The 144,179-nt window shown below is 43.0% G+C and overlaps 4 protein-coding genes and 1 pseudogene across 4 annotated transcripts; 2 read left to right on the top strand and 3 right to left on the bottom strand.

Moving 5' to 3' along the window:
• Window positions 1-8,815: 8,815 nt before the first annotated feature.
• Window positions 8,816-22,387, bottom strand: LOC139419215 (protein POF1B-like). The gene is made up of 12 exons (XM_071169195.1): window positions 22,079-22,387; window positions 20,882-21,093; window positions 16,539-16,572; window positions 16,321-16,401; window positions 13,018-13,110; window positions 12,794-12,907; window positions 12,449-12,601; window positions 12,134-12,253; window positions 11,849-11,977; window positions 11,238-11,311; window positions 10,936-11,053; window positions 8,816-9,785 (listed from the first exon to the last, which is right to left on the bottom strand). The coding sequence occupies exons 1-12, from the start codon at window positions 22,385-22,387 to the stop codon at window positions 9,765-9,767; spliced, it is 1,458 nt and encodes a 485-aa protein (XP_071025296.1). The 3' UTR covers window positions 8,816-9,764.
• Window positions 22,388-59,061: 36,674 nt separating this feature from the next.
• Window positions 59,062-70,789, bottom strand: LOC139418315 (brain mitochondrial carrier protein 1-like). Its single transcript, XM_071167679.1, has 9 exons — window positions 70,649-70,789; window positions 69,971-70,069; window positions 69,315-69,453; window positions 67,905-67,999; window positions 64,839-64,924; window positions 64,649-64,744; window positions 64,321-64,445; window positions 63,941-64,154; window positions 59,062-63,366 (listed from the first exon to the last, which is right to left on the bottom strand). Exons 2-9 carry the CDS (start codon window positions 70,032-70,034, stop codon window positions 63,325-63,327), a joined length of 861 nt encoding a protein of 286 aa, XP_071023780.1. The 5' UTR covers window positions 70,035-70,069; window positions 70,649-70,789; the 3' UTR covers window positions 59,062-63,324.
• A 15,332-nt stretch (window positions 70,790-86,121) lies between these two features.
• LOC139419214 (glucose-dependent insulinotropic receptor-like) lies at window positions 86,122-87,587 on the top strand. Its single transcript, XM_071169194.1, has 2 exons — window positions 86,122-86,692; window positions 86,947-87,587. Exons 1-2 carry the CDS (start codon window positions 86,122-86,124, stop codon window positions 87,585-87,587), a joined length of 1,212 nt encoding a protein of 403 aa, XP_071025295.1.
• A 1,045-nt stretch (window positions 87,588-88,632) lies between these two features.
• Window positions 88,633-92,401, top strand: LOC139418311 (RNA-binding motif protein, X-linked 2-like; annotated as a pseudogene).
• Window positions 92,402-92,592: 191 nt separating this feature from the next.
• On the bottom strand, window positions 92,593-139,207 carry LOC139418314 (E3 ubiquitin-protein ligase Siah2-like). The gene is made up of 2 exons (XM_071167678.1): window positions 138,651-139,207; window positions 92,593-97,037 (listed from the first exon to the last, which is right to left on the bottom strand). The coding sequence occupies exons 1-2, from the start codon at window positions 139,047-139,049 to the stop codon at window positions 96,486-96,488; spliced, it is 951 nt and encodes a 316-aa protein (XP_071023779.1). The 5' UTR covers window positions 139,050-139,207; the 3' UTR covers window positions 92,593-96,485.
• Between the last annotated feature and the right edge of the window lie 4,972 nt (window positions 139,208-144,179).

The following is a 144,179-nucleotide window of genomic DNA, read 5'->3' as shown; positions in this document are numbered from 1 at the left end:
TTACTACTTTGCTTCGGCTGTTGGAAGTCCTGACGAACCATGTCCAGATAAAGCGTCCGGAGTGAAAAAGTTGAATGAAAAACAAGTTGAGGGAGTGGTGACAGTGTTTCCTAGCCTCAGTGCAGTGGGCAGCTGGGAGGAGGTGCTCTTATTCTCCATGGACTTTACAGTGTCCCAGAACTTTTTGGAGTTTGTGCTACAGGATGCAAATTTCTGTTTGAAAAATCTAGACTTAGCTTTCCTAACTGCCTGTGTATATTGGTTCCTAACTTCCCTGAAAAGTTGCATATCGTGGGGACTATTCGATGCTAATGCAGTACGCCACAGGATGTTTTTGTGCTGGTCAAGGGCAGTCAGATCTGGAGAGAACCAAGGGCTATATCTGTTCCCATTTTTGAATGGGGCATGCTTACTTAAGATGGTGAGGAAAGCACTTTTAAAGAATAACTAGGCATCCTCTACTGACGGAATGAGGTCAATATCCTTCCAGGATACCCCAGCCAGGTTGATTAGAAATGCCTGCTCGCTGAAGTGTTTTAGGGAGCGTTTGACAGTGATGAGGGGTGGTCGTTTGACCGCAGACCCATTACGGACGCAGGCAATGAGGTAGTGATCACTGAGATCCTGGTTGAAGACTGCAGAGGTGTATTTGGAGGGCAGGTTGGTTAGGATGATATCTATGAGGGTGCCCATGTTTACGGATTTGGGGTTGTACCTGGTAGGTTCATTTATCATTTGTGTGAGATTGAGGGCAGCAACAAGCTTAGATTGTAGAATGGCCGGGGTGTTAAGCATTTCCCAGTGTAGGTCACCTAACAGCACGAGCTCTGAAGATAGATGGGGGGCAATCAATTCACATATGGTGTCCAGGGCACAGCTGGGGGCAAAAGGTGGTCTATAGCAAGCGGCAACAGTGAGAGACTTGTTTTTGGAAAGGGGAATTTTTAAAAGTAGAAGCTTAAATTGTTTGGGCATAGACCTGGATAGTAAGACAGAATACTGCAGGCTATCTGTGCAGTAGATTGCAACTCCGCCCCCTGTGGCAGTTCTATCTTGACGGAAAATGTTATAGTTAGGGATGGAAATGTCAGGGTTTTTGGTGGTCTTCCTAAGTCAGGATTCAGACACGGCTAGGACATCCGGGTATGCAGAGTGTGCTAAAGCAGTGAATAAAACAAACTTAGGGAGGCGGCTTCTAATGTTAACATGCTTGAAACCAAGGCTTTTATGGTTACAGAAGTCAAATGTGGAATGGGAGTGGGAGTGGAGCTAAGTGGGAGTGGAGCTAAGCACGGCAGGGCCTGGATTAACCTCTACATCACCAGAGGAACAGAGGAGAAGTAGGATAAGGGTACGGCTAAAGGCTATAAGAACTGGTCATCTAGTACGTTCGGAACAGAGAGTAAAAGGAGCAGGTTTCTGGGCATGGTAGAATAGATTCAGGGCATAATGTACAGACAAAGATATGGTAGGATGTGAGTACAGTGGAGGTAAACCTATGCATTGAGTGATGATGAGAGAGATTTTGTCTCTAGAAACAACATTTAAACCAGGTGAGGTCACCGCATGTGTGGGAGGTGGAACTAAAGGGTTAGCTAAGGCGTATTGAGCGGGGCTAGAGGCTCTATAGTGAAATAAGGCAATAATCACTAACCAAAACAGCAATGGACAAGGTGTATTGACATTAGGGAGAGGCATGCGTAGCCGATTGATCATGGGGGTCCAGTGATAGGTATAATAAAAAATTGGTATAGTGGCCAAAGAATTTGTCCGATGGGCCTCTTCAGCTAACAGTCCGATATGCTCTAGACAGCTAGCGGGCCCCGGCTAGCAGGCTAGCAGATGGGCATTCAGGGGACGTCGCGAGATGTTCCTCCAACTTGGAGTCCACATGTGGGAAATTCAATTAACTGGACATTACTTGGAAAGGCACACAACTGTCTATAAAAGGTCCCACAGTTGACAGTGCATGTCACTGAAACAAGCCATGAGGTCGAAGGAATTGTCCGTAGAGCTTCGAGACGGGATTGTGTTGAGGCACAGTTCTGGGGAAGGGTACCAAAAGAGTTTGGAACCACCAAGACTCTTCCTAGAGCTGTCCACTCGGCCGAAATGAGCAGTCAGGGAAGAAGGGCCTTGATCAGGGAGGTGACCAATAACCCGATGGTCACTTGTACAGAGCTCTAGAGTTCCTCTGTGGAAATGGGAGAACGTTCCAGAAGGACAACCATCTCTGCAGCACTCCACCAATCAGTCCTCTATGGTAGAGTGGCCACTCCTAAGTAAAAGGCACATGACAGCCCGCTTGGAGTTTCCAAAAGGCACCTAAAGACTCTCAGACCATGAGAAACAAGATTCTCTGGTCTGATGAAACCAAGATTGAACTCTTTGGCCTGAATGCCAAGCGTCACATCTGGAGCAAACCTGGCACTATCCCTACAGTGAAGCATGGTGGTGGCAGCAGCATGCTGTGGATATGGTTTTCAGCAGCAGGGACTGGGAGACTAGTCAGTGTATTGGCGTGGCTCTGAGTGATGGTTTTCTTTGCTGTTGTGCTAGACAAGAGTGCAAAGATGAACGGGAGCAAAGTACAGAGAGCTTCTTAATGAAAACCAGCTCCAGAGCAGGTTTTAGCTGTGCAGCAACGCTCCCCATCCAACCTGACAGAGCTTGAGGGGATCTACAGAGAAGAATGGGAGAAACTCCCCAAATACTGGTGTGCCAAGCTTATAGCATCATACCAGAGAAGACTCAAGGCTGTAATCGCTGCTAATGGTGCTTCAACAAAGTACCGAGTAAAGGGTCTGAATGCTTATGTAAATGGAGTCCAGGTGAGTGATGAAGCGCACATGGCCGTAACGATGGTGACAGGTGTGTGCCATCACGAGCAGCCTGGTGACCTAGAGGCCGGAGAGGGAGCACACGTGACATACTGTAGGTGACCCCTTCACCTTGACAGGCCTGCTCAATTTCATTGTGATACACAATGAGGTGTGCAGCGTTGCAGAATCCAATTAAAGGCCTACGTCCTACCACACAATCTTCATTTTGATTGTGCATCAAATAGTTACCGTAATACAGTATATAGTGCTGTACCTGAACATACTCGGCCAGCAGTTGTTTCACCAAGCCGTTGTGTCTCTCAAAAGGCACCAGTTAAAAGTGTTTCATACAGTAGATACCTGGTGCCTCTTCAAAAGGTGGGCGATTGTTGGTAGGCTGACACTGGCAAAGGTGTCATTGTTCTCCTCAATAGCCTGCTTCATTTCAGACAGCCGTATGTCATCCCTGGCCCTCACCATTTCCACAACCGCTGGTTGGTCAGCACATGGCCACCACCATTGGGTCTTCTGCCAATTCTGAAGGTAGAACAGAGTATGCTGTCAATAGATCAAGAATACTGCAACATGTTTTGTGAATGTACATGCATTACAATATGTCATTTCATGTAAATGTAATGGTAAAGCATAGTCCATATCCTGCAGACTTACTGGTTTTCTTGGGGAAATGTTCTCATGGAAAAAATAAAAATAATCGAATTGACTGATCTTCTCAGATTAGGGTTGAACTAATCTGCCTGCCTCTGCCATGGTAAAGCCAGGACATCTGCCTCCCTCTAGCTCTCTGATGCCCACCTCTTTAATGGGGCCTGTCATGCCAAATAGTGTCCACCTCTACATTACAATGGGGTTCGATAAACTATTAGCGTCCGTTGCCATATCAACAGTGGGATGACCTAATGATTAGAATTTTGGAGATTACAGCCTAAATTACGTTATTTTCATCATCGTTCTTGCAAAGATGGCTGATTTCCGCAAAAATTTCGCTGTTTTGTTTAAGTAATAAAATGAAAACATTACTTCAAACTACTTTTGGGTACCTTGTTAACATTACAAATCAAATCAAATTGTATTTGTCAAATACACATGGTTAGCAGATGTTAATGAGAGTGTAGCGAAATGCTTGTGCTTCTAGTTCCGACAATGCAGTAATAACCAACGAGTAATCTAACCTAACAATTCCAAAACTACTACCTTATACAGACAAGTGTAAAGGGATAAAGAATATGTACATAAAGATATGAATGAGTGATGGTACAGAACGGCATAGGCAAGATGCAGTAGATGGTATCGAGTACAGTATATACATATGAGATGAGTAATGTAGGGTATGTAAACAAAGTGGCATAGTTTAAAGTGGCTAGTGATACATATATTACATAAAGATGCAGTTGATGGTATCGAGTACAGTATATACATATGAGATGAGTAATGTAGGGTATGTAAACATTATATTAAGTAGCATTGTTTAAAGTGGCTAGTGATATATTTTTACATCAATTTCCATTATTAAAGTGGCTGGATTTGAGTCAGTGTGTTGGCAGCAGCCACTCAATGTTAGTGGTGGCTGTTTAACAGTCTGATGGCCTTGAGATTGAAAAACAGTTTCTATCTCTCGGTCCCTGCTTTAATGCACCTGTACTGACCTCGCCTTCTGGATGATAGCGGGGTAAACAGGCAGTGGCTCGGGTGGTTGTTGTCCTTGATGATCTTTATGGCCTTCCTGTGACATCGGGTGGTGTAGGTGTCATGGAGGGCAGGTAGTTTGCCCCCGGTGATACGTTGTGCAGACCTCACTACCCTCTGGAGAGTCTTACGGTTGTGGGCGGAGCAGGTTCTGTACCAGGCGGTGATACAGCCCAACAGGATGCTCTCTGTAGAAGTTTGTGAGTGCTTTTGGTGACAAGCCAAATTTCTTCAGCCTCCTGAGGTTGAAGAGGCGCTGCTGCGCCTTCTTCACGACGCTGTCTGTGTGGGTGGACCAATTCAGTTTGTCCAAGATGTGTACGCAGAGGAACTTAAAACTTACTACCCTCTCCACTACTGTCCCGTCGATGTGGATAGGGAGGTGCTCCCTCTGCTGTTTCCTGAAGTCCACAATCATCTCCTTTGTTTTGTTGATGTTGAGTGTGAGGTTATTTTCCTGACACCACACTCCAAGGGCCCTCACCTCCTCCCTGTAGGCCGTCTCGTCGTTGTTGGTAATCAAGCCTACCACCTACCACATAGGTATTCCTCTTGTCCAGATGGGTTAGGGCAGTGTGCAGTGTGGTTGGGATTGCGTCGTCTGTGGACCTATTTGGGTGGTAAGCATTTTGGCAGACATGTGACTAACAGAAATTGAATAATGTGTCCCTGAACAAAGGGGGGTCAAAATGAACAGTCAGTATCTGGTGTGGCCGCCAGTTGCATTAAGTACTGCAGTGCATCTCCTCCTCATGGACTGCACCAGATTTGCCCGTCCCTGCTAGAGCTGCCTTGGTCAACTGTAAGTGCTGTTAGTGCTATTATTGTGAAGTGGAAATGTCTAGGAGCAACAACGGCTCAGCTGCGAAGAGGTAGGCCACTTAAGCTCACAGAATGGGAACACCGAGTGCTGAAGTGCAAAACGCTTTCGTCAGGAGCTGCATGAAATGGGTTTCCATGGCCGAGCAGCCGCACACAAGCCTAAAATCACCATGCACAATGTCAAGCGTCAGCTGGAGTGGTGTGAAGCTTGCTGCTATTGGTCTCTTGAGCAGTGGAAACGTCTTCTCTGGAGTGATTAATCACGCTTCCCCCTCTAGCAGTCCAACAGACTAATCTGGGTTTGACGGATGCCTGGAGAACACTACTTGCCCGAATGCATAGTGCCAACCGTAAAGTTTGGTGGAGGAGGAATAATGGTCTGGGGCTGTTTTTCATGGTTCAGACTAGGCCCCTTAGTTCCAATGAAGGAAAATCTTCATGCTACAGCATAGAGTGACATTCTAGACAATTCTGTGCTTCCAACTTTGTGGCAACAGTTTGAGGAAGGCCCTTTCCTGTTTCAGCATGACAATGCCCCCCCCCCGTGCACAAAGCGAGGTCCATACAGAAATGGTTTGTCAAGACCAGTGTGGAAGAACTTAACTGGCCTGCACAGAGCCCTGACCTCAACCCCATCGAACACCTTTGGGATGAATTGGAACGCCGACTGCGAGTCAGGCCTAATCGCCCAACATCATTGCCCTCCTCACTAATGCTTTTGTGGCTGAATGGAAGCGAGTTACTGCAGCAATGTTCCAACATTTAGTGGAAAGCCTTCCCAGAAGAGTGGAGGTTGTTATAGCAGCAAATGGGGGGCCAACTCCATATTAATGCCAAAAATGTTGAAATGAGATGTTCGACGAAGGCTCTTTCCTATCGCTCACTCCCTGTCACTCTGAGGCACAACTGTAGGCTGCTGGCCCTCTCTGCTGGCGAGAGAAGGCAACTGCTCCCTGCAGATGGTGCCCTACTGGAGTAGGATATAGTTGCCCCTAGGCCTTATTATTGTGGTTTCACATGTCGGAAGAAAATACAAACAAAAACTAAAGACAAGTGTACCAGTGTTACATTCCAAAAAGCAGAGGGTTAATGCCTAAATGGAAAAGACCAGGAGAATTTTACATGGGCGAGCACAGCCAAGAGATAACTTCAGGCAAGAGATAACTTCAGGGTCATTCTTGAATTATGGTGGCATTTGGGCAAGGCATTTAGGGAAAAAAAATCTTTATTTTTCTAAAAATAATTCTATTGAAATGTGTTTTGGTACATCTTCCCATTCTAAATCAACAAATATGGTAGCTCAATGACTTTAAATATTTGTTTACGATTACGATAGCACTGTGCCACCAGTAGGAGTAGTAACACCAATGATGGTAACACCAATGAGACATTCTAGGTTAATTAGGATTTTCTGAAATGGAGGCCACAAATGCTCATATCTAAGGTCATCAATCCTTTATATATAATTTACTAAAGTGATAAGATGAATAATTTTGCTCACAATGTTACATCCCTTCATTTAAATCGACTAACACCAAGTGATACTGGATTTAGACACACCAAATAAGCAATGGAATCCTCAAATTTATGACATACTAAAAGGGTGTGATTAGCCAATAATTGTATTTAATATAAACCCCTCCCCTGATAACAGTTTGCCACCGGAGAGAATGCTCAAGGTTCTTGTATATCAGTGATTTTCAAGGCGGTAACACCAATGACATAAAACTGAGGGACACACATTATAATACTAAAAAAAGAAATTATTTTAATAGCCTTCTTTGTTTTTATTGATCTATACAATAAATTAAATACTTTTGTTCACTGTCTAGAATTCAAAATACTAGATCGATCTCTAAATCCCCAAAACATGTCACTACACCTCTACACATAACCCTGGGAACAAGCTAGTTGTCTAGCCCCCAGTAGTTTGTACAATGCACACTAATAGATTTGTTGCAGTATAAAGGACTTACATAAACTCAGCAAGAAAAGAAACGTCCTCTCACTGTCAAATGCGTTTATTTTCAGCAAACTTAACGTGTAAATATTTGTATGAACATAACAAGATTCAACAACTGAGACATAAACTGAACAAGTTCCACAGACATGTGACAAACGGAAATGGAATTATGTGTCCCTGAACAAGGGGGGTCAAAATCAAAAGTAACAGTCAGTATCTGGTGTGGCCACCAGCTGCATTAAGTACTGCAGTGCATCTCCTCATCGTGGACTGCACCAGATTTGCCCATTCTAGCTGTGAGATGTTACCCCACTCTTCCACCAAGGCACCTGCAAGTTCATAGACATTTCTGGGGGGAATGGCCCTAGCCCGCACCCTCCGATCCAACAGGTCCCAGATGCGCTCAATGGGATTGAGATCCGGGCTCTTCGCTGGCCATGGCAGAACACTGACATTCCTGTCTTGCAGGAAATCACGCACAGAACGAGCAGTATGGCTGGTGGCATTGTCATGCTGGAGGGTCATGTCCGGATGAGCCTGCAGGAAGGGTACCACATGAGGAAGGAGGATGTCTTCTCTGTAACGCACAGCGTTGAGATTTTGCCTGCAATGACAACAAGCTCAATCCAATGATGCTGTGACACATTGCCCCAGACCATGATGGACCCTCCACCTCCAAATCGATCCCGTTCCAGAGTGCAGGCCTCCGTGTAACGCTCATTCCTCCGTTGATAAACACGAATCCGACCATCACCCCTGGTGAGACAAAACCGTGACTCGTCATGGAAGAGCACTTTTTGCCAGTCCTGTCTGGTCCAGTGACGGTGGGTTTGTGCCCATAGGCAGGTGTGATGTTCAGATGTACCGATCATGTGCAGGTGTTGTTACACGTGGTCTGCCACTGTGAAGGCAATCAGCTGTCCATCCTGTCTCCCTGTAGCGCTGTCTTAGGCGTCTCACAGTACGGACATTGCAAATTTTGGCCCTAGCCACATCTGCAGTCCTTATGCCTCCTTGTGCATGCCTAAGGCACGTTCACACAGATGAGCAGGGACCCCGGGTATCTTTCTTTTGGTGTTTTTCATACTCAGTAGAAAGGCCTCTTTAGTCTCCTAAATTTTCATAACTGTGACCTTAGTTGCCTATCGTCTGTAAGCTGTTAGTGTCTTAACAACCGTTCCACAGGTGCATATTCATTAATTGTTTATGGTTCATTGAACAAGCATTGGAAAGAGTGTTTAAACCCTTTACAATGAAGATCTGTGAAGTTATTTCGATTTTTACGAATTATCTTTGAAAGACAGGGTCCTGAAAAATGGACGTTTCTTTTTTTTGCTGAGTTTATGTTTTCTTATTAAATAATAGTTACATAAAATGGAAAACGTTTTTGTCATTTGAAAGTGTTTTTATATGGTTTCAAAGTCAAGGGACAGCATTTACCACCGCAATTAAATAATGACCCTTCAGCAGATAACAATCCAAAGGAAAAACATGCTACTTCAGACATTGTTAATTTTACTTTTAAAATGTTCAGTTCATCCACCATTTTATATCATCCATAGAACCATGCCCCCAGGCCATGTCCAACCCAGTCACTTATATTCTAATACACCCCACTCCAACCCCCCTCCCCAACCCCAAGCGCAGCGTTCCATTCAATAACAACAACAAAACATACCCATGCACCTCTTAAGGTATAAACATGAAACAAAATGCAGCTGAAACATAACACAACTATGTACCTTGCCACAAAAGAAAAGCAAAAGACCAGAACAGAGGCAGAACAAAGCACAATTTTACCATACAGTCTCTATAATTAGCGCATAATTAAAGCATATTTAGCTTCCTTATTTATATGCATAGTAACCATACTATCACCATAGCACATTTAGAGGAGATGTCCTAAAGACTAGCAGGGTAGTGGTGGCTCCATGGAGGACAGACACACTAGTGAGCTGCATACTAATAAGCCCCAGCCCCCTCTTCCTGTCCACTCTCAGCCCTCCTGGCTGTAGCATAAGCATTTGACATTTTAGTCATTTAGCAGACGCTCTTATCCAGAGTGACTTACTGGAGAAATTAGAGTTAAGTGTCTTACTCAAGGGCACAGACAGAGTTTTCACCTAGTTGGCTCAGGGATTTCGAACCAGAAACCTTTTCGGTTACCGGCCTAACACTCTTAACCGCTAAGCTTCTACTATAACATATTTGGTTGTTGAGTATTTGATGCCCCCCATCCCAGCCAAAGTGAAGCCTCCTGTCCAAGCAAACCCCATTTGGTCAAAACCACCCTTCCCATATATAGGGGTGCTGAACCCCTGCCACCACCACCCTGGGAGCCCCGAGGACGAGGGACGGGGAGAGGGAAGGTCTTCTTGTTGTTCATTCCTGTGCAGAGCAGAGAGAAGCAGTGTCTTTAAGGGGTTGTAATTTGTCCGAGAGAAGCAGTGTCTTTAAGGGGTTGTAATGATTTCCTGTTTTGAGATGAACAGAACATGGATACGGTCGTTAGGGCGCGAAGGGTTAATCCATCAGCTGTAATTACAAAAGATTTGTTTCTTGCTGTTTACCTCTCACTGTCATCTGCCATACTACTCTTTCATTCAGCATTGGAAAGACAACAAGCTTGATCTCCTCTAGTCCTATGATTGACTTGATGTCATAAGAGTGCTGAGACTGACAGTGGATCAACTAGGGCTGCACGATATGGGCAAAAAATACAAATCTAAAAAGCATCGTTCTTGTTTGGAACACTATTTTGACTGCATCTGACGTAAAGGAACAGCATACAAATGTATAGGGAATCTAACAGTGAGGAGGAAATGCTCTGCTGAGTGACAGGCGCATGGTGTGTGTGGGAAGGCCACAAAAGGAGAGAGACAAAGTAAACTATTAAAACAGGCGTTACACCCAGTTAAGAAGTGTTTCAAAATATTGCATGCCATATGGATCTCTTGCGATATGGATATTGCACATGTCAATATTGTGATCTCTGTGAATTTGCTTAATTGTGCAGCCCTACTCAAATCCCTGGAAACGTCTGTGCTGTCACCCTAAATCTATTCCAAACTTTCTCACAACCCCATGCATGACTCTCACAAACAACAAGGGTGCCTGTCCAATTAAGCATCCACAACCCCAATATGGAATTTAGTAGAGTCGGGAGAAAATGAATTAATTTTATTACTAACAGAAAAAGGCAGAATTTAACATGCTCTCTCCATGCCATCAGGTCCTGGTCCTGAGCCAACTTCCATCCATCATCCTCTCATCACAGGCTCTCCTCACACGACGGACCCTTGCCCAGCTTCTGACAGGGCCAAATAGTAACAGCCCAGTGAGGGTCTCAAGCTCTCCCTCCTGGGGCCCCATGGCAGTACACACATGGTTAATGCTATTTGGCCATGCCAGAATAGACAGATGAATAGCCCTTCCTAATCACTAATCATAATTTCCTTTTTAACCACTAACCCTAACCTTAATCGTTACCCTAATGTTACCCCTCACTTCAAACTCTAAACTGAGAACAATAGCTGATGTACTTACTCATCAGTATAGCTATACAGTAGTTTGTCCTTTCTAGCATGGCCATAAAGTTTCTACTTCCTCCCTGCTCTACTCTACCTGTTTGATCATCTCCCCCGTCCGGCTCTCGATTACGATGGTCTTGGTATCCTTGACGGGCGATGTGGAATTGTAGTCATCAGTTAGCAGGCCCAGGAGGGGGTACTGGTTCCTGTACCTACACATCAGATATACACAGTAAGGACCGCATACTGGTTGGTTAAGTACCTACTGTTCACCAGTACAAAATCCTGTTTTGGGAAATACCACACTAGGCATCCCAAATTACATTAACCCATTTTAGAGGAGCTACTGCCCCAAATATTCCCCATAAAATAGGCTCATGGTATTGTTGGGCTGACCTTTTGGTGATAGTGGTCGTGGTGACGTTCTTGGAGCTGTCTCTCTTCTTCTCCTGCTGCAACCGCCAGATGTCCTGGAGGTTAAAGATCAGAGATGGGAGGTCAAAGGTGAATAGGGAGGGAGGAGGAGGAATGAGGTCTGTGTCGTAATATAGGTGTTAATGATGGAGCTAAAGGTGCACAACGTGTCAGGTAAATACATTCCTGAGGTGACATTAAAGGATCCTTTGGAGCCAAATTAACACAACAACTGTGAGATAATATAGTCAGACTGGCCTAAACAAAACCAATCACTTAATTATGGAAACAAGTTAGGCAACAAACCCAATAAGCGGGGTAAGAACAAACCCTAGAAGCAGGGTAAGAACAAATCTAGAAACAGGGTGAGGACAGACCCTAGAAGCAGGGTGAGAAAATACCCTAGAAGCAGGGTGAGAAAAGACCCTAGAAGCAGGGTGAGGACAGACCCTAGAAGCAGGCTGTTTTTCTGATCCAAAACTGTTAGCTTAGTTTGGTTCTAGATTTGTCCAATTACAGGAGTAGACATTTCCTAGATCTGTATGTATCTAAGGGGCCGGGCTGACCAGTGACCAGTAGCTATGACCCCTGACCTCTTCCTGATGTTTGATGACGACCTCTCGCTGCTCCAGTGTTGTCAGCAGCTGTGTGATGCGGAGATGCAGGCTCTTGTCACCTGACCTCTCCGTTGTGTACTCTGTGGTGATCCGCGTCAGCTGGGACTGGACATACCGACAGATAGTCAGAGACACTCACAGTCAGTATAACCACTAGCTACCCATATTTCTTCTCGCAAGCACAGTCAGTACTGCTACAGTACTTCCAACAGAGCAGGAAGGCCCCATCCCTGTATCCATGCATCCCTGTAGGCTTCTTACCCTGAGGCTCTGCAGTTCCTTGTCCTTCTCCTGGCGCAGGGCAGCTAGCTGCTCTGAGTACTGACGTGACAGCTCCTCTGTATTCATCTGAATGGTGCTACTGCTGCACTGACCAGCCAACTGGATGAAGATGGATACAGAGGGAGACACAAGTTAGTTAACAAGTTTGATCTATGAGAATAATTCTATAGTCGGATACTATAGTCATCATGAGTAAAAGGAATTTCTAACATGAGTAAAAGGAATTGCTAAGAGCTTATTCTCTGAAGTGAGATGGGTTAGAGCCAGAGATGGAGGAGGGTAGCGTTAGAGTACCTTCTGTTTGAGCATCTCATTTTCCTTCTCCAGGGCTCGGTAGCTGCCCTCCAGTTCTTTGATGCGGAAGTCCCTGTTTGAGTCTGTAGTGCGGCTGCTCAGGAGCTGAGTCTCCAGGGTCCGCTGGCTGGAGCTGGTCTCCTTCAGAGATATCTAGATGGATGGATGGATAGAGTTACCCACACACAGTCATACACCCATTGCACTAACATACAGGGCAGAGATACTCTCTTTCAAAAACACCTACAGAAGAGGTGTACACACAGGCAAACACACACAAGCAACACACAGTGGAAGAAACACACATACACACACTCTCACAAATTCTCACACACACACACCTACCTGTAGCTGTCTGTTGTTCTCTCGTATGGCCTCTAGGAGGCGGTCATACTGCTCAGCCTGGTCAGCCTTGAAGCTCAGGTCTCTCTCCAGGGACTCCTTCTCGCTCTCCAGACGCTGGGAGAACAGAGACAGAGGCAGTAAGACTGTAAGACGGCCTGCCTGCATGTACATCTCAATGAGACAGTTAAGAGCATAAGCGGGTCCTACAGTGACCCAGATCTTACCCTCAGATCCTCTGACATGTGGATCAGCTCCTCCCTCAGGCTGCTGAAGGTGGTCAGAAGGAGACGCATTGTCTTGTCTGCTGTCATACGGGTCTAAGAGGGTGGGAGCGAGGGAGTGAGGGAGAGAGAGCGAGAGACATGAAAAATAAAGGAGAGATATTGATGAAAGAGAGGTTAGGTGAGATTTAATGAGCCAGTTTCAGGCATAGTGGAGCAACCAAAGGAATATATTTTCCATAGGCGGATTGTCCGTCAAAATGAACAAAAAATTATATAAATATTATATATTTTTTAATATAATGGACACGACTTTTAGCCCAGCTTTTAGCCCAGCTTGGTAGGGGGACACGACTATTTTTCATAGCAATCTATAGTATTTGGCTGACCAGTGTGCAACGGCCGGCCCCCCTACCAAGCTGGGCTGGCCCGGTGGCGCAAATTCACAAGTCAAACGCACATCATCAGAGAGTGAGACCCACCCTGAATCTGTCAGTCACTCAGTCAAAACAGAAAAACGGAAAGGTGGTGCCAAAAAAGGGCTCGAGGCCGACGCATTTTCTAAAAGTTGTGGTTCTGTTGGTCCGAGTGTTGTGTCTGTGAGAAATTACAGATCAGCTGCAGTGGTGCAGGCAAGGAAGGAACCAAACAGAGAAATACACACTCCTGCACACCGACACAGATCATGATGCCTACTGCTGCCAGTTAGACTTAATATTTTGGCTGTATATTGTACTATGAAATATATTTAATATCGACTAAAGTAGGCTTATTAGGGAAGGGAGATTTTTGGCAGCATTTAGACACTTGTCTATTTGCAATACACCTGAACAAGTTGTTAGATTGGCTTTTATAACACATGGCGAAGGCAATAGGTATCTACTAGACATGTACTCTGCATATACCTCTTTTAACTAAACACAAGCCAAATGAAGGTACATTTGGGGACTGTGTATTTTAATTGCTTTATCAAAGATTATTCACTTCTGAATCTCAGTCTCTTCAGCCCAGCGAGTGAGTTATTGAGCTGTAGTAACAAGTGACTAACAAGTGTCAGATAACATTAAATAGCCACCGCACTTAAGGCTGGAAAGTCCCGCCAATCTCTAGCATATTTAATTTGTTGAAAGGCCAGTCACTTCTTGGCAGAAAAATACGCATATGCACGCAGCACTGTCAAATGAAGCACAATGCTGGAAATCAATCTGCATCCATATACACTATTCCCAGCATCATTCTTGACAAACATAGAATGTCATATATTGAATTCAATAGAAGAAAACAGAGAGGGAGAGAGAGAGACTGCCAGTTCCTTAATATAGTCATTGGCTGTATTATACAGACAAAACATTAAGGAAGTGGCAGTCTTTATCTCTACTTCTCTCTCTCTGTTGTCTTCTATTGAATTATATGTAGCCTAATATCTAAAGGGGGGGGGGGGGGGCACTTGACATGCACTCATTTGAAATATGTATACTGACCAAAAATATTTACGCAACATTCAACAAACAGATTTTACTGAGTAACAGTTCATATAAGGACATCAGTCAATTGAAAAACATTAATTAGGCCCTACTCTATGGATTTCCCATGACATGACAGGGGTGCAGCCTGGGTGGGCCTGAGATGGCATAGACCCACCCACTTGGCTGCCAGGCTGACCCAGTGGGGAGCCAGGCCCAGCCAATCAGAATGAGTTTTTTCCCCACAAAAGGTCTTTATTACAAACAGAAATACTCCTTAGCATACTCCTTGTTCAGTATAGTTATGCTTTTATAATGTATAATATAATCCAATGGTCATCTATAAGGCATTTATTCAGTGATTTTCTTCTTTCTATAGTATATGTGTTTATTCATTCACAACTAGAATGGGTAACACTTTATTTGAAGGGTCAGTAATAAGTCATTTATAAGGCATTTATAAATTCTGTGTTCACCATTTTTTTTTATCATCACTCCCACATTAATAATCTATTTACTAATCATGATGAAGTATTTTTGCAGATCCTAATCTAAAGTGAGGGCTATTTATAAATATTATGAGTGACCAGTGTAATACGAGGTGTTGTAGTAGCTGACAGGCCCACCGGTTTGTGTCAAGTACTGTTGGGTTTTTCACACTCAACAGGTTTCCGTGTGTATCAAGAATGGTCCACCACCCAAAGGACATTCAGCCAACTTGACACAACTGTGGGAAGCATTGGAGTCAACATGGGCCAGCATCCCTGTGAAATGCTTTCAACACCTTGTAGAGTCCATGCCCTGATGAATTGAGGCTCTTGTGAGGGCAAAAGGGAATATTAGGAAGGTGTTTCCTAATGTTTCATATACTCAGTGTATATATATGTATATATATGTGTAAATAACTAGCGTACTAACATTTACAAATGTGGGCGTAATGATCAATAAATGGTGCGCAAAAGGTTTGGAAATACCTTATAATGCCTTATAAATGGTTTATTATGGACCCTTAAAATAATGTGTTACCCTGGGGTGTTGCTGGGCCCAGCACAGGCAGTGTGGTCCCCTGGTCTTTGGGTCCCAGTGATGCTAGTCTTATAAGCACAGACATCTCAGCTGCTGCTGCAGCAGTCAAGTGTAGTGGTTGTAGGGAGACAACAGTGGATGTAGGGAGAAAACAGTGGATGTAGGGAGAAAACAGTGGTTGTAGGGAGAAAACATTGGTTGTAGGGAGAAAACAGGGGATGTAGGGAGAGAACAGTGGATGTAGGGAGAAAACAGTGGATGTAGGGAGAAAACAGTGGATGTAGGGAGAAAACAGTGGATGTAGGGAGAAAACAGTGGATGTAGGGAGAAAACAGAAAGAGACACACAAACTGACACGTGTACTGCCAGTTTATTGATATTTTGCCTCTATATTATATATGTAAGAGTAATTAACCTTTAGGATTGGTGGGACATGTATTGCAATGTAAGTAGTTAGCCTTTCATAAGGTATTATGAGCCAATGGTCATCTATTAGGCATTTATTCAGTAATCTTTCTTCCTTCTGCAGAGAGACAGCACAACAGGCAACAGAGGCACATTTAAAGTGGTGAGTTGTATCTCCAGTGGTGATTTACATGTTATATTTGTCTTAAACATGAGCTGGTTAAAAAGGAGGAGGACCATGTTTCAATGGTCACTGATACAGTAAATGGTGAGAAACGCTGTACTATAGTTGCCTATGTTATGTGTCAGTAGCATTACTGCCTGTGTGTGTAAGTAGCAGGTGCGGTGATGTGGGCTGGTGTGGCTGAAATGCCAGGGCTGAATTTTTGTCCCAGTCCGACCTTGGTGTTACCTGCAGCAGGTAGCGGAGCTGCTGTTTGGTCAGCTCAGATGCTCCTTTGGGGATCAGGGCCTCAATGTCCTCTCTCTTTACCTGCATACACACAAATGATTACTTTCATGTCATACTTTCACTTCCAGCATATATAAATAGCTACTGTACAGCAATTTAAACAATACAAGGCTAATATGATGTTATGTAAAACCATCGGTCGCTCCTCCCTGCTGTACCTTGTAGTCATTACTGGGATCTAAGAGGTGTTTCCTGGGAAAGAGATGGAAAGGTAAACACATTACAGGGCATGACAAACACACAATTAGACTAAATAAACCATCTTTGTCTCCAGTCTACACATGTTATGATGGAGTTAGCAGCAGAAGGACACAGAGGGATGTGTTTGCTCAGTGAATCACAGGTAGTATGAGTAAACAGAGAGTCTAGAGAAATGAGAGAAGTCAGGTCTGACTGACGGTTGTAATGTCTAGTGACTAATTACAGGATTTACGGTGATGGATGACACTCTGCAGGTGTATTTAGGACGTGTATTTAACCTGTGAGTTTATATTACTGAGTTTTACATGAAATTCCTGTGAATTTTACATTATTACATTGTGCACTTTATATATATATATATAAATACAGTGCCTTCAGAAAGTATTCATACCCCTTGACATATTCCACATTTTGTTGTGTTACACGCAAGACATTTCAGCTTTTCTTTTTTATTTCATTTGTAAAAAATTCTAAAAACATAATTGCACATTCACATTATGGGGTATTGTGTGACAAATCATCTCAATTTAATCCATTTTAAATTCATGCTGTAACACAACATGTGGAAAAAGTCAAGGGGTGTGAATACTTTCTGAAGGCACTGTATATATTATATTCAGCTATAGAGCCTCTCAGTTAGAATATTAGCCCACAGCCTGCCTCACACCTTGACGGTATTTTATGGCCCAACCTGGCAAGTTAAGAGTGGTAGAGGGACTGTGCCAAAGTGTGCCAGAATGGCACTTGATCCAGACAGAGACAGCCAGGTATGCATTAATGAATCAATTATACTATCATACAATCAATTTGACTGTGTTTTTACCAATCTAACTACATAACAACATAATAGTAAATCTCTATTGATAAACTGGGTAAATCAAGATGTAAGCTAGGCCTATTCCCAATACAGTTGAATGCATATTCAATAGGAGTGTGTGCATCTACAGTATTGAGTTATTGAGATGGTTTTGGCTGATTTCATTGGGCTACAGATGATTAACAATCTGTTTCCTTTCCATTTGGAACTTATTTTATTGTGCTGATCAACAACATTTGTATAGAAAAATCAATCGGTTATTTGATAAAAGTGTGCCCTGTCTCTAAGACCTAATGATGTCATTCACACACACAGTGAGAGAGAGGAGAGACGTGACTGAGGCGAAGCAGACTAAGTTAATTAATAAAGTTCTTGGCAATGACTGTATGATTTTTGGTGACAGCTTTGAAATCCTCATATTTTGTGTTATGGTTCTAGGGTAGTGAATTGATGTTAGTACTAGGGTAGTAAATTGATGTTAGCTTCAGCTGTAAACTAGTAAGGAAAGTTAGCTTACAAAACTGGAAGCTACCGGTATCTTCTTGTCTAGACATTGTTTTGCGAACAGCAATGAACAGTTGCAACATTTCTACATGCCGTGTTGCGTTATTCAAGCGTGTTAGCTTCTGTGCAGCGTGAGTGGGGAGCTAACATGATGCAGCCTAGCTACAGATTGTACCGGAAATAATGTGATATAACCTAAGATTTTTGGTGTCCATTACTGGGCGTTACAGGAAGGCCCCATACAAACTGCCGCCATAGATCATTCAACTAACCTGTTCTTGGCTATACTTCTTTGTTATCAATTCAGTGAAAAAAGTATTTCAGAAATGTCAGTTTCCAGTTGCAGGTGTTTTTTTTTGCCAATGGGCAGAGTGAAAAATGGGGAGTTTTATCTCTAATCTCATGCTATTTCACACATTTTGCCATGAGATGAGGTTGAAAGAAAATATTGATGTTTTAGAGGTCAGGGATTCTTGAAAGACCGGACAAAAAAAAAAATCCCAAAATATTTGTCCCAATATTAACAAAATTTGAAATATATATTTTGATAGACCAAAGTATCAGCTATCACACCATCTTAAGGAACAACCTCATTTTTTTCATAAATCATTTTTACAATTATTGTAATTATTATAATTATTGTCAATTATTGAAACAAGTGTTTGAAGTCCATGATTGACCTATTAAGGATCGGACCCTTTTTTCAATTTCTTCCCAAAATGACATACCCAAATCTAACTGCCTGTAGCTCAGGACCTGAATGCATATTCTTGATACCATTTGAAAGGAAAACTTAGTTAAATGTACACTGAACAAAAATGTAAACGCAACATGCAACAATTTCAAAGATTTTCCTGAGTTACAGTTCATATCAGAAAATCAGTCAATTGAAATAATTCAATAGGCCCTAATCTATGGATTTCACATGACTGGGAATACAGATATGCATCTGTTGATCACAGAAAACCAGTCAGTATCTGCTGTGACCATAATTTGCCATCGTCCAGCACGGCACATCTCCTTTGTATAGAGTTGATCAGGCTCTTGATTGTAGCCTGTGGAATGTTGTCCCACCCCTCTACAATGGCTGTGTGAAGTTGCTGGATATTGGTGGGAACTGGATCATGCTGTCGTACAGTACACATCGATCCATAGCATTCCCAAACATGCTCAATGGGTGACATGTCTGGTGAGTATGAGAATTGTGTACGGATCCTTGCGACATGGGGCCATGCAGTATCATGCTGAAACATGTGGTGATAAGTGTGGATGAATGGCATGACAATTGGCCTCAGGATCTCATCACGGTATCTCTGACCATTCAAATTGCCATTGATAAAATCCAATGGTGCTTGTTGTCTGTAGCTTATGCCTGCCCATACCATAACCCCACCGCCACCATAGGGCACAACGTTGACATCAGCCAACCGCTCGCCCACACGACACCATCTATCTGCCCGGTACAGTTGAAACCGGGGTTCATCAAAGAAGAGCACACATCTCCAAAATGCCATTGGCTGTGAACGGTGAGCATTTGCCCACTGAAGTCGCTTACAACACCGAACTGCAGTCAGGTCAAAACCCTGGTAAGGATAACGAGCACACAGATTAGCTTCCCTGGGATGGTTTCGGGCAGTTTGTGCAGAAATTCTTTGGTTGTGCAAACCCACAGTTTCATCAGCTGTCTGGGTGGCTGGTCTCAGACAATCGCAGGTGAAGAATCTGGATGGGGAGGTCGTGGGCTGGCGCGGTTACAGGTCTGCGGTTGTGAGACCAGTTGGACACACTGGCAAATTCTCTATAACGACATTGCTTATGGTAGAGAAATGAACATTAAATTCTCTGGCATCAGCTCTGGTGGATATTCTTGCAGTCAGCATGCCAATTGCACGCTCCCTAAAAACTTGAGACATCTGTGGCATTGTGTTGTGCACGCAGGTACATATTGTCCCCAGCACAAGGTGTACCTGTGTAGTGATCATGCTCTTTAATCAGCTTCTTGATATGCCAAACCTGTCAGGTGGACAGATTATTTTGGCAAAGGAGAAATGCTCACTAACAGGGATATAAACAAATTTGTGCACAAAATTAGAGAGAAATAAGCTTTTAGTGCGTGTGGAAAATTTCTGGCATCTTTTATTTCACCTCATGAAACTTAGGACCAACACTTTTCTTATGGTATAGCTCACCCTGCTCATTACAAGTCAATCTGAGTTGACCAAATCACTGGACACATCTTTTAGGAATCACAGTTTTGAGAGAAATATTCTTTCAATTCACAGAGGGGTATTGCAAGAAACTACATAAGATCATGTTTCAGTTAATATCCATTATTGCATTAAAAAAAAAAATGTAAATACTTTTTTAGAGTTTGAAATTTGTTCCGGACAAGGGCATTTCCAGGCATAGAGCCAAAATGGAAATGTATAATATTTAAAGTATTTAGAAAATTCTAAAAACAAATATTTTCCATATTCCCATAAATGTACATTTGAAACTAAAATAATGCAACAAAATTCAAAGTTCCCCTGCAGGACAAGGATTGTCCTGACTTTTAAGATTCCCTGAGCTAATTTCCTGCTATTCAAAAATTAATAATCCATGAGGCTGAGAGAAAATGTTGCAATTTTAAAGCACATTTCCTGTAATATATATATATATATATATATATATATATATATATATATATATATATATATTATTGCTTAGGACTTCTTCGTATACTATCTGGGGGGGCCAACCTCTGGGGGGCCCCCAAAGCTCGTGGGCCCTCGGGCCTTGCGAGGGCTGAGGGGGTGTGAGCCACGCCACTGTATTTCATACTGTAGCCTAGTCTGGACAGTTCAGTAGGATCTAGATTTGCCCTCTCCCTTGGGTTTCTGTCTTGTTTCTTTCTTATTGATTCTGTTACGTTTTGTGCTGGGGGGAAAAGCTATATATATATAAATATGGCTATATGATGAGAAAATCAAAACACACCTTCCACGTATCTTGGCCACGTGTTCTGAGATGCAGGTGTGGATGTCACAGTTCTTCCTGTAAACCTCCGCCAGCAGCTCTCCGAAGAAACGTGTGTCCATCTTCACCACGGGCACTACCTCCCTCACCTCACTCTTTATCCCCACCTGAGACACGCTCTCTATCACCCTCTTCACCACATTCTCCTTAATGATGTTCACCATCTCCTCCTCCTGGGGAAAAAGGGAGGGAACGAGTTGAATCTTAGACATCAATCTGTCACAAGCAAAAGACAGAGACATACCCACCATCATCATGGCATGAAAGAGCAATATGGCATCTATACTTATTGAATTAATCACCCTACAGTGGGTTTACTATAATACAAGACATGCAACTGTTCTAGGTCATGTCTATCATATATGGCTGTCAACAGTCATGGTTGCCAGGATGTAGGAATGGGTAAAATGACTGACAATGACTCTGGCTCTATATTGCTCTTGAACAATCAGACGGAGACCAATAAATCTTGTCAGATCCATGGCCTCCAGGACCAGGATTGATTATTTGTTACAATTTTAAGATGTTCTGTTGTTTTTCAGCAGTATTTCAAAATTGTGACAGGTTGGCAGTTCTCAGAATTGATACAGGTTCCAGATGTTTTGCTGGCGGAGGGGGAAAGAGAATCTGTTGGGAAGTTGTCTCAACTCAAATCAACTCAAATTGTATTTGTCACATGAATACAACAGTGAAATGCTTACTTACAAGTTCTTAACAGTGAAATGCTTACTTGCAAGCCCTTGACCAACAATGCAGTTTTAAGAAGAATAAAAAAAGAATAGAAATATAACAAATAATTAAGGAGCAACAATAAAATAACAGTAGCGAGGCTACATACGTACGGTACAGAGTCAATGTGCTGGTGCACTGGTAATTGAGATAATATGTACATGTAGGTATAGGTAAAGTGACTATGCATGGATAATAAACAGAGAGTAGCAGCAGCGTAAAAATGAGGGGGGGACAATGCAAATAGTCCAGGTAGCCATTTGATCAACTGTTCAAGAATCTTTTGGCTTGGGGTAGAAGCTGTTAAGAAGCCTTTTTGACCAAGACTTGGCACTTCGGTACCACTTGCCGTGCGGTAGCAGAGAGAACAGTCTATGACTAGGGTGGCTGGAGTCCTTGGCAATCTTTTGGGCCATCCTCTGACACCACCTGGTAGAGGTCCTGGATGTCAGGAAGCTTGGCCCCAGTGATGTACTGAGTCGTACGCACTACCCTGTGTAGTACCTTACAGTCGGAGGCAGAGCAGTTGCCAGGATGCTCTCGATGGTGCAGCTGTAGAACCTTTTGAGGATCTGAGGACCCATGCCAAATCTTTTCAGTCTCCTGAGGGGGAATTAGGCGTTGTCGTGCCCTCTTCACGACACCAAGGATCTTGATGCTCTCAATCTTCTGCACTACAGCCCCGTCGATGAGAAAGGGGGCGTGCTCAGTCCTCCTTTTTCTGTAGTCCACAATCATCTCCTTTGTCTTGATCACTTTGAGGGAGAGGTTGTTATCCAGGCACCACACACCACACTCACCAATAACTTATGTTTTTATTATCTAATTGCTAAAACTACACCTGTAGCTAGTTGGTTTGAATTGGTTCAAAGGGTATTTTGCCACTGAAGATTTCATCCATCCTGAATAGCTTTCACAAAGTCAACAGACCAACCATGTGGCCTTGACTTTCTGCACATGGCCATGTCGTGTCTACATTCCAAGTCATAAAGTTAACCAACCCTTGTGTAACCCTTATGCAATGTTAAGACAAGCAACTCTTGTGCGTGTTCTTCACATGGATTGTTCCTTGTCGCTCTAGAAACACCTAGAAACACCCCTCATATGCATTGCTTACCAAAGCATGGAGGGGGTTTGGGGGAGTTGTATTATCAAACCAATGCCAAGTCACACTGACTATAGTCTCTATGGTTTCCTAACAACAATAAAATATGTATGGCTCAAAACACTACAGCCTAAATATTAAGAGGTAGACAGAGAGAGAGTGATAGTGTCCCTGTCGGATCTATCAAAGTGGAGGAGCAACACAACAGCCAATCAGGCCAGAGTCCTGCAAATGCCCTCTGACACCATTAAATCATGGATGGAGCATCTTCCTCTTGACAACCATATCTCATGTCAGGGACATGACGCTGCATTTTTTGGGGATCAACGATCAATACCTTGAGTCTGCCCCCCGTCTCAACCCAAAAACTGAACACGTGTACTAAAGACATTTGTACAGATGTTGGTGTTTAACATGTTATTGCTTTTTTCTCTTATTCACAAGTTATGTTGCTGGGTATTTAGAATGTTATTTTATCATTCACATGTTGAGGTGGTGGATAATTTACTGCTTTGCCTTTGTCGAGTTTGTTGTATTGTATCTCTTATTTCCCCTTAGCACAACATTCCTAAAGCACCTTTTGTTTGGCACAATGGTCTTCTTATTTGCACCCTGTGTTTTACATTGCACAATTTTCCTCTGTTATATATTTTTCATTTAAATAAATACATTTCTAGCAAAAGGTCTGCAAATGTCGTTGTCTGGTTATTCATAATTGTGTCAGAAAATTTCTGTACTCTGAAACAGTCACTCAGTAAGCTTGTAGTGGTTTGTAAACTTAGCTAAAAAAGAAATGTCCTCTCACTGTCAACTGCGTTTATTTTCAGCAAACTTAACATGTGTAAATATTTGTATGAACATAACAAGATTCAACAACTGAGACACAAACTGAACAAGTTCCACAGACATGTGACAAACAGAAATGTAATAATGTGTCCCTGAACAAAGGGGGGGGGGGGGATTATGCACAGAACGAGCAGTTTGGCTGGTGGCATTGTCATGCTGGAGGGTCATGTCAGGATGATCCTGCAGGAAGGGTACCACATGAGGGGGGAGGATGTCGTCTCTGTAATGCACAGCATTGAGATTGCCTGCAATGACAACAAGCTCAGTCCAATGATGCTGTAACACACTGCCCCAGACCATGACGGACCCTCCACCTCCAAATCGATCCCGCTCCAGAGTGCAGGCCTCGGTGTAACGCTCATTCCTTCGACGATAAACGCAAATCCGACCGCAAATCCGACAAAACCGCGACTCGTCAGTGAAAAGCACTTTTTGCCAGTCCTGTCTGGTCCAGCGGCAGTGGGTTTGTGCCCATAGGCGACGTTGTTGCCGGTGATGTCTGGTGAGGACCTGCCTTACAACAGGCCTACAAGCCCTCAGTCCAGCCTCTCTAAGCCTATTGCGGACTGTCTGAGCACTGATGGAGGGATTGTGCGTTCCTGGTGTGACTCGTGCAGTTGTTGTTGCCATCCTGTACCTGTCCCACAGGTGTGATGTTCAGATGTACCAATCCTGTGCAGGTGTTGTTACACGTAGTCTGCCACTGCGAGGAAGATCAACTGTCCGTCCTGTCTCCCTGTAGCGCTGTCTTAGGCGTCTCACAGTACAGACATTGCAATTTATTGCCCTGGCCACATCTGCAGTCCTCATGCCTCCTTGCAGCATACCTAAGGCATGTTCACGCAGATGAGCAGGGACCCTGGGCATCTTTCTTTTGGTGTTTTTCAGAGTCAGTAGAAAGGTGACAATGCCACCAGCCAAACTGCTCGTTCATAACTGTGACCTTAATTGCCTACCATCTGGCAGCTGTTAATGTCTTAATGACTTTTCCACAGGTGCATGTTCATTAATTGTTTATGGATCATTGAACAAACATGGGAAACGGTGTTTAAACCCTTTACAATGAAGATCTGTGAAGTTATTTGGATTTTTACTAATTATCTTTGAAAGACAGGGTCCTGAAAAAGGGACGTTTCTTTTTTTGCTGAGTTTATGTAGATAGGGTATGTTCTTACTGTCTACAACTAGACAGCCATTCTCACCCATGTGTCATAGCAGGAAGGTCCTCATTGAAATGGTTTAAAGGCCACTTACACGTAACACAAGGTCGTACATGGCCATTTAGATGAGGGTAATGTCTTGGGGGGTCAAGCCTTAATGTTGGACAGTCATTCTGTTGTTACATGTTACAGAACCATGCTAAGCCCTGTAGTCTGTACTAGCCTTCACAAAATATATGACAAACAAAACCAACATGAGAATGAAGTGTCTGTCTTTATTGTGATTTAAATCAGTGTGAATAAGAAAAAAAGGCAAAACCCAAACAACAAAAATACCACGTATACAAAAACTGTGTAGCTCAAAACACAAGCTACTTTTGAAAGGGGATCCTACTATGACACAGTCATCACCCAGAGGAAGAAAACATACAGTGCATTCAGAAAGTATTCAGACCCGTTGACTTTTTCCACATTTTGTAACGTTGTAGGCTTGTTCTAAAACTGATTAAATAAACAACGTTCCTCACCAATCTACACACAATATCCAATAATGACCAAGCAAAAACTGGGTTTTTGGAAATTATTGCAGGAATACCTTATTTACATAAGTATTCAGACCCTTTGATATGAGACTCGAAATTGAGCTCAGGTGCATCCTGTTCCAATTGATCATCCTTGAGATGTTTTTCAACTTGATTGGAGTCCACCTGTGGTAAATCAAATGATTGGACATGATTTGGAAAGGTCCATACCTGTCTATATAAGCTCCCACAGTTGATAGTGCATGTCAGAGCAAAAACCAAGCCATGAGGTCGAAGGAATTGTCTGTAGAGCTCCAAGGCACAGATCTGGGGAAGGGTACCAAAAATGTATGCAGCTTTGAAGGTCCCCAGGAACACAGTAGCATCCATCATTCTTAAATGGAAGAAGTTTGGAACCACCGAGACTCTTCCTAGAGCCGGCCATCCGGCAAACCTGAGCAATTGGTGGAAAGGGGCCTTGGTTAGGGAGGTGACCAAGAACCCGATGGTCACTCTGACAGAGCTCCAGAGTTCCGATGTGGAGACGGGAGAACTTTCCAGAAGGAAAATCATCTCTGCAGCACTCCACCAATCAGGCCGTTATGGTAGAGTGGCCAGACGGAAGCCACTCCTCAGTAAAATGCACATGACAGCCCGCTTGGAGTTTGGCAAAAGGCACCTAAAGGACTTTCGGGCCATAAGAAACAAGATTCTCTGGTCCGGTGAATGCCAAGCGTCACGTCAGGAGGAAACCTGGCACCATCCCTACGGTGCAGCATGGTGGTGTCAGCATCATGCTAGGGGATGACTGGGGCGAAGGTTCACCTTCCAACAGGACAACGACCCTAAGCACACAGCCAAGACAGCACAGGAGTGGCTTGGGAATGTCCTTGAGTGGCTCAGCCAGAGCCCGGACTTGAACCCGATCTAACATCTCTGGAGAGACCTGGAAATAGCTGTGCAGTGACACTCCCCATCCAACCTGACAGAGCTTGAGAGGATCTGCAGAGAAGAATGGGAGAAACTCCCCGAATACAAGTGTGACGAGCTTATAGCATCATATCAAAGAAGACTCAAGGCTGTAATCACTGCCAAAGGTGCTTCAACAAGGTACTGACTAAAGGGTCTGAATACCTATGTAACGTGATATTTCTTGGTTTTTTTTGTTTATAGATTTGAAAAAAATTGTAAAAACCTGTTTTTGCTTTGTCATTATGGGATATTGTGTGTAGATTGATTAGGGGGGCAAAAATGCATGCAATTTTTGAATGAGGTAACAAAATGTCAAGGGTCTGAAAACTTTCAGAATGCACAGTACATGTGTGTGCACAGGTTTTCCAAATCACACTGCAACATTTACTGAAGGGTGCCACGCTTGATAGCAGCATCCTTGAGGTGCGTTGGTAAAATTACTGGGGAAACCAGGCCCCCGCCTTGAGACCATAATATATAGGCCGGATAGCAACCTCTGTCCAGTGAAGTCCTCAAAGCATATTGTATTGTAACATGACCTACAGCATGGTGAAGCAAGTCAACGTTTCCAGTATTTTTGGACCACTAAACAACTATTGATTTAGAACACTGGAGAGTTTCCGCAAGTCACAAAGAAAACAGGAGCTGCCTCCACTATTCCAGCACCATTTCAACTTCAACATTTCAACATCAAATCACCTCTGCTTAGTCTAATACAGTGACAACTAAAAGATACCTAAAACAATTTAGTCCAATCAATGTAAGCTAAATATGATATGGCTTGCCATGGTTCTGATTTATGTGTGTGTGTGTGCGTGCAAGTAGAAAAACTTGTTGACTCAACCTACTGTGACGACCCTCCCACTCTGTCTGCCGTATTCTCTCTTTGTTCTTGTTTCCTTATTAGGATGCCGGTGGACGGAGTTGGGAGGGTCGTCAGCTACATGGGAAACACCTGGCCCCGGTGTGTCCCAGGATAAATACACCACTTCCCCATTCATGGGAGACTCTCTCCATGCAGACACCTTTCTAGATTTTGTTGTGTTTCTTGGTGGTTTTTTGGTTGTTTGCTTTGGCATCTTTCAACACCCTGCATTATCACATTCATGCATGCAAAACACTCACTTACACTACTGATTACACACACCATTGTATATTGTACTTAGATTACTTTATTTAATAAATATATGTTTTGTTACTCCTTATCTCCACGTTGTCTCCCTTTTGTTATGGGCTTTGAGCCGATTCGTGACACTACTTGTAGAGAAACGCCAATTCAAGTTTCCTCTCTTGAATGTTGACAAAATGGTCTATCACTCTGTCATACAGTTTACGCATACATTTTTTCTTGTCCTTGGTTACCTGGCTAAAATGCTTGCTTGCTAGCTTTATTTCCAGCTAGTTAAATACTTAAAGTTGTCACACCCTGATCTGTTTCAACTGTCTCCACTCTGTCTCCACTCCCTCCAGGTGTCGCTTATTTTCCCTGGTGTATTTATCCCTGTGTTTCCTGTCTCTCTGTGCCAGTTCGTCTTGTATGTTCAAGTCAACCAGCGTGTTTTTCCCATGCTCCTACTTTTCTATTATCTTCTACTAGTCCTCCCGGTTTTGACCTTTGCCTGTTTTCTGGACTCCATTCCCACCTGCCTGCCATTCTGTACCTCTGGATCTCTGATCCCCCCCAAAAACGACTCCACCTACGAACATGCACATAGATCTACGCACGTAAACAGTGTTGTGGCTTTAATGTGTCTGTATCTATATAATTGTACACCGAGTGTACAGAACATTAGGAACACCCTCCTAATATTGAGTTGCACCCCCCCTCCCCCAGCCTCAATTCGTCGGGGCATGAACTCTACAAGGTGTCGAAAGCATTACACAACCACAGGGTTCAATTCTCGGGCCAACTTTTTTCTCTGTATATATCAATGATGTTGCTCTTGCTGCGGGCGATTCTCTGATCCACCTCTACGCAGACGACACCATTCTGTATCCTTGGACACTGTGCTATCTCACCTCCAAACGAACTTCAATGTCATACAACACTCCTTCCGTGGCCTCCAACTGCTCTTAAATGCTAGTAAAACCAAATGCATGCTTTTCAACCATTCGCTGCCTGCACCCGCACGCCCGACCAACATCACCACCCTGGATGGTTCCAACCTAGAATATGTGGACATCTATAAGTACCTAGGTGTCTGGTTAGACTGTAAACTCTCCTTCCAGACTCATATCAAACATCTCCAATCCAAAATCAAATCTAGAATCGGCTTTCTATTTTGCAACAAAGCCTCCTTCACTCACGCCGCCAAACTTACCCTAGTAAAACTGACTATCCTACCGATCCTCCACTTCGGCGATGTCATCTACAAAATAGCTTCCAATACTCTACTTAGCAAACTCAATGCAGTTTATCACAGTGCCATCCGTTTTGTTACTAAAGCACCACCCACCACTGCGACCTGTATGCTCTAGTCGTTTGGCCCTCGCTACATATTCGTCGCCAGACCCAATGGCTCCAGGTCATCTACAAGTCCATGCTAGGTAAAGCTCTGCCTTATCTCAGTTCACTGGTCACGATGGCAACACCCACCCGTAGCACGCGCTCCAGCAGGTGTATCTCACTGATCATCCCTAAAGCCAACACCTCATTTGGCCGCCTTTCCTTCCAGTTCTCTGCTGCCTGTGACTGTAACGAATTGCAAAAATCGTTGAAGTTGGAGACTTTTATCTCCCTCACCAACTTTAAACATCTGCTATCTGAGCAGCTAACCGATCGCTGCAGCTGTGCATAGTCCATCGGTAAATAGCCCACCCAATTTACCTACCTCATCCCCATACTGTTTTTATTTATTTAATTTTCTGCTCTTTTGCACACCAGTATCTCTACCTGCACATGACCATCTGATCATGTATCACTCCAGTGTTAATCTGCTAAATTGTAATTATTCGCCTACCTCCTCATGCCTTTTGCACACAATGTATATAGACTCTTTTTTTCTTTCTTTTCTTTCTGTGTTATTGACTTGTTTATTGTTTAAAAATCCTACAATGTGAATTTCTGGATTTTCTTTTCTGATTTTGTCTGTCATAGTTGAAGTGTACCTATGATGACAATTACAGGCCTCTCTCATCTTTTTAAGTGGGAGAACTTGCACAATTGGTGGCTGACTAAATACTTTTTTGCCCCACTGTATCTCTTAACAGCATCCATATTGGATTTCTATTTGCACGGCCGACAGACAAGTTCTTTACTTTTCCCCCTTCCACTTTTCTCTTCCGTTTTTGTGGTGATGCTGCAATTAGTTGGTTGTAATTTTGGGTAGAGCAGACATTTCCATATGTTTTTGTTAGATGCATGTGTGGCTTAACTCCACCAGTCTTATTTATGATATAATTTATGAAGAATATATATCTTTTTTTTTTAAATAAAAATATTTATGTTTTTTTTTATAAATTTGAATATTTGAGTTTAACCACAATATTTGTTGCATTATTTGTTCTGTCTTTTCTGGTGGATTAAATAAAAAATTGCACCCAACTTTCTATGGCTTGTTTTAAAAATAGCGATATTTGGGAGATGATTTCCTTTTCAAATAAGTGAAAGTGAGAGGTTGTAATCTGAATAAAAGGAAACAGGTCATTCTTGAACATGGGGTGAGACATTCTTACAAATTTGCTAGAGAACCAGTTTGGATTTAAGTTTAACTTTTGTATGACTGAAGCCTTTAATGAGAGGTCTAATGCTTTAATATTTAATCATTTCTGCCCTCAGAATTCATATTTATTAAATAAATAGGCCTGTTTAATTCTGTCTGGCTTGCCCTTAAAAATAAATATATTTTTTCTCAAATAATTTTAAAAAACTGTTCGCTAGGTGTAGGCAAGACCATAAGCAAATAGGTAAACTGGGATATGACTAAAGAGTTAATCAGGGTGATTTTTCTACAACTATACATGTCCATGTTAGCAGGATCTTGTCTATTTTGCTAACTTTCTATTAAAATGTATTGGAGTGAGATCATTTATTTATTTCGGGATATGTATACAGAGTATATCCACATCACCATTAGACCATTTTATTGGTACATGGTAATGTAAAAGTAAAAAAAAATTGTGATCCAATACGTAATATTGTACACTTGTCATAATTTGGTTGTAATCCAGAGAGGTTCGAAAATGTATCTAGATCCTTATCTAGCCTTGGATTACTAATCCCTTGATATTATTGTTGGAACTGATTTTATTAGCTAACATTTTGATGGCCATTATCAACATATATGCAGATAGAGGACAATCTTGTTTGACTCCTATTGAACTTTCTGAGAAGTCGCCATTATTTACTATTTTACACCTAGGGATACCATACACGATTTTAACGCATTTTATAAGAGATTCTCCAAAATTGAAATGTTCCAGGCATTTAGATATATGTTGTACATATCAAAAGCCTTTTCAAAGTCAGCTATGAAAAACACCACTGGTTTCCCAGATGTTTCATAGTGATTAGAATGAATAATGTCCGACAATACCCTTTTAATTCTATGCGTTATACATTTTGCTGGCCTTCTAGGCAGAGTTGCAAAGAAAAAGCCATATCTCAGACTGGCCAATAAAATATAAGATTAAGATGGGCAAAAGAACACAGACACTGGACAGAGGAACTCTATGTTAGGGGTAGGGTTAGGTTTAGGGTTTGGGAAAATAGTAAGGTCAAACATTTTTACTTCCCAAAAAGTCTTGAAATGTCATGAAAATGTGCATGTGTGTAGGTTTGGTCTAACCGGGGATGTCTTTTTAGCCACTGCCTAGAAGGCCAGCATCCCGGAGTCGCCTTTTCACTGTTGACGTTGAGACTGGTGTTTTGCGGGTACTATTTAATGAAGCTGCCAGTTGAGGACTTGTGTGAGGTGTCTGTTTCTCAAACTAGACACTCTAATGTACTTGTCCTCTTGCTCAGTTGTGCAGCGGGGCCTCCCACTCCTCTTTCTATTCTGGTTAGAGTCAGTTTGCGCTGTTCTGTGAAGGGAGTAGTACACCGCGTTGTACGAGATTTTCAGTCTCTTGGCAATTTCTTGCATCAGCCGTTTCCAGCTACAATAGTCATTTACAACATTAACAATGTCTACACTGTATTTCTGATCAATTTGATGTTATTTGTGCTTTTCTTTCAAAAACAAGACATTTCTAAGTGACCCCAACTTTTGAAGGGTATTGTATATGTTGTTGTTTTTACTGACAAATAAAATAAAATCAATCAATCCAAACTGTGCAGCAGGCATTTGATGAATGGAAAGAATCTGATATAAACACCAAGTTTGTGTAATGACATTCGGAGATTGTCAAGCCTTCTACAAGGTAGGGAGGGATGTATGTTCTGTTGGTGGAAAATGTATGGAAATAGCATGTACAGTTGAAGTCGGAAGTTTATATACACTTAGGTTTGAGTCATTTTTTTCAATCATTCCACAAATTTCTTGTTAACAAACTATAGTTTTGGCAAGTCAGTTAGAACATCAACTTTGTGCATGACACAGGTAATTTTTCCAACAATTGTTTACAGACAGATTATTTCACTTATAACTCACTGTATCACAATTCCTGTGGGTCATACACAGAGTTGACTGTGCCTTTAAACAGCTTGAAAAATTCCAGAAAATGATGTCATGGCTTCAGAAGCTTCTGATAGGCTAATTGAAATAATTTGAGTCAATTGGAGGTGTACCTGTGGATGTCTTTCAAGGCCTACCTTCAAACTCACTGCCTCTTTGCTTGACATCATGGGAAAATCAAAATAAATCAGTCAAGTCAAAATTGGGATCCTTGGGAGCAATTTCCAAATGCCTGAAGGTACCACGTTCATCTGTACAAACAATAGTGTGCAAGTATAAACACAATGAGACCACAAAGCCGTCATACCACTCAGGAAGAAGACTCGTTCTGTCTCCTAGAGATGAATGTATTTTGGTGCGAAAAGAGCAAATCAATCCCAGAACAACAGCAAAGGACCTTGTGAAGATGCTGGAGGAAACAGGTACAAAAGTATCTATATCCACAGTAAAACGAGTCCTCTATCGGCATAACCTGAAAGGCTGCTCAGCAAGAAAGAAGCAACTGCTCCAAAACCGCCATAAAATAGCCAGACTACGGTTTGCAACTGCACATGAGGACAAGATCATACTTTTTGGAGAAATGCCCTCTGGTCTGATGAAACAAAAATATAACTTTTTGGCCATAATGGCCATCGTTATGTTTGAAGGAAAAAGGAGGAGGCTTGCAAGCCGAAGAACACCATCCCAACCGTGAAGCAAGGGGGTGGCAGCATCGTGTTGTGGGGGTGCTTTGCTGCAGGAGGGACTGGTGCACTTCACAAAACAGATGGCATCATGAGAAATTCAAATTATGTGGATATATTGAAGCAACATCTCAAGACATCAGTCAGGAAGCTAAAGCTTGGTCGCAAATGGGTCTTCCAAATGGACAATGACCCCAAGCATACTTCCAAAGTTGTGGCAAAATGGCTTAAGGACAACCATGTCAAGGTATTGGAGTGGCCATCACAAAGCCCTGACCTCAATCCTATAGAACATTTGTTGGCAGAACTGAAAAAGCGGGTGCGAGCAAGGAGGCCTACTCACCTGACTCAGTTACACCAGCTCTGTCAGGAGGAATGGGCCACAATTCACCCAATTTATTGTGGGAAGCTTGTGGAAGGCTACCCGAAACGTTTGACCCAAGTTAAGCAATTTATAGGCAATGTTACCAAATACTAATTGAGTGTATGTAAACTTCTGACCCACGGAGAATGTGATGAAATAAATAAAAGCTGAAATAAATCATTCTCTCTACTGTTATTGTGACATTTCACATTCTTAAAATCAAGTGGTGATCCAAACTGACTTAAGACAGGTATATTTACTAGGATTAAATGTCAGGAATTGTGAAAAACTGAGTTTAAATGTATTTGGCTAAGGTGTATGTAAACCTCCGACTTAAACTGTATATAATGCATGTATATAATGTTTTGTATACTCAGTGTATTTTATATCATTATAAATATAGCATAAAAATGTTGAAAATCTGATTTCCCCCTAGTTGATCACTGTCTGTAGCTGGCTCTGATCGTAGTGTAGGCCTAATGAAATATGCAGGGAGAGTGAGTTCGTCCGTGGTGATCAGTGAACCCTCAATCTGAGTGGCATCGACTGTACCACAAAAGCATGCTGAAGTGGCAAAGTCGATATCCACATTTAAGAAATACAAGGTCACTAGAGTTATTGTTATTTGTGGTCATAAACATGATTTTGAGTTCATTCTAGGAGTCGGGATGGTTGTGCACAAAACGTTACAGTACAAGGGGAGGGTCATGTGAACTTAGTTTTTCCTTGGGGGGGTACATCTATTTTTTTATGACATCTTGGGTTGGGCTGGGTCCAAGCTGGGTGTGTCTGACATAGAAACATTCCAGTGATTTCTCCAGTAAAAGGAAGGTGGTAGATAGAGGCTGTGGTGACAGGCCTGGATTAACTGGCCCTGATGCTGGGTGCAACTTAACCGGTTTGGAGAGCAGAGCAACACCTGAGGCTAAAAGGAACAGACTCTGTAAACATTTACTGCTGCTACATCAGGGACCTCTGAGACTATCACAGTGCAGGTGCATTTATACGGAGACTTGATTACACACAGGTGGATTGTATTTATCATCATTAGTCATTTAGGTCAACATTGGATCATTCAGAGATCCTCACTGAACTTCTGGAGAGAGTTTGCTGCACTGAAAGTAAAGGGGCTGAATCATTTTGCACGCCCAATTTTTCAGTTTTTGATTTGTTCAAAAAGTTTGAAATATCCAATAAATGTCGTTCCACTTCATGATTGTGTCCCACTTGTTGTTGATTCTTCACAAAAAAAATACAGTTTTATATCTTTATGTTTGAAGCCTGAAATGTGGCAAAAGGTCGCAAAGTTCAAGGGGGCCGAATACTTTCGCAAGGCACTGTATCTGTGCTATAGAACAATGCAGAAACAAACTTATATTTTGCATTATGGTCTTAACTGTGTTTGATTGCATGCACATGGGCTATATTATATGCATGAGCTGAAGGATTGCTGTTAGGAGACTGCCCAACTCAGTCAAAGTATCTTAAACCCCACAACACACCCATCCATATCAATGGCACTGTGTATGCACTACATATTATTTACTATATAGACTGTAGTTGAAAAATACTAAACACAGACTACTTTGATCCTATAGTCATTGATCAGGCCTAAGTAAAACACAACACTCTCTTTTCAATTGCTCAATTTTCTTAAGAAAGCCCTTACAAACCCAGACAAATCAAATCAAAGTTTATTTGTCACATGCGCCAAATTCAACAAGTGTAGACCTTACAGTGAAATGCTTGCCTACACTAAACAACAGTGCAATTTTTAAGTAAAAAGAAAGGTATTAGGTGAACAATAGATAAGTAAAGAAATAAAAAAAACAGTAAAAAAGACAGTGAAAAATAACAGTAGTGAGGCTATATACAGTAGAGAGGCTATAACAGTAGAGAGGCTATAACAGTAGAGAGGCTATAACAGTAGAGAGGCTATAACAGTAGAGAGGTTATATACAGTAGAGAGGCTATAACAGTAGAGAGGCTATAACAGTAGAGAGGCTATAACAGTAGAGAGGCTATAACAGTAGAGAGGCTATAACAGTAGAGAGGCTATATACAGTAGAGAGGCTATAACAGTAGAGAGGCTATAACAGTAGAGAGGCTATAACAGTAGAGAGGCTATAACAGTAGAGAGGCTATAACAGTAGGGAGGCTATAACAGTAGAGAGGCTATAACAGTAGAGAGGCTATAACAGTAGAGAGGCTATAACAGTAGAGAGGCTATAACAGTAGAGAGGCTATAACAGTAGAGAGGCTATAACAGTAGCGAGGCTATAACAGTAGCGAGGCTATAACAGTAGCGAGGCTATAACAGTAGCGAGGCTATAACAGTAGAGAGATTATATACAGGCATCGGTTAGTCGGGCTGATTGAGGTAGTATGTACATGTAGGTATGGTTAAAGTGACTATGCATTTTTGATAAACAGAGAGTGGCAGTAGCGTAAAAGAGGGGTTGGCGGGTGGTGGGACACAATGCAGATAGTCTGGGTAGCTAATGTGCGGGGGCACCGGTTAGTCAGGCTAATTGATGTAGTATGTACATGAATGTATAGTTAAAGTGACTATGAATGTATGATAAACAGAGAGCAGCAGCAGCGTAAAAGAGGGGTTGGGGGGGTACACAATGCAAATAGTCTGGGTAGCAATTTCTATAACCTGTTCAGGAGTGTTATGGCTTGGGGGTAAAAACTGTTGAGAAGCATTTTGGTCCTAGACTTGGTGCTCCAGTACCGCTTGCTGTGCGGTAGTAGAGAGAACAGTCTATGACTGGGGTGGCTGGGGTCTTTGACAATTTGTAGGTCCTTCCTCTGACACCGCCTGGTGTAGAGGTCCTGGATGGCAGACAGATTAGCCCCTGTGATGTACTGGGCCGTATGCACTACCCTCTGTAGTGCCTTGCGGTTGGAGGCAGAGCAGTTGCCATACCAGGCGGTGATGCAACCAGTCAGGATGCTCTCGATGTTGCAGTTGTAGAACCTTTTGAGGATCTGAGGACCAATGCCAAATCTTTTTACTTTCCTGAGAGGGAATAGGCTTTGTCATGCCCTCTTCATGACTGTCTAGGTGTGTTTGGACCATTCTAGTTTGTTGGTGATGTGGACATCAAGGAACTTGACGTTCTCAACCTGCTCCACTACAGCCCCGTCGATGAGAATGGGGGCGTGCTCGGTCCTCCTTTTCCTGTAGTCCACAATCATATCCTTAGTCTTGGTTACGTTGAGGGATAGGTTGTTATTCTGGCACCACCTGGCCAGGTCTCTGACCTCCTCCCTATAGGCTGTCCCGTCGTTGTCGGTGATCAGGCCTACAGTACCTTGCAAAAGTATTCACCCCCCTTGGTAATTTTCCTATTTTGTTGCATTACAACCTGTAATTTATTTGGATTTCAAGTAATGGACATACACAAAATAGTCCAAATTGGTGAAGTGAAATGAAAAAAATTACTTTTACAAAAAATGTAAATAAACTGTGTACGGACAAGTGGTGCGAGCATATGTATTCACCCCCTTTGCTATGAAGCCCCTAAATAAGATCTGGTGCAACCAATTACCTCCAGAAGTCAAATAATTAGTTAAATAAAGTCCACCTGTGTGCAATCTAAGTTTCACATGATCTGTCACATGATCTCAGCATATATATACATACACCTGTTCTGAAAGGCCCCAGTCTGCAACACCAAACTTTGAGCATCCCACGGAGCACCATTAAATCCATTATTAAAAAATGGAAAGAATATGGCACCACAACAAACCTGCCAAGAGAAGACCGCCCACCAAAACTCACGGACCAGGCAAGGAGGGTATTAATCAACAAAGAGACCAAAGATAACCCCGAAGGAGCTGCAAAGCTCCACAGCAGAGATTGAGGTATCTGTCCATAGAACCACTTTAAGCCGTACACTCCACAGAGCTGGGCTTCACGGAAGAGGGGCCAGAAAGAGCCATTGCTCAAAGAAAAAAATAAGAAAACACGTTTGGTGTTCGCCAAAAGGCATGTGGGAGACTCCCCAAACATATGGAAGAAGGTACTCTGGTCAGATGAGACTAAAATTGAGCTTTTTGGCCATCAAGGAAAATGCTATGTCTGGCACAAACCCAACACCTCTCATCACCCCGAGAATACCATCCCCATGGTGGTGGCCGCACCATGCTGTGGGGATATTTTTAATCGGCAGGGACTGGGAAACTGGTCAGAATTTAAGGAATGATGGATGGCGCTAAATACCGAGAAATCCTTGAGGGAATCCTGTTTCAGTCTTCCAGAGATTTGAGACTTGGATGTAGGTTCACCTTCCATCTGGACAATGACCCTAAGCATACTGCTAAAGCAACACTCAAGCGGTTTAAGGGGAAACATTTAAATGTCTTGGAATGGCCTAGTCAAAGCCCAGACCTCAATCCAATTGAGAATCTGTGGTATGACTTAAAGATTGCTGTACACCAGCAGGAACCCATCCAACTTGAAGGAGCTGGAGCAGTTTTGCCTTGAAGAATGGGCAAAAATCCCGGTGGCTAGATGTGCCAAGCTTATAGAGACATATCCCAAGAGGCTTCCAACTGTAATTGCTGCAAAAGATGGCTGTGCAAAAGATGGATCTACAAAGTATTGACTTTGGGGGGGGGGGTGAATAGTTATGCACACTCAAGTTTTCTGTTTTTTTTTGTCTTATTTCTTGTTTGTTTCACAATAAAAATATATTTTGCATCTTCAAAGTGGTAGGCATTTTGTGTAAATGAAATGATACAAACCCCCCCAAAATATAATTTAATTCCAGGTTGGAAAAATGCCAAGGGGTGTGAATACTTTCGCAAGGTACTGTACCACTGTTGTGTCATCGGCAAACTTAATGATGGTGTTGGAGTCCCTTCAGGAAGTCCAGGATCCAGTTGCAGAGGGAGGTGTTTAGTCCCAGGATCCTTAGCTTAGTGATGAGCTTTGAGGGTACTATGGTGTTGAACGCTGAGCTGTAGTCAATGAATAGCATTCTCACGTAGGTGTTCTTTTTGTCCAGGTGGGAAAGGTCAGTGTCGAGTGCAATAGATATTGCACCATCTGTGGATCTGTTTGGGTGGTGTGCAAATTGGAGTGGGTCTAGGGTTTCTTGGATAATGGTGTTGATGTGAGCCATTACCAGCCTTTCAAAGCACTTCATGGCTATGGAAATGAGTGCTACAGTTCTGTAGTCATTTAGGCAGGTTGCCTTAGTGTTCTTGGGCACAGGGTCTATAGTGGTCTGCTTGAAACATGTTGGTATTACAGACTCAATCAGGGACATGTTGAAAATGTCAGTGAAGACACCTGCCAGGTGGTCAGCACATGTCCAGAGCACACGTCCTGGTAATCCTTCTGTCCACGCAGCCATGAGTAAGAACTTTGAACAGGTCAACATTCACATGTCAGCTACGGAGAGTGTGATTATACAGTCGTCCGGGACAGCTGATGCTCTCATGCATGCCTCAGTGTTGCTTGCCTCGAAGCGAGCATAGAAGTTATTTAGCTCGTCTGGTAGGCTTGTGTCCTTGGACAGCTCGCGACTGTGCTTCCCTTTGTAGTCTGTAATAGTTTGCAAGTACTGCCACATCCGACGAGCGTCGGAGCTGTTGTAGTACGATTCAATCTTAGCCCTGTATTGACGCTTTGCCTGTTTGATGGTTTGTCGGAGGGCATAGCGTGATTTCTTATAAGCTTCCGGGTTAGAGTCCCGCACCTTGAAAGCGGAAGCTCTACCCTTTAGCTCAGTGCGAATGTTGCCTGTAATTCATGGCTGCTGGTTGGGGTATGTACGTACAGTCACTGTGGGGACGACGTCCTCGGTGCACTTATTGATAAAGCCAGTGACTGATGTGGTGTACTCCTCAATGCCATCGGAAGAATCCCGGAACATGTTCCAGCCTGTGATAGCAAAACAGTCCTGTAGTTTAGCATCTGCTTCATGTGACCACTTATAGACCGAGTCACTGGTGCTTCCTGCTTTAATTTTTGCTTGTAAACAGGAATCAGGAGGATAGAGTTGTGGTCGGATTTACCCAATGGAGGGTGACGAAGGGCTTTGTACGCGTATCTGTGCGTGGAGAACAGGTGATCTAGAATTTTTTTCCCTCTGGTTGCACATTGAACATGATGATGGAAATTTGGTAGAACTGATTTAAGTTTCCCTGCATTAAAGTCTCCGGCCACTAGGAGCGCCGCTCCTGGGCGAGTGGTTTCCTGTTTGCTTAATTCCTTATACAGCTGACTGAGTGCGGTCTTAGTGCCAGCATCTGTCTGTGGTGGTAAATTAACAGCCACAAAATGTATAGATGGAAACTCTCTTAGCAAATAGTGTGGTCTGCAGTTTATCATAAGATACCTTCCTTCAGGTGGGCAAAATCTAGAGACTTCCCTAGATTTTGTGCACCAGCTGTTGTTTACAAATATGCACAGACCCCCTCGTCTTACCGGAGTGTGCTGTTCTATCTAGCCGGTGCAGCGTATATCCCGCTAGCTGAATATCCATGTCATCATTCAGCCACGATTCCATGAAACATAAGATGTTACAGTTTTTGATGTCCCATTGGTAGGATATTCGTGAACGTACCTCAACTGTTCATCTCGTGAAAATCTCCCTTGTATCTGGTTTTTATCACATACAATTTGATCCGCATAAATACCTGTTCGAACAAATCAATCTTGTTATAGAATCTGAGACAGTGTTCCCGTTTAACCATCAATCCATCTGCAATCTAATACGTACAGGCAATGCATTACCATGGCAACACCTGGAAGGGTGTCAGGTCCTTTTAGACTTCAGTGTCTTATCTAAAATGGCCCTGTGTGTCCATGTGAACACTGATGTAAGTCAAGTGTGTGAACCAGGGCCTAGGGCATCTGTAGTAATAGAGCCATGGTATTGTCAACCTGCCTGTGTAGTGGGAGGAAGGAGTGTCAGCTTTCTGCCCTTGTGACACTCACAGGAATTAAGAATTTGAGGGGACAAGGTAAACAGGACACGGATATATTCAAATAAAAAAATATTTATATAAAAAATATATTATGAGGCCAGTTTTGTCCTACACACACACACACACACACACACACACACACACACACACACACACACACACACACACACACACACACACACACACACACACACACACACACACACACACACACACACACACACACACACACACACACACACACACACACACACACACACCTCTAAACAGTTCTCGAGCGATCAACTGAAATTAGAGGTAAGAATACAGCCCCCCTCTAGGTGCAGATCAATTGCAGATCTAGCTGCAGATCAATTGCAGTTAGTCTAGCGTGGGAACACACGCCAGAGACTGAAAGAAGCTGTCTATATCCAAATGACAATTACACTGGCTGCTGCCAATATGCAAAACCCAAGTTTGACATAGAAACATTCTTCAGGCAATATCAGCATGCCACTACAAAGGCTGCTTAGCTAAGTGATTTGATGTTATACTGATGTTACCTCAGGCAGGTTGCCTAAAGACAAATAGTGATCAAATTTGAAGGCATTCCAGATTGTGTTTTTATAAAAGAGTAGACTACATGTTTGTACCTGACAAGACATGTTTAGTAACTATCTGCCAGGTATTCAGATCCAACTCTGCTGTTAGCAAAAACAGAAACAGATCTATCGAACCAGATAACTAACTACTGAAATCTAACTCAGCAAAAAATTACTCATTCGCATTCGCGCGAAACTGAAAGCGCGAACCACTGCTTTTAACCAGGGCAAGGTGACCGGAAACATTACCGAAATCAAACAGTGTAGCTATTCCCTCCGCAAGGCAATCGAACAAGCTAAGCCTTAGTATAGAGACAAAGTAGAGTCGCAATTCAACGACTCAGACACGAGAGGTATGTGGCAGGGTCTACAGTCAATCACGGATTACAAAAAGAAAAACAGCCCCGTCGCGGACCAGGATGTATTGCTCCCAGACAGACTAAATAGCTTCTTCGCTCGCTTTGAGGACAATACAGTGCCACTGACACGGTCCGCTACCAAAACCTGCGGATTCTCCTTCACTGCAGCCGGCGTGAGTAAAACAATTAAACGTGTTAACCCTCGCAAGGCTGCAGGCCCAGACGTTATCCCCAGCCGCGTCCTCAGAGCATGCGCAGACCAGCTGGCTGGTGTGTTTACAGATATATTCAATCAATCCTTATCCCAGTCTGCTGTTCCCACATGCTTCAAGAGGGCCACCATTGTTCCTGTTCCCAAGAAAGCTAAGGTAACTGAGCTAAACGACTACTCACTTCCGTCATCATGACGTGCTTTGAGAGACTAGTCAAGGACCATATCACCTCCACCCTACCTGACACCCTAGACCCACTCCAATTTGCTTACCGCCCAAATATGTCCACAGACAACGCAATCGCAACCACACTGCACACTGCCCTAACCCATCTGGACAAGAGGAATACCTATGTGAGAATACTGTTCATTGACTACAGCTCAGCATTTAACACCATAGTACCCTCCAAACTCGTCATCAAGCTGGGTCTAGACTCCGCTCTGTGCAACCGGGTAGTGGACTTCCTGACGGGCTGCCCCCAGCTGCTTACCTATTGCAGATTCAGTCTTCCCAGCCTGGTGCAGGTCTACAATTTTGTTTCTGGTGTCCTTTGACAGCTCTTTGGTCTTGGCCATAGTGGAGTTTGGAGTGTGACTGTTTGAGGTTGTGGACAGGTGTCTTTTATACTGATAACAAGTTCAAATAGGTGCCATTAATACAGGTAACGAGTGGAGGACAGAGGAGTCTCTTAAAGAAGAAGTTACAGGTCTGTGAGAGCCAGAAATCTTGCTTGTTTGTTTGTATTTTCCACCATAATTTGCAAATAAATTCATTAAAAATCCTACAATGTGATTTTCTGGATTTTTTTCTTCTAATTTTGTCTGTCATAATTGAAGTGTACCTATGATGAAAATTACAGGCCTCTCTCATCTTTTTAAGTGGGAGAACTTGCACAATTGGTGGCTGACCGAATACTTTTTTGCCCCACTGTACATACCCTACATTACTCAACTCATATGTATATACTGTACTCGATACCATCTACTGCATCTTGCCTATGCCGTTCTGTACCATCACTCATTCATATATCTTTATGTACATATTCTTTATCCCTTTACACTTGTTTGTATAAGGTAGTAGTTTTGGAATTGTTAGGTTAGATTACTCGTTGGTTATTACTGCATTGTCGGAACTAGAAGCACGAGCATTTCGCTACACTCGCATTAACATCTGCTAACCATGTGTATGTGACAAATAAAATTTGATTTGATTTGAACATTTCCATGGCTCAATGTCCTCATGGATTTATTCCAACTGGGTTGCAAATTGCAATACTGTAGTAATAAAATATTAAAAGATTTATTGCTGTAGTGCAGGTGATGGGCAGATGTGTAAAGAGGCAGAAAATGAAACAGCGAAGAGCAGAAATAGGTCAGTGAGTAGGGGGTGTAAACAGCCCAGGAGTATATACTCTAAGAAGGGGCTATTCAAACCCAGGCCTCCAGGTCCACACAACTGCTGTCAAATATTTGCTAATTCATTCAGTAAGCACTCATCTGTTGCAGGGGCGGCACAACTTTTTTGGGACAGGGGGTGCAGGGGAAATATGTTTTTAAAGCCTCATTTAGATATCTTTCTGCTTATAATTACAGACATTTGGTAGGCTATTTGTCCACTTGTTGCTCTAGAACAGAGGTTTTCAAACTGGGGTCCGTGGACCCCTAAAGGTACTGCAGGGGTTCCGCAAATGTTTGTTTTTTTCTTGGGGGGAGGTGGGTGATATATTACGCAATTTTTTTATGTGAAAAAATATTTATTTTATGAATATCACTAGCTGCAACAAAATACCATTGTGGATACCATTTGTATGTCTCTGCATCCAGTATGAAGGAAGTTAGAGGTAGTTTCATGAGCCAATGCTAACTAGCGCAAAGACTGAAAGTACAAAGGAACAGTTAGCATGCTATTCGTACTCATCAGACTTGCCAAAATCTCGAACTATCCTTTTAATGTGGAGGAAATGACAGTCATTGGAGCTAACTACAGGTTCGTTTCTGATATAAATGCTTAAAAGACTGTTTCAGTGTCAACTTAAATGACCAAAACTAGATAGGAACTATATACAATACCAAAAGTTTGGGGTCACTTAGAAGCGTCCTTATTTTTGAAAGAAAAGCACATTTTTTGTCCATTAAAATAACATTAAATTGATCAGAAATACAGTGCAGTCATTGTTAATGTTGTAAATGACTATTGTAGCTGGGTACGGCAGATTTTTTTTATGGAATATCTACATAGACGTACAGTGCCTTGGAAAAGTATTCATCCCCTTCGCGTTTTTCCTATTTTGTTGCATTACAACCTGGAATGTAAATATATTTTTATTTGGATTTCATGTAATGGACATACACAAAATAGTCCAAATTGGTAAAGTGAAATGTAAAAAGTTACTTGTTTAAAAAAAAAAAAAAAAAAAAAAAAAAAATGGAAATGTATTCACCCCCTTTGCTATGAAGCCCCTAAATAAGATCTGGTGCAGCCAATTACCTTCAGAAGTCACATAATTAGTTCAATAAAGTCCACCTGTGTGCAATCTAAGTGTCACATGATCTGTCACATGATCTCAGTACATATACAGCTGTTCTGAAAGGCACCACCAAGCAAGCAGCACCATTAAGACCAAGGAGCTGTCCAAACAGGTCAGGGACAAAGTTGTGAAGTACAGATAAGGGTTGGCTTATAGAAAAATATCCGAAACTTTGAACATCCCACGGAGCACCATTAAATCCATTATTAAAAAATGGAAAAAATATGGCACCACAACAAACCTGCCAAGAGAGGGCCGCCCACCAAAACTTACAGACCAGGCAAGGAGGGCATTAATCAGAGAGTCAACAAAGAGACCAAAGATAAGCATGAAGGAGCTGCAAAGCTCCACAGAAGAGATTGGAGTATCTGTCCATAGAACCACTTTAAGCCGTACACTCCACAGAGCTGGGCTATATGGAAGAGGGGCCAGAAAGAGCCATTGCTTAAAGAAAAAAATAAGAAAACACGTTTGTTGTTCGCCAAAAGGCATGTGAGAGACTCCCCAAACATATGGAAGAAGGTACTCTGGTCAGATGAGACTAAAATTTTGCTTTTTGGCCATCAAGAAAAAGGCTATGTCTAGCACAAACCCAACACCTCTCATCACCCTGAGAACCCCATCCAACAGTGAAGCATGGTGGTGGCAGCAGCATGCTGTGGGGATGTTTTTCATCGGCAGGGACTGGGAAACTGGTCAGAATTGAAAGAATGATGGTTGGCGCTAAATACAGGGAAATTCTTGAGGGAAACCTGTATCAGTCTTCCAGAGATTTGAGACTGGAACAGAGGTTCACCTTCCAGCAGAACAAGTGGATCACACTCAAGTGGTTTAAGGGGAAACAATTAAATGGCCTAGTCAAAGCCCAGAACTCAATCCAATTGAGAATCTGTGGTATGACTTAAAGATTGCTGTACACCAGTGGAACCCATCCAACTTGAAAGAACTGGAGAAGTTTGCCTTGAAGAATGGGCAAAAATCCTTGTGGCTAGACGTGCCAAGCTTATAGAGACATACCCCAAGAGACTTGCAACTGTAATTAAGGCAAAAGGTGGCTCTACAAAGTATTTACTTTGGGGTGGGGATGAATAGTTATGCACGCTCAAGTTTTCTGTTTTTTTGTCTTATTTCTTGTTTGTTTCACAATAGAAAAATAGTTAGCATCTTCAAAGTGGTAGGCATGTTGTGTTAATCAAATGATACAAACCCCCCAAAAATCTATTTTAATTCCAGGTTGTAGGCAATAAAATAGAAAAAATGCCAAGGGGGGGTGAATACTTTCGCAACCCACTGTACAGAGGCCCGTTGTCAGCAACCATCACTCCTGTGTTCCAATGGCACATTGTGTTAGCTAATCCAAGTTTATAATTTTAAAAGGCTAATTGATCATTAGAAAACCCTTTTGCAATTATGTTAGCACAGCTGAAAACTGTTGTTCTGGTTAAAGAAGCAATAAAACTGGCCTTCTTCAGACTAGTTGAGTATCTGGAGCATCAGCACTTGTGGGTTCGGTTACAGGCTCAAAATGGCTAGAAACAAAGAACTTTCTTCTGAAAGTCATCAGTCTACTCTTGTTCTGAGAAATGAAGGCTATTCCATGCAAGAAATTGCCAAGAGACTGAAAATCTTGTACAATGCGGTGTACTACTCCCTTCACAGAACAGAGCAAACTGGCTCCAATCAGAATAGAAAGAGGAGTGGGAGGCCCCGCTGCACAACTGAGCAAGAGGACAAGTACATTAGTGTCTAGTTTGAGAAACAGACACCTCACAAGTCCTCAACTGGCAGCTTCATTAAATAGTACCCGCAAAACACCAGTCTCAACGTCAACAGTGAAAAGGCGACTCCGGGATGCTGGCCTTCTAGGCAGTGGCTAAAAAGACATCCCAGGTTAGACCAAACCTAAACACATGCACATTTTCATAACATTTCAGGACTTTTTGGGAAGTAAAAATGTTTGACCACACTATTTTCCCTAACCCTAAACCTAACCCTACCCCTAACATAACCCTAACCCCAACACCCATAAACCTAACCCTTAAGCTTAAAATAGCACTTGAACAAATTCAGGACATGAAAAAAGTCCTGGCTTTTAAAAAAGAGTTTTTGTTATCCGATATTCAGGTGAATTGTTAGGACATTGGGGTCCTGAAAAGGTAGGAAGACAAGTACTCACACACACACACTTTGACTTGACCCAAGTATGCTGTGATGATTATTTAACAACAACAATACTGAACAGCAACGAAAGGCAGTCAATGTTTCCAACAGCAAGCTAACATCAACAACTATAATCATCATGCCATCTCTGGCCCAATCAAAGAGAGCTGCTGCCTTCCGACCACAATAAAGGCTGCTGGATAACAGGGTGGTGTGAGGCACCCTAACCTCGCCCAAAGCTTAGCGTTGCATATGACCAGGGACAGCGCAGGTGAACAAAGTTCAACTGCAATATACTGTACTATACTTTATTCTACTCTATACTCTATAATTTATGTTATACCCCTGATGTTACCTCAGTATTAAGAGAGATTAACATAAAACCAAATTAATGTTGAAGGCTAAGTTTTAGCTATAGGGTCTGGCCTGTGGGTGTGTCTCAGAGGAAGCCTTAGTATAAATCGAATCATATGGATCTGAAATGTGCTCCAAGCCACCACTAGGTTAGCTAGGCCAAGCTTAAGTGCAATATAAAATAGCTGTAATTACAATATGTAAGTGTGTTTGTTCATGTGTAATTAGATTATTGCATGTGAACTACATAACTGTACATGTACGCAGGTGTATGTGTGTGTGTCTGTGTGAGATAGTGATACACAAGTAAATGCCATGTACAGGTGTGAAAGTCTCTCTCACCCCCTCCTCCTCCTCCTCCTCCTCCTCCTCCTCCTCTTCAACACTAGGCTCAGGGCTCTTGATGGAGCTAGACATCTGGCTGAATACAGAAGGGGTTTTCCCATTGACGTTCTGAAGGAGGCAAAACAAAAACAGGCAAAATGTCATTACAGTAAATATATTTACATAGCACTAGAGGTAGTACTTACTATGTAATAAGTGGTGTGTCCAGAGGGTGCCCAGGTCACCTCTGACTATAGTGATACATTTGACAAAGACGCACACTGACAGGAAGACTCATCAATCTCACCGGAGAAAGCATCAGAGTGAGCAAAACAGCGCCCTCTGACTTAGCTTTGACCAATAAACTTTCATTTGATTTGTATGTGTAGCACATGTTTCTGATGCCATCTGGCCAAAAAAAGAGTATGACCTGTCATGTTATCTGTAGCCCATGTAGCTGATGCTAAGACAGAGGACCACTGTTTCCCTCGCTCGGATGCTTTCTCTGGTTAAATAGTTGCAGCCTCTTGCGAATTGAAGGAAAGTTATGAATGGAAATTATGAAACACGGGTAGACAAAAATTAGAAATAATTTTATAGGTTTGTTTATTTTTTAATTTGGAGGGGGGGGGGCTGACTTCCCTTGGCAGCCATGAATACACGCCACTTGATAGGCTGAATGTCATTACACGTATTGTGTTTGTAATAGTGGTCCCGTTTCATTCAAATGGTGGGTGCACAATGCACTGTACACATGCTGGACTTATTTTGGAGTAGACAAATGTGCGCAAGTAACCTACTTAACCTACTTTTTGAAGTGATTCGTTTGACAATCAGATGAAAACATCCTGACTGTTTGTGTTCCTGACTGTAACGGTTTTCCTCCTCTTGGATCGGACCAATATGCAGCGTGGAAAGTGTTCGTAATTTTATTTAACTGAACTGAACACTAAAATACAAAGTAACAAAAAGAATAACCGAAACAGTTCCGTCTGGTAACTAAAACAAAGACAGAAAACAACTACCCACAAATCATAGTGGGAAAACAGCTGCCTCTGATTGGGAACCATACCAGGCCAAACGCAGAAATACAAAAACATAGAACAACACCTAGAATGCCCACCCCAACTCACGCCCTGAACAAACTAAAATAGAGACATAAAAAAGGAACTAAGGTCAGGATGTGACACTGACACATTAAAAGCTAATACAGTTAAATGACATGCCTTTACTATAAAGCCCATAAAAAAAATTCCCATGCACACAAACATACAATGGTTCCTCAATTAAAAGTTTAAAGCTTATGCTGCGACAGTTTGTGGTAGATGGTGGTAAATTGTAGTAAATTGCGTCATTCTGTCATTGTGCCACACTATCACAAGGGGGAGTCAGAACGCTGATTATGCTTTTTGTTTCTCTCCCTCTAAAATCAGAAAGAAAGAATTCTAAATAACAAATTGGCTTTATTTACCAGTGTGAAAGCGTGATAGCCCCTGAATATAAAGTGAGTTTCTGAAACACGGAGTCCTTCTTTGCTGATGTGAAGAAGATGTGAAGAAGAAACTGAGTGAAAGAGAGTCCAGCGAGGATAGGTAATTCACATTAACACCACAAGATGTCACTACATTATTTCCCCAACACTTTTCCTGGCTGACACGTCCCTTGCTCAAAAAACATGTCCTCTGTATCATCACAACTGTTGGAGATGTTTCAACAAAACGAATTTGTGGTAAATTGATCTAATTTCTTGAAATTCTGAAAAATGTGTACATATATTCCAATGAAGTTAGTTTAATTTTTGAATAAAGTAGTAATATGTTGAATGAGTGTGTTGGGGCAACCCCTGGGGGCTAGTTACCCTTTTATGTTTATGAATGTGTTTCTACCTGTCATTTAGACAATGACTAACCCGGTTAGTGCTAGTTTATGCTATCTTGCTAGCACTAGCAAGTAAATGCTAGCCAGCTAGCAAGTTAGCTTAAGCTGCTAGGAGTGCTAGTTAGCAACCTTACTACCAGATCGTGACTTAATTGCGGTTGTAAATGTTTCCAGTAGCGACTAACAGCTTTACTTTACTTTATAGCCTTTTAGCTATTTTACACAGCATTTTATGTCATATATCTAGATAGCTAGCTACATTTAAGAGCTATTCAATTGGCATCTCTCCCCATGTTTTCAGTCACAGGAGGGGACTGGATTAAGTGTGAACACTGTAGGAGGTGGGCTCATGAATTGTGCTCCAATTTTACTGGGAAAATATTTATTTGTGACCTATCTACAAATTCAAATTGTGCATTAGCAGAGCATAAGAGAGTTACACTGAATGTATTAGTTATGAGCTATTGTTATAAAATGTTATATTCCAATGTTATTTAATGTTATTTGTTATATTCCATTCCAATATTCCAATCCAAGATGGCATAGCAGTCAGACGTCCTTTGTCCTCGTCTTGTCCCGTGTATATATATATTTACATATTTCTTCGCATATCTTTTATATATTTTATTTTCCAAAAACTCAACTTCAAAACACTCTCCTGCAACCCGCCTCACCAATTTAAAAAAAAGTATTATTTACCTCAAATCTGAAATCCACAATAGAAGCTAGCCTGAAGCTAACCAGAAGCTAACCAGGAGCTAACCAGGAGCTAACCAGAAGCTATACTGAAGCTAGCCAGAAGCTAGCCAGGAGCTAACCAGGAGCTAACCAGAAACTAGCCAGAAGCTAGCCAGAAGCTAGCCAGTTTACTGGCTAACGTTAGTATTTAGCTAATCACGGTTGATGGTCATCAGCTATCCTTTAGCTCGAAAAGCTATCGCAAGTTTTGTACAACGCGACTCAGACCAGAATATACCGGACCTATTTTTCTCTCCATATCCCCGGATTTCAACCGAAAGCTCTGAACATTTACACCTGGATCTCGCAGCTAGCTAGTTGCTATCCGTGTGACTATTGGCTTACGTCGGTCCCGGAGCAAACTTCAATTATTCCGGAGCTAGCCAGCTGAAGAGTTCCATCAACCTCTCCTGGGCTACAATCACCTATCCGGACCTATTTTACTGCCTGTGCGGAGCCCCACCGGGCCTTCACGACTGTACTACCGACGTTATCTGCACGAGGGAGTTATCCAACTGGCTCCTCCGTCGCAACGTTACCTGAACGGCCATCTGCGGCCCGCTAAACGTTAGCTGTCTTAACGGCTGCTATCTGAATAGGTCTCTCGGACAATTTTTCTTGGGTCACTATAACTATATCTATTTTGCCAAATGGATTGATCCCCTCTACCACACGGAACCCCACTAACGGAAACGTGGCTAAAAACAGAACACCGTCCTATGCTACCGATGGCCCGGCTAGCTGTCTGAATCGCCGTTACCCCAACCAACCTCACTACTAACTGGACCCGTATGATCACTCGACTAAGCATGCCTCTCCTTATGCCTTGTCCATTGCTGTTCTGGTTAGTGTTTATTGGCTTATTTCACTGTAGAGCCTCTAGCCTCTGTTTCTAGAGACAATATCTCTCTCATCACCCAATACCTAGGTTTACCTCCACTGTATTCACATCCTACCATACCTTTGTCTGTACATTATACCTTGAAGCTATTTTATCGCCCGCACAAACCTCCTTTTACTCTCTGTTCCGGACGTTCTAAACGACCAATTCTCATAGCTTTTAGCCGTACCCTTATCCTAGTCCTCCTCTGTTCCTCTGGTGATATAAAGGTGAATCCAGGCCCTGCAGTGCCTAGCTCCACTCCTGTTCCCGAGGCGCTCTCCTTATCCTACTCCTCCTCTGTTCCTCTGGTGATATAGAGGTGAATCCAGGCCCTACAGTGCCTAGCTCCACTCCTGTTCCAGAGGCGCTCTCATTTGTTGACTTCTGTAACCGTAAAAGCCTTGGTTTCATGCATGTTGACATTAGAAGCCTCCTCCCTAAGCTTGTTTTATTCACTGCTTTAGCACACTCTGCCAACCCGGATGTTCTAGCCGTGTCTGAATCCTGGCTCAGGAAGACCACCAAAAATTCTGAAATCTCCATTCCGAACTACAACATTTTCAGACAAGATAGAACGGCCAAAGGGGGCGGTGTTGCAATCTCTGCAGAGATAGCCTGCAGAGTTCTGTCCTACTATCCAGATCTGTACCCAAACAATTTGAACTTCTACTTTTAAAAATCCACCTCTCTAAAAACAAGTCTCTCACTATTGCCACCTGCTATAGACCACCCTCTGCCCCCAGCTGTGCTCTGGCCACCATATGTGAACTGATTGCCCCCCATCTATCTTCAGAGCTCGTGCTGCTAGGCGACCTAAACTGGAACATGCTTAACACCCCAGCCATCCTACAATCTAAGCTTGATGCCCTCAATCTCACACAAATTATCAATGAACCTACCAGGTACCACCCCAAAGCCGTAAACACGGGCACCCTCATAGATATCATCCTAACCAACTTGCCCTCTAAATACACCTCTGCTGTTTTCAACCAAGATCTCAGCCATCACTGCCTCATTGCCAGCATCCGTACTGGGTCAGCGGTTAAACAACCTCCACTCATCACTGTCAAACGCTCCCTGAAACACTTCAGCGAGCAGTCCTTTCTTTTTTTATTTTTTTTATTTTTACCCCTTTTCTCCCCAATTTCGTGGTATCCAATTGTTGTAGTAGCTACTATCTTGTCTCATCGCTACAACTCCCGCACGGACTCGGGAGAGACGAAGGTTGAAAGTCATGCGTCCTCCGATACACAACCCAACCAGCCGCACTCCACGCTTCTTAACACAGCGCGCATCCAACCCGGAAGCCAGCCGCACCAATGTGTCGGAGGCTACACCGTGCACCTGGCAACCTTGGTTAGCGCGCACTGCGCCCGGCCCGCCACAGGAGTCGCTGGTGCGCGATGAGACAAGGACATTCCTACCAACCAAGCCCTCCCTAACCCGGACGACGCTAGGCCAATTGTGCGTCGCCCCACGGACCTCCCGGTCGCGGCCGGTTACGACAGAGCCTGGGCGCGAACCCAGGGACTCTGATGGCACAGCTGGAGCTGCAGTACAGCGCCCTTAACCACTGCGCCACCCGGGAGGCCGAGCAGTCCTTTCTAATCGACCTGGCCAGGGTATCCTGGAAGGACATTGACCTCAACCCGTCAGTAGAGGATGCCTGGTTATTTGTTTTAAATGCCTTCCTCACCATCTTAAATAAGCATGCCCCAGTCAAGACATTTAGAACCAGGAATAGGTATAACCCCTGGTTCTCTCCAGACCTGAATGCCCTTAACCAACACAAAAACATCCTATGGCGTTCTGCATTTGCATCAAACAGCCCCCGTGATATGCAACTTTTCAGGGAAGCTAGAAACCAATACACACAGGCAGGTAGAAAAGCCAAGGCTAGCTTTTTCAAGCAGAAATTTGCTTCCTGCAACACAAACTCAAAAAAGTTCTGTGACACTGTAAAGTCCTTGGAGAATAAGAACACCTCCTCCCAGCTGCCCACTGCACTGAGGATAGGAAACACTGTCACTACCGATAAATTCACTATAATTGAGAATTTCAATAAGCATTTTTCTACGGCTGGCCATGCTTTCCACCTGGCTACCCCTACCCCGGTCAACAGCACTGCACCCCCCACAGCAACTCGCCCAAGCCTTCCCCATTTCTCCTCTTCCCAAATCCAGTCAGCTGATGTTCTGAAAGAGCTGCAAAATCTGGACCCCTACAAATCAGCCCGGGCTAGACAATCTGGATCCTTTCTTTCTAAAATGATCTGCCGAAATTGTTGCAACCCCTATTACTAGCTTGTTCAACCGCTCTTTCGTGTCATCTGAGATTCCCAAAGATTGGAAAGCAGCTGCGGTCATCCCCCTCTTCAAAGGGGGGGACACTCTTGACCCAAACTGCTACAGACCTACAGTATATCTATCCTACCCTGCCTTTCTAAGGTCTTCTAAACCCAAGTCAACAAACAGATTACTGACCATTTCGAATCCCACCATACCTTCTCCGCTATGCAATCTGGTTTCAGACGAGCTTCAATGCCTTTCAACACTCCTTCCGTGGCCTCCAATTGCTCTTAAATACAAGTAAAACTAAATGCATGCTCTTCAACCGATCGCTGCCTGCACCTGCCCGCCCAACATCACTACTCTGGACGGTTCTGTCTTAGAATATGTGGACAACTACAAATACCTAGGTGTCTGGTTAGACTGTAAACTCTCCTTTCAGACTCACATCAAACATCTCCAATCCAAAGTTAAATCTAGAATTGGCTTCCTATTTTGCAACGAAGCCTCCTTCACTCATGCTGCCAAACATACCCTTGTAAAACTGACCATCCTACCAATCCTCGACTTCGGCAACGTCATTTACAAAATAGCCTCAAATACCCTACTCAATAAATTGGATGCAGTCTATCACAGTGCCATCCATTTTGTCCCCAAAGCCCCATATACTACCCACCACTGCGACCTGTAAGCTCTTGTTGGCTGGCCCTCGCTTCATACTCGTCGCCAAACCCACTGGCTCCAGGTCATCTACAAGACCCTGCTAGGTAAAGTCCCCCCTTATCTCACCTCGCTGGTCACCATAGCAGCACCCACCTGTAGCACGCGCTCCAGCAGGTATATCTCTCTGGTCACCCCCAAAACCAATTCTTACTTTGGTCGCCTCGCCTTCAAGTTCTCTGCTGCCAATGACTGGAACGAACTGCAAAAATCTCTGAAACTGGAAACACTTATCCCCCTCACTAGCTTTAAGCACCAGCTGTCAGAGCAGCTCACAGATTACTGCACCTGTACATAGCCCATCTATAATTTAGCCCAAACAACTACCTCTCCCCCTACTGTATTTATTTATTTTGCTCCTTTGCATCCCCATTATTTCTATCTCTACTTTGCACATTCTTCCACTGCAAATTTACCATTTCAGTGTTTATTTTATTTATTATTTTTTTACTTGCTATATTGTATTTACTTCGCCACCATGGCCTTATTTTGCCTTTACCTCCCTTATCTCACCTCATTTGCTCACATTGTATATAGACTCATTTTTCTACTGTATTATTGACTGTATGTTTGTTTTACTCCATGTGTAACTCTGTGTTGTTGTTCGTGTAGAACTGCTTTGCTTTATCTTGGCCAGGTCGCAATTGTAAATGAGAACTTGTTCTCAACTTGCCTACCTGGTTAAATAAAGGTGAAATAAATAAATAAATGAAACTTTTTATGAATTAAAAACAACTATTGAAAACCTTTTGCTCCTGAATGTCATGTTTAAGACTGCCGGGATTTTAAATCTTGCAATATTCAAATAATATTTAGTGCAATTGTACATAATTGAGTATATGGAAAATGAACAACAAAGAAAGAATAAAGAAAATTAATATGCAGGTGAGTTAAAAAGAGTGACTTTACATCAAATCTACTTATGGTGTGGATATTAATTTATTAATTGTGACATGTACAACACCATTTCCCCCCATGTTTTATTTATATAATTTAAAAAATAAACTAGACTTTTAAGTATCACTTTTTTATGTCAGCAATTAGACATTGTTCTTAGCTAGTAACCCCCTAGTACCCTATTCTTTCACAATAGCTGACCTTATGTTATCCGCAGTTTTGAGTTGCTCTGTCCAACTCCGTGGTGGATAACACCCACTTTTCGTTCATGTAATGGCTGTAAGGCACAAGTATCCTGTCAACTGTAATTGGGCCATTGTATTTACCCAAGCTCGGAACCACCCGCCTGCTGATTTTTTTGCCCAATGCAGGACTAGTGCGAGAGAGAGCCTCGGACAGAAATATTCACAACCCCATTAATTTACAAAAGGATAGTTTAATAGCTTGGTTAGGTGTAAAAAATCCCAAAATGTGTGCCAGTTTAGACTACCCATAGACGCTGCGGTCAGTCAGAGTTGATTCCTATCAGCACTATGCTTCTCTTCCTGCTTCTGTTGCCTATTTATGTGTTTGTTTAATATCATACTGCAACCGCAAAATGTGAGATAAAGCAATTTCACAAATCCGTCTGTTTTTAAATGTTGCTATGCTGTAATAAAGCATTAGAACAGACTCTGGTATTACTATATTTAGTGTTGTTTACACTGTTCCAAATGGGCAGAAAAATTATATAGTAATATAACAGGTTCCTGTTTGTCATGTAACAGTATCTCTTGTTCTTTTGACAATGACGAAATACCCTTTTCTGCAACTCTCCGCCCTCACATCCCTCCCTCCCTTTCCTCACCCTTGTGCGCACGAACCAACCACGTAGCGGATCCTGTTTAAAAAATAGAGACACCCCGAATGTCACGGTATGATTCGCACTTTAGATGGCACTTCCAAGTTAATTTACTGCTGCATGCTAATAGCCTTATTTCAATTCCTGACCATGAATGCAAAAACAGTAACAATACTTTTGGAATTGATTTATGATGTATTTGAACAGGGAAATGTACCAAACCTATGCTGAGTGTTTTAATTCGTTGAACCATCATAATTATATTGAAAAAAATCCACTTTGCATCGATGAAGGTTCAAAATGACATGGCCCCCCTAAACTGGATGTGCCCCACCTTGGCCACACCATTCAAAACGTTTTGGACATGCTACTGTTATTAGTTACATGTTACACATTCAATATCAAAGAAGAAAAAACCCTTGAATTTCTGTAGAACTTCAGAAGATGAACATCAGAAGACAGCTGCAGATAGAGTGATGACAGGGCTGTTGATTCAGAGGGGCGTAAGAAGTTGCTGTAATGTGTGTTTGTGTTATAGACTGTATGAGTCACGCCCTGGCCTTAGTTATCTTTGTTTTCTTTATTATTTTGGTTAGGCCAGGGTATGACATGGGTGATGTATGGTTTTTGTCTCATCTAGGGTGTTTGTACTGTCTAGGGTTTTTTGTAGATTTATGTGGTTGTGTTCATTCTAGGTGTTTATATAAGTCTATGGTTGCCTAGATTGGTTCTCAATCAGAGGCAGGTGTTTATCGTTGTCTCTGATTGGGAACCATATTTAGGCAGCCATGTTCTTTGGGTATTTTGTGGGTGATTGTTTCCTGTGTCAGTGTTTGTGCCCACACGGGACTGTTTCGTTGCCAGTTCACTTTATTATTTTGTATATGTGTTCATGTTCAGTTTTTTCTTATTAAAAACCATGGACACCTACCACGCTGCATATTGGTCCGATCCTTGTTTCACCTCTTCAGAGGAAGAGGAGGAAATCTGCCGTGACAGAATCACCCACCAAAACAGGACCAAGCAGCGTGGTGACAGGCAGCGGCAGGTGGAGCAGCGCAATCAGGACTATTGGGAGGAGATACTGGATGGAGATGGCCTACAGTGCGCCTCGCCTGTCCAGCGCCGCTAGAGCCTCCCTCCTCTCCAGCGCCGCTAGAGTCTCCCGCCTGTCCAGAGGCGCTAGAGTCTCCCGCCTGTCCAGAGCCACTAGAGTCTCCCGCCTGTCCAGAGCCGCTAGAGGCTCCCGCCTGTCCAGAGCCGCTAGAGTCTCCCGCCTGTCCAGAGCCGCTAGAGTCTCCCGCCTGTCCAGAGCCGCTAGAGCCGCCAGTCTGCAAGGAGCCACCAGTGTGCAAGGAGCCGCCAGAGCCGCCAGTCTGCAAGGAGCCGCCAGAGCCGCCAGTCTGCCAGGAACCGCCAGTGTGCAAGGAGCCGCCAGTCTGCAAGGAGCCGCCAGTCTGCAAGGAGCCGCCAGAGCCGCCAGTCTGCCAGTCTGCCAAGAGCCGCCAGTCTGCCAGTATCAGCCAGAGCCGCCAGTCTGCCAGGATCAGCCAGAGCCGCCAGTCTGCCAGGATCCACCAGAGCCGCCAGTCTGTCAGGATCCGCCAGAGCCGCCAGTCTGCCAGGATCCGCCAGAGCCGCCAGAGCCGCCAGTCTGCCAGGATCCGCCAGTCTCCCAGGATCCGCCAGAGCCGCCAGTCTGCCAGGATCCGCCAGAGCCACCAGTCAGCCAGGATCCGCCAGAGCCGCCAGTCTGCCAGGATACGCCAGTCTGCCAGGATCCGCCAGTCAGCCAGTTAGCCAGGATACGCCAGAGCCGCCAGTCAGCCAGGATCCGCCAGAGCCGCCAGTCAGCCAGGATCCGCCAGAGCCGCCAGTCAGCCAGGATTCGTCTCTCAGTCGAGTGGGGCCATTTAGTAGGGTTGACATTCCTAGGTTGGCGGAGAGGGTTGCTGTTCCTAGGATGCCACAAAAGCGGACTAAGACTATGGTGGAGTGGGGTCCACGTCCCGCGCCAGAGCCGCCACCGTGGACAGACACCCACCCAGACCCTCCCCTATGGGTTTAGATGTGCGGCCAGGAGTCCGCACCTTTTGGGGGGGGGGGGGGGGGGTACCGTCACGCCCTGGCCTTAGTTATCTTTGTTTTCTTTATTATTTTGGTTAGGCCAGGGTGTGACATGGGTGATGTATGGTTTTTGTCTCATCTAGGGTGTTTGTACTGTCTAGGGGTTTTTGTAGGTTTATGGGGTTGTGTTCATTCTAGGTGTTTATATAAGTCTATGGTTGCCTAGATTGGTTCTCAATCAGAGGCAGGTGTTTATCGTTGTCTCTGATTGGGAACCATATTTAGGCAGCCATGTTCCTTGGGTATTTTGTGGGTGATTGTTTCCTGTGTCAGTGCCACACTGGACTGTTTCGTTGCCAGTTCAATTTATTATTTTGTATATGTGTTCATGTTCAGTTTTTTCTTATTAAAAACCATGGACACCTACCACGCTGCATATTGGTTCACCTCTTCAGAGGAAGAGGAGGAAATCTGCCGTGACAGTATGTTTGTTTTGTGTAACTCTGTGTCGCTTTGCTTTATCTTGACCAGGTCCCAGTTGTAAATGAGAACTTGCCTACCTGGTTAAATAAATGTAAACATTTTTATAAAAAGTTGCTTTATTATAAGGTGTGGCAGCTGGTTTGAACTTGACTAGGATTGGCTCGCTCCATAACATAAGTACCCTGTGGGACCCAAGACAAGACAAGCATTCAGTAAATTATGCTTCATTTATATTTTTCATTTTCTCTGGTGTAGGGTTATACTGGAGCAAATGGTTGCTCCATTACTACCAAATCACTATCACAAAAAAAGCATGTGTCTTTTCCTGTACATGATTATCAAATGAATAATGAATGGTTAGGGACAATTATACAGTGGGCAGATTATGATAGACCTGTCATGTGGACCTGCACTGACATGCTGTTCTCTTTACTTGCTCATAGATGGTGGATTCTCCGATGGTCCCTACGTGATCATAAGTAGCCTAATAGATGATGCCGAAGTGAACAGTTCTCTACATACTTAAGATACATTTTATAATATTATTGAATGTTAAATTGTTATACTCTTACAGGCACTAAGCCTATTTCTTCACAAAATAAATATTCATCATAGTGTATTGTAATAAACTCACCTCTACAATTTGTTCTCGGTAGATGTCTGATTCTTCCGAACTATTTACACGGACCCTCTGGATATTCTGCAAATATACAGGTGACACCATCTGCTGCATAACCTGGGGGGGCTGGTTGACCAGCACATACTGCATCTGCTGCTGCTGAATCGCCTGCTGAACTGGCATTAGGTAGCGCACGGTATCGTAGCCATTACCGATGCCATACTGTACCGGAGCAGACGAAACACTCATAGTTCTGTAACCGTCGATGTATTGGCCCGGCGATAGAACTGTGGTGGCTGGGTCCGACGAGACGCTGACGGTCCTGTATGACGTGGAGGTATTCTGAATAGACATCTTGCTGCGAGTGCGAATAATAAATTCCACCCAGGTTGAAACTTTGGCTAGATAATGAGTGCGCGCGTGCGAACTTCTATCACTAAAATATTGTAGCAGAGTAAACTAACTAGGTCCAGTCTCTGAAATACTGAACTTTGAGAACTGTGAAGGTGTTTTGTGTTGTACTACTACGCAACGAAAGCATTGGGGGCGGAGATCTATGCAAATGTCCTCCTGTCATACCTTGTTGTTCTCAAATCACAGGGACTGTAGCCTACCTGAAATCTAGGCAAATGTACGTTCAGTTCGCCTCAACGTTTACTACGTTTCATGACGTTTGTAGGCCTACCTAACGACGTTTTCCCAAAACGGTGTACACCATTCTTCAACATCCTTGAATACATTCTCCCCCGTTTGGTAGGTGTGCTGAGGAGTCACCAGCTAAAATTACAAACTCGTGCAGCACACCATATGGTAGGCTAAATAACTGCATTCTGGGCCACCATAATCACGTTTTTCCAACTGGTCGTTCAGTAGTTTTCGTTGAATTAACGATGCACACCGTTGTTGTTTCTGAAAGCAACCCAAGCCACTTAGGATACACTATAACATGAATTGGTCAACTGTATAATAGTACTCTAACATTAATTCATACACATACTAGTAAGGACCAACACAATAAATAGGTCACTGTATGGATATTAATATGATTAATTCCAGCTGGTTCGAGGTATTAACCTGTATGCTACTACCGCCTATTTTTGGAAATCTGTCTCTATAGAATATAATGCATATGTCAATCAATACTTTGAGCTGCGATAGGGTTAGACCATTGTTTTTGTGCACATTCTAATAAAGATGTAATTTCCTTCTCACTTGATTACTCAACTGTCCACCCTGGTGTTGGGTGCTTAAAAATAAATACAATTAATTTGATTTGGGAATGTACATTTAATCAAGTTATTTATACAAAGCCAAATAAAATCTTTCACTGAAAATAGTTTACACAATTAACCAACTAAACACTCAATTGACTAAACAAGCAAAATATTTGATTGCAAATACAGTTTTAAAATCAACAGACATTTGACCAAAGTGCAAATGACCAGGTAATGACAGGCTGAAATATTTGATAGAGACCAAACAGTGTTTCAGCCAGCTGAGTCACACAGCAGTAGAGAATACAACCATGAAAAACATGAATAAATAAGATAGTCATCAAAATATAACCATACAGCAAGGCAAGTCTAAGCAGTCAAAAAGGTAACAACATTGTACTGTCATTGTCAATTCTCAAATTCCAATATAATGATAGAAAAAAATCCTTATTTGAAAATGGATTCTAATCTTGAATTGGATGTTCAAATCACTCCCTGAATTGACTCAACTGAAAATTATCACCCAAGCATGTATTAATATATATCAAAGTAATAATCAATTTGTGGTTGACAGCAAAATGCAGCTGGAGCCAATGAAAACAATAATTGTCCAATAAATCATAAAAAACAGCAGCAATGTTGTTCCTAAGCTAGACATGCTCACATACTGTAAGTAAAAGCATGCAGTAAGCCCTGCCAAGTGTTTAAACAGGAATGAGAGAAAAAGTACATAATATATTCTGCATTGCTGAGTAAAGGGGCAACAGGTTCACGACTTCAAGAATGTGTTGTTAAGTTCATATGGGAAAACATGATCATGCAATAAATAAAAAAAAATCTAAAATAGATAATGCTTTGGAAAGAAATTCAATAAAACAGTTACTCGTAAAGTACTTTCGGATTCTCTGTGGGGAAAAAAGTGTGTTACATCCGACGAGACGCTGACACAAAGTGTGACACAGATAAAAGCTAAAAAGCTTGACTGCTCAGTAATGCATGACTGCTGAAACAACATATTAAGCAACAAAACTAGTAATTCTAATAAAAATCAACATGGCCATGGGACATGGGCAGAGGTGCAGAATCAGGCATCATATAAATTAGAAACATGATCATGAAAGTAAAGTATAAGGCCTGAGTAAGAATGTAACAGTACAGTTATCCTGATACTTTGGCAACTTACCTACTCAGACGGCGCTTTGCAACAGTGGTTCAATAAAGTACAGAACATGCACACTTTGGCACAACAGACCCCATATCCTAGTCCATTCAGGGCTTTACTCAAAGCTCAAAATAACAATTCAAAGCAGATTCTCCAAAGTAACTATGTACAAGTTAGACATGCCTGTCAAAATACAGTATCCAACTTTACATGTGTGTATCTCTGTACATACATTTACATAATGTACACTGAACAAAAATATAAACGCAACATGTAACGTGTTGGTCCCATGTTTCATGAGCTGAAATAAAAGATCACAGAAATGTTCCATACGCACAAAAAGCTTATTTCTCTCATATTTTGTACACAAATTTGTTTACATCCCTGTTAGTGAGCATGTTATCCTATGTCAAGATAATCCATCCACCTGACAGGTGTGGCATATCAAGATGCTGATTAAACAGCATTATCATTACACAGATGCACCTTGTGCTGGGGCCAATAAAATGTGCAATTGTGTCACACACCACAATGCTACAGATGTCTCAAGTTGAGGGAGCGTGCAATTGGCATGCTGACATCAGGAATATCCATGAGAGCTGTTGCCAGATAATTTAATATTAATTTCTCTACCATAAGCCTCCTCCATCACTTTAGAGACTCATTCTGATTGGCTGGGCCTGGCTCCCCAGTAAGTCGCCCTGGCTCCCAAGTGGGTGGGCCTATGCCCTCCCAGGCCCACCCATGGCTGCGCCCCTGCCCAGTCATGTGAAATCCATATATTAGGGCAATAATTTATTTATTTTAATTGACTGATTTCCATACAGTTGAAGTCAGAAGTTTACATACACCTTAGCCAAATACATTTAAACTCAGTTTTCACAATTTCTGACATTTAATCCTAGTAAATATTCCCTGTTTTAGGTCAGTTAGGATCACCACTTTATTTAGAAGAATGTGAAATGTCAGAATAATAGTAGAGAGAATGATTTATTTCAGCTTTTATTTCTTTCATCACATTCCCATTTGGTCAGAAGTTTACATGCACTCAATTAGTATTTGGTAGCATCGCCTTTAAATTGTTTAACTTAGGTCAAACATTTCAGGTAGCCTTCCACAAGCTCCCCACAATAAGTTGGGTGAATTTTGGCCCATTCCTCCTGACAGAGCTGGTGTAACTGAGTTAGGTTTGTAGGCCTCCTAACTCACACACGCTTTCTCACTTCTGCCCAAAAATTTTCTAAAGGATTGAGGTCAGGGCTTTGTCATGGCCACTCCAATACCTTGACTTTGTTGTCCTCAAGTCATTTTGCCAAAACTTGCTTGGGGTCATTGTCTGCTTGGGGTCATTGTCTGTTTGGAAGACCCATTTGCGACCAAGCTTTAACTTTAGAAATTGCTTGCAAGGATGAACCAGACTTGTGGAGGTCTACAATTATTTTTCTGAGATTTTGGCTGATTTATTTGGATTTTCCTATGATGTCAAGCAAAGAGGCAGAGTTTGAAGGTAGGCCTTGAAAGGCCTTGAAAGACATCCACAGGTACACCTCCAATTGACTCAAATGATGGCAATTAGCCTATCAGAAGCTTCTAAAGCCATGACATAATTTTCTGGAATTTTCCAAGCTGTGTAAAGCCACAGTCAACTTAGTGTATGTAAACTTCTGACCCACTGGAATTGTGATAGTGAATTATAAAGTTAAATAATCTGTCTGTAAACAATTGTTGGAAAGATGACTTGTGTCATGCACAAAGTAGATGTCCTAACCGACTTGCCAAAACTATAGTTTGTTAACAAGAAATTTGTGGAGTGGTTGAAAAACGAGTTTTCATGACTCCAACCTGAGTGTATGTACTTCCATCTTCAACTGTATATGAACTGTAACTCAGCAAAATCTTTGAAATTGTTGCATGTTGTGTTAATATTTTTGTTCAGTATACTTTCATGGGAATCACCATGACAACCAAGCAGGTCCCAGAAAGTGTTTCCATTCCTGTGCATGTTTAGTGTTCCAGACAACAGCAGACACCTCTACTTCACACAAAAGGGTTGTGGTGAAATGTACAGAAAGCAAAGTCACTCTCCAGGTACCCAATAATGGCTTCGGTTCAACATTGGACTAAATTCCCATCACATCTTACTAAACATACATATAGCCTCCCCACATAAAAAAAATACTAGTTTACTATAGAATACTGCAGTACTTACTATAGAATTCTGTAGTAAACTATAGTATACGATACTACACTGCAGTGTACCTTAATCATTTGTAATACTTAATATAGAATATTTTAGTATAATGTAAAATACTATAGTAAATACTACAGTATACTATAGACCACAAAAACACTGCACTAAATATTACAGTAATGTCAGCAAAACTACAGTAAAGGCAGCAAAAACACTACAATGTATTTTAACCATAGTATAGTATTTTTTCATGTGGGTCACCGTTGTCCTGAGTTCCTCTAACAGACTAAACAACACCTACTGTGACCTTTATTTACCCAGGTAATTCATTGAGAATAAATTGTCTGACAATAACAACCCGGTTAACATGCCATGCATCGCATCCTCTTCTAGCTAGCCCTGCCCAAAACATTGAAGACATTATTTAAACGTCAGATCAGACAGGCAAAACCCCAATCCTATACATTTAACAGCCACGGTCTTTTCTTGCACATCCCATGCAGTATAGAGATGTGTTTAAAAAACTAGTCAGACACAATCAGAGGCCTATTCCACATCCCTAAAAAAGCTCAAGTAGATCTCCAGTTACCGTTCCACCTAGGATAGTCCTCCTCCTTTTCCCACAAGCTCACTTTAAAATGGTAGCAAGCTGGCAGTCAGTGTACCTAGCTAATACCTCATGGTCCAAACGGGCTTCCGTCCTCAGCTACAATCCTAAGCTTTAGCTGCCAGGAGTGGCATCAAGGATGGTTGAGGAGTATGAGGAAGTATTTAAAAAAAATAAAAAAAACATTAAAAGTTGTATAAAAAAATTATAAATATTATTATATTTAACTTAGATGAGCATGCACATACAGATTGTGTGACGAGGGAGGGATTGTGAATGAAATGAAGACAAAGGGCTGGGGTGTTTCCCGCGCTCTGATACACTCTGGTCCGACGGAGTGTCCACTCCCTGTTCAACTATAAGGGGAGTTTCTTCAGCTGCTCAAACGTGATGAAGAACTAAAGAGCTCTAGTTAAGGACAATACATGGCGGCAGCCCTGGAGCACAATCATGATATTGTCTGTGCCCATACACAAATCACAAATACTTAAGACTTAACTAAATAAAATTTACTTTTGTATGGTATTATACAATATCACTGTAAATATAACAAGGTTCCTCCTTGCATATTTTGCTTCACTGTAAGAATTTGGCACCCTCTACTGGTAGCCAAGGAGAAAGGGGACAGGAGTGCCATAACACAAGCTGTACACCTGACAACAGTTCTCCGTTCCACTCTGCTGTTCTCTCTGAACCTCTGAGCAACAATAGGGTGATAGAATTAGAACATGCTCCAGTTCCCAAAGGGAGATTAGCTCAAAACAAACTGACAACTTGTCCTGCAATGCTGAAGTCCACCTACTTTTACCAGGCATGGTTCTTGGATGTCTAAAATACTCAATATGAACTGATGCAAAACTGAACTGACCTAATAGAATGCAGAGAAACAGAGTTCAGATGACTCCGTTATTTGGATAATAGTGCTGGCAACACAGTGGGTTCGAACTTTGATTCCAGTGATGGAAAGGATACAATGATGTTCCATGGCCCCAGACGCAGCCAGTTGGGCCAGAAGCCCTTGTAGAGGGCAAAGAATCCTTCGTTCTTCCAGGTCTGCATCAATCCGTCCAGCGTGCTTTTATACATGGGGTTCCCAGACAGCACTCGCTGGTTCATCATACGCGTCCGCACCACATCCACTGGGTTGGAGGCTAGAGCCCCCGCCAGGCCACACGTAAAACTGGAACTGCAGGCAGAGAAACCGATGTGGGAGAAGCCAGAGGTTCAGGTGTATAATATGCACACTCACTGTTAGGTTTTCGATTATCTTTCTCAGAGAATATGACGGTACATTAGGAATAACAAAAATGATATATTTATATGCATTTTACAATATTAATGTCTAAACTCACATAAAGTGTGTGAGTATGGTGTCTCCCATAGTGCCAGACTTGATGAGGTGCTTCTTAGTGATGTCATAGACAGGAAGCTCCACTCCCACTACGATGGCTGCCCGCTGAGCTGTAGGGATGACGCCCTGAGGATGACAACAGTATAAATACAACAACCCGACAGTACCAGTCACTCAACGGTCTTCAGACGGCCAAAAATAAATAAACTCACTGGTCACAATCTTACAAAACAACAAAGCTCTTCCATGAAAATAAAAAACACAAACAAATCTTGATGACAGATCAGAGCCACTGTTTGATAGTTTGTGACCGAGGGGGCACCACTCACCCTCCACAGGCCACGGGTTCCCTCTGTCTGGTAGATGTTTATGAAGTTGGACATCATGCTGCCTTGTAAAAGACTGCCCTGGGCCTGCATGCGGATCTGAACACAATAAGGAGTCACGTCAGTTCTATTCATGACATTACTATCTGCAATGTCCAGTATCTAGATCTTTCTGCTATCTACACGTTTTCACCTTGACAACATCAGTGGGGTTGGCCAGAGAGGAGGACAGGACTCCAGACACCACTCCACAGAACACATTGATCACCATAGTCTCATCTGTCATGGAAAAGAACGGACAGCCGGTTACTCCTCCACATCAAACACACACAAAGACAGAGAGAAACTCTAGAGGTAGGTGCAATGTAAAACAAGTGGCTATAATTCTGAACAAGAGACTTTCAAATGATCATTTAGAGGGGAACATGAAATCTAAAAGGTCGACAAACATGCAGTAATCAACTCCAGACAGAAAGTCATGAGAATTAGAAAGCATACAGAGAGCCATTAACCTATTCATTACAGCATAATAAGTCAAAGAATGACTACTAACTAGAACCCTCTGCAATTTGGATTTGTCACCATTCAAAACATACTACTGTAATATTGTTATTGTATTGAAATTGCACCCTGCCCCTCTTACAGCACACAGTTTGAAATGGAATGGGGACTATGATTTATTTATTAGTGATTATGACAGTTTGGGTTAAGACAAGAAACAATTATCATTATAAGTCACCAGGTACACAAAACAAATCTACAGTGGAAGTAAGTGAGACAGAGGAGAAGGAAAGAAATTATGGATTAAGTTTAGATCAATAGTTACAGTGAAACCTTGATCAATGTGACCAAGAGTTAGTGTGGTCCTGGTGCCGTTCATTATGGCAGGAGAACGGGCGCTGGATCCCCCCGCCCAACCACCACACCAGGCAAACCACAGCCTGTACCAAAAATAAGCATTCAAAACACATTCGCACAACCTGGCAGAGTGAGGCATACAGAGTGAAGAAGCACAACAGCAGCAGAGGAGAAGTCTTCTCTTCACAACACAATCACAAATAACACAGTCCCCATTCCAGTGATTCATTTGAGCCGGATCCTGCCGGAACAGGATCCGGCACCTCTCCGTTTTAGACTATTTCTTTCCAGAACTTATTTGGCCGAATCCAGTACCTCCCGTGGCATGAAAAATAATTGTCACTTTTTGCAATATAAAAATTCTAATAAAAATGTTCAAAGAATAACTGCTGTCTTACTTCATTTCTTTCTGAACATTCAGAATAGCCTACTACACAATGAGAAGCCCTATAATTTTGCCACATAGGACCAACAGCTTCTTTAAAAAATATTGCCTAGCTGTCTGTCGATTGTGTGTAGCCTAATAGCAAGGCATAGCCTAATCAGGAACGCACGGCAAATCTGACAGTGAATAGCATGCATACAAATAAGGGCTTTCCAAAAACATTTCATATACAATTGCGGAATAACACAGGTTGGAAAGTAAATGGCTCCTGCTGAACAGAGAAGACTAATCTGTCTGCTGTAGACTACCAAAACATCTGATCAACTTCCAAATAGTGTTTTACAAAGTAGTATAACAGACACAGGGTTTAGGCTTTTGGCACGAACACATTGGCCATCACCGGCAAGTGAGCTGCACATCATTGGGTGAGCATTGAAAGCATTTTTAGGACTATAATTTCCTCCTCATATTGTAGCCTACATGCCTAGGCTATTGATGGGTTCAAGACAAGGTTGTTTTTGTTGATCTCAGATTCTCAGTTTGTCAGTGTCTAAGTAGCCTGTTATTTCCATAATTTGTGCAGTATTAAAAAAACATCGTCCAGTCACGTAACATGACGTAGAACTGCATGACACGTGTTTATAAAAAGGCCACATTTTTCCCAGACAACAACAAAAAACACCCATGTGTGAAACTTATGGAAGTGCCTTTACTCTACTGCTCTATGCCAATATGCAAATGCAATTATACTCAGAGCTCCCTCTCGTGCTCACTTTTTGTTCCGGCACCTCCCAATTTACAAATGAAGCACTTCCCCACTCCCTACTAACCCCAATCCTTAAGTCTCAGATAAATCAGTGTGTCAAGCTCTCTACTAACGAGGTAATCTCTTCTCAAACTCCATTTGGTTCCGTTTCTCTGTCTACTGCAGGTTCAAATAATCCTGTAATTGTTTGTGCAGTAAATACTCAGTCTCTCAGTAGAGATTGCTTCCTGTGATATGGGAATACATGTTGGCGCCGGTTAATGTAATGCAAAACTATTAATAGACAACTGATGAGATTTGTTCCCTGTTGCAACGGAGGCTCCCAGTCTCCCGTTTATATTGGGCATTAGTGACGGCAGTTAGGCACTCTCGGTCTGTGTTTTCAGACATCTGCGTCAATGCAGGTTGTCCAGACAGGTATTTAACATGTTTTCCCAAACTGTTATTTTTGCTGATGACAGTATGAGAAAACGCCCTATAAGCTCTACTGGAAAGCCTAGAGACATAACAAAAAACACTGATCTTCAGAAGAAGCAACGCAATGGCCCATTTCAAAATTACAGGCTTTATTTAAACCCCTGTTGATTGTTTGTGTGTGCAAATTAACAGTATGGTGAAGTCACAAGTACTGACTGCTGTCCCCTCTACCCTTTCAGGTTGGCCAGCTAACCTCTTCCCTCCAAACTCCCACTCCACACAATGGCTGTAAAAGGGTGACTTTATTGTCCTGCCCTGGTATGACTGTTGTTAAGGTCAGTCCGTCACATGAATTTGGCTGGGACATGCAGTTCAGTACTCATACAAAAGGGTCGCCAGATTTCATGTGCATGTCGGAGATCCTTGACATTATAAACAACTGAAGTTAAATAATTCTGAGGGCAAAAGTAGATGCCACAAGATACGACCAAACCTCACGTGTGATCCACAACCACCACCCCACACAGTCACTCTCTCATTACTACTGACTTCTTGTCATTGATGATGCTTCCAGATTTATGCCCGGTTTTTATACAACATGCTAAAAATCTATACAGTTGTAGAAGGCACCAGGCAAACAGAAGAGAGTACCTTATTACAAAATCATGCCATTGCCTATGACAGCACTAATGTATGCAATGCATTGTTGCTTACATCAGCTGTCAGGTGTCATAGATGGATGTTTAGGGCAAAAATAATAATTTAAAAAAATGAAAGAGCAAACAGAGAAAATGATGCGAGATAGAAAGCAGTGGGGAGTCATTGAAACCCACCTTCCGGATGGGTCACAAATAACCTCTTGAGTGTGTTGTAGGTCCCGATCTTGATGGTCCCATAGGAGGCTTGCCTCAGGAGAGCTGGGGAGATCCTGCACAGAGAAAGACAGGAGTCATTTCGGGGAGTGTCAATTTTATGAACAAGTGAAGAGCTTTTTGCCTAACTTTCACACCCCATTACTTTTCCATCAGGACTGTCAAGACGTTGGCAGACATTTGTATTTTGCCTGGGAAGCTTGGTTCCCTGCAACTCTCTTGTCAATTGAGTTAACGACTATTGCTGTTATCACATTGGTCACTCCGATCTCAGATTGTTTCTAGACTAACAGGTATTTCAAAGGCTGTCCCCTGATCAAAACCACAGCCAAGAAGAGCGTTTCCCCCCCAGGGAAAGCACCTGCCCACTTTCCTTGTAAAAAGTCACGCTCTCACATACAAGACCAGACTCCATTTCAGTAGCTCAGACGTCAATAGTTGAGAATGAGAGAAGGTTCTATTAGAGTGGCTTGAGGTTAATGGATAGTGGAGCAGGTTTATATGATAATGATCTAACTAAGAATAAAAATATTCTGTTCAATTGCGTGTTCTACAATGGTAGAAATGAGTCTCTTGGACACAGTGTATGCTTGCAAATTAAACATTTGTTGAAAAGTGCACCCCTTAGATTTTCATATCGTCATACCGTCCTTCTCTCATACCGGGATATACGGTATTACCGGCTTAGTACACAAGGGGACATTAGGAAATGTAGCTGGCTATATTCTTTCTATTATAAACATTAGAAATATGATTGCCATGCATTGTTTACTTCAAAAAAATACATTGCTTTTTCACTGTAAGCTAATTTAGGCCTATGTACGAGGATGCCAGCCAAATAGCCCTTCTGTTGTCATCTGATGAAAACAAAGCTATTTTCTGCCGAATGTGTTACACTAATACGTTTTCTGTGAAGAAAAACAACATTTGCACATTCCTGATCATGCTACTGTTTTTTTTTAAACATTAACTTTCAATAAAAAACACGCCCCGTCAATACACAGCTGGACTCACCAGCTCCCGCTTTCTCACGTTATGCTATTTACATACAAACACGTGACTGTCAACTGTTCTGGGGAACCACGTCAAGCTTCATAATGTAAAATAATGTGACAGGTAAAATGAAGATTGCGATTTGATTTATGTCCTAAAGTACTGCACAAGTTGATTGCAGGTATTTACTTAAAACGAAGCTACAAATATTAAATCTATTGACAAAATTTGCCCCGGGCAAAAGGGAAACCCTTAATGTCAATCCCTGCCCAAATGGGAATATGTTCTACCATAGCACACCATATCAAACTGTAATATGTTGTTTTTTCCCCCCATGTGTATAGGCTAACATGTGTAAACCATATTATTTTTGGTCACCCAGAGTACAGTGCCTTGATGCCCTCCTCCTTTCCGATCTTAAACAGGGCGTGGAACATGCCCCGGTAGCGCACCTCCATGTACTGTGACTGGCCCTGCACCTGCAGCCGCGTCTTAGTCAGGTCTATGGGGAACGTACCTGGGGGGAGAACAACCAACAACATCATGACAACATTGTTTAGTTCAGAGATCACTGGTAGTATTTAAATGAAATGACAAAGTGACCCCTCAGTAACTAAGATCTGGTAATAGTATCTCACTGCAATGAGGTGGACTAACAATGCAGTGAATGCAATACAAATCAATGTGATTGCTTTCAGCAAGTAGGTGTTGCATTGTTTAGCTTTTTTTAAGGAGGTGTAATATAATTTATGTTAGTTTATCTAAGAGGTTACACAAGTAAATATAGAATTGCTCAGGGTTGCACACAATTGCGTCTCTGTAGATCTACTCCAATGGAGCACCATCATTAATAATTGTATGTAGCATCCATAATACAGGGCCATCGCCATCAGTCAAGAAGAAAGACTGCTGCAAATCTGAGTGCTTCTCAATGCAGCTAAACATGAGTCTTAAATGTGTGTGGGAATAGAATAATGAAAAAAAATGCATGATTAAAATAAATTAGTCTGAACAGGTTTTGGTGCATCACGTACCGAATTCTGCGACAATCGAAGCCATCCCTCCGTAGATGAACGGTTTCCAGTTCAGGTTGGCCATTTCGGTGGTGGCCGCTTCTACCTGATCGAGCCCCGCTAAAAACAACAGGCCGCCGAGATACAAATAAATAAATTGTTGTAATCGTACATCATTTAACATTGTGCTACCTGATCTAATTACTCTACGAGATCTCATAAAATCAGCGTCACAGAATATTGCACCGGAAAGGATACCCTCTTGTTAAAGATTAATGAAAGAGCCATCGCAAATGTTGGGAATTTCTATTGGCTGCAATTTAAGTCAATCGAATTTTAAAGCATTTCAATTGGCTTTAGCTGCTACATTCCCCGCCCGCACCACTGTGTGTAATGTTAAAGTGAGTGACAGCAATGTCGTTCAGTATTTTCAACCCGAGATGACACAATGTCATGTTATTATTTGATTATTACGCTAGCACCAGTTAACACTTAAAAAATATAGAGGTGAGTCCCCGTCATCTGAAATGTCAGTCAACTCAACGGAATTTTGTAAACCTGTTGGCCTGAGCCTGCCGGCAGCGCCGCATGTTAGCATTATTCAAACAAACAACCAGCTGGCTAGCTAGCTAACGTTAACAGTTCTATAAATAATTAGAAAACCCTCAACAAAGCGCAGAACCATATAATGACACCTACCTGTAATGTGAATAAAAGTCGTGCTCTGTTATTTTATTTTGGATCTCATATCTTCGACGTCAAGTGGGTTAACTCAATAAAAATAAAAACATCACAAAAGTTATCTGGCTACGTAGCTTTCCATTTCTTGTGCACTTGCGCCGAAACAGGAACTGAGGCACCGGAAGTTTCTTCTTTTCGGTGGGGTTTATCGGCAGTTGGCATCTAACGTTACGGTGCATTCCCGCCGCTTACTGTATTGGAGTGTGAGCCAGAGACAGGGAGAAACTAAATCCTACCTGCCAGCCCCGTTTCTCTTAAAAAAGGATCACAACTACAGGTGGTTGGTGGCACCTTAATTGGGGAGAACAGGCTCGTGGTAATGACTGGAGTAGAATTTGTGGAATTCCATTTGCTCCTTTCCAGCCATTATTATGAGTTGTCTTCCTCTGCAGCCTCCACTGAATCTATGCAATATACTCTTTAAACTAATTTACTGTATCCCCTTCTCCCTCATACTAGATCTCAGCCAATATCTTTCCCTCTTATATTGCCCACACTGTATATATGCTCCACTGTCTTTGTTTCCTGGCAATAATCACACTTTCCTGTTGGATGCTTTCCTATCACCTTCAAAGTCTTATTCAACCGGCTGTGTCCCACACTTAATCTTGTAACAATAGCCTCCTCTCTTCTGCCCCTTCCTGACTTTCCTCTGTACTTGAAATAAATGCCTGCCCTTAGTATCTCTAGTCCATTGCTTCTGCCATCTCTGCACCATCACTGTCCATATCAAGCTTGTTGCCTCTGCCTTCCTCATTGAAACTACAACATCAACATACCCACTACTAAGTGCTTGTTTAGTCAGTACATCAACTTGCCACACCACATTCCTGCATTACAAATGCTGACCCAGTACGTCCTGCCCTTGGATCTTTTGACCTGTGTAAATTATCTGTGTAAATGGCCACAAAATCCTGATACACAGTATCCAGACGTCTACGACAAACCAGACGGATCAACACCCTCCCTATCTTTCCGTAGGCTCTCCAACACTTCTAGATCAACTACTGGAGGCGGGAGTATCCATGGTGGATTTACAGGAATAGCTACAGTTGGACTAAACTCCCTTCCTTACAGTCTAATCTCCCTCGCCTGGGTACTACCCACCCACCCAAAGCTTGTGTTCTGTCCTCTCTCATGTTCCCAACATGCCTATAAAGGATGAGACACCCCATGTCACTGTAGGTTGACCCAATAATTAATTGCCAGTTACTGTATCATAATTCAAAGGCAAATCCCCCATCTCAACATGTAGTGCAGACACTGGGGAGATCCAAAACACCCCACTACATATTCTGGGTCCTTTCCCCTGTATGACATCTAGCCTTTTCAATGAGGTCCGGGCTGCTGAACAATACACTATACTGCCATAGTCTATTACAGACAGTGATGGGAAAAGTACCCGATTATCATACTTGAGTAAAAGATACCTTAATACAGGGGTGTCAAAGTCAAATGGACGGAGGGCCAAATAAAAAAATCAGCTACAAGACGAGGGCCGGACTGTTCGAATGTTCATTGAAAAATTTTTAAATGACGCATATAGTCTAGTGAACCTAATTGAACCTACTGAAAACCTAACAAATATATTACAATATGATCAGATAAATAAAGCAATATTTTCTTATGGCTCTGTCAGTAATCTTTAATTTTCAACAGACACAAAAGACAAATTTCCTTTATATAAATATCCCCATAACATGAACATTAAATGAAAGAAACCGGTATTCAAGGCACCATCAGTAGACTATATTTTCTATTTTAGCAAAAGTGGGCTAAATTTACTTCAAAGAAAAAACAATAATAGCAATTTTCTATCATCCACTCAACTGAAATATTTTTAAAATATAATTGGATTGAAATACAAAAAAATAAAGTGCAAAAATCTATTAATCAAAAACAACACTTTGTTTAAGGAGAAGTAACATGCAGTGAAAACAAATATTAAATTTTAACTTTTAAACTTGAACTGAGTAAAAACTCTAAATATGTGATTGCACAGTAATGTTCACTTGTTTGAGGTTGAGGGTGATACTTGGTGGTGTCCCATCTTTTCCACAAGTTCATCAATGTTCGGGGTAAGGCTCTGAGCTGAAGAAATCCTCAGAATTGAGTGGAGGTGTTCAGCAGTAAGTCGACTTCTGTGTGATGTTTTGTTCAGGTTCATCAAAGAAAACAGTTGTTCACACAGGTATGTGCTGCCAAACATAGACAACGTTTGAGCAGCCTGGATGCGCAGCTGGGGCATTGTGCCGGGGAGGAAACGGGCGAACTCCGCAGCACCCACTGCCGCATATTTTGCCCTCAGTGCATCATTGCATTGGAGGTCAATCAACTCCATTTGGAGGTTTGGTGGTGAGCTTTCCACGTCAACAGCAAATGGGTTACCGAGCAGTTCCAACCTGCTTTTTTGTGCTTCAAAGTCAGCAAATCGGCGTCGAAAGTCAGCGGCAAGCATACCTATTTTATCAGCCAACTGTGTGCTCGGGAACGCACTGGTAGAGAGCTTCTCTTTCATGGTCTGGCAGCTGGGAAAGTGGCTCAAATTTTCTTTCCGCATCTGCGTCTCCCACAGAGTCAGTTTGGTTTTAAATGCCTTCACTGTACTGTACATATCAGAGATGACACGATCCCGACCCTGCAGCTGCAAGTTTATTGCATTCAGATGACTCGTAATGTCACACAGAAAAGCCATTTCACACAGAAACATTTCGTCTCGGAGTTGTGTTGTGTCTTTCCCTTTGCTGTCCAAGAACAGACAAATCTCCTCACGAAGCTCGAAACATCTTTGAAGCACCTTTCCCTGGCTTAGCCATCGCACCTCTGTGTGATAAGGCAAATCACCATGCTCCGTTTCTAACTCCGTCAGAAATGCCTTGAACTGGCGGTGATTCAAACCTTTGGCTCTGATAAAGTTAACTGTGCGCGTGATGATGCTCATTACATGCTCCATTTTCAAGGCTTTACCGCACAACGCTTCCTGGTGTATGATACAATGATAAGCTGTCAGCTCACCTGTCGCGTTTTCCTCTTGCATCTTTTCCCGTATCTTCGCCACCAGTCCGCTCCTGTGTCCACACATCGCAGGTGCTCCGTCGGTTGTCAAACCCACAAGTTTTTCCCAAGGCAGCTCCATCTCATTTACACATCTTGACACCTCTTCATACAAATCATGCCCCGTAGTTGTGCCATGCATAGGACGTAAAGCCAAAAACTCCTCTGTCACGCTTAGGTTGGAGTCCACTCCGCGGATGAAAATTGACAACTGGGCAATGTCAGAAATGTCGGTGCTCTCATCCACAGCCAAGGAATATGCAATAAAATATTTTCCCTTTTTCACAAGCTGCTCTTTTAGATTGATGGACAACTGGTCTACTCTCTCGGCAATGGTGTTTCTGCTCAGACTCACATTTAAAAAGAGTTGCCTTTTTTCTGGGCAAACTTCGTCACAAACTTTAATCATGCAGTTTTTGATGAAATCCCCCTCCGTAAATGGCCGGGCTGATTTAGCGATCTCTTCTGCCAAAATAAAACTGGCCTTGACAGCAGCCTGGCCTTGTGATTTGGCTTTTTTGAACAGAGCCTGTCGAGATTTGAGGCCTCGTTTTAATTCCTCTGCCTTTTGTAGCCTTTGTTCCATGTCCATATTCTTGTTTTTGTCCGCGTGTTTCGTTTCATAATGTCGTCTCAGATTATACTCTTTCAGTACCGCCACACTTTCTCCACACAGAAGACACACAGGTTTTCCAGCTACCTTCGTGAACATATACTCCGACTCCCACCTTGTTTGAAACCCCCGGTTCTCAGTATCCACCTTCCGTTTTGCCATTTTTGATGGGTATCTGAAAGTTAATTTTACTGTGATGCTGACGACTGCTGTGCCAATAAATATTGAAATGAAGCAGCCTACTGCTCGGTGCGTCACCTTTGCATTGTGGGAAATGTAGTATTGGTGCGTGTAAAAGATCTGCGGGCTGCCGGCTTGCTGCGGGCCGGTTCTAATAATAAATCAAGATCATCCCAGGGGCCGTAAAAAACCTTCTTGCGGGCCGGATGTGGCCCGCGGGCCTTGACTCTGACATATGTGCCTTAATAGAACCTCTTAGGGATTCCTTCACCCCCATTCCCGCTCGGATCCCGTTAACGGGATTGATTTGACACCATCCAGTGAAATTGCAGCACGCCAAATTCAAAAACAGAAATACTCATAATGAGAATTCATTAAACATACAAGTGTTATACATCAAAATACAGCTTAACTTCTTGTTAATCCAGCCACAGTGTAAGATTTCAAAAAGGCTTTACGGCGAAAGCAGACCATGCGATTATCTGAGAACAGCACCCCGCATACAAACACATGAAAGTCAGATTTCAACCAGGCAGGTGCTACACAAAAATCAGAAATAACGATATAATTCATGCCTTACCTTTGAAGATCTTCTTCTGTTGGCACTCCAAAATGTCCCAGAAACATCACAAGTGGTCCTTTTGTTCGATAAATTCCTTCATTATATCCGCAAAATGTCCATTTATTTGGTGCGTTTGATTCAGAAATACACCGGTTCCAACTCGCCTACAAAGTATCTAATAAGTTACCTGTAAACTTGGTCCAAACATTTCAAACAACGTTCCTAATCCAAACGTATGTATCCTAAAACGTAAATAATCGATACAATTTAAGATGGGAAATACTGTGCTTAATATCGGACGAAAACAAAGTGAAGAGCGTTCCAGGTCGGGCGCTAAGAAGACTTGAGTCCCTTTGTGTGACACATGGAAAGAACAGGGCTACTTCTTCATTTCTCAAAGGAAAAACATCAACCAATTTCTAAAGACTGTTGACATCTAGTGGAAGCCATAGGAACTGCAAGCATATTTCTATTAAAAATAGCTTCCCATAGAAAGCTAATGGGAAACACATTGAGCTCAAAATCTTTTTTCCCCTGGATGGATTGTGCTCGGGGTTTCGCCTGCCAAATCAGTTTCGCCTGCCAAATGTTATACTCACAGACATTATTCAAACAGTTTTAGAAACTTCAGAGTGTTTTCTATCCAAATATACTAATAATATGCATATCCTAGCTTCTGGGCCTGAGTAGAAGGTAGTTTACTTTGGGCACGCTTTTCATCAGGACGTGAAAATACTGCCCCCTAGCCCAAAGAGGGTTTAATAGAAAATTACTAAAGTAAAAGTGAAAGTCACCCAGTAAAATACTATTTGAGTAGAAATATGAAAAGTAAATGTAATTGCTAAAATATACTTATAGTTGAAGTCAGAAGTTTACATACACTTCGGTTGGAGTCATTAAAACTCGTTTTTCATCACTCAACAAATTTCTTGTTAACAAACTATAGTTTTGGCAAGTCGGTTAGGACATCTACTTCATCATCTGAGTATATTGGAGGTGTACCTGTGGATGTCGTTCAAAGCCTACCTTCAAATTCAGTGCCTCTTTGCTTGACATCATGGGAAAATCAAAAGACATCAGCCAAGACCTCAGAAAAAAAAGCCGTCATACCGCTCAGGAAGGAGATGCGTTTTGTCTCCTAGAGAGAAAAGTGCAAATCAATCCCAGAACAACAGCAAAGGACCTTATGAAAATGCTGGAGGAAGTAGGTACAAAAGTATTTATATCCACAGTAAAACGAGTCCTATATCAATGCAACCTGAAAGGCCGCTCAGCAAGGAAGAAGCCACTGCTCCAAAATCGCCATAAAAAAGCCAGACTACGGTTTGCAACTGCACATGGTGACAAAGATCGTACTTTCCTCTGGTCTGATGAAACAAAAATATAACTTTTTGGCCATAATGACCATCATTATCTTTGGAGGAAAAAGGGGGATGCTTGCAAGCCGAAGAATACCATCCCAACTGTGAAGCATGGGGGTGGAAGCATCATGTTGTGGTGGTGCTTTGCTACAGGAGGGACTGGTGCACTTCACAAAATGGATGACATCATGAAGAGGAAAATTATGTGGATATATTGAAGCAACATCTCAAGACATCAGTCAGGAAGTTAAAGCTTGGTCGCAAATGGGTCTTCCAATCGGACAATGACCCCAAGCATACTTCCAAAGTTGTGGCAAAATGACTTAAGGACAACAAAGTCAGGTATTGGAGTGACCATCACAAAGCCCTGACCTCAATCCTATTGAACATTTGTGGGCAGAACTAAAAACGTGTGTGTGTGCAAGGAGGCCTACAAACCCGACTCAGTTACACCAGCTCTGTCAGGAGGAATGGGCCAAAATTCCCCCAACTTATTGTGGGAAGCTTGTGAAAGGCTACCTGAAACAATTTGAAGGCAATGCTACCAAAATACTAATTGAGTGTATGTAAACTTCTGACCCACTGAGAATGGGATGAAAGAAATAAAAGCTGAAATAAACCATTTTCTCTACTATTATTATGACATTTCACATTCTTAAAATAAAGTGGTGATCCTAACTGACCTAAGACAGGGAATTCTTACTAGGATTAAGTGTCAGGAATTGTGAAAAACTGAGTTTAAATGTACTTGGCTAAGGTGTATGTTAACTTCCGACTTCAACTGTATGTATTGAAATTAAAAGTAAAATTATAAATAATTTCAAATTCTCTCTATTAAACAAACCAGATGGCACCATTTTCTTGATTTTTTTATTTACAGATAACCAGGGGCACACTCCAACACAGGCATCATTTTCAAATGAAGCATTTGTGTTTAGTGAGTCCGCCAGATCAGAGGCAATAGGGATGACCAGGGATGTTCTCTTAATAAGTGCGTGAATTGAACCATTTTCTTGTCCTGCTAGCCATTCAAAATGTAACGAGTACTTTTGGGTGTAAAGGAAAATGTATGGAGTAAAAAGTACATTATTTTCTTTAAGAATGTAGTGAGGTACAAGTAAAAGTTGTCAAAAATATAAATAGTAAAGTAAAGTACAGATACCCGCCAAAACTACTTAAGTAGTACTTTAAATTATTTTTACTTAAGTACTTTACACCACTGATTACAGATTGAATCAATACAACATACATGGTCCTGAATGAGGAACGCCCAGCCCCCCACTCCTTCCCCGTCAGACAGTGCATCACATTTTGCACCTTCTTACACTTTCTCACCACTCTCTCGATGTGTTCTGCCAGGTCAGCCTAGTGTCAAAGCACACTCCAAGGAACCTGAAGGCCCCCACCCTTTCCAAGTTTCTCCCATATAACCTCAAGTGTACCTCATCTCTCACTTTTCTCTTGGTAAAGAACACTATCTGAGTTTTCTCTACAGAGAACCTGAATCCCCGCATTAATGCCCACCGCCCACCGCTCAATTGCTTCCTGTACCTTCCTGAATATGTATGGCACATTTCTTTCACTCTTCCATTAGGCCCCATCATCTGCACATAACGACCTCCCAATATCCGGCCGTACCTGAGAGTAAACATCATTGATCATGATTGAGAAGAACAGAGGACTAATCAAGCGCCTCTGCGGTGTATCGTTATCCACCAGGTAGCTAGCTGCCTGATAGAGACGTCTCTACCCTCACCTGGATAGACCTTCCAAACAGGAAATCCTTTATCCAGTTGTACGTTCTTCCTCCTACCCCCATAATATCAAGCTTGATTAACAATCCCTCCTTCCACATCATACACCTTCTCCACATCAAAAAAGACAGCTACAACAGTCTCCTTGTTCACCTGAGCCTTCCTGACCTCTGCTTCTAAGCAGATCACTGGGTCCATAGTTCCCCTCCCCTTCCTGAACCCACTCTGATGTGGCGATACTAGCCCCCTGCTCTCCAGGAAGTAAGTTAGCCTCTCCGTAATCATCCGTTCCATAATCTTACATACATGTGATGTTAAAGCTATTGGCCGATAGCTTTGGTAACACTACTGCCTCCTTCCAGCTGCCTGGTAGTTTCCCCTCCTCCCACACTCTGTGTACAACACCAATGCCTTATCCAGGGCCTCAGCACTTAGATGGGTCACATCGGACTCCCGAGTGGTGAAGTGGTCCAAAGCATTGCATCGCAGTGCTAGCTGTGCCACTAGAGATTCTGGGTTCAAGTCCAGGCTCTGTCGCAGCTGGCCGCGACCGGGAGACCCATGGGGCGGCGCACAATTGGCCCAGCGTCATCCGGGTTAGGTCATCGCCCACTAGCGACTCCTGTGGCTGGCTGAGCACAGTGCACGCTGTCACAGTCGCCAGGTGTACGGTGTTTCCTCTGACACATTGGTGTGGCTGGCTTCCGGGTTAAGTGGGCATTATGTCAAGAAGCAGTGCGGCTTGCTTTGGTTGTGTTTCGGGGGATGCACGGCTCTCGGCCTTCACCTCTCCCGAGTCTGTACGGGAGTTACAGCGATGAGACAAGACTGTAACTACCACTTGGATACCAAGAAATTGGGGAAGAAAGGGGTAAAACAAAATGAAAAAAAAGATGGGCATTCATTTACACCCTCACTCCTATCCAGCACTCCAGCTCCTCTCTATTTCTCCCCCTCTGCCCCTCCTCTGATAAATTTGCTGAGCTAGGCACTTGGAAAAACGTTTTGGCATTCATCTCTGCCTTCTCTTCATCTGTTACAGCCACACTGGATAATCCCACTCCCTTCTCACCCCACTCATCCTATTAATCATCCCCCACACTTCTCCCACAGGTGCCGTCCTTCCAATGGTGTCACAGAACCGACGCCAACATGACCTCTTTGCCTGAAGGATAGTTCTCCACACCAGGGCATGGGCCTGAAAATACTGAATCAGAATTCAGTACTCTAAATGCCCTGTTCCTACTCCTCACCATTTCCCTACACTCCTCTGTCCACCATGGGACTGCTTTCCTCCTCCTCCTCCTCCTCCCTGTACTCTTAGGTATAGTATCAGTACCTGCCCCCACTAAAGTGTTTCTCACCCAGTTATTCATAATATCCACATCCCCACTCCTATCCACCCGAGCCATCACCTGCTCACTCAGCTCCTGAAACGGATCCCACTTTGCCCTTCCAAACACCCACCTGCCTACTCCAAATTCCCATCCCCCCTCCCCACTTATCATGTAGCACTAGGTAAATATAAATCATATTGTGAGGGAAACCCACTAAGCATGTGACGTCAGGCCACTTCTTTGTTTTGGTCCTCCGTCTTTTGTTTGTTTGTCTTTTCCAGACTGGCCTTGGTTTCAATGTCCCCAGACCGGTCTATATTTGGCCCAAACATAGACGTTCAGATTTGGTCCAGAACGGCCTTGATTTAGCCCAAACATAGACTATATAATTGGTCAAAAAATCTAAACCAATCATAGATATAAATGTTTCACAAGTTTGGATAGCACAGTACAGTAAAGCATGGCAGAGTACAGTACATTACAGTACAGTAAAGACAAGTAGAGTATAGTACAGTAGAGTAGAATACAGTACAATCAAGTAAAGTAAAATATAGTGTACTGTATTGTACCCTACTTTACTCTAATGTACTCTACTGTACTAAATTAAACTGTAATGTACTGTACTCTACTTTACTGAATAAAACTGTATTGTACCGTATCATACTGTACTGTACTGTACGCTTCTGTGTTCTACTGTGCTCTACTGTACTAAAGTGTGCTGTACTGTAATGGGATGTTCAATCTTGTGAAACATAGCCTAAACGTCTGTGATTCATTCAGATTTGGATCTGGTCCACACCTGCCAAATTTGTACTTGCTTTGGGGCGGAGTTTATTCAAATAATACCCTGCATGCATTGCAAGTGTTTGTTTTTACATTTACATTTTGGTCATTCAGCAAACGCTCTTATCCAGAGTGAATTTACAGTCAGTACATTCAACTATGATAGATAAACAACAATGTACTGTATCACAGTCATAGCAAGAAAGAATACATCTGTAACCATTACTCAGAATGTTATTGTTGTTGAAGTGGTCTGTTGGTTTATTCTGTATAATGTACTACTTTGAATGTTATTGCTATCAGTTTAAAAGCTTTTGAAAAAGCTAATGTAAGTGACAGATGAGAACAATACTAAATATTATGTTGCAATTGTCAGTTAGCTCCTCTTTCTTATTAACTGTTGAGTGTAGGGGGCAGTATTTTGATGTTTCAATGAAAAAGTACCCAAATGAAACTGCCTATTTCTCAGGCCCAGAAACTAGAATATGCATATAATTGTCAGATTAGGATAGAAAACACTCTAAAGTTTCCAAAACTGTCAAAATATTGTCTGTGAGTATAACAGAATTGATATTGCAGGCGAAAACCTGAGGAAAATCCAAAGAGGAAGTACCTCCTATTTTGAAAGCTCCCTGTTCCATTGCATTCCTTCCCTCCATTTAAAGGGATATTAACCAGATTCCTTTTCCTATGGCTTCCACATGGTGTGAACAGTCTTTAGACTAGTTTCATAGTTTGACATGTTTCTACGAACTTTACGAATACTATTTGGAATTTTCGTCTGCCCTGTTGTGACCGCTCGAGCCTGTGGATTTTTGAACATAACGCGCCAACCAAATTGAGGTTTTTGGAGAAAATAAAATCTTAATGGAACAAAAGAAACATTTATTGTGTAACTGGGAGTCTCGTGAGTGCAAACATCCGAAGATCATCAAAGGTAAGCGATTCATTTTATTGCTTTTCTGACTTTCGTGACCAATCTACTTTGCTGCTAGCTGTTTGTAACGTTTTGTCTGCTGAGAGAGATGTCCTTACATAAACGCTTGGTTTGCTTTCGCCTAAAAGCTTTTTTGAAATCTGACACGCCAGGTGGATTAAAAACAAGCTAAGCTGTGTTTTGCTATATTGCACTTGTGATTTCATGAAAATAAATTATTTTTAGTAATTTACTTTGAATTTGGCGCTCTGCAATTCAGGGGATGTTGACGAAAATGATCACACTAATGGGATGGGTGCACCAAGAAGTTTTAAGAGGCATGAAAAATTATTATTGGGATATAATGCTTACTTCATTGAGAATGTATAGCAGTTTAAATACGGAAAGGTATACAAAAAATACCTATTTTATACCTAAATACCTACGTCCGTATAAGACATATTTTCGACATCAGTACAAGACATATTTTCGACATCAGTACAAGACATATTTTCGACGTCAGGAAAAGACGTCTTCTAACATTTCATTCAGTATCTGAAATGCGCGTGATGTCAACGTCTAGAAAATACATATTTTCAACATATAGGCGTATAAAAAATAAACTGTCAATTGAAAAACAAATGTAAAGTTTATTATATCAGTTTTGATACAGCATTAATTACAAGAGACTCAACTGTTATAACATTTAGCTAATCAAGTGGTACAAATTTATTAAACATAGCCTATCGTCCCATAATTTGCACAAGGAACATTTTTTCGTATTATTCTATGAAGACATACTGCACTATATGCATTCATGTAGTAGATTTAACTAAACTCAATCACATCAATTCCAGCAGGGAATATTTTCCATGTCCAGGGATAGCATTGAAGCTCATTGAAAGCATTAATTTTTTTATCATGCAGAAATAACTGATCAGTTTTCCACAAGAGGGCATGAAATGAATGACATCTTTGAATTATCCTGCAAACGGCTTTTCCAGCACTTACATTATAATGCAGGGAAATTGGGGCACTAACACAATGCTAATGCAGTTAAGGCCCACTAGGATCTCAACAAAATCTATTTGCATCAATAAAACATTGACATTTTTTAAAACTATCTCCTGCTTTATTACGGTGAACTGCAATGAGAGCTTTTCGTCCTCTTGCTCTGTCGATGGCAGGTGCTCTGCAGGTCATCTCCATTGTATGGACAGGGTAAGGCAGGAGAGTGTCTCAGTCCTGGTGATGATTAGTGTTGAGGGACTCAACTTCGGCTCCATAGGATCAGAGAGTGGTGCGCATTAGCCTCATGACTCGTTGGTACAGCTGCTGGGCAACTGTCATGAGATTCCTAAAATGGTTTGTCAAAAGAACACAAAAGGCATGGGCAGTGAGTGGTGCCAAGCACCGCAAATTGTTCAAGCCAAGGTTCTGTTTAACATGCTGTAGTAAATATTGAGCAAAGATTACTTCATTATAAATCTATTAATTATTTTATGAATAATTACCCTAATAATCCAAATAAAAAAATACAATATAGATGTTGTATTGTCAATTACACCAGATCAGTGCAGTGAAATGTGTTGTTTTACAGGGTCAGCCATAGCAGTATGGCACCCTCTGGAGCAAATTGGGTTAAGTACCTTGCTCAAAGTCACATCAATCATTTTTTAAACTTAGGTATTCAAACCAGGAACCTTCCAGTTACTGGCCTAACACTCTAACCACTAGGCCACCTGCCGCCTAATATGACCCTAACCGTGAGTCTTTTAAGACATGGGAAACAGTAACTCAGTAGCCACATATTCCATATTCTTTTTACATCCCATATTGTTATACTGTATGTATTTCATTCTCTATCAAGCAAGTAAAGGTACGGCAACACATACAGAACAGAAGACATGCCACTACCTCAGATTTTTGCAAATTACCCTCAGATAAACAGATAAGACATTAACACAATTACACACACCATCATGACTAAGACATTTCTGCCCCTCACACAAATACAAACATACAGGCAAACACACATATACACTGAAATACACACACACATATTGACACAGACTCACCTAGCGCTGATGGAGCCACAGTTGTTGCGGTTGGGGTTCAAGCAGAAGAGCGAAGCGACACAGTAGACACAACACAACAAAATGGACAGCAGTCGTCTCTTTAAAGTCATCTTCAGTACAGAGGAATCTCAGGTCAGCTTCAGAGGTCAAGCCCAAGACAGGAGGTAGTCTATTCAAAGAATAATAATACCTTCAAGATGTTTCTGGCCAAGGCAACCCGTAGGTGAGGAGTGGGCAGTGCTAAGCGTAAATAGGGTGAGAATGACTACTGGTACAGGGGCAGTGGGCACAATTACTGCTGACCAACAGAAGTTTTGAATGGCACTGAAAGGTCTAGTAGGGATGAATAACATTCCCACATTGTATGTCTGTGGGAGCCAGAGATTATTGTGTTTTTTCCCCCTTTGTGATCCAAAGGGGATCTTTACTCTACATGAAAAGATCACTGTGTATTTGTGTTTTTGTATTTATTATGGATCCCCCTTAGCTGCTGCCGAGGAAGCAGCTACTCTTCCTGGGGTCCAGCAAAATTAAGGCAGTTTGTACAATTTTAAAAACATTACAATACATTCATAGATTTCACAACACACTGTGTGCCCTCAGGTCCATACTCCACCACTACCACATATCGACAGTACTAAAGCCACGTGTATGTGTGTGTATAGTGCGTATGTTATTGTGTGTGTGGGTGTATGTGTCTGTGCCTATGTTTGTGTTGCTTCACAGTCCCCTCTGTTCCATAAGGTGTTTTTTTTTATCTGTTTTTTAAATCATATTTTACTGCTTGCATCAGTTACTTGATGTGGAATAGAGTTCCATGTAGTCATGGCTCTATGTAGTACTGTGTTTCTCCCATAGTCTGTTCTGGACTTGAGGACTGTGAAGAGACCTCTTGTGGCATGTCTTGTGGGGTATGTATGGATGTCCCAGCTGTGTGCCAGTAGTTTAGACAGACAGCTCGGTGCATTCAACATGTCAATACCATGTCAATAAATACAAGTAGTGATGAAGTCAATCTCTCCTCCACTTTGAGCCAGGACAGATTGACATGCATATTAATTCATATTAGCTCTCTTTGTACATCCAAGGGCCAGCCATGCTGCCCTGTTCTGAGCCAATTGCAATTTTTTTTAGTCTTTTGTTTGGAGTAACCCTAGATTGGGGCGGCAGCATAGCCTAGTGGTGAGAGCGTTGAACTAGGAACCGAAAGGTTGCCAGTTCAAATCCCTAAGGTACAAATCTGTCGTTCTCCCCCTGAACAAGGCACTGTTCCTAGGCCGTCATTGAAAGTAAGAATTTGTTCTTAACTGACTTGCCTAGTTAAATATAGAGAAAACATTTGATGCAGTAGTAGCTAAAATGGGGAGAAGTTTGTCCATAATAAAGTGAACCTTCCTTCTTAACAAGGCAGGCACTAGTTTTGTCGCACCTTGACAATGTTAAGCATGATTTAAGCATGATTTGATGAGATCCTGGTGATATTGTTTGGACTGACCTGGTTGGGTTGTTGTTGCTGAGGGTTAAAACGAGCAGCAGGAAGTTCAGGAATAGTTACAGAGAGAGAGAAGAGAGTGTAAATTCATACACTTATGAGGAAGTTGGATAGTAATTTATGCAGGGTAGATTTATGTCTCCCAAAGCAATGCTTCCCATACGTAAAACATAATTAACAGAATTACAGTATACTGTACATGTAGGGAGATTCACATCATCCTGTCTGGCAAATATACACTTTCTCTCTCTTTCTTTCTCCCTATCGTGTATTTTGCCTCTCAGTTTGTTTAGAGCTGTATAAATACATACATAAAACACGTAGCCATGATGAGCCACTGATGAGCCACAGATACAGTGGTTAGTCACAGCATATTTTGTACAGCACTGTGAATGTTAAGGGTTGTGTGTCAAGATGAAGAGGATTCTCAAGATGAAAATTCCTTCTATACCTCCTTTTTGCTGAAACTCATTTTAGACACTAGAGGAGCCAAGACAGCAGATAGTCTTTATTGATTATAGTACTGTAAGTGGGAGTAGATGGTTATTTTTTCTTTTGTGCCTTGATTTAGATTTTTTTTTTATTCTGTGTGTTTTCTAAAGGACCCACATATTAGTCTACAGACAACTGCCAGATGGGTCTTCCCAAAGCAGATGGGTCTTCCCAAGAGACATGCCACAGAAAACTCTTCCTCTCTTTCCTTACTGCCCTACTTATTGACATCAATGGATGGGCAAAAATAAAATCACTAATGACTTTATGATAAAGATACAAATGGTAACAAAAGCAGATCTATCTAAGTGTAGTGTAGTGTTGATGTTTGTACTGCAGACTACTGTCATTAACCCAGATTCAGTGGTCGTGGTGAACCCTTGTGGAAAATGGCCCAGTCATCCCGGATGTCTGCACCAGGGACTCTCTGAGGGGACTGGGATGATAACCAGATAGCAGGCTGGACAAGGGTCGAATGCAGAGGAACCACAGCTACAGACGAGAGAGGAGGGGAGATACTTTGCCCTCTGAGGAGCAAAGGCACATCGGGAGTGGATGAGTACCCATTGAACATTCTTATTTTTTTCCTAAAGAGTTTTTTACTAAATAGCTCAGGTTATCGTTGTGGAATTTCTTTCTGTTATATAAGGAGTTTGACAGAGAAAGACATTAAGTACAGTTCAAAGAGGAAAAAATTGGTATTTGGATACCAATATACCACAGAAGGAGTGGATGTTGGTGGATATAATTTATTTGTTTTGGGGGGGAATCTCTCAGATATACAAGACTCAGATCTTGTAAAGGACTCAATGGCAGCTTACAATAAGTCAGGCTGGATGGGAGAGTCGGGTGCCAATCTCACTGCCATGATGCCAGGTGTGAGACCCATACTAACCCCTGTTGTATACACTTTCATGACACCAGAAATGATGGGATGGGTCCTGAGTGTGGCCTCTCTCCTCATCATCTCCACCAACCTACTGGTGGTGGCTGCTCTCTTTCAGCTGATGCGCAGGAAGGGCAGTCAGAGCTGGTGCTTCGTGCTCAACCTGGCCCTGGCAGATATCCTGGTGGGCCTGGCTATCACTGGCATTGTCACAGACGTGTTTCAAAATTACAATACCGTGAACAATGGAACTATTCCAATTACTCAACCGCTACTCCTGATGCACTCCACACAGAAGACCAAGTGTTTACTCCGCATGGCCTTCATCATCTCCCCCTCAACTGCGTCCATCTTGTCTATGTTCCTGATCTCTCTGGACCGCTACGTGGCCATCAAGCTGCCGCTGCGCTACTCCCAGCTCACTGGGAGGTGGACCGTGACTGGGGCCCTGGTAGCGCTCTGGATGGTATCCCTCACCGTTGGCTTCCTACCAGGTGGAACAACTAACCTCAATTATCTTATTTCAGAGGGGACACATGTCCCTAACAACAGGGTTACATTTAAATTCAGGGGGATAAGCTGAGACTCAATTTGTGAATTTCAATGTGCTTCCTGAATAGACTAAATTGGAATTGAATTGACCCCAACACTGATTGTTGATCAACTTGATAACGAACATCCTTATTTTAATTTGAATATTCAAAATACTATAAATTTAGAAGGTTTATTATTCCCCTCTGCTCCACAGGCATGGCATGGCAGCTCCAGCAGGGAGACTTTGAAAGCAGCAGCCTTTGCACCTTCTTCTCTGTCATCCGTCCCAAGGGCATCATTGTGGTGTTCTGTGCCGTCTTCTTCCCCGTCCTCTCTGTCTTCACCTACTTCTACCTGGACATTCTGAAGATAGCTTGCGGCCATCAGAGGCAGATCCGCCAGGCCGGCTCCAGGCTGCCCCAGCGCAGCCGCTACTGGGGCCACGTCAAGGCCCTGAGGACCGTGGCTCTGCTGGTGGGCTGTTTCACCCTCTGCTGGTGCCCATTTTTTGTGGTGTGTGCAGTCCAGGTGCTGTGTGAGGCCTGTGAGTTGTACAAGGTGCTGGAGAATGACCTGTGGCTGCTGGGGCTGTCTAACTCCCTCATCAACCCTCTGGTGTACGCCTGCTGGCAGAGGGAGGTGCGGCTGCAGATCGGGGCCCTCTTCTGCTGTGTTAAGGACAGGGTCAGGAACACAGCCGTGTTAGAGGCTAGTGAGAGATGTCAGACAGAGCTGCGTATACCCACTCATACTGTTATATCTGTGGACGATGCCATGAGCCTGGACCCCACCTTTCCCACGGTCACCAGTGAAGAGGGCCACACTGTACCGTTTTCTGCCTCAACCCCCTTGTGAATGACTTAGACATTTTGAGAACATCTCTTTGAGGTTGATCGAACCAATTTGGAAAATGCTTAATGTGGCAGCTTAGAGCTTTGTCCATTTCTGGCAGAAACACGTCACATGTCTAGCGACAGCAACTAACTGACAAAATCAATCAAATGGGGAAAAAAATAACAGAGTGAGATAATGGATGTGGAGACATCATGGAACCTAAAACATGGAACAGATGGGCTTATTTGCTTTTTTTGCTCGGTTTCCTCCACTAACCTAATTGATATTATCTCTGCCAAGTATGCACTTTGTCCCTCTCTGCATTCCCATCAACCTCACTGTCTATGTGTGTCTGAGAGGTGTGTGTGTTTTGAAGGGGAACAGCTTTTGTTTGTACAAATGGTTGTTCTCTGTTCAGTCAGTGATTTTATATAAACATTTTTTGACAAATGATTTAATTTGTTGGGAAAGTAGTGTGTATTACTACCTCCACCAGGGAGGTACATGGGAAATGTGTTTTATTGCCAATACTTCCTACAAAGGATTAACTCATAATGTCAATGTAGAATTGCTTTATAATTTTCTCATAAATTACCATAGTGGAAATATATTGATAAAACCTTGATATGAGGTAGGTAGAATATTATTGTTTGAGTGGTTGCTATTCAAAATAAATGATAGAATGCTTGGATGATTGATTATTCATTCATGGGCACTTCCTTGTCATATAAACACTTATTTTTAGGATAAATAAGTCCATATTTTACAACTAGCCAATAAAATTACACTTTGTGATATGGGGAATGATGGTGCTATAAAAGTAGATTTCATATAGAAAAGAGATAATAAAAGTCAGTGTTTAGGCCAATGCAGTGGCATTGAAGAGAGCTTTTGCTTAATCACAAAATACCATTGGAATTGAATAATTGAATTGAATATTGAAATGCAGTTGTTCTGTGGGACTTGTTTGTACGATTTTTATAATAAAAGTTGTTCAATACTGAGAACAAGGGAGCATGACTTTGAACTACACCTCCCACAAACCCCTGTACGTAGTATGACGTATGGCTCCATTTTAAAGTTAGCATCGTGTGTGCGTTCATGATAACTTCATAATGAAGTGAGTATAAGTGACCGATTATGTGTTTTACATTTTGTATCGGCTGTAATGATTATCTAGTTACCCACTGAGGTGGTCATGTGAAGAGGTCTAGCTAGCCAGCTAACGTGTACTGCAACATCAGTCAACATGGCTAACGTTAGCTTGCTAGCTAGGTTGTAATGTTACTAATGACAATAATGTTAACGTTAAATGAATACACACTACTATATATAACTGGGTGGTTCGAGCCCTGGATGCTGATTGACTGACAACCGTGGTGTATCAGACCTTATACCACGGGTATGGCAAAACATTTATTTTTACTGCTCTAATTACGTTGGTAACCCGTTTATAATCGCAGTAAGGCTCCTCTTGGGGTTGTGGTATACTCCGCAAGAACAGCTCTTAGCTGTGGTATATTGGCCATATACCACACCCCCTCATGCCTTATTACTTAAATATATTATGGTCTGTAGTTCCTCATGAGACGACCCCATGGGGGGTTAAGAAAAAAGCAAAGACAGGACCAGCAGAGAGAATATTCTGCATTCTATTGCAAGTTAAACTCTATCCTTTCGTCCTTCTCTATCTCTCTGTGTCCTGCAGTCCCCTGACCAAGGTGAAACTGATCAATGAGCTGAATGAGAGAGAGGCCTCATTGGGGGTGAAGGAAAATGTGTCATGGCACTCTGAGTATAAGGATAGCGCCTGGATTTTCATCGGTAAGAGGCTGTGTCAAAGACACCCCTGCGATGGAATAGGATTGATCCGAACCCTGCTATTACAGCCATGTTTAAGGTGTACTGTCAGCTGACCAGTTGGTGGCATCAAAGTAGTGTTTTAAAAAAAAAAAATCAGTCAGTGGCTTGCTCTCTAGTCCATCTCACCAGCAGTTATAAGCCTGTTTCTAACTTCAGTGCTTCTGTTTTAACCTGCAGGTGGGTTTCCATATGAGCTGACGGAAGGTGACATCGTCTGTGTCTTCTCTCAGTGAGTCCCATACATACACCCCTTCCTCCAATCTCTCCACTCACTGTCCTTTCTCTCCCCGTTCTTCATTGTCTGTCTGTTTTTGTCTATACAATTACCTGTCTTTCCATGCTTATCTTCCCCTATTCCCTCTTAACCTTCCCCATTCTGAATAAATGAAGTGTTCTTTGCATTAGATTAGGTGTGTTCCTGCTTCATGTCTGTCTGCAGGTATGGAGAGATGGCCAACATCAACCTAGTGCGTGATAAGAAGACGGGTAAATCCAAAGGCTTCTGCTTCATCTGCTACGAGGACCAGAGGAGCACCATCCTGGCTGTGGATAACTTAAATGGGATCAAGGTAAAGAATGGCAATCACTCACAGCTGAGAAGGAGAGAACAAGAGAGATTGAGACTAAACCAGTAGACGTGCATAAATGAAGGTTAGACGATGCAAAAGACTTAAATGACATATTTTGTTGTGGTCTGTGTCTCTCTCTCTCTGTCGGTATATAGATAAAGGGGCGGACCATCCGAGTGGACCATGTGCTGAACTACCGCCCTCCCAAAGACAATGAGGACATGGATGATATCACCAAGCGCCTGAGGGAGGAGGGCTGTGCCCCCAAACTACCTGACCCTTCATCCTCCGAGTCCGAAGAAGAGCAGTACGCCGTACCCGCGAAGAAGCCCAAGAAAGGTGAGACGAGACTAATGGAGGTCCAGATGGTCCAGGTCTGCTACTTGTGTCAGCCTCATTAGACTGGGGATTTGAAATGCAAGAACTTTCGTCAAAGTAGAATGAACACTGAACAAAAATAAACGCAACATGCAACAATTTCAAAGATTTTACTGAGTTATAGTTCATATAATTTAACAGTAAATTGAAATAAATTCATTAGGCCCTAGTCTATGGATTTCACATGACTGGGAATACAGATATGCATCTATTGGTCACAGATACCTTTTTAAGAAAGGTAGGGGCGGGATCAGAAAACCAGTCAGTATCTGGTGACGGATGAATGACACGACAGTGAGGACACTCAGGATCTCGTCACGGTATCTGCATTCAAATTGCCATCGATAAAATCCAATTGTGTTCATTGTCCTCAGCTTATGCCTACCTGCCCATACCATAACCCCATCTCCACCATGGGGCACTCTGTTCACAATGTTGACATCAGCAAACCCACACAACGCCATACAGGTGGTCTGCCATCTGCCCGGCACAGTTGAAACCGGAATTCATCCGTGAAGAGCACACTCCTCCAGCGTGCCAGTGACCATCGAAGGTGAGCATTTGCCCACTGAAGTGGGCTACGACACAGAACTGCAGTCGGATCAAGACCCTGGTGAGGACAAGCTCGCAGATGAGCTTCCCTGAGACTGTTTGACCGTTTGTGGAGTAATTCTTCAGTTGTGCAAACCCAGTTTCATCAGCTGTCTGGGTAGCTCGTCTCAGGCTGGATGTGGAGGTCCTGGGCTGGCGTGGTTACACGTGGTCTTCAGGTGTGAGGCTGGTTGGAAGCACTGCCAAATTCTCTAAAATGACGTTGGAGGTGGCTTATGGTAGAGAAGTGAACATTTAGTTCTCTGGCAATAGCTCGGCTGGACATTCCTGCAGTCAGCATGCCAATTGCATGCTGACTCAACTTGAGACATCTGTAGCATTGTGTTGCGACAAAACTACACATTTTAGAGGCCTTTTATTGTCCCCAGCACAAGATGGACCTTTTTAATGATCATGCTGTTTAATCAGCTTCTTGACATGCAACACCTGTCAAGTGGATGGATTATCTTGGCAAAGGAAAAATGCTATCTAAACAGGAGAGAGATGCTTTTAGTGTATATGGAAAATGTCTATCTTATTTAATCTCATGAAACATGGGACCAACACTTACATGTTGCGTTTATAGTTTTGTTCAGTATAATTGCAAGGCAAGGACACGAGTACACCTGAGTAGTGGAGGATAACTTGGCTGTCAGTGTGTGTGTGTCATGTTCATATCCTCTTACCTGACCCTCCGTCTTTTCTTTAATCTCCAACCCAGACAAGAAAGAGAAGAAGAAAAAGGAGAAGGCTCTGAAGGAGGATAGGAAGCAGAGGGAGAGGCTAGCCCAGACTCACTCTGTGTCTCCCCCTAGGCCTGCCCTGGCAGCGAGGGTGAAGCAGGAGGAGGAGGACCTGGGCTATGACAAGTATAGCCAGCGGGGAGCGCCAGAGGAGTGGCTGGGGGCCAGGGAAGAGAGACCAGGGCCTGGGGCAGAGCCACAGAACACACACAGGCAGGTGGACAGAGGGTTCCGAAATCACCATGGGGAGAGGGAAGGAGAGAGAGAGAGGCGCAGGGAGGATGAGAAGGGGAGAGATGGAGGACTGCAGTTGGAGAGCAAGAGGACAGGCAGGAAGGATAGAGAAAACCAAGACAGGGATAGAGACAGAACTAGGGAGGGACAATGAGAGGAACAGAGCGAGGGACTGGGACAGGGAGAAAGACAGGAACAGAGAGAGGGAAAGAGACAGGTCAAGTAAGCACAAAGAACACAGTCGGGAGAGAGACCAAAGGAGAAAGTAACATTAGTGCCTTGATTGTAGTCAAGACAACTGTACTGAGTGAAATCTTATTATTTCCTTCACTATAGAAAGTCAGCAGGAACTGGGACCATGGAACTAATATGATTGGTTGTTTTATTGTTAGTATTTGTCATATCAAGCCTGTTGATTCCATATTCTCTGTTATGTGGAGACTGAGCCAAACAGTGGATGACGACTTGAGTCATGAGAACATGGCCTGTTTCCACAACAGCAGCAAAGTTAAATCGGAACTGGATTTCAAATGAAATTTTACCCTCAAACGGCTTTACAATGCTTAATCAGACAATGATTTACTGTTGTAAATAAAATGAAGTGTTTTTTTGTTTTGTTTTTACAAAGAGATTTTGTTTCCAACAAGATGCCTTATAAATAACATTTTATTTTTAAATTGGATTTCAAGTGATACAGAGACACATAGATGGGTAACGCAAGATAGGAACTTCCTCTTGGCTCCAAAAATAGGTGATTTTGGGTGAAAAGAGACTGTCCAGAACATGACACAATTTGTAATTCAGTGAAGAACCAAAGGCAAACATGATACTTTGGGGGAAAAAAGGAATAATTCAGACCAAAGAAGGATCGTATTTACATGATCACTAGCTCATACCTGCTCAACAGGATTTTAACTGCAATTCATCTGTATCGCTGAATGATGTTTAAAACACAACATAGTTAATCATCTAAGACAGAACAAAGCATAGATACAGAAATACATATATATATATATATATCAAGAATAAATGAACATTTTGTCAAAACATAAAAGGGAAAAAGAGGTAAAGCACATCCTGCCATTGAGGAAATGTTTTAATTCCACCAAGAGGTTAAGTGTGTGAAGGAACCTGTCGATAGTTGGCATGTGAAACACCGTAAATGTCATCAGTTCTATTAATCTCATCACACCGGGGCTCCAATGAAAAAACCCAACTGGGGTATAGAGATATTAGAGGACGAGAAGTGAACCCTTATCCTCTTCCAGTGGGGGGCCAGGCAGACAAGCCACACTCGAATAACTGGGATTTTGGTCGCCCAGTTGTCTGGCTGCATGGATAGATCGTCAATTCTATACTATGTTAGTTACCTAGGTGATGAATTCAACGTTTTTTCAACGACTTCTGGGTCTGAGCTTCACTTATCAGACTGGTCAGAGGTCAACCGCTGCCTTCACCCGGGCCCCAGATTAACAGAGTCCAGGCTGGGATGGAGAAGAGAGGAAAACGTGTGTGTCCCAAAGAAAGACTTGTTAGGGACCCAATTGAAATTAAGTGAAGAAATTGCACCCATACAGCTGTTATAGAAACATCCCAGGATAGGATTCGGCTAAACTTGGGAGAAAATAAGTATTGGGTCTGGCTGTACAAAAGATGTCTATGACGTCATGTGTACTATGAATGTACAAGACATGGGTTGTATTTCCCGAGGTACATAAAGAATGTGTGTACTTTTCTGGTTTGTAGAATGATTCTAGGTGATTTACAGCTGGATGGGAATGTGTTTCTGTTCAATGTTCTGACACGTCATACGGAACAAAACATTGTGCAAGTGGACAACACTTAAGCAGATGAAGAGTTATAGTTACACATGTTTTTTATGGCCTACATAATGACAGCCAAGGTCAGGGATCATCAACTACATTCAGCCACGGGACCATTTTTGTTTTCGTGGATGGACAGGGGCCCAGAATTTTTTTTAATTTAACCTTTATTTAACTAGGCAAGTCAGTTAAGAACAAATTCTTATTTACAATGACGGCCTACCGGGGAACAGTGTGTTAACTGCCTTGATCATGGGCAGAAAGACAGATTATTTATTTTTTTACCTCGTCCGCTCGGGGATTCGAGCGCCCAACGCTCTAACCACTAGGCTACCTGGCGCCCCAAAACACCTAAAGATGTTTTCAGTGGAAACAAATGCACCATGAAATCTAATTTTGTGGACACTGACGCTTAGTTTTCATTGATTTGATCTCACATTGCCCCATTAACAATTAATTAATGAAATCCACGCAGTTCTCTCTGGCTCATGATAACTGATGCAGCATTAAAGGCTTCAAGCCCATGTTACAAAAAGGTGAGCGTCACAGTTTGCATTTTTTGTAGATATTACAGATCAGCCATAGCAGAGCTGTCCTGCCCAAAGGAGAGTGTGTTGGCAGAAATGTCTGTCCACTCAGTGGGTAAGGCAGGGACACTGACCACTAGAATAAAATAGGATAGCAGGTAGTTACAACAGCTCTGAAAATAACCTCAAAACCTATGTACAACAGTTTGAGTAACTGTGGACACAAACACATCTCAGATCAACACAACCGAACACAGAATCTCCTCCTATCAGCTTTTAGAAAATATATGGTCATCCAACATTTACATATTACAAATACTTATAAGACGGGGCAGAGGTGATCAGCAGAGGGTGATTTGGGGTATACTGCAGTGTCTCTGGGAGCAGGAGGGGACTCTGTTGGGTTACAGACATGTCTGTGATCAATGTCATCAGAGGTACTTTATGAAAAGGTGGGTTTTTGGTTGCTTGGTTACTATGACGCCGGGTGAAGGCGAGGTACATGGCTGGAGTACTATGGAATTCCCATTTCTACCCACAATGCCATGGGACTTTGCCCCAAAGTCCACAAAAACCGAGAGTCCGCTGAAGACACTGAGGGTGGGTCTGAGTGAGTCTAACTTCGTCATCCTCACAGATGCCTTCCCAACTTGGGAGTGCTAGTTAGGTTACGTACAAAAGTAAGGCTGTGGTGGGTTGACTGACCAGAGAGGAAGAGTCAAAACTACCCCCATATTACAGTATGTCAATCAGAGCGTAGAAGAACCGAAGAAAAACCAGGTTCTGCAGAACAAACGGTTTCACGAGACATACAGAGGAACAAATAAGAAAACGCGTGCCTCTGCCATGCTGCTCATCTCTGTTGGTGAGGAGTGGCTGCAGAGAAACAAAAACACACAATCATAACAGTAGTGGTACCGTCTCCTGTAGTGGTACTGGCTCGCACACTACAAATATGATTTCTGTGTCAAAACAAACATAATGCCATTTTAAATATGACATGACACCTGTTTTTCATTCATGCAATTGTATGACAACTGACCTTACCAAAGAAAGGGACTAACCTTCAAATCTATACGAGTTTTATGCAACAGAGCGTGTGACTTTGGAGAAGTAATGTGCCTTTGTTGGTTGTATTGTAATACAAAATCCATGTGAATAACTAGGCCCTGGGGTTTCACCAAAAAGTGCTTATGACCGGTTTGATACCATTCTTACGATGGCATTATGCAACCTTTATGATGCATTATGATGAGAGCCTACAACCAAAACACCTGATCAGTGTCTTTATTCTACATGGTGGACATACATGCAGTCTTTAACTTCCAATCAGATCAGGACCGATCACCAATATTATTATACACACCAGGGTTGGGCTTATAATTGACAGCCTAATTATGAAAACGGTTGAGTTTTGCGGTTCTGAAAAGTAAGGAGTTGGTTAGTAGTCAGTGCAGTCCTTTAGGAGGGCATGAACAACCCCGGCTTAGCTCACACTAACCCAGACCGAGGCAGCACATTGGGCACTCTCAGGTCCCGACTCTGCCCATATGCGTCTGAGGCCTGATTGGTCCACTGACCAACTTACTGAAACTTAATTTGCTGTGAGGATTAGGAAGCGGCATCTGCAGGGGCTATTCACGGATGAAGTGGAGGTTCTCTGAATACCGCTGTGTGGCAGCCAATTGACTGACCGCCCTTTCTTACACTGGCAGTGTCCTTCTTGCCTGGCACTGGTTGGCAGAAGAGGAGGTAGGGGTGAGTGGGGTGGGAGCGGTTGAGGAGGGGTCCTGGGGGCGGGTAGAGCATCAGTCATCAAAAGCCCACCGCATGTAGGTTACTGTACACTGTCTCCAGCACACACAATGAGAGGACAGGCAAACACCCTGAAACTACTCTACAGCCCAGTCTCCATTCAAGCATTATGAGAGGACAGGCAAACACCCTAACCCTGAAACTACTCTACAGCCCAGTCTCCATTCAAGCATTATGGGGAGCCAAAGAGCCTCAAGCAGCAAAACACACACATCCTCTCCATATCCCACCTATCCTCTCACACACAGTCTACTGCATCACAAAGGAGGCAGGTACAGCACAGCAGTCAGTCACTGTGCACCGGTTTCTGCCCACCACATGTGTAAGTCTGAGAACGAGAGAAGCCTGTGGGTCTGTGTTTCCACATCTGAGCCGCTCAGCACATGGAGATGGTAACGTTGATCCCCAGGTTGCCGTTGTCGGCGAACAGGTGAGCAATGGACGTGTCAAACACCAGACAGTCGCTGTTCATGATGGCGGCCGCCACGCCGTCGTGGATGGAGCGGGGCGTGGCCTCCCAGGTGAGGCGCCGCCGGTTCCCGTTGAGCTCCAGGCGGTAGGCGAAGTTCTCGGCCTGCTTCCTCGTTCCGATGAGCAGCACCACAGCAAAGAACTGCTGGTGGCCCTCGTACTTCTCTTGCTTCTCCAGGACCAGCATGAAGTGGTGGCCGAAGCAGGACTGCATCATGACCCAGTCCACGGCCCCCGGCAGGTTGATGTCTGTGGCCAGGAAGACGATGTCCTCTCCCTGCAGGGTGGTGATGGACTTGTGGGCGTGCATCAGGTGGGGCATGACGGCCTCCAGGGAGCCCTGCCACTTGCAGGAAGCCCCAGGGCACGGGCAGGTGTAGGGACGGAACTCACACACCTCCTCGTGATCAGGCTTCTCACTGTGGTGGAGGGACAGCAGGCATCCGGCTGACGCATACTGAGATAGAGAGAAAGAGAGAGAGAGAATTGCTTACAATTTAGTTTTCCTATGTATATTGAGAACCTACTCAAAGTGGAGTGGGGTTGAATGACCCAAGAGATGGGAGACAGAATGGGAGAGGAGGAACAATGCGGGGGAAGAGACAATGGGTAAGGAGAGAGAGGAGGTGGTTATAAAAGGAGAGATGGGAAAGAGAGAGGGAATGAAGGAAAGAAAGATATTGCAGACACAGGTGGTAGGAAAAACAGAGAAGGCAAAAGAGGAAGTAAAGAAAGAGGGACCAATTGAGAGATTGAAGAATGTGTGGGAGGATAGAGAGAGTGAGGCAGGGAAAGAGTGCAAGAGAGAGGGAACAAAGAAATAGTGGAGGGAGGGGGTGAGAGTGGCAGGGCACATGAAGGGTATGAAGAGAAGTAGATAAGAGTACTAGCTAAGCACCTTACTAGATGTAAACCCTCTGGCATTACAACAGCTTCCCAACACATCCATGGAGATGTTAGGGAGGAAGAATCTTAGAAGATTGGATGGTTATTTTGTATGAAAACAAAGCAATACCAGGCAATTAAACTGCTTGTCGAAGGGGAGATTGAGATAAATGACGTTGTTAGCAAGGCCGTTTTGAAAAAGATGTACATATTGAACCATCAACAGACAATCTTGCCTGTAAGACGGAGACATACCAGTAAAGATTGAGTGTAGCAGGAGACGACAGACTACAATATGGGAGGATATGTAAGTAGCTGGTCCGTGCTGGGAGTGCTGGGGCGGTATTGAAGGGTTGGAGCAATAAGTGGATTATCTAATGAAAAGTGCATGAAGGGGGGCGGTTTAAAGTTGTATTTGTCATATGTACAGGATACACGTGGTATAGCATACTCTGTCCAATGAAATGCTTACCTGTAGGCTCCTACTGGACAATGCAACAACAATAAGAAATAAGAAAAGAGAAGAATACGAACATAAAGTAAATGGCTCAATAGAATAGATTGAACATTTCAGCATCAGTAGTATACAGGAAGACAGAATTTATAGACCAATATTTACACATTTCAGGGAAGGGGGAATAAAATGTCTGGTAGCAGCAGTTGTGGTGTGTGTGAGAGAGAGAAAGTGTGGCGCAGCAGTCTAAGGCACTGCATCTCAGTTCTAGAGGTGTCACTACAGACCCTGGTTTGATCCCAGGCTGGAGCACAACCGGCCGTGATCCGTGATCGGGAGTCCCATAGGGCGGCGCACAATTGGCCCAATGTGGTTAGGGGTAGGTCGTCATTGCAAAATAAGAATTTGTTAACGGACTTGCCTGCTTAAATTAAGGGTCAATGTTTTTTTAAATACATAAAAAAACAGCTTGTGGCTGGAGTGTGTGGGGGTCCTTCATGATGCCTCAGGCACCGTTTCAAGTAGATGCCCTGGATGGGTGGGAACACAGCTCCAGTGATGTATTGCAACTCGTCAGGATGCTCTTGATGGTGCAGTGGTAGTATTTGGAGAGAACCCTGTGTGGCATGCCGAATTTCTTCAGGCGCCTTATGAAGTAGAGGCGCTGTTGTGCCCCCTTGACAAGAGTGGTGGTATTGTTGATCCATCTCAAGTCATCTGTGATGTGGATGCCGAGGAACTTAAAAATGCTGACTCGCTCTACTGCAGTCCCGTTGATGTGGATCAGAGTATTCCCTCCTCTGCTTCCTGAAGTCAACAATAAACTCCTTTGTTTTGCTGATGTTGAGGGAGAGATTGTTGTCCTGGCACCACAATGCCAGTTCACTTACCTCTTCCGTATAGGCGGACTTGTCGTTATTGGTTATAAGGCCTACAACCGTGGTGTCATCAGCAAGGATTTGGCTGATTGGCCTGGATAAGGCTGCAGGGAGAGGGGTTGTGAGGAACTAGAGCTGAAGTCACAACCTGAAGGACGCTGAAGTCACAACCTGAAGGACGCTGAAGTCACAACCTGAAGGACACCCAGATCCCTTCCAAAACAGGAGACAGACAACCTGGGATAACAACACAACCTTCTATGGTCAATATGGGACCTAGCCAGAAACAGATAGGACCATACGGTCTATGATGGACAATTTGAATTGTCCATCAAATAAGACATCTATTTGAACACACCTTCCTTCCTTCACATTCTACTTTCCTGAGATCCTCATGTTGATCACTGATCTGACCTCATTGAAGCAACATGGAAGAAATTGAAGCAAATGTGGCAATCGATCCATCACCCACTCAGTTCCGTTAGATCAGTCATTACTCAAAGCAAGGTAAGAACAAAGGACACATTTTTCTATGCATTCCAACAGGGCTTATGTGCTGTGTCCTCTAGCTCACTTTCATCTGAAGCCCTGGGGTTGAAAGGATGGGAGGGTGCAAAGATGGGAAGCGAGGGAGGAGGAGGAGGTGGGGTGACACGGTGAGAGGTGCTTGTGTTTCTGCTCCAGTAAAACTGCCCCAGGGGGTAAGTTTCAATATTTAGAATATTAAATATTAATCTGTGTGGCAGGTTGGAGGCTTCCCACAAATCAATGGCTATGTTAGGACCCACTGGACCGATTGGCTGAATAACGGCATGACTGACTTTAACCATGCACTATGAAAAGAGCAGCTGGGTCAGAGAACCCTCAGGGGAGAGAGACACACAACTGCTAAAAAATGTGGGTTAGAATCAAATACTGATTCCCCTGTGTAATCAGTGTCCCAATTAATAACAACAAAAACTGTAAGTTTAGTGTCACTTCATTTGGGTTTTCAAATGCATCCAGTCACGCAAATTCCTCTGTATCCCATGTCTCTCCATCTATCAGCCCAAATATTTGTCTGTGAGGTCAGATGTGTAGAGGTCAGTCAGTTTCCTTGGCAGAGTCCCTCAGGGAAGCTGATCCTCTTATCCACCTTTATTAATGACTGATTGACAGGATTTTGTGCCGTAATCCAGTCGGCAGGTCTTTGGTGATAAAGCTCACCCCCCTCCTCTACTCCGTGTGTGTGTGTGTGTGTGTGTGTGTGTGTGTGTGTGGGGGGGGGGGGGGGGGGGGGGGTAAATAAGGACCTTTGGTAGTGTGCCCCATGTCATCAATTAATGTAATTTAGGCTAATTGAATTGAAATCCCTTGAAATCCATCAACATTTACACAAATCTCCTCAGCGCCACCAAAAATGAACAACATACACGAAACCACTCAGATCACACCTCACGGAATGCAGCATGTCACCGTTCCATTTGGATCAAACCCATTGTTCAAATCTTCGCCCATCAACACAATAACAGTGATTGTACACTGTGTCCCACCTCTATCTACCCCCCCCCCCCTCCCTGTGTGTGTACAAATGAATAGCCCAGCCTCTCTCTATGGTGTGCTACAGAGCCTCAGGGGTTTAAATCACTGCTACAGAGCCTCAGGGGTTTCAATCACTGCTACAGAGCCTCAGGGGTTTCAATCACTGCTACGGAGACTCAAGGGAGTAATAACACCAGCACAGTGCATGTCAACCACACTTCTCTACACTATCTCAATGACGCAGACATGCAGAGTATACACACATTTACAAAACAATCTATTTAGCTCTCTAAACCAGGGAGTGAAAAACCAACTGGGTTGTTGGCTAATCCTCTGACACTCACAAAAGCTTGCAAACTTGCCCAGTGGCGGGAAATGCTCTTTTCTTCCTCCCCTCGCTCATTCGCTCTTATTTTAATTCAAATGTTTAATCTAGCCTGGGCCTGGGCTCTGCAGGCCTGTTAAAATCTTAAGTAAAGCATTCTCTTTCTGGTACTGGCTGGCTTGGGATGGGGCTGGGGTGAGGCTAGGTCTAGAGAGATGGGGCTGGGGTGATACGGCTGAAGCTAGGTCTAGAGAGATGGGGCTGAGGTGATACGGCTGAGGCTAAGTCTAGAGAGATGGGGCTGATACGGCTGAGGCTAGGTCTAGAGAGATGGGGCTGGGGTGATACGGCTGAGGCTAGGTCTAGAGAGATGGGGCTGGGGTGATACAGCTGAGGCTAGGTCTAGAGAGATGGGGCTGGGGTGATACGGCTGAGGCTAGGTCTAGAGAGATGGGGCTGATACGGCTGAGGCTAGGTCTAGAGAGACGGGGCTGGGGTGATACGGCTGAGGCTAGGTCTAGAGAGATGGGGCTGGGGTGATACGGCTGAGGCTAGGTCACGAGAGAGATGGGGCTGGGGTGATACGGCTGAGGCTAGGTCTAGAGAGATGGGGCTGATATGGCTGAGGCTAGGTCTAGAGAGATGGGGCTGGGGTGATACGGCTGAGGCTAGGTCTAGAGAGATGGGGCTGGGGTGATACGACTGAGGCTAGGTCTAGAGAGATGGGGCTGGGGTGATACGGCTGAGGCTAGGTCACGAGAGAGATGGGGCTGGGGTGATACGGCTGAGGCTAGGTCTAGAGAGATGGGGCTGGGGTGATACGGCTGAGGCTAGGTCTAGAGAGATGGGGCTGATACGGCTGAGGCTAGGTCTAGAGAGATGGGGCTGGGGTGATACGGCTGAGGCTAGGTCTAGAGAGATGGGGCTGGGGTGATACGGCTGAGGCTAGGTCTAGAGAGATGGGGCTGATACGACTGAGGCTAGGTCTAGAGAGATGGGGCTGGGGTGATACGGTTGAGGCTAGGTCTAGAGAGATGGGGCTGATACGACTGAGGCTAGGTCTAGAGAGATGGGGCTGATACGGCTGAGGCTAGGTCTAGAGAGATGGGGCTGGGGTGATACGGCTGAGGCTAGGTCTAGAGAGATGGGGCTGATACGGCTGAGGCTAGGTCTAGAGAGATGGGGCTGGGGTGATACGGCTGAGGCTAGGTCTAGAGAGATGGGGCTGATACGGCTGAGGCTAGGTCTAGAGAGATGGGGCTGGGGTGATACGGCTGAGGCTAGGTCTAGAGAGATGGGGCTGGGGTGATACGGCTGAGGCTAGGTCTAGAGAGATGGGGCTGGGGTGATACGGCTGAGGCTAGGTCTAGAGAGATGGGGCTGGGGTGATACGGCTGAGGCTAGGTCTAGAGAGATTGGGCTGATACGGCTGAGGCTAGGTCTAGAGAGATGGGGCTGATACGGCTGAGGCTAGGTCTAGAGAGATGGGGCTGGGGTGATACGGCTGAGGCTAGGTCTAGAGAGATGGGGCTGGGGTGATACGGCTGAAGCTAGGTCTAGAGAGATGGGGCTGGGGTGATATGGCTGAGGCTAGGTCTAGAGAGATGGGGCTGATACGGCTGAGGCTAGGTCTAGAGAGATGGGGCTGGGGTGATACGGCTGAGGCTAGGTCTAGAGAGATGGGTCTGGGGTGATACGGCTGAGGCTAGGTCTAGAGAGATGGGGCTGATACGGCTGAGGCTAGGTCTAGAGAGATGGGGCTGGGGTGATACGGCTGAGGCTAGATCTAGAGAGATGGGGCTGATACGGCTGAGGCTAGGTCTAGAGAGATGGGGCTGATACGGCTGAGGCTAGGTCTAGAGAGATGGGGCTGGGTTGTGGAGAGACACACAGACCAGCCCAGCTGCTGGCTGCTGAATTATTGAACAACTTCCACATTTAAGTTGCACATCATCTGCATTGAGCTTGGCCAGTGAGGGGAGCTTCTGGGGAGGAGTTGTGTTGTTTCACCTCCAATCAACACATATGCTCTAAACCGTTTCACCCTGCTCTGAAATTCTGTCAGCTTCGTTACTGATGGTGTTTGTTTTTTACAGCTTTTGGCATGATATTTTACTGACAAAAACAAGCTGGTCAGTGGTTTTTATTTAACTGGACAAGTAAAGGAAAGTAACACATGTAACCATCTCACATTTGGGTAAATGATCAAATAAAGTACCCAGATGTGTGACCATTAATTTTGAGGGCCTTGCATGAACTCCACCTAGATAATCTATTTTCTGACAACCTCCTGCAGAAGCAGTCAAACCCTGCCAAACAACCAACCACCTCCTTTCAGCTGAGAGACCCAGCTTCTCTCCCACCGCTACCTCCTCCAGAGAGAGGACCAATGCAAAGTACACAAACTACCTCACTGGCAGTGCAGGAGTGGAACATTCAGGCCTGTTCTCACAGTTAAAAGTAGTTCGCTACAGTAAATTATTTAACAGCTTCTCAGACACCGTTTGCCAGGACAATTTCCTCACTGCTGTGCCTGAAGAGAGAGAGGCTACACTCACACTGGCTAACTGACTATTCTACTCTAAGCCAAAAAGGGCCCCCTGGCTGGGTTGGTATCGACTGGCTGAGGCACTTTGGAAGCTCTCCTTCTGAGGTAGAGAGACTGTCTTGCCCTCCCTCCAGGATTTGTTCCATCAGGCCTTTTGTTGTGTAGCAGCAGAAAAGGCCATGAGACTGCAGACTCATCAGCCTGCTAAATGGCTGCTCTTAAAAAATGAAAAAGGAGAGCCGCACACTCTAGAAGCTCAGATGCAATCATTTTGTAACCACCATTGGTTATAAAATTTGGCTGAGACCACCTGGTCCTGAGACTACAGGCTACCTCTGTTAATGGGTCTCTAACCTGATGAGACTTTACAGGTCAATCATTTAGACAGAGTCTGGGATAACAGCCTTGGAGTAGTGTGCTTCAGTGCCATTTTAGTCATTGTGCTTTACAAATTAAAACACAACTAGGCTACTTCTTTTATATTGATGTTGCCATACCAGAATGGAGAAAATGAGAGGGGTGTGGGACGGTTATATGGTTACTGCAATGAAGGCGATTTGTTTGTGTGGAGACAGAGCCCTGAGGAGGAGTGATGGTAAAGTTAGTGCTGAGGGGACTTAACCGACTCCACACTCAGGACACAAACCCTGATAGTCTCTCTCTCTCTCCATCTCTCTCTCGAATGTACCAGGAGAGGGAGGGAAAATAATGGACAAAAGGGAGATGAGAAAAGATGGATTGAGTAAGCAAAAAAAGGAGAGATGTGGCAGAGAGAGAAGTGTGAGGAGGATGGAAAAAGAGAGAGGTGAGAGACAGTAAGAGGATGCAGTGGGAGACAGGGAGTAAAACAGAGAGGTGAGAGACAGTAAGAGGATGCAGTGGGAGACAGGGAGTAAAACAGAGAGGTGAGAGACAGTAAGAGGATGCAGTGGGAGACAGGGAGTAAAACAGAGAGGTGAGAGACAGTAAGAGGATGCAGTGGGAGACAGGGAGTAAAACAGAGAAGTGAGAGACAGTAAGAGGATGCAGTGGGAGACAGGGAGTAAAACAGAGAGGTGAGAGACAGTAAGAGGATGCAGTGGGAGACAGGGAGTAAAACAGAGAGGTGAGAGACAGTAAGAGGATGCAGTGGGAGACAGGGAGTAAAACAGAGAAGTGAGAGACAGTAAGAGGATGCAGTGGGAGACAGGGAGTAAAACAGAGAAGTGAGAGACAGTAAGAGGATGCAGTGGGAGACAGGGAGTAAAACAGAGAAGTGAGAGACAGTAAGAGGATGCAGTGGGAGACAGGGAGTAAAACAGAGAGGTGAGAGACAGTAAGAGGATGCAGTGGGAGACAGGGAGTAAAACAGAGAGGTGAGAGACAGTAAGAGGATGCAGTGGGAGACAGGGAGTAAAACAGAGAGGTGAGAGACAGTAAGAGGATGCAGTGGGAGACAGGGAGTAAAACAGAGAGGTGAGAGACAGTAAGAGGATGCAGTGGGAGACAGGGAGTAAAACAGAGAAGTGAGAGACAGTAAGAGGATGCAGTGGGAGACAGGGAGTAAAACAGAGAGGTGAGAGACAGTAAGAGGATGCAGTGGGAGACAGGGAGTAAAACAGGAAGGGCAAAAATAAAAACCGTAATGAACAGCAGAGGAAAAGCGAGAAGCGGGTGAGGAATAAAAAGTGAGTGAGAAAAAGAGCAGATGTGGTCCTCTCCTCTTCTCTTCCTCTAGTTCCAGGAACAGGCAGTGACCTCAGGCTGAACAGAGTACCCAGAGGCTCATGTGTCCCGAAAAACCATCCAGCTGCCAGGCCACGGGTATTACGTTACCCTCTCGGCCAGGGAATGGGTCACAGAGGGCCCTCTGCATCCTCTCAATCATTCCCTCCCCCCCAAACCCAGCCCCAGTACACAGCCTCTACACCTCTCCATTCCTCTGCCCACACTAGGATCAATAGCAATCTGGCTAAAAGTTTGGGATGAGATTGGCCTGCAGTGAGAGTCTAGTAATTGAGTTAGAGGCATCAAATGTCTCGGCTAGAACACCAGTAACGATCCATTCCCTCTTGTTCTCATGCAATTGTTTTCCCTCTCGCACACTCTTTCCCTGGCTGCAATAGCATTTCTCAAAATGAGTGATATAGCAACATTTTCTTGATGCCATGAGAGGAGAACCCTTTGGCCTCCATAAGAATATAGTTGAATAGCCCTGTCATACCTCTTCTGAGAACACCCTTTTCACTCCCCATTTCATCTTGCTCGTGACTGACTGGGTTCGAACCAGAATGTCACAAAGCTGTGTTAGTCCACTTACCTACAGCCTATAGGGATAAGTTCAGGAAGTTCATGTAAAGGACGACACGCTGCTTGCCTAATCAGTACCGCTTCCCCTGATTCATGTTTAAGTTGTATGTACAGGATACACATGGTATACACCGTCCAATGAAATGCTTACTTGTAGGTTCCTTCTCAACAATGCAACAACAAATAAGAACAAAGTAAATGGCTCAGAACAACCTCAATTCATCAGGGCATGGACTCAAGGTGTTGAAGTGTTCCACAGGGATGATGGCCCATGTTAACTACAATGCATCCCACAGTTGTGTCAAGTTGGCTGGATGTCCTTTGGGTGGTGAAACATTCTTGATACACACGGGAAACTGATGAGCGCAAACAACCCAGCAGCATTGCAGTTCTGGCCACAAACAACTGTGCCTGACACCTACTACCATACCCCGTTCAAAGGCACTTCAATCTTTTGTCTTGCCCATTTACCCTCTGAATGGCACACATACACAATACATGTCTCAATTGTCTCAAGGCTTAAAAATCCTTCTTTAACCTGTCTCCTCCCCTTCATCTACACACACTGGTTAAATCCACTTCAATAAGTGACATCAATAAGGGTTCATAGCTTTCATCTGGTAAGTCTATGTCATGGAAAGAGCAGTTCTTCTTAATGTTTTGTATACCCAGTGTATATCTGTGTGGGTGTGAGTGAGTGGATGTGTGCTAAGGTGTGGAGACTCAGGTGCAGGTTGTCAGTCCAGTTCAAGTGTTCAGCAGTCTGACGGCTTGTAGACAGAAACTGTCTCTGAGCTTGTTGGTATCAGACCACATGCTCCGATGGTAAGGGAGTGAACAGCTCGTGGCTGGGGTGTGTGTTGTCCTTCATGATGCTGCGGGCCTTCATCAGGCACATTTTTGAGTAATGTCCTGGATGGGTGGGAGCAAGGTCCCAGGGTAGCCTAGTGGTTAGAGCGTTGGGCTAGTAACCGGAAGGTTGCAAGTTCAAACCCCCCAGCTGACAAAGTACAAATCTGTCGTTCTGCCCCTGAACAGGCTGTTCCTAGGCCCTCATTGAAAATAAGAATTTGTTCTTAACTAGTTAAATAAAGGTAAAAAATAAATAAAGAATAAAATAAGGTCCCAGTAATGTACTGGGCAGTCTTCACCACCCGCTCGAGTCCGTGTGGAGGTGGTGTTGTTGCCAGTCCTCACAGCCTGTGGCCTGCCCATCAGGAAGTCCAGGACCCAGTTGCATAGGATAGTGTCCAGACCCGGGGCTCTGAGCTTGGTGTCGAGCTTGGAGGGAACAATAGTGTTGAATACTAAACTGTAGCCAATGAACAGCATTCTCACATAGGTATTCCTCTTGTCCAGATGTGTTACGGCCGTGTGAATAGCGATGGAAATGGCAGATCGGTTGGTAGGCAAATTGGAGTGGGTCCAATGTGCATGTGATTCAGCTCATACTGAGACTCAAATGGGGCATCATTTGTGTTAGCTTTCTGCCGTGTTTCAGAAGTCAAGGCCCTAGGCAACTCCAGACTTCACACAGATACAGGTCTCTCAAGGTCTCTCATTCACGTTTGCTTGTAAATGTCTAAACTCACCAAAAATGACATTCGGTAGCTCCTAACTATATATGTGTAACTTTATGAGCTGGATTGCCTGTCTCAGCAATTTTTTTATTTTTGTTTGCGCTCGTTATCATATTTAGCTAGCAGCCTCCATTGAAATTCGACATTACTTGTGCTCACTTTGTCAGCATTCTGGGCAATAGAATTCTAGACTTTTCTTTGTGTTTTTGGGCTCCCCCTTGTGTACTAAGCTGGTAATACCGTATAGCCCGGTATGAGAGGACAGTATGACAATATTGAAATCTAGATACCACCCAACCATAGTTATAACCCACCGTGCTATTGAAAAAGGCCTTTTACTATTGTGCAAGGGACAACACTTCAGGCTGATTAATGAGTTTCACAGATTCCCATATGCTACATTCACCACCTAAACTCGCTCTACAGAAAACCCTGTGGTTTGAACCAGCGCAACTGTACATCTGAGTCCAGGGGTACCATTGTAAAGGACATCACACTGTCTGCTTAGCAAGTACTGCTTTCCCCTGATTCATCGCATATTGAGACTCAACCGCAGGACTTCTGCCTCGAAGACACACGTGACCATGTAGCAGCAGCTTTGGTGACCATGCTTTTGTGATAAGTAACTTGTCGGAGACCTGAAAACTTGAATTGTCTGAAGCACAGGAGACCTGGGTTAGAACCCAATCAGTCTAACACGTTTTTAGGTCTCAGGCAAGGTTGTTCATCACATGCATGGATCCCCAAACCACCTCTGTTGCCCTCTCATTAAATGGGGTCTACAGATCATTCTGCTTCTGTTTGCAAAATAAAGTGCTGTTGTTGTGCAGTAAGCCTGATTTCGAACCCAGTCAGTTATATTGGTCCCGTGATATCTGAGTATGAGGTCAAAGGGGGTAAAATGTAACTGAAGTGGTTTGATGAACCAAGCTCTTTTGATGAGTAACCTTGCTGTAGAATTGTGTTAGGGATTAGTTCCAGAAGCTATGGGCTAAGTGGGCTAACACAGTCTTGTGACAGGCAGGAGACCCAGTTCGAACCCAGTAGGTCACAAGAGCAGGATTACATTGGCAGAGGAAAGGCTATCCTTAGAAGGGCTAAACTGTCAGGAATATTCAACAGTATTCTTATGTGGGCCAAATTGTTTTTATTTTGTGTTACTCCCTTCCAATGCGGCATGCGATCATCATAGAGGGAACAGATATTTCAGAGACTCTTAGCTTTCAGGAATGGGATCATCATAGTTTATAGCCAAAATGGTTCAAATGCTAGAAAATAAATTCAACATTTCACAAGAAGCTTCTGTTTACCACAGTAAGTATTTCATTATATTGGTTCTCCTCTACATTCCCTGGCTATGAAAGTACCAGGATGTTGTCTGTGGTTTTGAATCTGAATTTAGAGAACCGAATTTAAAAACTGAATCCGAATGCATCTGAGAAGTTGAATATATGAAACGTTGATGAACTTGAAATTATTGTTTGTAAACTTGATAGACAATGAATGCAATATATACCATTTTGAAACAGAATATATCTAACTTAAATATTCGATTTTAAAACTAAATGCAATATTCACTCAATAAAATGATTACATTTGTGCGTTACAAATAAAACAAATACTAAAAAGTTAATACAAATTCAAAATTATGGAATTCAAATACAATGTTGGCACTCAAATCGCTCCATACGAGGCCCCTTATGACAAGAATCACACAAAACTTCACCAACTTCATCAATGATTTATTATTACTATTATTGCAGTATCTAGTCTTTCTAATGTGTGGTGTAAAAAGACTAGGTTTAAACTGTCTGAAAGATTGCTGAGTAAATTAAGGTACTCACCTTGCTCCCATGTTGCGGTTTGGTGAGGCAGACGGGCCGATTCATTCCCCCAACCCCAACCTCTGACCCCGGCCCAGCCCCTGCAGTGACCCCTGCACTGACCCCGTGTTGGCGGTGCCACCCTAGCAGGCAGCGCCACTGAGCCAGGTCCCTTAGGAGAGGCAGGCAGGACGCTGGGCACAGCATTACGCGTGAGAGAATGGACACACACACACACTATCTGACACACTGTCCAACACACACTATCCCTCAACCAATTTCACACACTACTGAGTCTTTGCTATACCCCTCACAAGACCTATCAATGGCCGTGCTCTTGCTTTACAAGCGGATCCAATCTCAATCTCAATGCCTGTCTTCCAAAGTCCTGCTGAATTCACTATCTCAAATAGCTTAGGGGCTATATCGCTCTGCAAACCAAGGATATAATACCTTTCCTCTCAACCATAAGCCAGGTATGAGAATCAAGGGGCTCCACAGCTGGCTACAAAAAGCAAATCGGAGTCTCAGTCCCGAAAAGCACACTGCTGTAATGGAATGGCAGCCTGAGGTGTAAGGAGAGCTGCCTGCCTGCCTAACAGACTCACTGCTCTAATGCTGCATGTAATGACTGAAATCGAACGAGTGATAAGTCCCTAACTCTCCTGTATGTGAGAGTATGTGTGAATGAATGGTCTGTGTCCAGTCCACAGTCACACTACATCTAGCACTAATCCTGCCACCTGCCAAGCTCAGCTCACACATGCATTGTGCCTCTGGCTGACACAGACCACACTGAATCAGACCGTTGTTTCTGTCCCGCCAGGCAACCGAAACAAAGCCACCAGGAGCTCCTCCACTGTAGAGGAATTCAGAGTCTGATGCTCAGAACACAGCAGCCCAGCTGACCTCACCGTCCGTCCCCTACGCAGAGAGAACATTCATTACCAGCATTGTCTCCTCCACTACAGCGCTGTGACCTCACTTACAGTATGGCTTCAGCCTGACTCAGACACATGCCGCATCAGCCACACAGCTAAACACTAGCAAGCAGTAGAGAAGATAAACAGACCAATGCACATTGAGGGTAACAGCTCTCTCTTTCACTTGTTCCCGATCTCCCCCTTCCCGCTCCCTCCTTTCCTGGCGGTCTCCTGCAGCAGTCAAATGCAAACAGCATGCAATCTACCTTATGAGAGCTCCTCCTCGATGGCTTACTGACCTAAACACACAACCAACAGCAGAATGGTGGATGTCTACATAAACACACCAAAAGCTCCTACCAAATCACCAGCAGCCAGACAGAGCAATCCCTGCATAGCACACACAAGCACACGGACGCACTCTCGCTCTCTCTCTCTGCTGCGCTGCTCTCTCCTCCTCCTCCTCTCAGCTCTGCGCGGTGACAGAAAAGCCAGAGCAGCCGCCACACAAAAACATCTGCAGCACACACACACAAGAATGGAGTGGGCGGGGAGACAGAGCCTGTCTGTGAGTGGGGAGGTGTTTCACAGCCAAGAGCAGCAATCTCCCGAGCCCCTCCTCTCATGTTTTTCTTTCTCCCTCTTTTTCCCGCATCTGTCTTTCCCCTAAAGGACAGACTGTTGGGACTCCAGACAAAACTCACCATCATCTGGCCCTTTCTTCATGTCTCTCTCTTGGGTCGTTCCACTTCAAAAAGCACAAGAGGATTTCGACACTCACCAACAGATAAGATTAGCATTCCTGAAACATTGTTTTATTCAAATATAATTTGATCTCTGAGAAATTAAGCTAATTGATTGCACCCAAATTGGCCATATAAATGTATAGGATAAATATAATATTCAATAAATATAGTACCTAAACATCCGATTTGGACCAAACTTTTTTCTAACAATGAGTTAGGCATGAGGAATCCAAAGAAATGCCAATCACACCCCAACGAGTATATATACTAAACAAAAATATAACCACAACATGTAGTGCCCCATGTTTCATGAGCTGAAATATAAGATCCCAGAAATGTTCCATACGCAAAAAAAAAACGTATTTCTCTCAAACTTTGTGCACAAATGTGTTTACACCTCTATTAGTGTGCATTTCTCCTTTGCCAAGATAATCCATCCACCGGACAGGTGCATATCAAGTAGCTGATTAAACAGCATGATAATTGCACAGGAGCACCTTGTGCTGGGGACAATAAAAGGTCCCTCTAAAATGTGCAGTTCTGTCACACAATGCCACAGATGTCTCGTGTTTTGATGGAGCATGCAATTGGCATGCTGACTGCAGCAATGTCCACCAGAACTGTTGCCAGAGAATTGGATGTTAATATCTCTATCATAAGCCTCCTCCAATGTCGTTTTAGAGAATTTGGCAGTACTTCCAACCGGCCCACAACTGCAGACCACGTGTAACCACGCCTGCCCAGGACCTCCACATCTGGCTTCTTCACCTGCGGGATCGTCTGAGACCAGCCACCAGGAGCGCTGATGAAACTGTGGGTTTGCACAATCGGAGAATTTCTGCACAAACTGTCAGAAACTGTCTCAGTGTAGCTAATCTGTGTGCTTGTCATCCTCACCGCGTGTTGACCCGACTGCAGTTTGGCCACATAACCGAATTCAGTGGACAAATGATCACCTTCGATGGCCACTGGCACGCTGGAGAAGTGTGCTCTTCACGGATGAATCCCGGTTTTAACTGTACCTGGCAGATGGCAGATGGCGTGTATGGGGCCGTGTGGGCGAGCGGTTGGCTGATGTCAACGTTATGTTGGCGGTGGGCTTATGGTATAGGCATGCATAAGCTACGGACAACGAACACAATTGCATTTTAACAATGGCAATTTGAATGCAGAGATACCATGACGAGATCCTGAGGCCCATTGTTGTGCCATTCATCCACCACCATCACCTCATCTTTCAGCATGATAATGCACAGCCCCATGTTGCAAGGATCTGTACACAAATCCTGGATGCTGAAAATGTCCCGGTTCTTCCATGGCCTACATACTCACCAGACATTTCACTCATTGAGCATGTTTGCGATGCTCTAGATCAACGTCTATGACAGCGTGTTCTTGTTCCCGCCAATGTCCAGCAACATTGCACAGCCGTTGAAGAGGAGCGGGACAACAGTCCACAACCAACAACCTTATAAACTCTATGCAAAGGAGATGTGTCGCACTACATGAGGCAAATGGTGGTCACAGCAGATACTGACTGCTTTTCTGATCCACGTCACTCCTTTTTTTTTTAAAGGTATCTGTGACCAACAGATGTATATGTGTATTCCCAGTCATGTGAAATCTGTAGATTAGGGTCTAACTCAGTAACATCTTTGAAATAGTTTCATGTTGCATTTATATTTTTGTTCAGTGTAGTTTCAGTTCTCCATGTCTGACAAGTAGTTTGGCGCTGCGGCTCGGAGTACTGTTTCTTTATCGTATGTAATGTATTCCCAGTGAATTTGGTGTTGTTTTTCCCCAGTTCAGAGAAATTAGTCATTGAAGTTGTTACGTTTATGTCCCATCCTACATCTTGATATTACCAGATTTCTGAACACTAGATGGTCCTGTTCCGGGGGATTTATTTTTTAAAAGCCCCCCCCCCCCCACATCAATGTTAAAGGGGTAATAGTTCACCAAAATTACAATATGACATACTGGTTTCCTTACCCTGTAAGCTGTCTATGGACAAGGTATGACAGAAATCCATGTGTTGGTTTTGTTGTCCACTGCTAACTTTTTTTGCATTTGTGGCACAAATCCAAATCAACTGTACTTACATTAGCGCTTTCATGCTTTATGTCCAAATCATCCTGAAGAATCTAATAATTGATTGAGTCATTCAATGATGTTACTTATAGAAGATTTGGAAATGAACCACAGAAATGCTAACATAGATACCATTGCTGTCATACCTTGTCCATAAGCTGCTTATAGGATAAGGAAACCAATGTAATTTCGTAATTTGTGTGAACTATCCATTTAACATTGGGGGAAATCACCCCCAAATTCACTGAGAATACATGACATAGGATGAAGAAGCAATATTCCGAGCCACAGCTTCATACTACTTCTCAGACAGAGAACTGATACTATATACTGGATGTTGAGGTTGTGGGGGTCCATGGGTGGCTTTTGATAATTCCTTATGTCTTCTCATTGTTACAAATCAGATGTTAGGTACAATATTTATAGAATATTATATGAATCCTATAAATTAAAATGGCAAATTTGGGTGCAATTAATTTGCTTAATTTCTCAGATATCAAATTATAGTTCAACAAAATAATGTTGCAGGAATGCTCATCTTATCTGCTTCGAACTACAGAAATGATTTCAGAACAATCTGAGATGACGGGTTTCATGGCTTGCTGAAATGGCATGGAATGACCCTCCCCCCTTTTCATCCCTTTCAACCAGACAGAGTGTGTGTAATGAGATTGGCCGTGTAAACAGCGGTGCTGGGAGCTGGTTTCATTGGCTCTGGCAGGTAGCTGAGTGGAGAGCAGCTGGCCTTGGCAGATTGACTTAAAATGTTCCTCTTTTATTCTCCAGGTTTCTTTTCCTCCCCTCATCCCCCGCATCGTATCCACGTGCTCCCCCTGTCCAAGGCCAGCCTCTATTACCTCCCTCAATGGGATGTGGGATGAGAAGCCGGAGATACAGAGTCTGAAGACTATAACAGAGTCTAAAAACAAGACAACAGATTCAACAGCAGGTACTGCTGGAGGACTCTCTATACACCAGAGGGCAGAGGAGAAAGAGGAAAAGAGAGAGCGGGGAGGAGAAAGAGAGAAAGGAAGAAAGAGAGACAGGGGAGGTACTGCAATACCTTCAGAATGCACCTCCCCCAAGTGTACAAACAAGCAGTATGGGTAGGCACACAAACAAATGCATAGGGTGTGTAAGCACACACTCATGAAGACACCGAAATGCATATTGATAAATGTGCAAACAGACAACCACACGGCATCCCTGGATAAACTGCATAGCTAGCAGTCAGTGTCCCTGTAGTGGACATGGCAGACTATTTATAGCACACGTCGCACTGGAAAATTACTGCCTGCACTCTGTTCAGAGGTACTCTCGGCAGGCAAACGCTATTGATGTGTCCCGAGACCTTAGCTGTGAGAGACAGTTACTATCAGGAAAGGTTAGTGGGATACAATTAAAGACAGCCTGAACCGTGTGTGATGAGAGAGATGTGTGCTTGCCTCAGTCATCACATGGGTCATTCCACCTAAAAATACAAGAGGATTGACACCCACCACCTCAGATTGTGCTGAAATCGTTTCTGTAGTTAAAAACAGATAAGACTAGCAGTCCTAGAACATAATGTTGTTTAAATATAATTTGATCTTTGAGAAATTAAGCTCATTGAATGCACCCAAATTGGCCCTTTTTATTTATAGGATTCATATAACCGTCAACACACCCCACAACCAGTATCAGTTATCTATGTCTGAAAAGTAGTATGGAGCTGTGGCTTAGAGTATGGCTTCTTCACCATATGTAATGTATTGCTTGTGAATCTGGGGATGTTTTCTCCCCCGTTTAGAGAAATGAGTCATTGAAGTCGCTTACCCTTTATCCATTAACCAAATCAAATTGCATTGTCACATGCTTCGTAAACAACAGATGAAAACTAAGTGAAATGCTTACTTAAGGGCCCTTCCCAACAATGCAGAGAGGGAAATATAGAAAAAAACTATAATGAGGAATAAATACAGGAGTAACAATAACTTGGCTATATACACGGGGTACCAGTACCGAGTCGATGTGCAGGGGTACGAGGTAATTGAGGTAGATATGTACATATTGGGAGGGGTAAAGTGACTAGGCAACAGGATGGATAATAAACAGTAGCAGCAGCATATGGGAGTCAAAAGAGTGCAAAGAGGGTCAATACAGATAACCAACTATCTACCCAGACTAACTATTTAGGTGTTTTATGGCTTGGGGCTAGAAGCTGTTCAGGGTCCTGTTGGTTCCAGATTTTATGCATCGGTACCACTTGCTGTGTGGTAGAAGAAAGAACAGTCTATGACTTGGGTGGCTCGAGTCTGACAATTTTTAGGGCCTTCCTCTGGCACCGCCTGGTATAGAGGTCCTGGATGGCAGGGAGCTCGGCCCCACTGACGTACTGGGCCATACACACAACACTTTGCAGCGCCTTGCAGTCGGATGCCAAGCAGTTGCCATACCAAGAGGAAATACAGCCAGTTGCGCTCATTAGCATATTTATCTAGCAGCCTCCAAGGAAATTCACTATTACTTGGTGTTACGCACGCCTCTATGAAGAGGGAACGCAACACCCTGCTACAACTCAACTCTCCGTGAAGTGAAAGAGGTATGGACTGTAAGCGTGAGTAACGATGACAACAGGCAGAATGTGGTACCGTTTACAAGGACTTTATTCCTTTACACGGTAATATGGGGAAAAGGGGCTGGACGGAACCAAAGCAAAGAAAGTAAATCTCAAAGCCTCCTCTCCTATCTTACCTGCCTAACCAATACTTACCTAATTTAGCACCAAATAATTTCTCAAACAAACTAAGAAACAAAGGACATCAATAAGCTCTATCTGAGCAACAAACTCACAGAACATACCAACTGCTACCAACAACTAACATAGTAAATTATCCACAGCCATCAGCTTCCTCTCTCAGCAATGACCTCCCTCACATTCAATCTCTCTGCAATGACCTTCCAGCAATGACCTCCCAGCAATGATCTCTCTCCTGAACAGAACACTGGCTTTTATATAGCTTCAGAAGGAATAGGTAATTGGAGACAGCTGCATCTTGACGAGGGGGCGGGGTCAGCTCCCCAATTAGCCATGGAGTCGACTAATCAGCTGCTTGAGGGATTTCAGGAAGCCATTTCCTGAAATAAACACATGCAAATACACAAACTACAACACAAACTGGGGAACGTAACACTTGGGCTAATTTTGTTTGCATTCCAGTAATAGACACCCAAACAGGCGTTTGTGTTTTTTAGCACCCCCTTGTGTACTAAGCTGGTAATACCATAAATCTCGGGATGAGCGAAGAACAGTATGACGATATGAAAATCTGGATACCACCCAACCCTTGTCCAGGGTGTCTGGGATGATGTGTTGAATAATGAACCATGAACAGCCTTTCAAAGCATTTCATGGCAACAGATGCGAGTGCTATGGGGTGAAATTCATTTAGACAGGATACCTTGGCGTTCTTGGGCACAAGGACTATGGTGGTCTGCTTGAAACATGTAGGTAGTACACACTTGGTCAGGGAGAGGTTGAAAATGACAGAGACGACACCCACCAGCTAGTCAGAGCATGCTCCATGTATGCCTCCTGTCTGGCCCAGAGGCCTTGTGAATGTTATCCTGTTTATCGGCTACGGGGAGCGAGATCACAGTCATCCGGAACTACTGGAGCTCTCGTGCATGGTTTAGTGTTCCTTGCCTCAAAGAGAGCATAGAAGGCATTTAGCTTGTTTGGTAGGCTTGCATCCTGGGCCTAAAATGAACATCTGCCACCTAACAAATGCGTGGCATTGGCGGGTAAGATGTCTGTTTCACCAGCCACGTTGGCAGGTGGTCAGGGTTCAAAAGTGCAAGCATTTCACTCACATTTGTGAATGGAAATAGTCAAGTGTGATCACATTTATAGTGAAATAAATGCTTCAGTAGCTGTTTTCAAAGTATTTCCGCCATTTTGTTTCATAGCATGTAAATTAATCGCACAAAGTCAAATAACTATGAATCCTATATAGCCTATGCCACCTCGCGCTGTAACACTGGGGGCTGTGCGCACATGAGCTGAGAAAGATTAATTTTTAGAAGCACGGTGCACAGGCATAAAAGTTGGTTTAATACACTTGAAACAAATGTATACTGAAGTGAGACTTTGTCCTTGTGTTTCTTGGCTATTTACATTGTTCACAAGCTTGGTTGTTTTTCAACTGCTAGATAAGAGAAGACAACGCTTTTAATAGTCAGTCAGACTCAATCTCACAGGCACAGTCACCTCCCACCCTTAAAGGGGCAGGAGAAAATGTTTGTCTCATCTGTGATATTTTGCCTAAAAATACACATTTTAAATGTAATGAAACAATATACCACATTACTTCCTACTAGTAATACACTTGTTTTAAAAACATTACAAAGAATGCACATCTGTTTTTTTGTTAAGTATAATTTAAGTGAAATAAATATATTTGGGCTGGTAAAAAATCTGAGCAGCTGCTAGTTTTTAAATCTCCACAGTGGCTGGATCAAAAATAAAATGTTATGCCCTGCTCGCATCATTGGGCAGCTTGTGGCTGGGTTTCCCTTTGTAATCCGTGATAGTTTGCAAGCTCTGCCACATCTCACGAGTGTCAGAGCCGGCAAAGTAGGATTCAATCTTATATCTTATCTTATATTAACGCTTTGCCTGTTTGATGGCTTATCGGAGGTCGTAGCGGGATTTCTTGAAAGCCTCCGGATTAGTGTTGCACGGTATAAATACTAGAACATTAAACACGGTTCGGGAATAGAATTTTTGTTACTTTTGGCACTTCCGTCAAATGCTTCTCATGTCAAATGGATTGAGAGGATCGAGTCATTCATCCGAATATTCTCAAGGAGGCAGTAGCTAGCCAGGCTACTTGCACTTGCAATAGACTGTACAGTGTGAGCCACTTTTGAGAAGCAAGCGAGAGGAGAGAGAAAATGCCAACAGCATGGCTTCTTCTGAAGAAAAAAAAAATCATACCCCCATCCCCGCAGCTTGTTGACAAAACTGGCTGCAGAAGCAAACTATGGGAACACTTTGATTAGAGCAGATGAGGGCCAGCCCACTGAAACAACTAAGCAAAATGTGTTACAAAGCAGTGCAAGGGAGGTTCATTTCCAAAAATGACATGAAAAACGAATTTACATGACATTTGCATTGTAACATTATTCTACTTATTTTTATTTTTTAGAGCCAATGACATGAACATCAGCATGGCATTCATGTGAGCATTATAATAGGATTACACAACCCAAAAAGTAAAGCAATGGTCTACACATCATAGAAATACAATGGATTTTAGACTGCATACTACAATTCCTAGAGTGCATTTCACTCATGGCTCTGCCCAGGGCTGCTGGTTGGCTAGTGGCCACTGATAGCAAGCCCAGACAAACCCGAAGTAGTCTGAATACATTGCTGTCAAGTTATGAGTGCATTTAACAGTTTCAAAAGTGTTTGTTGTTTTGGAACTAAACTATTAATTTAATACATTAAACTATTTAGCTGTACTGAATAATGAATGTCATTTGACCCAATATTATGGCCATAGATGAGCAAATGAATCCTGATATGTATCGAATTACATTTTAAAACAGTTTAGATGTAATTTAAAAAGAATTGCCTGCTCTGGTATTTAATATGGTGTTTAATATTTGCAATAAATGTAATATATTTGTTATTTTATTTGTTTTACAAGTTATCAAGATATTGTTAAATGTAAATAAAAAAACAGTAGTTATTCTGTGACTTTAGCTAATATGCCTTCTTTTATTTTTGCCGTGGTATAGTTTCGGTATAGAGTATCATTTCGATATCCCGTATCGTGATACTAAACCCTGATGTCGGTATCGAAGTAAAAAAAATCTGGTATCGTGACAACACTTATCCAGGTTAGTGTCCCACTCCTTGAAAGTGGTAGCTCTTGCCTTTAGCTCAGTGCAAATGTTGCCTGTAATCCATGGGTTTTGGTTGGGCTATGTACTTATGGTCTCTATGGGGACGACGTCGTCGATGCTCTTATTAATGAGGCCGGTGACTGATGTGGTAAACTCCTCCATGTTATCGGATGAATCCTAGAACATATTCCAGTCCTGTAGCTTAGCTCGCACTTCATCAGACCACTTCCATAATGAGCGCATCACTGGTAATTCCTGTTTGAGTTTTTGCTTGTAAGCAGGAATCAGGAGGAGCGACGGCGAGGGAGAGCCTTGTATGAGTTTGTGGAGTAAAGATGATCTAGAGTCTTGTTACCTCTAGTTGCACATGTGACATGCTGGTAGAAATTAGGTCAAACAAATTTCAGTTTCCCTTAATTAATAATCCCCGGCCACGAAAACTGCCGCCTCTGGATGTGCATTTTCTATTTTGCATATGGCCCTATGCAGCTCGTTGAGTGTGTGGTCTTTTTGTGATGGTAAATAGACAGCTACGAAAAATACAGATTAAAACTCTTGGTAAATACGGTCTGCAGCTTATCATGAGGTATTCTAACCCAGGTGAGCAAAAACTTGAGACTTCCTTGACATTAGAGATCGCACACCAATTGATGTTAACAAATGGACACACCACTCCCCCTCTCAGCTTACCAGAGACTGCCATCCGACGTTGACGAGGCATGGAAAAGCAGCTACAGTAGGTGTATATACAGTGCCTTCCGAAAGTATTCGGCCCCCTTGAACTTTGCGACCGTTTGCCACATTTCAGGCTTCAAACATAAAGATATAAAACTGTATTTTTTTGTGAAGAATCAACAACAAGTGGGACACAATCATGAAGTGGAACGACATTTATTGGATATTTCAAACTTTTTTAACAAGTCAAAAACTGAAAAATTGGGCGTGCAAAATTATTCAGCCCCTTTACTTTCAGTGCAGCAAACTCTCTCCAGAAGTTCAGTGAGGATCTCTGAATGATCCAATGTTGACCTAAATGACTAATGATGATAAATACAATCCACCTGTGTGTAATCAAGTCTCCGTATAAATGCACCTGCACTGTGATAGTCTCAGAGGTCCGTTAAAAGCGCAGAGAGCATAATGAAGAACAAGGAACACACCAGGCAGGTCCGAGATACTGTTGTGAAGAAGTTTAAAGCCGGATTTGGATACAAAAAGATTTCCCAAGCTTTAAACATCCCAAGGAGCACTGTGCAAGCGATAATATTGAAATGGAAGGAGTATCAGACCACTGCAAATCTACCAAGACCTGGCCGTCCCTCTAAACTTTCAGCTCATACAAGGAGAAGACTGATCAGAGATGCAGCCAAGAGGCCCATGATCACTCTGGATGAACTGCAGAGATCTACAGCTGAGGTGGGAGACTCTGTCCATAGGACAACAATCAGTCGTATATTGCACAAATCTGGCCTTTATGGAAGAGTGGCAAGAAGAAAGCCATTTCTTAAAGATATTCATAAAAAGTGTCGTTTAAAGTTTGCCACAAGCCACCTGGGAGACACACCAAGCATGTGGAAGAAGGTGCTCTGGTCAGATGAAACCAAAATTGAACTTTTTGGCAACAATGCAAAACGTTATGTTTGGCGTAAAAGCAACACAGCTGAACACACCATCCCCACTGTCAAACATGGTGGTGGCAGCATCATGGTTTGGGCATGCTTTTCTTCAGCAGGGACAGGGAAGATGGTTAAAATTGATGGGAAGATGGATGGAGCCAAATACAGGACCATTCTGGAAGAAAACCTGATGGAGTCTGCAAAAGACCTGAGACTGGGACGGAGATTTGTCTTCCAACAAGACAATGATCCAAAACATAAAGCAAAATCTACAATGGAATGGTTCAAAAATAAACATATCCAGGTGTTAGAATGGCCAAGTCAAAGTCCAGACCTGAATCCAATCGAGAATCTGTGGAAAGAACTGAAAACTGCTGTTCACAAATGCTCTCCATCCAACCTCACTGAGCTCGAGCTGTTTTGCAAGGAGGAATGGGAAAACATTTCAGTCTCTCGATGTGCAAAACTGATAGAGACATACCCCAAGCGACTTACAGCTGTAATCGCAGCAAAAGGTGGCTTAAGTATTAAAGTATTAATTTAAGGGGGCTGAATAATTTTGCACGCCCAATTATTACGTTTTTGATTTGTTAAAAAAGTTTGAAATATCCAATAAATGTCGTTCCACTTCATGATTGTGTCCCACTTGTTGTTGATTCTTCACAAAAAAATACAGTTTTATATCTTTATGTTTGAAGCCTGAAATGTGGCAAAAGGTTGCAAAGTTCAAGGGGGCCGAATACTTTCGCAAGGCACTGTAATCCATGTCCTTGTTCAGCCACGACTCAAAGAAACATAGGACATGACAGTTGTTCAGGTCCCATTGACAAGATAGTCTCAAACGGAGCCCATCCAGTTTGTTCTCTAGTGATTGTACGTTCGACAACAAAACAAGGGAACGGGTGGTCTAGATGCTCGACCACATAGTCTAATCATCGCGCCTCTCTTTCGAGTCCCGGGGATAAGGGCCTGGTCCAGGGTAAACATAACATCCAGAGCTGCCAACTCGTTGAAGTAGAAATATTCATCCAAATCAGGGTTAGTGTTCGCTGTTCTAATGTCCAGAAGCTGTTTTCGGTCATAGGAAATTATGCCGGAAACATTACGTACAAAAAAAAAAACACAATTTAAGAATTGTTCAGGAGCCCATAAGACTGCAGCTATCCACTGCAATGCCATCTTGTAAGTGATTTTGCTGGTCTCCTGTTTTGTTTGTCAACATTTTCTTTGTAACTTTAGGTAGAAAACCAATTTCAGAACAATCGAAGATGATGGGTGTCATGGCTTGCTGAAATGACATGGAACGACTCACACACAAACACATGCACGCACACACATATACTGCAACATGGACAAGTGCCACAGATAAGGACGAACTGGATGCCTATTAATCCAAAAGGGACCACAAGCCTCCACTACTGCCAAATTCTGACTGATTAAAGCGTGAGACCAAAGGGAAGGAGTGAGAAGGAGAGAGGGGATAAAGAGTACAACCGGAAAGGAAAGAGAGTGAAAATAACAAGAAAAAGCATGATAGATAGAGAAAATGAAGGGAAAAAAAGGCATGATACAATGATAGCGCAGAGAGAGAAGGGTTCTCAGTGTTCTTAAACACCCGGCAATTCAATTAAGTGCTGACGGATGAGAGTTTATGGTGCAGTCAAGTGGCCATCGCTCTGGCTGAGATTAATGACTCCTCACACACAGGAGAAAGGGAGGAGGACGAGGAGGACGAGGAGGAGAAGAGAGGAAGGAGAGTGGAAGAGAGACAAGTTGAGGGCTGAGAGAGGGAGGAAGAAGAGGGAAAAAGAGGGAAAAAGAGGATAGGAAAATATGGAGAAGAGAAGGAGGCGGGGAGGGAGGATAGTGGACAAGGAAGAATTACAAGGAGGAAGAGATAATATGGTCATTGTGATTCAGCAGTATAATAGAAAGGGACAGAGGAGGAGGAGGTAGCCAGGCTAGGGGCTTATAGAGCAGAGAGATCATGTTCTTTTGTTTTCAGGACATTCATTCAAGTACATCCCACCTCCACCAAGCCCAGGCTGCTAACAGCAGCATGATGACAATTGGTTCCAGTAAAATAAATCCCATTCAGGGGCCTGACGAATACACACTGCGTAAACAAAACACCTTCAGTCGTGGCCAAAAGTTTTGAGAATGACACAAATATAAATTTTCACAAAGTCTGCTGCTTCAGTTTGTGTGATGGCAATTTGCATATACTCCAGAATGTTATGAAGAGTGATCAGATTGCCATGCAAATGAACTGAATCCTCCAAAAACATTTCCAATGCATTTCAGCCCTGCCACAAAAGGACCATCTAACATCATGTCAGTGATTCTCTCGTAAACACAGGTGTGAGTGTTGACGAGGACAAGGCTGGAGATCACTCTGTCATGCTGATTGAGTTTGAATAACAGACTGGAAGCTTCAAAAGTAAGGTGGCACATGGAATCATTGTTCTTCCTCTGTCAACCATGGTTACCTGGAAGGAAACATGTGCCTTCCTCATTGCTTTACACAAAAAGGGCTTCACATGCAAGGATATTTCTGCCAGTAAGATTGCACCAAAATCAAACATTTATCGGACCATCAAGAACTTAAAAGATAGTGGTTCAATTGTGGTGAAGCAGGCTTCAGGGCGCCCAAGAAAGTCCAGCAAGCGCCAGGACCGTCTTCTAAACTTGATTCAACTGCGGGATCGGGGCACCACCAGTACAGAGCTTGCTCCGGAATGGCAGCAGGCATGTGTGAGTGCATCTGCACGCACAGTGAGGAGAAGACTTTTGGAGGATGACCTTGTGTCAAGAAGGGCAGCAAAGAAGCCGCTTCTCTCCAGGAAAAACATCAGGGACAGACTGATATTCTGCAAAAGGTACAGGGAATGGACTGCTGAAGACTGGGGTAAAGTCATTTTCTCTGATGAATCCCCTTTCCGATTGTTTGGGGCATCAGGAAAAAAGCTTGTTCAGAGAAGACAAGGTGAGAGCTACCATCAGTCCTGTGTCATGCCAACAGTAAAGCATCCTGAGACCATTCATGTGTGGGGATGCTTCTCAGCCAAGGGAGTGGACTCACTCACAATTTTGCCTAAGAACACAGCCATGAATAAAGAATGGTACCAACACATCCTCCGAGAGCATCTTCTCCCAACCATCCAGGAACAGTTTGGTGATGAACAATGCATTTTCCAGCATTATGGAGCACCTTGCCATAAGGAAAAAGTGATAACTAAGTGGCTCGGGGAACAAAACATCGATATTTTGGGTCCATGGCCAGGAAACTCCAGACCTTAATCCCATTGAGAACTTGTGGTCAATCCTCATGAGGCGGGTGGACAAACAAAAACGCACAAATTCTGACAAACTCCAAGCATTGATTATGCAAGAATGGGCTGCCATCAGTCAGGATGTGGCCCAGAAGTTAATTGACAGCATGCCAGGGCAGATTGCAGAGGTCTTGAAAAAGAAGAGTCAACACGGCAAATAGACTCTGTTACAATTTCATGTAATTGTCAATAAAAGCCTTTGACACTTATGAAATGGTTGTAATTATACTTGAAAATAAGAATTTGTTCTTAACTGACTTGCCTAGTTAAATAAAGGTAAAATAAAAAAATACTTCGGTATACCATAGTAACATCTAACAAAAATATCTAAAGACACTGAACCAGCAAACTGTGTGAATTAATATTTGTGTCATTCTCAAAATTTTTGGCCACGACTGTACACTCCCTAACATTGGGGTAGGCAACCCTGTTCCTGGAGTGCTGCAGGTACTACAGGATTGTGTTCCAACTAGGCACCACACCTGATCAGCTGAGCTAATTATTCAGTTCAGTGATTACCTAAATTCAACACACCTGGTCTTCCAGGTCAATTATATCAAAAACATGAAGTGCCTGCGGCACTCCAGGACCATGGTTGCCTGCCCTACCGTATATACATCAGTACAATATGTTATTGGGATGGAATGGGATTTTTAGACATACAAGTTCAATAGATTTATCCAAGGGAAAGCATATTACACTACTGGGGCAATCAATACACGCAAACAGACAGGGTTGCAGGGAGGCTGAGATGTTATATGACTCAGGCTAGAGTAGGCTTCTCCAACCCTTTTCCTGGAGAGCTACCATCCAGTAAGTTTTTGTTCCATCCCTAAACTAGTGCACCCTATTCTAATAATTAGCTGGTTGATAATCTGAATCAGGTTAGTTACAACTGGGGTTGGAGCGAAAACCTACAGGAGGGTAGCTCTCCAGGAACAGGGTTGTAGAGACCTGGGCTAGAGACTCTACCTCAACTATACCCCCAAGTCCTCACCAACAAAGAAACACACCTGTCAATCACAGCGCTGACACACACACACACACACACACACACAGGAGAGCAACACTTCAGACGGGAGAGGGGATGCTGGATTGTCAGTCTGCCAGCGCTTCTTTGCAAGAACACACACGCACACACACATCTGTAGACATGAGGGAGACATGAGGAGAATGTGTTCGTGGATAGGATGAGATGAGATTTTCAGGTTGACTGAGTGTGAAATGTAGATGATGGCTTTGAGAAGGAAAGCAGAGGAGAGGCAGGGAAAGACTGAGGAGAGAGAAGAAAAGAGTACTTAAGTGTCTGCTCACAATCCAGTTTCATTAAATCACACACTTAACAAGATAGCAGTAGTGAGATCCAGACAGCTAATGCTAGCTTAATCAAATCCCCATTAGAAACCCCCCATGGTGAGACAGCTCATCATACTACATCTTCCCTGCATGAGTTATTATAAACTCACTTTTTATTGGCAATTCCATTTCATTTCCAAATGATGACTATCCTTTAAATTGGTGGTCTAAAAAAAAAAAAACACTGCATTGCAGCTAGCGTCCCACCTGGCCAACATCCAGTGAGATTGCAGAGCGCCAAATTCAAATACAGAAATACTCATTATAATAATTCAGAAAAGATACAACTATTTTACATAGGTTTAAAGATTAACTTCTTGTGTATCCAACCACGGTGTCAGATTTAAAAAATGCTTTACGGCAAAAGCATACCGTACAATTATTTGAGAACATAGCCCAGCAGACAAATCATTACAATCAGTAACTAGCCAAGTAGAAGAGTTACACAAGTCAGAAATAGAGATAAAATTAATCACTTACCTTTGATGATCTTCATATGGTTGCACTCAGAAGACATTCATTTATTCAATAAATGTTCCTTTCGTTCGATAAAGTCTATTTTTTTCCAAAAACCTCATTTTTTCCAAAAACCCCATTTTGTTGGTTTGTTTTCTGCAGTAATCCACATGCTCAAATGCAGTCACAACAGGCACACAAAAAATCAAAATTGTATCCGTAAAGTTCGTAGAAACATTTCAAACGATGTTCATTATCAATCCTCAGGTTGTTTTTAGCCTAAATAATCGATAATATTTCAACTGGACAATAATGCTGTCAATATAAAAGGTAAACAAGAAAGGCACTCTCTTGGTCGCACGCATGAAAAAGCTCTGTGACACGGCAGGGTCCACTCATTCAGACTGCTCTTACTCCCTCCTTTTTCAGAATACAAGCCTGAAACAATTTCTAAAGACTGTTGACATCTAGTGGAAGGCATAGGAACTGCAATTTGAGTCCATAAGTCAATGGATACTGTAATGGCATTGACTAGAAAAATAAATCCTACTTCCTGAATGGATATTTCTCAGGTTTTCGCCTGCCAAATCAGTTCTGTTATACTCAGACACTATTTTAACATTTTTGGAAACTTTAGAGTGTTTTCTATCCAAATCTACCAATTATATGCATATCCTATCTTCTGGGCCTGAGTAGAAGGCAGTTTAATTTGGGAACGCTTTTCATCCAAAATTCTAAATGCTGCCCCCTACCCTAGAGAAGTAAATTCCCTGAAAATCAACCACAACAAACATTGCGCCTTCCTACTTCCTAACACCTCACTTGGCTTTCGACATCCTACATACTTAAAAATGCAAACACAAAAAAACAAATTCATAAATTAATGCAAAATGTATGCAATGATTCACTCAATAAATAGCCCACTCAAATAATCCAAAAACATCCAAAGTGGGGAAGCAGCTAACTCTACTGTAAAACACACCAACTGAACAGCCGTTCCATCTACAACACAGCTGAGCTTTACTACCATCCGTCATACATCAGCCCTGCGCATACACACACCTCAGCAGGAGTCCTACTCTATCGATTTTAAAGGGATAGTTCACCCAAATTACATTTTGATTTATGAACAAGGTTTGACAGCAATCCATGCTTTCATTTACTTCTCTGGCACTGTTTTCAAATGCTAATGTTTTAGTATTTGTGGCACAAATACCATTCAAGTCATGGGACCAAATGCTAAACATTAGCAATTGAAAACTGTGCCAGCCACTGCCAGGGAAATTAAACCAAAGCCTGGATTGCTGTTATACCTTGTTCATACCTTGACTGCTAACAGAATAAGGAAACCAATGTGTCATTGTATTTCGGGAGAACTATCCCTTTAACGACACCACTGCCTCCTGTGACCACTGACCCATGCACTGATGTTAGTGAAACACATACACACACGCACACACGCACACACACACACACACACACACACACACACACACACACAGTGAGTGCCTGCTCCCTGTGTCTCAGGGAGCAGAGGGGTATGCAAAGCAGATGTCACATTGCCTGCTTCTAAAAATAACATGGGGTCAGAGGCAGAATGGTATTGTAGGATCAGTGAGCCCGTCATTAGTGTTAGCATGCAATGGAGCGCAGGAGTGACTAGTCAGGCCAGCACAGCGCTACAGGGCACGCAACCACAAGAGGGATGCTGCAGGGTGAAATGACCAGACTTAATTTGATAGCACCTCATAACCACTCATTCAATACACACCTGACACATCCAATTAAAATGTGTACTGTGTTGGGATAATCAATCAAGAAATATATGAAAGACAAATCTCAACCTGCTAACAGTGTTGCTTCTCCCAAAAAGAGAATGTTCCGACAACACTTGCACCGTGAAATCAGACTATAAACTATTCTCGGTCTCATCACAGATCTCATAAACCGGGTTTAGGTCTGGGTCACCCTGCTCTAACTCTCCTGAGTCTAGGGCTAATTGCCTGGAAAGAAATTGAAAAGCAGATATATAATATTGGTGCCGGACAATTGTCCGGGAGAAGAAGAAAAAAATCCCATTGCGAAATCATGCTTTTTAGCCTATTAATTGATGGAAATACCAGTCGATGGAAATACATTTGACTGGTCATATATAAAATCGGTTAATTTGCATAATTTAGTGGAATTAAACTGGCGCGTTTGTACAGTATATTCTTTACGTATCTTATTTATCACACGTGTAAGCCTACAGTATACAGATACATACATAGCCTTTGAATGGAAAATCTGTCAGACAACGCAAGAGCTGCTGTTGGTGCTGAAGCATCTTGTGGTGCTTTCAAGACAAATGATTTGACCAAAAATATGGTCAAATCATGTCGTCCGTAATAGGGATGCACGATATATCGGTGAACATATCGGAATCGGACGATATTAGCTAAAAAATGCCAACATTGGTATCGGCCCGATATCTAGTGTAATGCCGATGTTAAAAACCGATGTCAAAGCTGCCGTGCATACCTATATAACGTAGTTACATGACATAATGACGCCATGTAAAATGTTGCACTTCATGTGCAACACAGCATCCCTAACCTAGCCCACAATGTCTGCTGTGTGGATCGAGCAGTCAACAAGTCGAGCAGTCATTTGAAAGAGTAAGAACATTTCAGCGAGACAACTCAAAGGCGAAATCAATTAAAGCCAAGATAATGGAATTCGTTGCTCTTGACAATCAACTGTTTCTTCTGTCGTGGGTGATGTTGGCTTTCGCCGAGTGGTCGAGCACGGGTAACCACAAGCAAGTGCGCTATTTTTCAGATGTTGCCCTACCGGAGTTACACAGTAATAGTGTCACTGCTATTAGCTTCACAACATGCCATGGAACGCCGTTTGGGTCTTTGCGTGTCAAAAAACATACAGTAGCACTGCCAAAGCTGTGCAAAAAAAGTCTGCAAACAAGCAAAAGTCGGCCACGAACGATGTGTTAACACTACCTCATTGGTAATAAATAATTATTTTTCCGACCGCAACATCTGTGGTAGCTAGCGAGCACCAATACAACCAGCCTGAAAACAATGACCAGTAGAAACTGCAGTCATTTTCATTATTCTTAGCAATGAATCCTTGTGAGTAGGTATTAGCTAGGTAGCCACTTGTTGTTTGCCTATTGAAATTGAACTTCAGTTCATGAAAATAAATAGCTAGCCAGCTACTTAACCCTGTTGCCCAAAGCTTACGTGATAAGCAGCCAGCTAGCTTCATCTGGCTGGTGAGGCTCGACCGAACCGGGTTGTGTTGTGAAGCTAGCCACAATAAGGATTAGACACAAAATTGGAATTTGCGGCCTGCCTTCAAAATAAAAGTATGTCATTGACAGTAATGGAAATTAATACAAATAGTAGAATTATGCCATACCTTTATTTTGAAGGCTAGCCGCAAAGTCCACTAATCCTTAATGTGGCTAGCTTCACATAGATGGGTCCGACCACCATTAATCAAAAAAGAAAAAAGAACTGTCTTATAAATTAGGGTTATTTTAGATGATGACACCTAGCTAACTATAGCTACTGAAATAGATGTCGTTTTGCTTTGTTTTTGGGGAAAAACATAGCTAGCTCATGGATGAAAACTAACTTTTTTTTATGACCAGCACTGTAGGTGCGCTAGACAACTTTACCAGTATCATAGCATATGTATCGATGAATCGTTGTGACATGAAATACGAGTTAAATTGTTATCAATGTGTAAAAACTACGTAAAAAATGTATGAACAGTTAAATTATGTGATGTGCAATCATATTCAGATCCTGATTGGTCAACAAGCTTATTTGACGTGTATCTTTTTTGACACATTCCATAGAAATCCTGGTTGAGAACGAAACAAGAAGAAGAATTGAACAACAAAACAACACAGCAAGTAAGTGAAAGAAATAGGTTTTGATTATGTTTTACTGGTAACGGGGACATACGTAAATGCCAACAAAATAATTTTTGCGTCAGTGTGGTGTGTGTAACCTTTATTTAACTACGCAAGTCCGTTAAGAACACATTTTTCTTTACAATGACGGCCTACCCGGCTGACGCTGGGCCTACCCGGCTGACGCTGGGCCAACTGTGTGCCACCCTATGGGACTCCCAATCACGGCTGGATGTGATACAGCCTGGATTCTAACCAGGGACTGTAGTGACCACTCTTGCACTGAGATGCAGTGCCTTAGACCGCTGCGTCCATGTGTGTGCGTGTTAAATAGTTAACTGTACTAGAATGCTTAAAACGGCGCTAAAAATTTTAAATATCGGTTATCAGTACCGTTTTTTTTTTGGCAAGGAAAATATTGTATATATCGGATATCGGTATTGGCCAAAAACGTCATTTCGGGCATCACTAGTCGGTAATCTTCAGGTCAGAAAGTTAGAGCTCTAGAAAGAGGCTTGAGTTGCCGAGTTGGAATTCCAAGTTAGATGACCATCCAAAACGATTTTTCCCAATCAAAGTTTGTTTTTTCCCCAGTTCCTAGTGGTCTTTCCTAGTTCCCAGTCGGAAGTCTGAGATTTCCGAGTTCCCAGTTGTTTTGAAGAGGCATAATACAGCAACGGAAGGCAGGCTTCATCAGCGTCACAACACTTTGCAATGAGCTGAAAACATATACTTAATTGAATGTTTTAATACATATTATGAGGCATGTCCTTACCTTGCTTCAAAGTAGCCTATTAGTTCCCCTGTCCTCTAATGCGGGGTTCAGATTATTAATTATGAGATTGGGGATTGGAGGCTTTGCACAAGGTGAGTGAGTGTGTGTCTGGGAGGACATGTGTGTTAGAGGGTTTGTGTGCAGGCCTACCTGTTGTGTGTGAGTGAGCGAGAATGAAACATTATTATGGTGCAAATGCCACTCCTAGTATGTATAGGTTAATTAGGTTAGTGTCTGTGGTCCTCTGGCTGCTGCAATCAGGCTCTGCCACTCTGAATTCACTCAGATAAGGGATGTGATTAAAGGGGTGCAGAAAGGATGAAATTAGGTATGTGTCTGTTTACTTGTAGCCAATGATAAACCCCATCAGGAAGCCAGGCAGTTGAGTGCAGGCAATGCACAGTGTGTGTAAACAACAACAAACCGCAGAGGAACCGGTCCAGAATAGATGGGACTCCTACCCAAAATAAACTGTCAGTCCATGCAGGCAGGAAGGCAGGCCTGGGGCTCCTCATATCCATGTCTAATCCCATTACACAGTGTGGCCGCTGCAGGCCAAACGCAGAGACTGTTACAACACTTGTTACAACACTAACACCAGGAGAGAGGAAAGGGCTTGGCTTGAAAAAGTCCAAAAGACATTAAAAGTAGTTACATAAAACAGAGCTCACTGGATAGAGGAGGATGTCCAAAAAGCCTATCAGAGATGTAGCCTAAATATGGAGCTGCTCCTGAGGAAATGGACCTGCATAAAAACACCATATAACACAGTGGAGCAGTGGGCTGCAGCTTTAGAGAAGGTAAACACAGCCATTCTGAGGAACCATTACTGGTAGAACAAGAGCTGTAATGTCTAGGTTTGGATCCTGTGCTGTTGTCTGTCATAGGGATACCTGTCCCCAGTGGAGGTTAGAGAGGGTTAAGGTTTCGACTAGGGCTGGCACAAATAGTGTATAACTGATGGTAATGGATGAAGACTGTCATGAAAATAAAATAACCGTCATAATAACAAGTAGAAATAGAATGAACAGAACAGGCTTGGAACCTCTGACCCTGGCAATTTGACTGGTAAAATCATGGGTACAATCACAATGGCTGTCTGGTATTGCGAAGCAATCAACTCAAATCAAATTTAATTTGTCACATGCGCCGTGAAATGCTTATTTACAAGCCCTTAACAAAGCTGTTTTAAGAAAAAAGGGATAAGAAAAACAAATAATTAAAGAGCAGCAATAAATAACAAGAGGGGCTATATACAGGGGGTAAAGGTACAGAGTCTCTCTCTTGGACCTAGACTTGGCACTCCGGTACCGCATGCCGTACGGTAGCAGAGAAAACAATCTATGACTAGGGTGGCTGGAGTCTGACAATTGTTAGGGCCTTCCTCTGACACCGCCTGGTGTAGAGGTCCTGGATGGCAGGAAGCTTGACCCCAGTGATGTACTGGGCCGTACGCACTACCCTCTGTAGTGCATTGCAGTCGGAGGCCGAGTAGTTGCCGTATCAGGCAGTGATGCAACCCGTCAGGATGCTCTCGATGGTGTAGCTGTAGAACCTTTTGAGGATCTGAGGACCCATGACAAATATTTTCAGTCTCCTGAGGGGGAATAGGTTAGCTTCAGCGTGTAAATCAGCTAGAAAGATGTGTCGGCATTGAGTAATTGTCTCTGGCCCCCTCCCAGTTAGGGGGAGTGATGAGCTCTACAGCAGAGTCTCACAACTCAATCGCTGGTTGCAAACTGTTTTCTGCCCCTCCCAAAAGATAGGATTTGTAGATAATTGGCCCTCTTTCTGGGACTCACCAACAAACAGGACCAAGCCTCACCTGCTGAGGAGTGACGGACTTCATCCTGGCTGGAGGGGTGCTCTCATCTTATCTACCAACATAGACAGGGCTCTAACTCCTCTAACTACACAATGAAATAGGGTGCAGGCCGGGCAGCAGGCTGTTAGCTTAGTGGAGTCTGCCACTAGCACAGTCAGTGTAGTAAGCTCAGCTATCCCCATTGAGACCGTGTCTGTGCCTCGACCTAGGTTGGGCAAAACTAAACATGGTGGTGTTCGCCTTAGCAATCTCACTAGGATAAAGACCTCCTCCATTCCTGTCATTATTGAAAGAGATCGTGATACCTCACATCTCAAAATAGGGCTACTTAATGTTAGATCCCTTACTTCAAAGGCAGTTATAGTCAATGAACTAATCACAGATCATAATCTTGATGTGATTGGCCTGACTGAAACATGGCTTAAGCCTGATGAATTTACTGTGTTAAATGAGGCCTCACCTCCTGGTTACACTAGTGACCATATCCCCCGTGCATCCCGCAAAGGCAGAGGTGTTGCTAACATTTGCGATAGCAAATTTCAATTTACAAAAAAAAAATGACTTTTTCGTCTTTTGAGCTTCTTGTCATGAAATCTATGCGCCTACTCAATCACTTTTTATAGCTACTGTTTACAGGCCTCCTGGGCCGTATACAGCATTCCTCATTGAGTTCCTTGAATTCCTATCGGACCTTGTAGTCATAGCAGATAATATTCTACTTTTTGGTGACTTTAATATTCACATGGAAAAGTCCACAGACCCACTCCAAAAGGCTTTCAGAGCCATCATCGACTCAGTGGGTGTTGTCCAACATGTCTCTGGACCTACTCACTGTCACAGTCATACTCTGGACCTAGTTTTGTCCCAAGGAATAAATGTTATGGATCTTAATGTTTTTCCTCATAGACCTGGAACATCGGACCACCATTTTATTTTATTTATATACCATCATGTTTGCAATTGCAACAAATAATTTGCTCAGACCCCAACCAAGGAGCATCCAAAGTCGTGCTATAAATTCCCAGACAACACAAAAAATCCTTGATGCCCTTCCAGACTCCCTCTGCCTACCCAAGGACTTCAGAGGACAAAAATCAGTTAACCACCTAACTGAGGAACTCAATTTAACCTTGCGCAATACCCTAGATGCAGTTGCACCCCTAAAAACAATTCTCATAAGAAACTAGCTCCCTGGTATACAGAAAATACCCGAGCTCTGAAGCAAGCTTCCAGAAAATTGGAACGAAAATGGCGCCACACCAAACTGGAAGTCTTCCGACTTGCTTGGAAAGACAGTACCGAAGAGCCCTCACTGCTGCTCGATCATCCTATTTTTCCAACTTAATTGAGGAAAAAAAGAACAATCCGAAATGTATTTTTGATACTGTCGCAAAGCTAACTAAAAAGCAGCATTCCCCAAGTCAGAATGGCTTTCGTTTCAGCAGTAATAAATTAATGAACTTCTTTGAGGAAAAGATCATGATTATTAGAAAGCAAATTACGGACTCCTCTTTAAATCTGCGTATTCCTTCAAAGCTCAGTTGTCCTGAGTCTGCACAACTCTGCCAGGACCTAGGATCAAGAGAGACACTCAAGTGTTTTAGTACTATATCTCTTGACACAATGATGAAAATAATCATGGCCTCTAAACCTTCAAGCTGCATACTGGGCCCTACTCCAACTAAACTACTGAAAGAACTGCTTCCTGTGCTTGGCCCTCCTATGTTGAACATAATAAACAGCTCTCTCTCCACCGGATGTGTACCAAACTCACTAAAAGTGGCAGTAATAAAGCTTCTCTTAAAAAGCCAAACCTTGACCCAGAAAATATAAAAAACTATCGGCCTATATCGAATCTTCCATTCCTCTCAAAAATTGTAGAAAAGGCTGTTGCACAGCAACTCACTGCCTTCCTGACGACAAACAATGTATATGAAATGCTTCAGTCTGGTTTTAGACCCCATCATAGCACTGAGACTGTACTTGTGAAGGTGGTAAATGACCTTTTAATGGCATCAGACCAAGGCTCTGCATCTGTCCTCGTGCTCCTAGACCTTAGTGCTGCTTTTGATACCATCGATCACCACATTCTTTTGGAGAGATTGGAAACCCAAATTGGTCTACACGGACAAGTTCTGGCCTGGATTAGATCTTATCTGTCGGAAAGATTTCAGTTTGTCTCTGTGAATGGTTTGTCCTCTGACAAATCAACTGTAAATGTAGGTGTTCCTCAAGGTTCCGTTTTAGGACCACTATTGTTTTCACTATATAATTTCACCTCTTGGGGATGTCATTCGAACACATAATGTTAACTTTCACTGCTATGCGGATGACACACAGCTGTACATTTCAATGAAACATGGTGAAGCTCCAAAATTGCCCTCGCTAGAAGCCTGTGTTTCAGACATAAGGAAGTGGATGGCTGCAAACTTTCTACGTTTAAACTCGGACAAAACAGAGATGCTTGTTCTAGGTCCCAAGAAACAAAGAGATATTCTGTTGAATCTGACAATTAATCTTAATGGTTGTACAGTTGTCTCAAATAAAACTGTGAAGGACCTCGGCGTTACTCTGGACCATGATCTCTCTTTTGACGAACATATCAAGACTGTTTCAAGGACAGCTTTTTTCCATCTACGTAAACATTGCAAAAATCAGAAACTTTCTGTCCATAAAATAATGCGGAAAAATGAATCCATGCTTTTGTTACTTCTAGGTTAGACTACAGCAATGCTCTACTTTCCGGCTACCCGGATAAAGGACTAAATGAACTTCAGTTAGTGCTAAATACGGCTGCTTAGAATCCTGACTAGAACCACATTTTTTTCATCATATTACTCCAGTGCTATCCTCCCTACACTGGCTTCCTGTCAAGGCAAGGGCTGATTTCAAGGTTTTACTGCTAACCTACAAAGCATTACATGGGCTTGCTCCTACCGATCTCTCTGATTTGGTCCTGCCGTACATACCTACACGTACGCTACGGTCACAAGACGCAGGCCTCCTAATTGTCCCTAGAATTTCTAAGCAAACAGCTGGAGGCAGGGCTTTCTCCTATAGAGCTCCATTTTTATGGAATGGTCTACCCATGTGAGAGACGCAAACTCGGTCTCAACCTTTAAATCTTTACTGAAGACTCATCTCTTCAGTGGGTCATATGATTGAGTGTAGTCTGGCCCAGGAGTGTGAAGGTGAACGGAAAGGCTCTGGAGCAACGAACCGCCCTTGCTGTCTCTGCCTGGCCGGTTCCCCTCTTTCCACTGGGATTCTCTGCCTCTAACCCTATTACAGGGGCTGAGTCACTGGCTTACTGGTGCTCTTTCATGCTGTCCCTAGGAGGGGTGCGTCACTTGAGTGGGTTGAGTCACTGATGTGATCTTCCTGTCTGGGTTGGCGCCCCCCCTTGGGTTGTGCCGTGGCGGAGATCTTTGTGGGCTATAGTCGGCCTTGTCTCAGGATGGTAAGTTGGTGGTTGAAGATATCCCTCTAGTGGTGTGGGGGCTGTGCTTTGGCAAAGTGGGTGGGGTTATATCCTTCCTGTTTGGCCCTGTCCGGGGGTATCATCGGATGGGGCCACAGTGTCTCCTGACCCCTCCCGTCTCAGCCTCCAGTATTTATGCTGCAGTAGTTTTTGTATCGGGGGGCTAGGGTCAGTTTGTTATATCTGGAGTACTTCTCCTGTCTTATCCAGTGTCCTGTGTGAATTTAAGTATGCTCTCTCTAATTCTCTCTTTCTCTCGGAGGAGGACCTGAGCCCTAGGACCAAGCCTCAGGACTACCTGGCATGATGACTCCTTGCTGTCCCCAGTCCACCTGGCCATGCTGCTGCTCCAATTTCAACTGTTCTGCCTGCGGCTATGGAATCCTGACCTGTTCACCGGACGTGCTACCTGTCCCAGACCTATTATTTGACCATGCTGGTCATTTATGAACATTTGAACATCTTGGCCATGTTCTGTTATAATCTCCACCCGGCACAGCCAGAAAAGGACTGGCCACCCCTCATAGCCTGGTTCCTCTCTATGTTTCTTCCTAGGTTTTGGCCTTTCTAGGGAGTTTTTCCTAGTCACCGTGCTTCTACACCTGCATTGCTTGCTGTTTGGGGTTTTAGGCTGGGTTTCTGTACAGCACTTTGAGATATCAGCTGATGTACGAAGGGCTATATAAATCAATTGGATTTGATTTGGTTTGTTGTGCCGGTCTTGGTGTGCTTGGACCATGTTAGTTCGTTGGTGATGTGGGCGCCAAGGAACTTGAAGCTCTCAACCTGCTCCACTACAGCCCTGTCGATGAGAATGGGGGCATGCTCGGTCCTTCTTTTCCTTTAGTACACAATCATCTCCTTTGTCTTGATCAAGTTTAGGGAGAGGTTGTTTTCCTTGCACCACATGGTCAGGTCTCTGACCTCCTCCCTATAGGCTGTCTCATCGCTGTCAGTGATCAGGCCTAGCACTGCTGTGTCATCGGCAAACTTGATGATGTTGGAGTGTCGTGCCTGGCTGTGCAGTATTGAGTGAACAGGGACTACAAGAGGGGACTGAGCACACACCCCTGAGGGGCCCCCATGTTGAGGATCAGCATGGCCAATGTGTTACCTACCCTTACCACCTGTGGCAGACCGTCAGGAAGTCCAGGATCCAGTTGCAGAGGGAGGTGTTTCGTCTCAGGGTCCTTAGCTCGTCTGGTAGGCTTGTGTCACTGGTCAGCTCTCGGCTGTGCTTCCCTTTGTAGTCTGTAATAGTTTGCAAGCCCTGCCACATCCGACAAGCGTCAGAGCCGGTGTAGTAGGATTCAATCTTAGTCCTGTATTGCCGCTTTGCCTGTTTGATGGTTCGTTGGAGGGCATAGCGGGATTTCTTATATAGGAGTCCCGCTCCTTGAAAGTGGCAGCTCTACCCTTTAGCTCAGTGCGAATGTTGCCTGTAATACATGGCTTCTGGTTGGTGGTGTACTCCTTAATGCCATCGGAAGAATCCCGGAACATTTTCCAGTCTGTGCTTGCAAAACAGTCCTGTAGTTTAGCATCTGCTTCATTTGATCACTTTTTTATAGACCGAGTCACTGGTGCTTCCTGCTTTAATAATTTCCATGGTAATGTACAATGTTCATTCAAAAGATGTTAACTGATGTGGCTCAAGCAATGGAATGTATTCTTTGGTTGATTAAACTAAACTGACATTACAATCACAGCACATATTTTAGCACATATTTTACTTCCTGCTTTGCTCCTATGGGTACACTCACAATGGCCGCCAGTCCACCCATTATGCAAATATTTACATGGATGGGGATGCTCGTTTTATTAATTCCATTTCTATGGTAGCACATGCAGTCATTTTTTTTTTGCTATTCGAATAGTAATGGCTTTCCAATTATCGTCGTCCAAAACTCCATGACTGTCACAGCCTTAGTTTCCATGTTGGTACTACTGAGAAATTAAGATTGTTTCACTGATTACTGGTAGGCAGGGATCCACACAGCCCTCAAACGTTAGTCTCTGCAGGCCTGGGTGCTGCGCCAGAAGCCTTAGCACCCCACCGAAAACACCTGAGGACAAATAACTGCCTGTATATCCATCCACCACATTACTGACCCAGCCCTTCGTCTCTTTATACCCCCTTCTCGCTCTTCCTCTCTCTCTCTGACAGAGCCTTTAGCCTCTCCCAGGGAAAGAGGATGAAGCAGGGATCATCTTTGACAGGATTGTAGCACCACAGAGCGTGGATACAACTTGAATGCCTCCGTAATGCAATCAGAGCACCATTACAGAGCAGGAGCGACTACTTGCCTGACAGAGAGAGGAGATACAAGAGCTGCTGTGTTTTTCACACTACTATAAAGAAGAGAGCTTGACTGAATGGGTTCAAGCAAGCATGAATGAGGGTAGTGAGAGCCAATGTAATTGTACACATGAAACCTGCTCTGTTTAGAATGTGGGAATCCAAAGGGTGCATCAATGTGTATGTAGGCATCTGATCTGTGTGTGTATTGTGAGGCTGTCGTCACCATGTAAAGTGTGCAATCGTCAGGGTGTGTTTGTTTGTATGGGTTTATGTTGCTGTTTTTCACACAGATAAGTTTACCTCAATCACTCCACTCAGTGACCTCTGACCCTCAGGACCCTGGTATATTGAGCAATAAGAGTGATGACATCTGCACCATTGAACGTCTTGATTTCATAACTTTTAAAAGTATTTTGATCATACAAGACCGTGTGAATGATTAAGCTGATTTACAGAATGCGCTGTGGGTGATTCACTCAAAGTCAATGACAACATATTTGGCCCTTATGACAACACAACATACTTTATCTGGCCATAACGTTTGTCTGAACTAAGGTTTCTTGCACTTTGCCAGGCATTATTGAATGTTGTGGTCGGTTCAATTCTGATCTTCTCTGATAATTACATGCCAAGTGACTAACCATGATAACAACACAATATTGATCATAACTAGCTGCTTCACTGTTGCAGTTAAGAATATGCACCTGTAGTGACCCATGTGTGGCAACAACTCCTAAACCTTCTCTGCTTAGTTCGAATACACTTTGTCTGTTTCGGATTAATGTATAGCTAAGTACACAAGTACAATATACCAGAAGAGATCTGATGGGACAGACACGACAGCCTAGCGATTTACAAACATGCATCATCATCCCAACAGCAACATGTTTTGATCTCAGGACGAGGGCGCACGAGGTGCTCGCACACCTACTTGTCAAAGTGTGCGCGAGCTAAGTAGCTAGGCTAGCTACTACATGGCAATAAGTACAACACGCTAGCTAGTCATGTAACTGCATATTTCGGCTTCAACGCATGTCCGTCTTTATTTACCTTACAAGGAAACGGTAGAGTAGAAGCAACTTTTTCCATAGCCAAGTTCCTGATACTCGGGGTGAGAGGGCCGCGACAAGTCGGACAACAACTCAGCTTTTGACGACATTGGTTGCAAACAAGATGTCCGGCCTGGCATTGCAGAATCGGTGGCAGAACGTAGTCAAAACAAACCGGGCACTCGAACAAGGCTGTAAGTTCAGCAGATTGTCCATGTAGCGATGCTGAGGGCAAGGCAACAGCAGCGACAGGTAGAGCCGAGCCAGACCCGGCCACAGCTCCTACTCCGGCGGCTGCAGCTGAGGCAGCAGCTCCCCCCGAACCGCCGTGCTTTCCTCCGCCTGCTTTCCCGGAACCGAGTCCTCCGCCCCCACCGCCCGCAGAGGACGGGCGGCTCATATCGATTAGTTCAGTTCTTTAGGATAAACCCAGCGCGGAGTCTGAAGCCCAGATTCCTGTTTACGCACTCCTCTGAGTGGCATTCAGACTACGCTCCAAGAAATCTCCAAGCCCCCGGGGACAGAACATGGTGTCTGAGTTTGACAGAAAGCAGAAAGCCCATTGGAGAGCATGGTTTGGACTGACAGCTTCTGCACCAATTAGAAAGTGTGCCTGGGTGGTTACGTAATGAGCACTGTGCACACAACAGACATGTTGACATGTAGTCACAGACAGCCTAAACCGTAATAAGCGAGAATTGTTTGCTGATAAAGACGATGTGATACCCTCTATATGCAATATTCCAGTCAAGAAAAAAGTAACATACCTTGGGATTACCATATCTAAGGATCAACAGGAAAGATGCTCATTAAATGTTATACCTATTATTGAAAAAACCAAAAAGAAGTTGAACCATTGGTTGCAGAAGGATTTATCCTTGGAAGGTCGAGTCTTGCTTTCTAAAGCTGAAGGTATCTCCAGACTTACTTATGCAGCCTTATGCATCCATTTATCTTGACAACAAAATAGGTAAAGCAGTTGACCAGGTGCTTTTCAACTTCATCTGGAAAAATCATACACATTATATTAGGAAATCTGTCATTATGAACTCATATGAATATGGTGGCCTCAATTTTTTATATTTTCCTACTTTGAATAACACTTTTAAGATAAGTTGGGCTAAACATTTTTTAAAGAATCCAACTTCAATTTGGAATTTCATCCCTCATTATATCTTCTTCCGTTTTGGTGGCCTCAATTTTATGTTACTTTGTAACTATAACATTGATAAGATTCCTGCAAAATTATATGCTTTTCATAGACAAGTATTCATAGCGTGGTCGTTAATATATAAACATAATTTTTCCCCGCGTAGGTATTTCATTTGGAACAATAAGGACATTTTGTATAGAAACAAGTCTTTATTTTTTAAGAATTGGTTCAATAATCATACCTGCTGGTGAGTCAACTTTTTAATGCAGAAGGATTGTTAATCAATTATTATCAAATCAAATTCATTTATATAGCCCTTCGTACATCAGCTGATATCTCAAAGTGCTGTACAGAAACCCAGCCTAAACCCCAAACAGCAAGCAATGCAGGTGTAGAAGCACGGTGGCTAGGAAAAACTCCCTAGAAAGGCCAAAACCTAGGAAGAAACCTAGAGAGGAACCAGGCTATGTGGGGTGGCCAGTCCTCTTCTGGCTGTGCCGGGTGGAGATTATAACAGAACATGGCCAAGATGTTCAAATGTTCATAAATGACCAGCATGGTCAAATAATAATAATCACAGGCAGAACAATATCCCTGTAACACCTAGAGAGTTTGCCATAGTCTTTGATGCTATTCCATCTGGAACTCTCATGTTACTTAGAGGTGTAGCCAGACGTCACCTTCTTGACCTACCCTCTCTTAATCCAGTTGACTCTCCAATAGGGAAAATATGTTTCTTCTTGCTCCCTCAGAACAGCAGATCTATACGTGCTTTATTTCAAAGGGATATTGTATCCATTCCTTATGTCACAAGTTACTGGAATACATTGGTCACTAATATCTGTTGGGAAAAAGTCTGGTTATTACCAAACAAATACTTGCTTGTTAACAAGGTCAAAGAGGTCTCTTTCAGAATGAACCATAAGTATTACCCTGCGAACCTGAAGAAACTCAAAAAATACATTAACAATGATTGCACTTTTTGTGTTGAGCATCCAGAAACAGTTTTGCATTTATTTTGACATTGTCTACTTGTAAAACAATTATGGAAAGATATTCACAGTTTTATAACTGTTAATATTCTTGATGACTTTTGTTTTTTTATGGGAGAATGTGCTGCTCGGTTTCCTTAACTATAATAAAGACAAAGAAAAAAAAATTACCTCATAAATCTAATTATGCTAATGGAAAATGTTCATATTCATAAATGTAAATGCACTAATAAAAAAAACACTCTTCTGTGTTTTCTATAAGGAATTTGAGAAATTAAGACCATTCTACATTCTTCTAATAAGAAAGCTGTTAAAACAATCAATATGTGTGCATCTTTTAAGGTCTTTGTATAATCTGCAATTTGTTGTACCCCCTAGCATATGTTATCATTGTCTATTTATGTACTTTTTGTATGTATACAGACTTTTCTACATTGGTAATAAAATAATATATATTTATTTTTTTAAATAGTGACAGATAGAACATTTATTTTTATTTTTTATGAAACAGTAACATGCTAAACACAAAAAACGAGGGAGGGATTCCACAAAGAAGTAAGAAAGAGAAAAAAATACACATCCACATTATAACAATTCAAAGAAAGACATGGAGCGAAGACATTTTGTTTTGCATAAGTTTGAATGATTTTATAAATAGTTTTCCAAGTCTGATAAATAAAATTAAGAAAATAGTATTTTTCTTTATAAATTTTGATTTGTGTATGAAAACTTTTCCTAATAAAATAAAGAGATTTATGACATACTCACGTTCAATTGTAGAATCAGTATAGTAAAATATGTTAAACTTAGATATTTCAATGGTTGAATGCATTTTGTTGCCAAGATTTAATTTTACATGATTTCAGAACACTTCACTATGTAAACAATGACAGAATAAGTGTTCAATAGATTCAGTTTCTAGTTCACAAAAACTGCATTCACTAATAACATCAGGTATATATTTATCTATTACACGGATAGCATCTATGGATAATCTTAAAGGAGATCTCCTTTACTTTGTTGGTCACCATAAATTTGTGTGGTGTGAGCCAAGCACGGCGCCAGTTTACATCAAACGATGAAGCCCAACAAAATATCACAGAAGGAATAGACTTCCTGTAGAAAATATCCCTTAATTGTAAGGGGTGCGTACTGGCGGCAAAGAAGTCAGACGCAGGAGAGCAAAAACTGTGTTTCCAACGGCGCAGTTTAATAATAAAAACCCACCGGAAACCAGAACAATCAATAAATGGGTACAAAACCCGCCACACACCAGACATAACGTGCACAAGCACTTACAATAAACAATACCGGACAAGGACATGGGGGGAACAGAGGGTTAAATACACAACATGTAATTGATGGGATTGAAACCAGGTGTGTGGGAAGACAAGACAAAACAAATGGAAAATGAAAGGTGGATCGGCAATGGCTAGAAGACCAGTGACGTCGACCACCGATAACCAAACTTCTAATGCTTAAGACAATCAAAGATAAAATCCAAAAATAAGATAACAGGGAAGTCATCCAATAGATCACAATACTCAACCAAGTCTAACACCAGCCTCAGATTATTAGATATGTGGCGCCCTTTCATAAACCCTGATTGACATTCATCAATCAGATCATTCAAGCAAGACTTTAACCTTTTCGCAAAGATTGAGGCTTTAATTTCATAGTCGTTATTTATGAGTGTGATTGGATGCCAATTATCAATATTTAAGAGATCCTTGTGTGGTTTAGGTATAAGAGTAATAACCCCTTGCTTCAGAGAGGCAGGTAGTTCTCCCTTCTTGAAAGCCTCCTTAAAGGTTTCAAGTAAAAATGTTGTTATTTCTTCAGAGAAGGTTTTGTCAAATTGAGAGGTTGAGCCATCACAACCTGGAGATTGACAACAAGACCAATTGAATTCTTCCCTAACCGAGTTAACATTCTCTATAGAATCAATGAGATCCTTAGAGACACTCAAATTGTTATCTAAGGAGTAAAGATTCTCATAAAACTTAGTGGTAAAGTCTGATAACAACTCTCTGTCCACAGTGGTTACCCCATTAATCTTACATTTCCGAAGTGTGTTCCCCTCTAGTCTTTTCCAAATGAAAAAAGTATCTACTGTTCTGGTTGTGTTGTTGTCGTCCGGTGGCTAGTTAGCCAGCTAGCTAAAATTGTCAGTTTCCTAAATTAGCCATGGATGGAGATGGGGATATGGACTTTTACTTAATTCTTCGTACTGGTCAATGATTATAACACAGATTCTGATCTAACCATTAATTCATACATTGTTGTGCCCCTGGCCTGAGAGGATGGAAGTTCAATACATAACTAGATGTATAGTTAAATAAAGGTTAAAGTAAAACATTTAAGAATAAGCCTAATGTTAATTAGCTAACGTTGCCTATGAATGGAAGTTAGGCTAGCGAGCAAACATTTTAGCCAGGTAGCCTAGGACAGCAAAACATTTAAGTGTATACCCTATGACAGAGTGATAGACCGTTTCATAAACATGAAAGAGGAGGATTGCATTGACATTTCTCTACAAGTAGGGTGAGTCAACATGTGTTTCTACTTGTACGAACGCACACACGCATACAGAAATCCGAACCGTGGACAGTCACATCAAATTTAGCTTATGTTGATTACAGTGGCAATTTTAGCATGTCAATCTTGGTGGGGCAAACAAACAAAAAAATATTTGGTGCATGCCAGCAAAGCCACAACACTAAACAATACATGAATTGCTCTATAACGGTGACAAAGGGCGCCCACAAACTGTTAGGGCCAACATAAAGCTGTCCCAACAGCATAGCTTTCTTTTCAGCACCATAGAGTGAATCCTTACCAATGCTACACCTGGCTATCAGCGGAGCCTTGTCTGGCAGGGAAAGTTCATTCAGCCTCATTTACTGCCTTTAAAAAAACATAGCTGATAAGGCTGACTTGCTTAAACAAATATGGTTTCTACTGACAATTGAGATGTACAAACTATGGCATACGGGGACGACGAGTGGATAAGAGGCGAACCGTAATTTCAATTAAGACATTAATGAGCGAGCTAGGAAGTTACTATAACTATTTGTTCAGCACTTTTGAAATGTACAGCGACAGAATTCAGAACATGGGCCGTTCTTACAGTATTCTCCATGTACACCAAGTCAGAACCGTAGGATAAATAAAGGGGGAATATAAGCAGATGAAAGCTCTTACAATATTCGATGAGGACATTTCTCTAAAACAGGCTATTTAGAGAAATGATTAGGATGAGGCACACGGGCTACTAACAGCTTACTACACAACATACACTTAGTATTACCTTCTTAGCTACAGAATACATATCTCCCTGGCATATTACATCATTAATGCAGCAGCATACAATACATTTTTGGAC

This window comes from Oncorhynchus clarkii, chromosome 10 (genome assembly GCF_045791955.1).
Source record: "Oncorhynchus clarkii lewisi isolate Uvic-CL-2024 chromosome 10, UVic_Ocla_1.0, whole genome shotgun sequence".
Taxonomy (NCBI): domain Eukaryota; kingdom Metazoa; phylum Chordata; class Actinopteri; order Salmoniformes; family Salmonidae; genus Oncorhynchus; species Oncorhynchus clarkii.
Note: the sequence above shows the minus strand (reverse complement) of the source record. Positions and strands in the feature narration are given on the sequence as shown.

Coding starts and splice junctions, on each gene's coding strand:
- LOC139419215 (XM_071169195.1), bottom strand. CDS start 22,387: ATGATTGTGGACTACAGAAAAAGGAGGACTGAGCACGCCCCCTTTCTC. Junction 13,111..16,320: donor AGCTCCGCTACCTGCTGCAG/GTAACACCAAGG, acceptor CCACCCTCTTAG/ACCCGTATGACAGCAGACAA. Junction 9,786..10,935: donor CGGGGGAGATGATCAAACAG/GTAGAGTAGAGC, acceptor ATCTCAAAACAG/GAAATCATTACAACCCCTTA.
- LOC139418315 (XM_071167679.1), bottom strand. CDS start 70,034: ATGGCCAACCTGAACTGGAAACCGTTCATCTACGGAGGGATGGCTTCG. Junction 69,454..69,970: donor TTCGATTGTCGCAGAATTCG/GTACGTGATGCA, acceptor TTCTCCCCCCAG/GTACGTTCCCCATAGACCTG. Junction 64,745..64,838: donor ACCCCACTGATGTTGTCAAG/GTGAAAACGTGT, acceptor TATTGTGTTCAG/ATCCGCATGCAGGCCCAGGG.
- LOC139419214 (XM_071169194.1), top strand. CDS start 86,122: ATGGCAGCTTACAATAAGTCAGGCTGGATGGGAGAGTCGGGTGCCAAT. Junction 86,693..86,946: donor CACCGTTGGCTTCCTACCAG/GTGGAACAACTA, acceptor TCTGCTCCACAG/GCATGGCATGGCAGCTCCAG.
- LOC139418314 (XM_071167678.1), bottom strand. CDS start 139,049: ATGAGCCGCCCGTCCTCTGCGGGCGGTGGGGGCGGAGGACTCGGTTCC. Junction 97,038..138,650: donor CTCTACCGTTTCCTTGTAAG/GTAAATAAAGAC, acceptor TCTCTATCTCAG/TATGCGTCAGCCGGATGCCT.